Below are 122,001 nucleotides of genomic sequence, written 5' to 3' on the forward strand. Positions count from 1 at the left end.
AGACGCTAATTGTGTTCCTTTGTTCACAACCTAGGGTAGTGTGACCTATTGTCACCCTACATTAAATGTTCATTGTTCTGAACATTTTCGTCTGTAAGAAAAAGGTAATTTATTGTATTCTTTTGTTATATTGTGAAATATCTGGGTGAGTTTGTAAGCTTGCGGTTTAATTGGTGATTTGGGGCAGGGCAAAAACAGCATATGGCGTGTGTAACTAATCCAGGTGGTTAGGTCCACTAAGGGCCTTTTTCTTTTGTTTCATCGACAGCTATTGTCCGGGAATCGGCGCCATTGCATTCCTCGGCGATAAAATTGTAGGCTCGGCCATTGTGAATTCTGGTTACCACTATCTGTCCAGATTGGCCAACTGACCCGGCGAAAACTGCATGCCCCGTGAGAGAATCTGTGGGAACATTTCCGGAAGTTCCGTGATTCACGATAATCACCCACACACCAGCAACACTACCGATACCCAGCACCAGCATCCTCCCCGCTGCCACCGCACCAGCACCACCACCCTGCACCGCCATTAGCTAAGACCCACCACCAAAACCGCGAGTAATATGTGACGTCACAAATTTAGATTTAAGAAAGCAAACCCAAAATCTATGTACATATACACCAAAACTATTAAATATAGTGAAAAAATGTAATTTTTGGGAACTTTTCATATTCATTGATGATTTTACTACCTTTTGTGTTTGCTTCGTTCTTCCGGACTCGAAAGGAGTCTCCATGCCTCCCTCCCTTTGCGGTTATTGAATGAATGTTTTTACACTGCGGCTTTTGAGCATAAAAATCATGATACAGTTATCTGCCACTGTTAATCCCGTTGCCCTGTTTATGGACTACACCCTATCGTTGTGAGTTCCTTCTGACAGCATAGATTGATGAGTGAGAGTGGTGTACCGCATTCCTTCCTTCCGACCCTGTTGATCAATATTTCCACTGAGTAGCAGAGGGGTTTACAAATTGGCGCCCAACATAAAAATAATTTCATTGATTTTTCAGGAATTTCGGTTACAGTATCTCTCTCTTCACGACCGAGGGAGGAAAAAACAATAAAAACTGTTTAATTGTTTTGCGTTCTCCAAACGACAATTGCAAGTGATTATTATTAGTATTTAGCATGCAGTTAGTAATTATCGGTTATTAGAATTTTGCATGCAATTACGAGTTATTTTTGAAGCATTGAAGCCCCCCTAGGATTCTCAATTTTCGGTGATTTGTTTTGTTGTTTTTTCATCGCTGGTTTTGTTGATTTTTTGGTATCAGTTGTTACCGCCTAGCCAGAAGGGCTAGTCTAAAGGTTCCCCTAACCTCTGGTCTAGCCACGGAGGTCGTCTGGGGTGGGCTACATCTGCCTCTTTTTACTGGCTAGCTCGAGCTTGAGGCCTCTCACTCTCAGGGTCGGCTTTTGTCATGGGATCGCTATCCAAGAGTCCAATCTTTCATAGATGAAACGACACACAAATTCACTTTAATCCTTTTTATTTCTTAACTAACACTTACAGTGGGTTGGGTGTGTAATGGTTGGCCGGCCGGCTGCTGAGGGGACACGTGGTCGCGGGCGAGTGGTCGGGGGGGACCGTGATGATACTGGGCGCCGTCGTCTGGTTGGGTGCGCTCAGGGAACCAGTCTGTGTGATTGACCGTGGTTCGGGCTACGGCCAGGGTTACCGTCGGGCGTGGCTCACACAGGGAAACAGCACGCGATGTCGGGATGAGCGTCGTCGGTTTAACCTCAAAACTCGAGGGCCGGCTTGGATTGCCGAGATTTGGTCCACAAGGGGGTAACACTGGGAGCTAGCGTGGGTCTTCGCGTTCTGATTGGCGACAAAACACAAGCCGATAAACTTCAGGATACGCACGGTACAGACTAACCCCTTTGGTTCCGTGGGTGTCTGGGGAAAAACGGCCACAATCGCTCACGAGGTTTTAGCTTCGTCTTTTTAATGTTGCACGATGATCCGTTCACTTCCGTGGTACTTTGGAAAAAGCCTCGATTGTTGCTCCAGTCCCAGTAGCTAGCCCTTCATTTCTTCTTCTCCTTTTTCTGTTCCTTCCTTTTTATTCGTCCTATATCCACCCGCGACAATCCAATAACCGTCCCCTGCAGCAATTTTAACGTGTTGTTGTGTGTACTAAATGTGTATTTTAACAAACTTTGTTCTTGCTTTTATTATGCATGTATATATATAACATTTTAACTTGTAGAGTGTGCAGGTAACTTGTATATTCCTAACAAGAAGTTTATATTAACTATCATATTTATTTTTAGACATATACACATAAAAATTAGACATTTAACAATTAATAATTGAAATTTTAATACGAATAGTTTTTTATTCGGCAAGCAAGTTGGGATATTACGTCGCAACGGTAACACTACCATCTCCTCCCTCTCTAAAATTAATCAAAACAAAGTTTTCGATTAATTTTACAAATGTTAAATTCATTTAAACCAACCCAGGTTTGAGTCGCAACATTCATGCTCTCGATTTCATACAAAAATCTACATTATTTGCGTCAAAACAACAAATAAGAGTCTCAAACAGGCTTTGAGAACCATTTGTTAACGCAATCAACTCCGCGAAATGGTTACTAAATCTTCAACTCTACCAACATCCAAAACAAGGTATTGTTTTGAGGAAGAGTAAGATTGCTCTTCTTTATCAAAACGAATTTATTCTGATGACTTATTCTTCGAATGTTGTTTTTGTGGAATCAATTCTAGGTTTGTTTGTGTGAGATCTAGAGAAAATGCTTTAAATTTATGGATTTTTGTGGGTCATAAGAGGTATAACTTAATCAGAATCTGAAAATGTAGGGCTGAAACTTGGTACCGTAGCTTCTGCTCATTGCAACCTGGAAATGTTTGCATTCGTAGTTTGTTTACCTTTGATCGGTCAAATTTCCCTGTCGCTTCTACCTTCGCAGACAATGATGTTCGTGTGGTCCTTTAATATCTACTTTTTACAAAACGGGACAACTCTATACGGAAAACAATCAAAACGGCTGAACACTCTCAAATCATCAGATTCGTTATTCTACTCTCACATTATTTGCTCTACAAAACACAAAAGTGGATAATCATCCTATATACAAAAGACGCGTACTCAACAAAGGCTCTGCAAAATCGGACGAATTTCATCGTTTTCTGGAAAATTTCATCGTTAATATTGTAATTTATCAACTGATAAGCTGGACGGAGATCAGTTTTCATCGGGGACGCCGGGTTTAAGATCCGCTGATGAAAATATACCAAGATTTTTACCTTGCTCATCAACAAGCTCATAGGAGCTAGTTCCTCGACGTGAAACAATAGTGCACGGTGTATAGGCTGGACCTAATTTAGCGTTATAGGATTCCCCAGCCGAAGATAGCGTAAAATTTCGCTTATAAACGTTCTGTCCCACCTGGTACCTTGGCGCAGGTTTCCGAAACCGAAGATTATAAGCATTGGTGCTTCTTTCGTGTGCCTTAACTAAGTTCTTGCTGACAATTTGGTGTATTTTCTGGTCAATTTTTAATTTTCGATCCACTCTTTCAGATTCGGAGACATCAGAAGTGTCGGGATCACGACGATGCTCTTCACCGGTGGCAATAATTTCATGGCCAAACAAAATCACATATGGTGTTAGGCCAGTAGATGAATGCGACGTATTGTTCAGAGTATATTCTACCTCTGAGATCCTCGAATCCCATGAACGCTGGTCAGTTTTAACATACGTTCGGATACATGAGTTTATGCTCCGGTTTAAACGCTCGACCGGATTAGCCTGGCTATGGTGTCGGGAATTAGCCCAGTGTTTCACCTGATACCGGCTCAAGAAATCCTTGAAAACTTTGCTCATAAAGCTCGTCGCATTGTCGCTAATCAAAATCTCAGGAACGGAAAAGCGACGAAACCATTGTTCCTCGAGGATCTTGATAATAAGAACCGTCGAGATCTTCCTCACTGGAACTAAAACGGTCCATTTGGAATAGACGTCCAGGAGAACCAGCAGGTGTGCATGACCAGATTTTGATCGAGGCAACGATTGAATGAAATCGATCGCCAGAATTTGGAAAGGTTTCGTGGCTACTCGTGGGTTACCCATGGTTGGATGTTGTGAGATGGTTGTTGGCTTACACTCTTTGCAGATTCGGCACCGTTCGACATATCTCCGTATTGAGGTGGCCATCTTCGGCCAGAAGTACCTTGTTCGGATTTTATCTAGCAGCTTATCGTATCCAACGTGGAACGATTCATCGTGCTCTTTTCGGAGAACCTCATCCCGAGACTTCTCCGGAACACAAAGCTTCCACTCAAAGCGAAAGTCGAGTATTTCGGTTTTACTCGGTACGAATTTATACAATTTACCCTCTTCCACTTTATAATCTACACAGTCGTCTGGTGTCGAAAGGACTTTATTGTACTGAATGGAGTACCATGCATCTCCCTCATCTAGTGCTGCTGTCTCCATCGAACGCGATAGTGCATCCGGGATTATATTATCCCTCCCTCTTCGGTGTCGAATCTCAAAGTCATAACCTTGCAATTCTATACTCCATCGACTGAGTCTAGACGAAGTGCGCCACTTTCCCTTCATTATATGGGTGAGTGCAGAGGCATCGGTTATGACCATAAACTTTGTGCCTTCTATGTATGGACGGTATTTGTCTATGGCAGTCAGCACGGCTAATCCTTCCTTTTCGGATGCTGCATAAGCTTGTTGGGCTGGAGAGAGCTTTTGTGAGAAGTATGCCACAACTTTCTCTCCATTCTCGTGCTGCTGCGTGAGGATTGCGGCGATGGCACTATCGCTCGCATCGGTTTGAATTGTAAAAGGTAGTTGAAAGTTCGGATTTGCGAGGACTGGAGCTGCGATCAAACTCTCTTTCAGCTCTATAAAAGCTTTCTCGGCAGCCGGATTCCAGATGATCGTTTTAGGTTTCTTCTTCAAGAGATTTGTCAGAGGTACAGAAATCTCGCTGAAACGGGGAATGAAACGTCGATAATAATTCGACATTCCCAAAAACCGACGTAAGGAACGAAGTGATGTTGGCCGTTCATAATTGATTATGGCCTCAACTCGTTCGGGATTTGGTCGTAGACCATCGGATCCGATAATATACCCGAGGTATGGTAATTCGCTCAGGCAAAATTTTGATTTGTCAAGATTAATGGAGAGATTTGCGGACCTCAGTCGTCGGGCAACTTCTGACAGTGTTTGAAGGTGTGCTTCGAATGTGCTGCTTACAACGACGATATCGTCGAGGTAGACGAACACATTCGGTTCCAGTTCACCGTAGCCTAAGACTTTATCCATTAGCCGGGCCAACGTGGCGGGGCTGTTGACTAGTCCGAAGGGCAGTCGGGTAAACTGAAACAATCCTCTACCCAACACCGAGAACGCCGTATATTTTCGAGAACTGAAGTCAAGCGGAATTTGTAAAAAAGCTTTAGTCAAATCAATGGTTGTAAGAAACCGACTTGGCCCTAGTCTACTCAATATACGATCCTGGTGTGGGAGAGGATAAGCATCCCTTCTAGTCCGATCGTTTAGTCGTCTAGCATCTAGACAAAGGCGAACTTCACCGGTGGGCTTCATGACTGGGACTGTGCTAAGAGCCCAATCACTTTTACTGGGTTCAATCACCTGCTGACAAAGCATTTTATCCAACTCACGATTAATGCGTTTCTGCATTACGGGGGACGTTGGATAGGGGTTGATCCTGACGGGTGGTGTATTTTGAAACTCTTCTTTGAGTTCAATTTTGTGAGTGAGGAGAGGAGTGACGTCAAGAACTTCTCCTTCTATTGCTATTTTGAAGAGCTTTTTCACCTCTTCAAGCTTAGTTTTCTGTTCTCCTGTGATAATCTCTACGTCACCATCCCCCTCTCCTCCTCTAATTTCCTCATCCCCTGTTCCTTCGTTTTGCATCGCCTCTATCAATTCACTGTGCTCGAATTGCACCGTGGGTTGAATTTTAAATGTTCTCCAAAAATCGTAACCTAAAATTAATCTTCGTTTCAGATTCGGAGCAACCAGAGCCGGGATGATCTTATTTTCATTATTGAAGGTCACTGGTAGGTGAACGTAGCCTTCAACTTCCACAGGTGTTCGCGAAGCTGTTTTCAGGGAAACGTCTGTAGGGAAAATTTTCAATTTCTGTGATTTCAGCAATTGTTTGCATCCGATCCCAAGAACGGTCCTCTGAGCACCACTGTCCAATAAACCCATTAATGCTGTTCCCATTATATAAACTTTTGCGAACGGTCGGTTATCTCCTTCGATCTTCACAAAAAGCTCATCGACTTCCATATCGGAGACATAATCGTCATCCGAAAATGGCTCGAAACCATTCGTCAAAAGATCGGTGTGTAATCGATCGTCTGAGAGAGGATTTGTAGGTGACGATTCAGCTTGCCTCCTCAGGCTGAATTCTGTTCGTTTTTTTGGCAGATAGGGCATTCAGGAGTAATGACGTCTGAAAAGCCACACAGTCTACAGAACTTTCGCCTCCTATCTGAACAATCAGCGTAATGGTGCCCCCTTTTCCTGCAGTTATAGCAAGTGCCAATCGGTGGGCGCTCATACTGCTGAGCTAAAGTTTTCAAAGTGCCCTTTGCTGAACCTTCCATCGGTCCTCCATCCTTTTTTCCCTCCTTTCCCCATTTTTGATCCTCATGTCGCTTGTTTTGATCATTTTCATTTTTATTTTTAAGTTGGCTCTTGGAGAAAGTTCGCGAATTCTCGCAACTTGTTTTTGATTTCGAATCATTGACAGCCGAAATTTCATTAATCTGGTGGGTTCTCAAACGGTTCGTGCCTTCGTTAGGCTTTTGGAATAAATTCCAGTTATTTTCATCGATGATTCGACCATACTTCTTTAGCTTGGACAGAGATTTAATCCCCGCCCCAGTCAAAGCGTTTTTATAGTCAAACCTCATGTTTCGCCAGATGATTTCAAATTTTCGATGCTCCGAAATTGGTTTAGTCATCGACTGAAAAAGCTTCTGCATGTCATGCAGGTAATCGACGAACTTCTTTCCGCGAGCTTGTCGACGTCCGGTGGCTTGAATTTCAATCTGAAAATCTAGATCAGGTGGAAGAAATTCGCGCTTGAGTTCCCTTTTTAATTCCGACCAGCTACGGAAGTCTCGATTTTCAAAACCTTCCATGAACCAGTCTTTCGCACGCCCGTAAAATAAATGGATCGCACTACGAAAAAGTTCTCTGTCGGAAATATCTTCCGATTTACACCGCATCTTGACTTCTTTAAGAAATTCCGCCAACCGTCGTCCCTGATCTTTACCGTCCTATTTTAATCTCCACTCAGAAACTGGAATTCTTTTCAAACTGCTCCTAGTTTTCCTTCCCCTTCCATGTTTTCTCCTACTCCGTTTTTCATATTCACACGAACTCGAAGAGCTTTCCGACTTCGAAAAGCTTGAGCTTTCGGAACTACTACTTGTGAGTGAGCTACTCGTAGAAACTGACGAAAAGCTTACCTTTCGGTGACGCTTTTCCCCATATTTTTTTGACGATGAACGTCGGAATTTCTCCCTTTTCTCGTCCTTCTTTTTCTTATTTTCCATCTTTTTCAAAAAACTTCGCTTCTCTGACTCGTCCTCTATACTCTCAGTAGAGCTTTCCTCTGACAACTGCTTTTTCGGTTTACCCCTTTGTGAATCTTCGTTCTCTGAATTTGAATCTATTTTCCCGTCATCTTTCTTAACTGGGTTGGATAAACCTAATCCTGTCCCTTGTTCCAGTTTATATTTTTGCTTCCGCTCGGCTTCAATTCTTTCCTGATTTGCCTTCAATTGATCATTCAGGGTGGTCAAAAGTTTCGCTCAATGTTTTCCTCTGCTTCTCTTATCCTCTTCTCTTTCATAGCTATTTCTTTTTCTCTCATCAATTTTTATTGTGCTGAAGATTGCAGCACAAACGTCTTGAAATGTTTGATTACCTCCTTTACATTTTCTTGTTTCCCTTCCTCATATCCTGTTAAAACTTCCAATATCTCATCATTTCGTTTCATTGATGCTTCCAAGTCCTGCTTTTTGGATGTCAATGACTTCTTTTTTACACCTCCACTTGCTTCATCTGATAAGGTTGCCTCGTTAAGCTCATTCCCTGTAGCTGTTACATTTAGGATTTCGATCTCACTTCTAACTTCCTCCAAAATCTTATCAATTTCCGATCCTAGTTGTGTGGGTTCCTTTGGGAGCTCATTGTTTGTCTCCATTTCAGGAAAATGAATTTGCTGACTGGCATGTTTTCCTAGATCTGAAATTTCACCCAAATGTTTTTCTGAACCTTTAGCTTTCACGAGCATGAAAATTCGCACACGATAATGCACTAGTCGAGTACAAAGCTTTTCTATCTGACGAGCATCAGCTTTCGGATTGTTAAGCAATCCACTGATAATTTTGAGCTTAGCACCAATGATGTCAGTCTCTTTGGAAACAGCTCTCCAACTGGGTGAAGCAACAAAAGTGTTGGTTTCCCGCTCAATTTTCATCTGATCTTTCAACTTTCTCCGCTTAATGCTTTCGTGTTCATCCTGTCCAAACAGAATGTTTCTAATGAGAAGCTCGTGTTCAACCTCATCAATGGATAGATGAGACACGTTCATCCCTCTGTAGAGCGTTTGTAAATCCATTACGAATGCAATTGAAAAAAAAACTATGTTGAACTATCACGAAGAAGTTATTTGAAAATCCTAATAAAGAAAACACAATCCGAAATTTGACTCTTGACGAAAACCATTCATCAAATCAAACACAATAAATCTTTTGATCCGAAACAAAACCCTGCTCAGAGCTATTAGTCGAATCAAGACTCAATAACCATCAAATTCGCTCAATTTAACGCAAAATTACTCCCGCTATTTGGTGTAGAAACGACAAAAAATGCAGACTTTCGTAAGGGTACGCGCACTAGTAAGATGATTCAATGAATTTCAGAACACAATAGTGGAGGAATTCAACGATCGCGTTATCATCGAAACACTCTATCCTGTTTGCTTGCCAAAACCTAACCTCCCTAGCTTCCCTTGCACACTCTTGGATTGGCTGATCTAACGAAATCTTGAACACTTGAATAGCTTTGATTTTTTTAGTTGGGCGCCAATTGTTACCGCCTAGCCAGAAGGGCTAGTCTAAAGGTTCCCCTAACCTCTGGTCTAGCCACGGAGGTCGTCTGGGGTGGGCTACATCCGCCTCTTTTACTGGCTAGCTCGAGCTTGAGGCCTCTCACTCTCAGGGTCGGCTTTTGTCATGGGATCGCTATCCAAGAGTTCAATCTTTCATAGATGAAACGACACACAAATTCACTTTAATCCTTTTTATTTCTTAACTAACACTTACAGTGGGTTGGGTGTGTAATGGTTGGCCGGCCGGCTGCTGAGGGGACACGTGGTCGCGGGCGAGTGGTCGGGGGGGACCGTGATGATACTGGGCGCCGTCGTCTGGTTGGGTGCGCTCAGGGAACCAGTCTGTGTGATTGACCGTGGTTCGGGCTACGGCCAGGGTTACCGTCGGGCGTGGCTCACACAGGGAAACAGCACGCGATGTCGGGATGAGCGTCGTCGGTTTAACCTCAAAACTCGAGGGCCGGCTTGGATTGCCGAGATTTGGTCCACAAGGGGGTAACACTGGGAGCTAGCGTGGGTCTTCGCGTTCTGATTGGCGACAAAACACAAGCCGATAAACTTCAGGATACGCACGGTACAGACTAACCCCTTTGGTTCCGTGGGTGTCTGGGGAAAAACGGCCACAATCGCTCACGAGGTTTTAGCTTCGTCTTTTTAATGTTGCACGATGATCCGTTCACTTCCGTGGTACTTTGGAAAAAGCCTCGATTGTTGCTCCAGTCCCAGTAGCTAGCCCTTCATTTCTTCTTCTCCTTTTTCTGTTCCTTCCTTTTTATTCGTCCTATATCCACCCGCGACAATCCAATAACCGTCCCCTGCAGCAATTTTAACGTGTTGTTGTGTGTACTAAATGTGTATTTTAACAAACTTTGTTCTTGCTTTTATTATGCATGTATATATATAACATTTTAACTTGTAGAGTGTGCAGGTAACTTGTATATTCCTAACAAGAAGTTTATATTAACTATCATATTTATTTTTAGACATATACACATAAAAATTAGACATTTAACAATTAATAATTGAAATTTTAATACGAATAGTTTTTTATTCGGCAAGCAAGTTGGGATATTACGTCGCAACGGTAACACAGTTAGAATAAAATTAATTCAATTAATATGATTTGCAGATCTGAGAAGCTTTCGTGGATGTTGGAACCGTTCCGGATGTAACGAGTGGGCCCTAGAATCAAGAAGGCTGCTTTGAAAACCGTCCTGGAGTCTGGTTAAATCAAATCACGACTGAGAAGGGTGAGTACAGTTGGATATAAGAGTGAGTCTGGAAAGGGCCCAGACGTTGATCTAGCCGTGATTCGAACACTCGTTACTTCCTGAAGGTTCCAACCACCTGAAAGATTCCCAGCTTTGGATGCTGAAATCCAGATAAAATATCGAACCCTTTTGGTTCACCATCTAGAAAAGGAAGAGGTTGAATTTGAACTAGAGGTTAGAGCAGTTCAATTCGAGAAAGATGAAAGTTTATCGGTAATCCGAAGACGTTTGCGGGAAAAGTTGAAGAGGGAAAGAGGCGACCCGGAAGAAGTTGATTTTGCAGTCTGTGAAACTCGTACGGTAGATGGAGAAATCGGGTTGATAGATGAAAAGATTAAAGAAATTCGAGATTATTTGGAGAAGAATAAAGAGTTCGAAGGCGTTAGGGATGCGTTAGGGACACGATTAGTGCACTATTTTGCTCGATGTTCGGCCATTCAAAGTTCCGCCGAAGAGGACCATGATCTAGAAGATCTGGACAGGCTTCTAGGTACTATTCGTCGGTTGTATAGCACATTCTTTACGATGTTTTCTCCGATTGATTCGATTCGCAAGGAAGTAATGCTGCAGATAACGAATTCTCTGACCCAGCTGCAATTAGGTCAACCAGGTTCACGCAATGTTATGCGAGTGTCACAAGAGACTCAGACAGAGGATACGGAAGTAGAATCTCAGGTGATTGTGGGATATCGACAATCGAAACCTGGAGGTAGTCAACAACGACGTCAGCTTTGTTCTAGTGTACACACTTAGATTTTTCTACCGAGATCGGATGTGCAAATCTCGGCAAAAAAAAGTTTTACTGAGATATCAGCAAACATTTCATTTGTTTGCTGAGATTCAGCTAAGCATTATCCGAGACTCAGCAATCAAATGTCACTTTTGCTGAGATCTCAGTGAAACTTATTTTGCCGAGATTTGCACAGCCGATCTCGGTAGAAAAATCTAAGTGTGTAGAACAACCATCTTCTTCTAACTTGTTTGATGTTCTCCCAAGTTTGATGGAACCCTCTGGATCAGGTCCAGGCCGTCGGAATTCTAGGGAGCAAATCGTGAATAGGATTGATCTGTCGGGTAAGAATCCCTCGAAGAATTCAAAGGTGGTAGATTCCGATCCCGGGTCTGACTCTTCGTTATCCGCATCTCCGCCAAGGAGGTCGAAACCAAGGTCTCGTGGTTACAATACTCGGCGAACTAAACCAGTGTCGGACTGGAATTTGCGTCGATATGATGGTAGAGATGGAGGTCAAGGTTTGATGCGGTTTATTAAGGAGGTGGAATTTTATGCAAAATCGGAAAGCGTTTCTGATAAAGAATTGTTTCGCTCAGCGATTCATCTTTTTTCCGGGATGGCCAAAGTTTGGTTCATGCAAGGGGTTGAAAATGAAGATTTTACGTCTTGGCAGGAGTTAGTAGCAGAAATGAAAAAGGAATTTTTGAGCCCGGACCACGATCACGTGAGCGAGTTGTTGACAGGAAACAAAGATCTAAAGAAAAGTTTCAGGATTTCTTCTTTGATATTCAAAAAATTTTCAATTCACTAACGAAACCAATTTCAGAAAAAAGGAAATTTGAGATCGTGTTTAGAAATTTGAGAGCGGATTACAAAGGACATGTAGTAGCTGCTCAAATTGACAATCTTGCAGATCTGAAACCTTTTGGTCGCAAACTGGATGCCACTTTTTGGTATAAGTATGAGACCCGTAACCAAGACGAACAACCTTCTAGGAATCGTTCCCAAGTTAATGAATTGAGATCATATACGAAATCGAAACCAAACAGGGATGGAGATCAGTCGGCAAAATCACGATGGGATCAGAAAGGAGCGGATAAACCAAATAGGGAAAAAGGAGATAGAAAGCCGGCGTGCGATCAGCAGTCTGGAGATGATGAGAACGGTAAAAAGGCGGTGTCTGATGGGATGAAGGTTTTACTGGATAAGTACATTCCGCCCAAACCCGGAATGTGTTATAACTGTCGCCTTCCAGGTCATCACCAATCAGAGTGCGAGCGCCCCAAGCATAAATTCTGCTACAAATGTGGTTTCCACAACGTGGAGACTAAATCTTGCCCTTTCTGTGCAAAAAACGTTTAAGTTCCCGTCTGGAGGGGCAGACGGCAGCTGAGTACGATAAGAAAACCCCTAGTAATCCCGATCTTAGTCTTCTTTCATTAGGTTTGCGGCAAGTTGGTAACGACGAATATATACACTCCTCCAATATAGAAATTAACGAGCATTTTCTAAAAATCGAGGACGATGATAGACCCTTTGTAAAAGTAGAAATCCTGGATGTTCCACTGATTGGATTGCTAGATAGTGGTGCGAATCGCAGCATTTTAGGTTATGGTTCAAGTCTTCTACTTAAAACGTACCGTTTGCGTTTACAACCCGTCCACATCGATATCGCTATCGCCAGTGGGCAAAAGTTGGAAGTTTCAGGATGCGTAGATCTGCCAGTTACGTTCAATGGTATAACAAAGATTCTGTCAGCTCTAGTTATTCCATCTGTTAAACGCAAACTGATCTTAGGATCAGACTTTTGGCAGTCGTTTGGAATCGTTCCAACCATTGCGTCCACCGATTGTCCCAGTTCCGTAGAAGAGCTACGAGAACATACGGTGGAATCCTCTTTAACAGAAGAGCAGATGGAAAAACTAGAAGAAGTGAAGAAGTTGTTCAAACCCGCAGTAGAAGGTCGTCTAGAGTCAACGGCGATGATTAGCCATCGAATCGAGCTGTCGGACGAAGCGAAGAAGCTTCCTCCGGTGCGCATAAACCCTTTTCCAACCTCCCCCGCTAGGCAAGAGAAGATAAATCAAGAACTAGACAGTATGTTGAAGTGTGGGATTATTGAACGGTCATACAGTGACTGGTCACTCCGCCTTGTCCCAGTGGACAAGCCAAATGGTTCAGTCCGCTTATGTCTAGATGCCCGGAAGCTCAACGAGCGAACTGTTCGGGACTCTTACCCTCTCCCACACGCCGATAGAATCCTGAGTCGTTTAGGTCCGAGTAGTTACATCTCAACGATAGATTTGTCGAAGGCTTTTCTTCAGGTTCCACTACATCCACGCTCTAGGAAATACACCGCGTTCTCGGTGCTAGGAAGAGGGCTGTTCCAGTTCACTCGAATGCCCTTCGGCCTAGTGAACAGTCCGGCAACCTTGTCGAGATTGATGGACCGTGTCTTGGGTGGGAGTGAGCTGGAACCAAACGTGTTTGTTTACCTCGATGACATCATCGTGATAAGCAATACGTTTGAAGAGCACCTGGACAGGCTCAGGGAGTTGGCATCTAGACTCAAAGCCGCTAACCTGTCCATCAACTTACAGAAGTCGAAGTTTTGTGTGTCGGAAGTCCCGTACTTGGGGTATATTTTGAGTAAGAACGGACTTCGCCCAAATCCGGATCGTGTCGAAGCCATTTTCAATTTCGAACGTCCAAAGTCGCTGCGAGCATTGCGGAGATTTCTGGGTATGTGCAACTACTATCGGCGGTTTATAGCCACCTTTAGTGAGATTGTACGCCCATTAACTGATCTGCTCAAAGATCAACCGAAAGTCGTGAAGTGGAACGAGTCAGCTGAAGCGTCGTTTGTCAAAATTAAGGAGTTGTTGATCAGCGCTCCCATATTGACGAACCCCGACTTTTCCAAGCCGTTTTCTATGCACTGTGACGCTAGCGATTCCGCCATTGCCGGAGTTCTGACCCAGACGTACGATGACATCGACAAGCCGGTCGCCTACTTTTCGCAAAAATTAGGTGCCACACAGCAGCGATTTGCCGCCACCGAGAAGGAGGCCTTAGCAGTCCTGAGGTCATTGGAAAAATTTCGGTGTTACATCGAAGGTTCACGGTTCACGATAGTTACCGACGCGTCGGCTTTGACGTACATCCTTCGGAGCAGCTGGAAAACATCCTCTCGATTATGTCGATGGAGCCTCGAATTGCAAAAACACGATATGGAAATCCACCATCGCAAAGGAGTCGATAACATCGTGCCTGACGCTTTGTCCAGGGCCGTGGAAGAGGTCAGTGCAGCATCGGCCAAGTCCGATTGGTACAATTATATGACGCAGAAGGTTATTGAGGAACCGGAAAACTTCAAGGACTTTCGGGTGGAGAATGGTATTTTGAAGAAGTTCGTCTCCAGTCCCGAGAACATTGACTACCGTTTTGAGTGGAAGATTTGCGTTCCATTCGCGTTGAGAGAGAAGGTTTTGTTTGAGGAACATGATGAGGCCGTTCACATGGGCTACGAGAAGATGCTGGCGAAGGTCCGTAGGAAGTACTACTGGCCCCATATGGCGAAGGAAATCAAGGCTTACGTGCAAAAGTGCAGGATCTGCCAAGAAAGCAAACCGAGTAATCAGTCCCAACATCCTGTGATGGGGCAACAGAGGGTTACTACGAAGCCTTTTCAGATCATTGCCCTTGATTTCATTCAATCGCTTCCTAGAAGTAAGACTGGCCATTGTCATCTACTCGTAGTGATGGACCTTTTCTCGAAATACTGTTGGTTGTTTCCGCTTCTTAAGAATTCCACCACTCAGGTCAACAAGATCTTAGAGGATAACCTGTTTCGACGATACGCCGTGCCAGAATGCATGATATCGGACAATGCTTCCACGTTTCTATCGAAGGAATTCAAATCCCTCCTAGAAAAGTTCCGCATCCAACATTGGGCTAACTCGCAACACCATTGTCAGGCAAACCCAGTCGAAAGGTTAAATAGGACCATAAATGCGTGCATTCGTACCTACGTCCGATCAGACCAAACTCTCTGGGATACTCGGATATGGGAAGTCGAACACGTATTGAACACAACTCCTCATAGCTCAACTGGATTCTCCCCCTATAGGATCATATTTAGTCATGAAGTAGTTGGAAGGGGTGATGAACATAGAGTCGATAGGGATGAGACGGTAATTTCGGATGAAGCAAGACTAGAAAACAAATCTAAGGTTGATCAGTTTATTCGCGATCTGGTAGTTAAAAACTTACAAAAGCAACACTCGAAAAATTCACAATATTACAACTTACGTCGGAAAAAGCCCGCACCAGTGTATCAAGTCGGTCAGAGAGTCCTCAAAAGAAGCTTCAAACAGTCCTCCGCCGTAGACAAATTCAACGCGAAACTCGCACCGTGTTACACCCCATGTACCGTGAAAGCCAGGATCGGTACAAGCTCGTATGAGTTGGTTGACGATTCCGGAAAACACCTCGGAATCTTCTCCTCCGCCGATTTGAAGCCCGCCACTTGAAACGGAAAGAAAATAGAATGATTACTAGATAGTTCCGCTAGATTTTGTCAATGGGATATTGACGTAAAATAAAAACAGGATACTTAGCTCGCTAGTTTCGGCGAATCCAACTTCCCTTCCTGGAGCTGCAGACCAGGGAGAGAGTCTGAAAGTAAACAAAACAAAAGTTAAGAAAAGAGAATCGAATAGTAGATGTGCATACTAATGGAAAGCTCGTCAAAAATGATTTGTTAGGAGTACTTACCGGAAGAATAAATCCACTTGATCCTTGGAATATTTGTCCATGATGAATTCCCGCAAACCGACCGAATGGCAACAAAACCGATCAATGAAAATTTAACCGGAATTCTCATCGTTTAGAGCTCGAACGAGATAAATTTTCCGCGGACCGACTCGATTTAGAAAAGATAAACAATGACTGACAGCTAATAGTCACTCACGTACTGGAAAGATTCGAAAAGAGTAATCATCGGTTTATTTGCTCTTTCAGAGAGGAAGAGAAAGCATAGATGCGATGTAAACAACACCGTAAAGATAGTTTTTGGTTTTTACCAAAGGTAAAAAGATAGTTAAAGTAGGTTCTTAATGGTAATTCATTCAAGAAAAATGATGCAATGATCATTTTCAGCCGGTCGGAGAGGTATTGTAACCGATGGTTCCAGAATGTGGGCTTGTGACTCTATCACAAGCAGACTCATAATCGACTGTATAACAGTGTTTTAGAATGGTCGTCCTAAATCCAACTCTGCTTTTGGTCTCTCACTTTCCCATACCGTTCCATTCGCCTGCGGCACCACTCACTCTCATGAAACCGGTTGACAGCAGGCGCTCTGCCGAAAAGGTTGTCCATAGATGGGGCAAGGGGAGAGGTAATGCAGATAAATTGAAAAGATAAATACAGTGAAATTCAGGTTCGCTCGTAGTTCATGGTTTTTCGGTCATTGCTTGGCGTGTTAGCAGGAGTAAATTCATTTCCTTCTTGACCGCACTCGGGAATAGTCTCAGTGCGCGCCGTGCTAAGTTTTCCCGTAAGTCCGCCGAAAGGGCGATGTGTCGGTAGTGAAGTTTTTAATTAATGTGATTTGTTTCTTTAATTGTAGGGTCTAGTGCGTGTACCTGAAAAGTTAGTGTCAAGGTTAGTAAAGTTAGTGAACATAAAAATAAAAAGTGGTTAGTATCATAGAGGTAACTCTAAGACCACTGGGTCCCGAAGAAAATCATTATTATTTTTGGCTCACTCAGTACCAGAACAACGGTCCCAAGCAGTCCCAAGCTATTTCACTCACCCCTGCATGTTCTGCATGAATCCACACACCCCTGATGTTATCTGTCAAACTTTCATAGCGAATCAAAACAAACATAGTGTAGTAATAGAATTTCAACTAGAATAGGGTACGTTAATCGTTTGCTTGGGACCAATAGGCTACTAAAGTGGTGAGCCAATTTAAAATCGTTAGTTTCGTATTGATTGTTGATATTACCATAGAGGTAACTCTAAGACCACTGGGTCCCGAAGAAAATCATTATTATTTTTGGCTCACTCAGTACCAGAACAACGGTCCCAAGCAGTCCCAAGCTATTTCACTCACCCCTGCATGTTCTGCATGAATCCACACACCCCTGATGTTATCTGTCAAACTTTCATAGCGAATCAAAACAAACATATTGTAGTAATAGAATTTCAACTAGAATAGGGTACGTTAATCGTTTGCTTGGGACCAATAGGCTACTAAAGTGGTGAGCCAATTTAAAATCGTTAGTTTCGTATTGATTGTTGATATTACGGCGTTTATTACTAATCGTGGGGTTTTACCATAGAGGTAACTCTAAGACCGCTGGGTCCCGAAGAAAATCATTATTATTTTTGGCTCACTCAGTACCAGAACAACGGTCCCAAGCAGTCCCAAGCTATTTCACTCACCCCTGCATGTTCTGCAGGAATCCACACACCCCTGATGTTATCTGTCAAACTTTCATAGCGAATCAAAACAAACATAGTGTAGTAATAGAATTTCAACTAGAATAGGGTACGTTAATCGTTTGCTTGGGACCAATAGGCTACTAAAGTGGTGAGCCAATTTAAAATCGTTACAAAAACTGTATCAGTAAAAATATTAACAATTCAATTTAAAAGTATCAAAAAATTCGTTATTTTAACTACGAAAATATGTGATACAACAAGGTTGTTTTTAATTCAAAAGTGATTGTTTTGATTTTAGCATGTAGTTTTAAAAGCACAGATTTTCAAATTGAAAATTGTTTAAGCCTAGTATACAGATCGAAGCGAAACGAAAATTGAAGCACGCGAAAAATCATGAAATTTCGCTAGCGAAAAAGGTTGTGAAAAAATGTTTGTGGAACATTTTCCAGTTTCCTTTTTTCGCAGTTTACAGTTCATGTGAAACGAAATCGGTCAGTTTACACCTCCGGTGAAGTGAAAATCTGACAGATACGCTCTTTCTCGAAACGTCAACTTTTCGCTTACCTGCTGCTCTTTTCGCTAGCGCTGCATGCGCGAAAAAAAAATGAACGTAAAGGCCTGTATAGAGATCAAAACTAAGCGAAAATCTCATACAAAATACTACATTTTTCACCAGCGTGAAAAACGCTGTTGGCAAATTTTTCACTTCGCTTTGAACTGTAAACAGATACGATCCAGCGAAATCCAATGTTGTGGATCGCATCTTTTTCGCTTACGTTTATTTTTTTTCGCGCATGCAGCGCTCGCGAAAAGAGCAGCAGCTAAGCGAAAAGTTGACGTTTCGGGAGAGCGTATCTGTCAGATTTTCACTTCCCCCGAGGTGTAAACTGATCTATTTCGTTTCACATGAACTGTAAACTGCGAAAAAAGGAAACTGGAAAATGTTCCACAAACATTTTTTCACAACCTTTTTCGCTAGCGAAATTTCATGATTTTTCGCGTGCTCCAATTTTCGTTTCGCTTCGAACTGTATACTAGGCTGAACTGTAAACTTCGAAAAAAGGAAACTGGAAAATGTTCCACAAACATTTTTTCACAACCTTTTTCGCTAGCGAAATTTATGATTTTTCGCGTGCTTCAATTTTCGTTTCGTTTCGATCTGTATACTAGGCTTAAGCGAAAAAGATACGATCCACAAAATAAGATTTCGCTGGATCGCATCTGTTTACAGTTCAAAGCGAAGCGAAATATTTGCCAATTGCGTTTTTCGCGCAGGTGAAAAATTTAGTATTTTGTATGAATTTTTCGCTTCACTTCGATCTCTATACAGGCCTTTAACTGTCAAAATTTCTTTTTCATGTATTGTTTTCTACCCATTTCTGGATAGTTTTAAGTTAGCGTGAGCAAAAAACGCGCAAAATGGGAGGAAACTTCACACAGAAATTCAAAACAACCCAAAATTAAGTTCTTTTCACTCATCTCCCATGTTCCGTACGATAAGCCAAATTTGGGTAAACCGGCTCAAAGTAGTTTGCATTTAAGCACGGCAAAAAAAATTACCCATCGCTAAGTTATTTTCAATTTTTTCTACCCAAAATTAAGTTCAATTAACTCAAATTTGGGTATATCGCATATTACTCAATTTTGGCTTCTTGTACGGAACTAGACGGTTGAGTCGAATCTTTCGTTCTATTTTTGACAACAATAGCGAGAGGAAATGAAACGGACAGAGGTCAAATAACTCAAATTTGAGTTTAAAAAACCCAAGCGGTGGGTAGTTTTGTTTTTCTGTGCAGGCGCTCCACTACACTGTACACAAACATCATCCTCTGATCGAATGAAACCTCAGACCATTCAAAACAAAAGACCGAAATCGCTTTTTCGAATGATAGCTGCAACCGGATGACGGTTGTTTTGAAATCAGATGATTTTCCTCTCGAATACTGGATGAAACTTGTAATGAGAAGGGATAGGGCCTTCAGTTGAAATGCGTAATGCTCTCTGCAGAATGACTGTCATACTAAATGGAAATGCATATGGTATTGGATCAGCCCCATAACGCAAATCATTCAAAACGATGATGTAAATAATTCTATCGAACGTCATTTGTTGATCTGAGCTGACAAACAAGGTGGAAGCATATGCATCGCTATCAGAGCTGTTACGAACAAAGGTAAAGGATGAAAACCAATGTTTGGCTAATTCGTGGTAGAGGAGGTTTTCTCCACCACGAAATTATTTTGTATCCATGATGGAATGGCTAATTATGGCTATTCAGTATGGAATTATACATAATCAAATTATAAACCTAATTAAAAGCACTTGCATGTCACACTATTCTTAAATGTTTGTCCTCTGAGTGCCGTATGTTTTGTAGCTAATTTTCAAACGAAAATCATCCTGTATTTGGATGACAGTCATATGGATGTTCATCATCTGACGACGGATTCAACCATAAGAAAATCATCCGAAATTCGAATGCATATTGTTAAAGGGCTCGAGCAATGCAATAATCATTCGAAGTATTGCGGATGTTTTGGTACAGTGTAACGACAAGAATTGATCAGTTCACGAAGATTTGCCGCACTCTTCTCTCACCCGTAAGTTTTGACAGTTTTGGGTGGTTTGTTTTGGCTCCCATTCGTTGCTATCTCTTTTACTCAGAAGCAAAATGATAGGGAGCAAAAAGTGAGGTTAGGGACCGTGCATTGATCTATATGAGATGAACAGCCAAGTGCAAAAAATCTCAATAAAAAATTAATTAAAAAAAAAAACTAACGGCAAGAAGTGGATCAAGGGCATCAAGGCACATAAGTTCGGTTGCTTGAAATTGGATAGTAATAAATCGTAAGTAATTTTTTAAATAAAATAATTTGCATAATTGAACCACCGACCCATGATTGTTTATTTAACGAAGATATTGTTTATTTAGCCGATGATTGAGCTGTAACTGCTCACAAAGGGAATTCCGCAAATATTGATCCTTTTCCGGACAATTTAATCCGGTAATTTGAAATTCTATTCCATGTAACAAATAATAATTATTGATTGATTGCTTTTGAAATTTTAGGATGAAAAACACGCTTGCACCATGCAGCGGCGAATCAATCAGCCAGTCTATCTGATGTCGTTTTCGTTTTTGCGGTGTAGCTACACCGGTGCTACACTGCCGTACACCGAAATAATTTATGCTGGGTTTAGACTAGGCAAGTCAAATGATCAACTCAGTTGAATTCAATTGGCTTGCAAAGTTGAGCCTGGTTCAACTTTTTTCAATTCAAGTGAGTTGATCAAGTCAGTTGAATGGCATGGTTTACACGTTCAATTCGCGTTCAAGTCAGTTGAATTCAACTGACTTGATCAATTGACTTGCCCTGTTTAAACCCAGCTTTAAGGTGTAAATATAGGATACACCTTTGTTTACAAACAAATGATGTTGAGCTGTCAAAGACTCGTGTTTATTCCTGCTTACACTACACCGGTGCTACACCGCAAAAACGAAAACGACATGAGACATTTCGTTGCTCTACAGTGGTGCAAAATGTTAGAGAAGGTCCTGGCAGGTTTAGCTGACGGACGCTGAGAGAAGTGCGCTCAATTAGTACTACGAGGATCTCAAGTGGAAAATTTCTAAAAAACTGCCAACCCGCATAAGCGCGAACCATAAACTGACCTTACCGATAATGGTTATAAATTGTTTATAATCCCTGCTAAACTTCAACTGAAATGGTTATGGAACTTTACATGAACGTTTAATGATAAAGTTTTAACCTTAAGTAATATAGTTTTTTGGAAGTGGACCTTACAAATAATGGGTTGTTAAGAACCATTACCATTCCAAATTCTTGTTTTCTCCATACATTTTCGGAAAGAAAACTTTACTAAAACCTTTTAACTTATGGTTTAAGAACATTAATGGTAATGGTTATGGTAACCAGTAAGGTCCATGAATGGTTTTGTAACATCGATCAACTTTATGTGGAATATATCGCGAATTGGTTGCCTGTAAATTACTGATTACCAATTCACGATATATTTCACGTAAAGTTGAGTGATAATACAAAACCATTAATGGACCTTACTGACTACCATAACCATAACCATTAATGTTCTCAAACCATAAGTAAAAACGTTCTAATATAGTTCTCTTTCCGAAAATGTATGGAGAAAACAAGAATTTGGAATGGTAATGGTTCTTAACAACCCATTATTTGTAAGGTCCGCTTCCAAAAAACCATAACACATAAGGTTAAAACTTTATCACACAAACGTTCATGTAAGGTTCCATAACCATTTCAGTTGAAGTTTAGCAGGGATTATAAACAATTTATAACCATTATCGGTAAGGTCATGTGATGGTTCGCGTTTATGCGGGAATCCAATCCGATGAATGTTCGGAAATAAATGAAATTTTAATTTTCAATTCTTATATTGATAATACATATTTTGAAGTTGATATTAATAAAAATTTTAAAATGAAAAAGGATGTTATTATATTGAAAATACTTGCTTTTAAGTTAAAAATATTTTATTTTGAATTAAAAATAACAGTTGTCATTTTAAATATACTGTACTCTAATGTCAAAAGTTTTTTTTTGAATTAAAAATAATCCACTTTTAATTTCAACCATGCCGTGCTTTTCATTTGACAGTAGAACAATTTGTTTTGAAAGTTTCTACTTTTAAAAGCCTTGAGCGGGCAACTTTTGAACTCACAATTGGCTAACTTTCAATTTAAAAGCTAACCGCTTTCTACCAAAAAGAACCAACGCAAACTTTCAATTCCATCGATGCTTTTTTTAATTTTACGAACGGTTTTTCTTTGTGTGGCATAATCATTAATGTTCTCAAACCATAAGTAAAAACGTTCTAATATAGTTCTCTTTCCGAAAATGTATGGAGAACGGGTTCTGTAGACGGATCCCGATAACGGGTTCTGTAGACGGATCCCGATGACGGGTTCCATAGACAGATCCCGATGGGGAAACCGAATACGGATCCCGATGGGGAAACCGAATACGGATGCCGATGGGGAAACCGAATACGGATCCCGATGGGGAAACCGAATACGAGTCCCGATTGGGATTCCGTAAAAGGATCTTGATGGGAAAACCGAATACGGATCCCGATGGGGAAACCGAATACGGATCCCGATGGGGAAACCGAATACGAGTCCCGATTGGGATTCCGTAAAAGGATCTCGATGGGAAAACTGAATACGAATCCCGATGGGGAAACCGAATACGGGTCTTGATGGGGATTCCGTAGACGGACCCCGATGGGGAAAACGAATACGACTTCCGATGGGGAACCCGAATACGGATCCCGATGGGGAAACCAAATACGAATCCCGATGGGGAAACCGAATACGGATCCCGATGGGGGAACCGAATAAGGATCCCGATTGGGATTCCGTAGATGGATCCCGATGGGGAAACCGAATACGTATCCTGATGGGGAAACCGAATACGGATCCTGATGGGGAAACCGAATACGGGTCTTGATGAGGATTCCGTAGACGGATCCCGATGGGGAAACCGAATACGAATTCCAATGGAGAACCCGAATACGGATCCCGATGGGGAAACCAAATACGAATCCCGATGGGGAAACCGAATACGGATCCCGATGGGGGAACCGAATACGGATCCCGATTGGGATTCCGTAGATGGATCCCGATGGGTAAACCGAATACGTATCCTGATGGGGAAACCAAATACGGATCCCGATGGGGAAACCGAATAAGGATCCCGATGGGGAAACCGAATACGGGTCTTGATGGGGATTCCATAGACGGATCCCGATGGGGAAACCGAATACGAATTCCAATGGGGAACCCGAATACGGATCCCGATGGGGAAACCGAATACGGATCCCGATGGGAAAACCGAATACGTGTCCCAATGGGGAAACCGAATACGGATCCCGATTGGGATTCCGTAGAAGGATCCCGATGGGGAAACCGAATACGTATCCTGATGGGGAAACCGAATACGGATCCCGATGGGGAAACCGAATACGAGTCCCGATTGGGATTCCGTAAAAGGATCTCGATGGGAAAACCGAATACGGATTCCGATGGGGAAACCGAGTACGGATCCCGATGGGGAAACCGAATACGAATCCCGATGGGGAAACCGAATACGGACCCAGACAACCAGAAGTCTTATAAAAATGTACAGACAGTATCGTAAATTGCTACAGTTTAAGTCAAAATCGCATAAGAATGGCATGCTTCGCATTATGTTTAAATTAAATCGTATAGAACGCATATTTCCGACTTATATGCGATGACTCATTTTTTCGTCGTACTGTATCACAAATTAAATCAGATTACATCGTAAGACTTTTCAAAATGAATTTGTTATTACAGATTAAATCGTATATGATGTTAAATCAACTCGTTTAAAATTAAATTAAAATATGCACGTATATGGCCTCCACTTTTGTACGTATATGCCATTTATTTGCATTATATACGATTTTTTTGTTTGTATATATGTTTGTATATCACGAAAACAACTTTGAATATACGTGCATTCGGGTTGTCTGGGGATCCCGATGGGGGAACCGAATACGGATCCCGATTGGGATTCCGTAGATGGATCCCGATGGGGAAACCGAATACGTATCCTGATGGGAAAACCGAATACGGATCCCGATGGGGAAACCGAATACGAGTCCCTATTGGGATTCCGTAAAAGGATCTCGATGGGAAAACCGAATACGGATCCCGATGGGGAAACCGAATACGAGTCCCGATGGGGAAATCGAATACGGGTCCCAATGGGGAAACCGAATACGGCTCCCGATTGGGATTCCGTAGATGGATCCCGATGGGGAAACCGAATACGTATCCTGATGGGGAAACCGAATACGGATCCCGATGGGGAAACCGAATACGGATCCCGATGGGGAAACCGGATACGGATCCCGATGGGGAAACCGAATACGAGTCCCGATGGGGAAACCGAATACGGATCCCGATGGGGGAACCGAATACGGATCCCGATTGGGATTCCGTAAAAGGATCTCGATGGGAAAACCAAATACGGATCCCGATGGGGAAACCGAATACGAATCCCGCTAGGGAAACCGAATACGGATCCCGATGGGGAAACCGAATACGGGTCCCAATGGGGAAACCGAATACGGCTCCCGATTGGGATTCCGTAGAAGGATCCCGATGGGGAAACCGAATACGTATCCTGATGGGGAAACCGAATACGGATCCCGATGGGGAAACCGAATACGGATCCCGATGGGGAAACCGGATACGGATCCCGATGGGGAAACCGAATACGAGTCCCGATGGGGAAACCGAATACGGATCCCGATGGGGGAACCGAATACGGATCCCGATTGGGATTCCGTAAAAGGATCTCGATGGGAAAACCGAATACGGATCCCGATGGGGAAACCGAATACGAATCCCGATAGGGGAACCGAATACGGATCCCGATGGGGAAACCGAATACGGGTCCCAATGGGGAAACCGAATACGGCTCCCGATTGGGATTCCGTAGAAGGATCCCGATGGGGAAACCGAATACGTATCCTGATGGGGAAACCGAATACGGATCCCGATGGGGAAACTGGATACGGATCCCGATGGGGAAACCTAATACGGATTTCGATGGGGAACCCGAATACGGATCCCAATGGGAAAACCAAAGACGAGTCCCGATTGGGATTCCGTAAAAGGATCTCGATGGGAAAACCGAATACGGATCCCGATGGGGAAACCGAATACGGATCCCGATTGGGAAACCGAATACGGATCCCGATGGGGAACCCGAATACGGATCCCGATGGGGAAACCAAATACAAATCCCGATGGGGAAACCGAATACGGATCCCGATGGGGAAACCGAATACGGGTCCCAATGGGGAAACCGAATACGGCTCCCGATTGGGATTCCGTAGAAGGATCCCGATGGGGAAACCGAATACGTATCCTGATGGGGAAACCGAATACGGATCCCGATGGGGAAACCGAATACGGATCCCGATGGGGAAACCGAATACGGATCCCGATGGGGAAACCGACTACGGGTCTTGACGGGGATTTCATAGACGGATCCCGATGGGGATTCCGTAGACGGATCCCGATGGGGAAACCGAATACGGATCCCGATGGAGAAACCGAATACGGGTCTTGATGGGGATTCCGTAGACGGATCCCGATGGGGAAACCGAATACGAATTCCAATGGGGAACCCGAATACGGATCCCGATGGGGAAACCGAATACGGGTCTTGATGGGGATTCCATAGACGGATCCCGATGGGGAAACCGAATACGAATCCCGATGGGGAAACCGAATACGTATCATGATGAGGATTCCGTAGACGGATCCCGATGGAGAACCCGAATACGGATCCCGATGGGGAAACCGAATACGAAACCCGATGGCGAAACCGAATACGTATCATGATGGGGAAACCGAATACGGATCCTGATGGGGAAACCGAATACGGGTCTTGATGGGAATCTCGTAGACGGATCCCGATGGGGAAACCGAATACGGATCCCGATGGGGAAACCGAATACGGATCCCGATGGAGAAACTAGTAGGTCCCGAAGAAACGTGCTCAACTTTTTGGCTCCGCTCTGGTACTATCTTCGGTCCCAAGCTAATCGATTCACCCCTCAAAACATAGGAAAATCCACTAACCCCTCATTTTATCTGTCAATTTTTCATAGCGAATCAAAACAAACATTGTGTAGTACTAGAATTTTGACTAGAATAGGGTACGTTAATCGTTTGCTTGGGACCAATAGGCTAGTCAAGTATTTATTTATTTATTTGTCGTCAATCAGTGTAGACCGTTTTACAATAGTGCTGTTGCCTTACATGCTATTTTAAAACATACGTTTTATTTGAAATTGTCAGCAAATGTAGACTGCATATACAAATATCTAAAAAATAAAAATTGTTTTAAACTTAACGAGATGAAATCCTAGCAGTTAGTGTTCTCCTTACTGTATCTTTAGACATCGTTAGATCTATATGCTCACAATAATTATTATACACTCTCATCATTCTATTAATTGGTCCATTTTTACCATAATTCGTTCTGTGAGGTGACAGTTGAAATACATTTCGAGTTCTTAACATGCGTGATGGTACGTAAAAATTTAATCTTGCTAATATTTTTTCTGAATTTACGCGTTGTGAGATAATATCATTGACAAAGGAAATCATGGAAATTTCTCTTCGTTTCTTAAGTGTTTCAATGTTTATCAACATGCAACGGGACTCATAAGAAGGAAGGGGAAAAGAGGTCCAGCCTAGTTTCCTAAGAGCAAATAACAAAAACTGTTTTTGAACTGATTCCATACGATTTATATAAGTTTCATGGTATGGAGCCCAAACCACACTGCAGTATTCGAGAATTGATCTCACGTAAGCTATATAAAGTGTTTTGATGGTATATGGGTCTTTAAAATGATAACTAAATCTTTTTATGAATCCCAACATATTATTTGCTTTGTGAATTGTGGTATTCACATGATCTACAAATGTCAACTTCGAGTCAAGAATTACTCCTAAGTCCCTAATTTTATCGCACCTTACAACCAGCTGGTTTCCTAGAGTACATGTAAAATCTAGAGTAGTGTTTTTTCTGGAATATGATATAATATTGCATTTTTTAACATTAATATCCAGCAGACTTTTAACGCACCAGTTGTAGAAAACATCAATTTCATTTTTAAAATGTAGCAAATCAGAATTGTCAAAGATTTCCATGTACAGTTTCATATCGTCAGCATATATGAGCACATTTAAACGATTTAACACAAACTTCACGTCATCCACAAATAAAATAAATAATAAAGGACCTAAATGAGATCCCTGTGGAACTCCCGAGGTAACATTAACTGGCGAAGATATTTTTCCTTTAAAGCGGACCATCTGTGTTCTTTCTGTCAAGTATGATCCAATCCATTTTAAAAGTGTACTTGTCATACCTAAACGTTTTAATTTAAAAAGAAGTAAGGGAATGTCTACTCTGTCAAAGGCCTTACTAAAGTCAGTGTATAAGGTTTCAACGGTATTACCTCTATCCATTGCTTCAATAGAAAAGTTTACAAATTCCAACAGATTAGTAGACGTTGACCGACCTTTAAAAAAACCATGTTGATTATTTGAAATGCGATGCTTAACCTGGTTAAATATTTTCTGGTTAACAATTGCTTCAAACATTTTAGGAATGCATGACATAATTGCAATACCTCTATAGTTTTTAATATCTGACCGTTTGCCAGATTTAAATATTGGAACTAAAAATGATTTCTTCCAAATTTTTGGAAAATCACCTGTTTTGAGAGATAAATTGTAAAGCCAAAACAATGGTTTAACAAAACTTGTTGCTATTTTTTTCAATAAAAATGGAGGTATTTCATCAGGACCAGGTCCTTTGCCAGCATCGAGACTTTCAAAAGTCATAAAAATTTCTTTAACAGTGATATTTTTAACTGATACGTCATTTTCCCCTTCATGTAGGTAAGAAAAATAGTTCAAATCGAGAGCATTACTGGATTTCTTATATGTGTTTTGGAAAAAACGAGCAAATAGGTTACAAATATCCTCACTATCAGTGCTATCACACTCTTCAAACTGCATGCGTGATGGGAATGTACATGACTTCATTTTTTCGTTCGCGAAGTTAAAGAACGTTTTGGGATCTGATTTTATATTGTTCTCTACTCTTGAATTGTAATTCTCATATGCTGACGATATTTCTGCCTCAAGTGCTCCGCAAATTTCAACGTATTTTTCTAAATTTTGTGACGTTTTAAACTTTTTATACGCCTTGTGTGCTTTTTGCTTCCTGTTTTTAATATTTCTGATTTCTTGTGTATACCACACAGGATATTTGGTGCTGTTCACTATTCTCTTTTGTCAGCTGTTTTTTTATATCTTGTCTAAGTCCCTAATTTTATCGCACCTTACAACCAGCTGGTTTCCTAGAGTACATGTAAAATCTAGAGTAGTGTTTTTTCTGGAATATGATATAATATTGCATTTTTTAACATTAATATCCAGCAGACTTTTAACGCACCAGTTGTAGAAAACATCAATTTCATTTTTAAAATGTAGCAAATCAGAATTGTCAAAGATTTCCATGTACAGTTTCATATCGTCAGCATATATGAGCACATTTAAACGATTTAACACAAACTTCACGTCATCCACAAATAAAATAAATAATAAAGGACCTAAATGAGATCCCTGTGGAACTCCCGAGGTAACATTAACTGGCGAAGATATTTTTCCTTTAAAGCGGACCATCTGTGTTCTTTCTGTCAAGTATGATCCAATCCATTTTAAAAGTGTACTTGTCATACCTAAACGTTTTAATTTAAAAAGAAGTAAGGGAATGTCTACTCTGTCAAAGGCCTTACTAAAGTCAGTGTATAAGGTTTCAACGGTATTACCTCTATCCATTGCTTCAATAGAAAAGTTTACAAATTCCAACAGATTAGTAGACGTTGACCGACCTTTAAAAAAACCATGTTGATTATTTGAAATGCGATGCTTAACCTGGTTAAATATTTTCTGGTTAACAATTGCTTCAAACATTTTAGGAATGCATGACATAATTGCAATACCTCTATAGTTTTTAATATCTGACCGTTTGCCAGATTTAAATATTGGAACTAAAAATGATTTCTTCCAAATTTTTGGAAAATCACCTGTTTTGAGAGATAAATTGTAAAGCCAAAACAATGGTTTAACAAAACTTGTTGCTATTTTTTTCAATAAAAATGGAGGTATTTCATCAGGACCAGGTCCTTTGCCAGCATCGAGACTTTCAAAAGTCATAAAAATTTCTTTAACAGTGATATTTTTAACTGATACGTCATTTTCCCCTTCATGTAGGTAAGAAAAATAGTTCAAATCGAGAGCATTACTGGATTTCTTATATGTGTTTTGGAAAAAACGAGCAAATAGGTTACAAATATCCTCACTATCAGTGCTATCACACTCTTCAAACTGCATGCGTGATGGGAATGTACATGACTTCATTTTTTCGTTCGCGAAGTTAAAGAACGTTTTGGGATCTGATTTTATATTGTTCTCTACTCTTGAATTGTAATTCTCATATGCTGACGATATTTCTGCCTCAAGTGCTCCGCAAATTTCAACGTATTTTTCTAAATTTTGTGACGTTTTAAACTTTTTATACGCCTTGTGTGCTTTTTGCTTCCTGTTTTTAATATTTCTGATTTCTTGTGTATACCACACAGGATATTTGGTGCTGTTCACTATTCTCTTTTGTCTTTTAGGAACGAATTCTTCAATAATATTGTATAAGTTAGTATAAAATATGTCAACAGCCTTGTCCATGTTGTTTTCATCTTTTAAAAGGTTTTGCCAACTTATGTTATTCAGTCTGTTGTTAAATTCAGGAACATTTGCATTTTTAAAATCATAAACTAATTCAAAATCAACAACGCTTGGGCGTGACCGATGCGAGTCTGTGAACACTGAGTATTCAATAGCCGTATGAAATGTTTCATTCTTCCATAATGGAACTGCTGCTTCTACAATACAAAAATCTTCTGTACAATTAGTAAACATAAGATCCAAATAGGAATTGAGCTGGTTACGAACATGGTTAATTTGATGAAGTCCCAAGTGGCTGCTTTTATCAAAGATGAATTGCAAAGTATCGTTTTCTCCTACAATTGGTAACAACAGAGAATCATTATCACTATCCTGTATAAAATTAACAGTATTCTGGTTAAAATCTCCATAAATATGAATTTTGGTTCTTGGATCTTCTCTTTGAATTTTCAGTTCTGCAGCAGTGAAAAACTTTTCGTAAGCTGGTTTTTTGGAAAAGTGTGGAGGAAAGTAGACAGAAGCGAAAAGATGTTCTTCGCCGTTTATTAAAATTTTAACCCACACATCTTCAAATTCTTTTTGGCTTTCATTAACAATTTGTTCAGCTTGAAATGTAGCATTTACAGCAATAAGTACACCACCACCTGATTTTTTACCTGATAATGATAAATCGCGGTCACATCGAAAAACACAATATTTACTACCAAAGACCTCTTCGCTATTAATGCTATCAGACCAACTAGTTTCTGTTCCAATTATTATATCATATGTGCATCCGCTTATTTTATTTTGAATTTCATTAATTTTATACGCACTACGCATACGGTTAAAATTTTGGCAATAGACTGTAGTTTCACTTAAAAAGAGCTACTTGATAAACTAGCGACATGGTCACTTACCAGTGGCTGCATCCTGTCCGAAATCCCTCAAGTTATGTGAGATGCCATGATCCTCGGGCTCAGCTATGTTGTCATATTCTACCTCAGGTGAGTGCGTCAGTGGTGCCGAAAACACGCATGTCTACATGTGCACGGCTGACACGATGTAGAGGAAGAATTCCCCGGAGCCATACCATGTGAATTCTGAAGACCGCTTACTGGGTACGGGTTTATAGTTTCCCTTTTTTCAAACTGCATCGTAGGTTGATAATTAACCGGTGGTTTGTTGAAGACATTTTTTGCTGCTGAAAGCAGCTCTCGATCAGGTGGAAGAAAACGGGGGTTGCCATGATTTCTGATGTGGGACTGGTAGGAACTGTTGTTTTTGTTATTGCTATTAATGTTATCCTGTTCGTTATGTCGAATGATGCTCCGGTGACCGAAAATATTGCTGTGATTGGTACTGTAACCGTTGTCGGAATTCATGTTTCGATGATTACGATGCTTTAAACTGTTGCTGTGTATGTTGTTCCTTACGTTAGAATAAATTCGTGCTGTATTTTGTTTCCTTTTCCTTCTAGCTTTTTCAGCATGTTTTTGTTGATTTAGCCGTCGTGATTTGCGCGCGTCGTAATCTGACCAGTCTGCCTTCCAGACCCTCCTCATGCCCAAAAGACGCCACCCTGAGTCATCAACGTTTTGCTCATTGTTTAACTCTTCCAGCAAACTGGGGCGAGGGTCAGGTGATGGTGATATCACTTCGTATGGGGAGTCTGGCATATTGAGTGTGACACAGTTAATTTGGGTTTCGATGTTGCCAATACCAGCCGATAACGATTTCAGCTCATCTAATACAATACCTAACCCTAGTATAGGGTTTTGTTGCATTGCAACAGTAGAGCACAGGTCAGAAGTTATATTGCTGATTTTTTTCAGCTCGTCCTTGAGAAAGTTAAGGTCTTCGGAAATTCCTGCTGTCATTGTTGGCATTGAATTTGCAAAATTTTCTTGTGAAGCTTTTATCGCTATGTCAAAAAGCGAGGTAATGTGGTTTTTAATAGCACTAACGTTGTCAGTAGAACCACTGCTTCCAGTTGCCGTCAGCTGTTTTTTTATATCGACGAGTAAAGCATCGAGTCGGTCGATCGCTTCATGGACAATGTCAGCATTATTTGGGTGAACCGTGGAGCGATGAGTCACCTCCGTGTTTTTGTTGACTTGGTCGACCAGCCGCGCTTGTTGCGCTTGTTGAACTCAAAACTAGCCGTTATCATAGTTTGGCATGAGCTACAGCATGGTAATACATAAGACAAAATGTTGATTGTCTTGTCTCTCTTGCGAATTGAGCTCCTCTGAACAGGCACAGGTACAGATAATCCTAGGCAGGCTGCGTGGAATTGACGCGGGCATCCAGCACATTTCCACATGCCGGAGTCAGTGGAAGAATCCACAGCACAAATTTCACAGCTCATTTTAACGGCGTACAACAACAAAAGTTAAAAAAAAAAAAACACACACGCAAAACGGCACCCGCACGCAAAAAAAAATAAAATAAAATGAAAACGAAATTAAAGCGCACGCGGCTAGGAGCGACTGAAAAACGCGTCCACACTGATTGACGATTGACGAAAGAAGTAGTGAGTCAATTTAAAACCGTTAGTTTCGTATTGATTGTTGGTATCTGCTTTTTGCTATTACATCATTATTTCATACATCAGCTTGAATTACATTGATCGATATTACACTTTTTTTTGCTGTGTACAGCCATAAGTGATTTAATGAATTCGCTGATTGCGACTCTCTGAAAATTAAATGCCCAGGTCTTATACTTCAAACTCATCCTTTGCAACGTCCTCTTGTACCTTAAAAATACAAAATGTCATCATAACGTATAATGACTTCATAATTCCGAAAAAAAAAACATGTTTCCGGGCGGAATAAGTTTCATCAAGCATTATGATGGTACACAAGATGGGCCACAAGTTTATATAAAATTTAAAGTGTGGTTCGCAATCAGGGAAAGACTGAGATTTAAGAAAGTACAATTCTAATGTAAATTTTTCATAAATAATACCAATTTAGAATTCTGTACTATCTAATAACTATTTCTTCGAACTTTTAAGCAGTTCGGATAACAATTTGGCCAACGTATAAGATACTTTACTTTTGCTGGTCCGACGTCCCTCAAGATTTGACCTGTTTAACAAAGTTGTGCCAACTAACTCGGTCCCTGGCTGCTTGTCTCCAGTTTCTCGAGCGTCCCACACTTCCTACATCTCGCTCCACTTGGTCAAACCACCTAGCACGCTGTGCTTCTCTGCGTCTTGTACCGGCCGGATTTGAGGAAAACACCATTTTTGCGGGATTGTTGTCCGGCATTCTTACAACGTGTCCCGCCCATTGTACCCTTCCATCTTTAGCAACTTTCTGGATATTGGGTTCGCCATAAAGTTACGCCAGTTCGTAGTTCATTCTTCTCCTCCATACACCATTTTCATATACCCTGCCAAAGATGGTCCTAAGCACGCGTCGTTCGAAAACTCCCAGTGCTCCTCGAGCATTGTCCATTGTCATATTTTTCATGCACAATAATTTTGTTTATTATATATTTGCAGTTCGTCAATAAGGCAGCCCAAAACTTTCCGCATTTTTGGATCATCTGTGAACAGGCAGCAATTTTTGGAGCGATCCGTGAAGGGGACCAAACAAGCCAGCAACCCCGTCCAAAGTGTCATGCATTATTGGCAAATTGGCACAGTGGGTCGATTTAAAGGGAGATCTGGAGGCGCAGCTATCTTCTTCTTCTTCTTCTTCTTCTTCTTCTTTCCTTTATTTAACGTCGGTCTCTGTTCCGCAATCTAGTGCCAATCACCGACGGACATCGATTACCATCCATTGACGGCAATCGAATGTGCAGGAAGGCAGCTTCCACACCTGCGGCTACATGGGCTGGGACCAACGGCTTTACTTCCCTTCCGAAGGAAGACGTGACCAGAGATTTTTATGCCTCAGAAAAATCCCACCGACCTCGGCTGGGATTGAACCCAGACCCATCGGGGTGTTAGAAAGCAGTCACGCTTACCACTACAACACCGGCGCCGGCGCGCAGCTATCACATTGTCATGATTGTCTGGTAGTTCACTCAAAAATGCTATAACAATCGCCAAGCTCGCTGTAATGTCACCAAGTGCCTCGTCACCCACGAATAGTAGGCGCCTATATCAGTGGTCTAATAACTCTTAGCGCGCTAATGGCATAGTTCCTCTGCCGCATAGAGAGTTGCCACAATGATATTAGGTTGGGCAATTCACTGCTCTCGAGAATGAATCAAAAATGCGTAAATGAAAAAAATACACAAAAATTCATCATTACTCGTCATTACTCAAAAAAATGCAAAAAAATACAAAATTCGGAAAAAATACACAATTATTCGACGAATAATAAAAATACACGATAATTCGTCATTTGCACGAAAAATTCGAAAATATGTTCAATCAAAATGCTGAATTCGAACAAAATGCGTAAATCTATTATTTTGTATTTTAATCCGAGCTCGAATCACAAAACAATGCATTAATGAGTAGAATTTCTAAGAAAGGTGGCTTAAATCATTTATTAAATAAAAAACATTAATGAGTAGTTGTGACCCACAAATAAGTAACGATTATTCATTAATGCGTAACAGCCTTGGTAACAGATGCTTATTAATGCGTAATGAGCGAGAATGAGTTTATAAGATAAGTCTCTATTCTTTAAAATGGGTTAGATTCTAGTCATTAGTGGGTATTCTAAAGTAACCGTGTGTTCTGCATTTTTGTCAAACAAAACGTCAACATTGTGAGTTTCACGCTCGTTTATTTTTACTCTAAAGTGAGTAACTTCTACTCAGTTTGGTATTTTTATTCAAAATGTCAAAAACTGAGTAACATTAATTTAGCAAACTGAGTAACATTTACTCTGTTTATCTTAAATCAATGATTACTCACTTTAGAGTAACCATCCAAAAAATCACTCATCGTGCATTTGTCAAAGAGTTACAAAATGTTCGTAGTCCCCGTTTTTTCTTCAATCATGAAATTCCTATAGATATAATAATTTAAAATTGTAGAATCAACATCGACGAGCATTGCAGCATCTTCAGAAACCAACTATTTCGAAACCAAACAGGAACCATTGCAGAACAAAGAGGATGTGTGGATTTTGCAGCAGAAGGAAATTTTGGACCTGGCGAAAGAGGAACATTAGGCAAGATGCCAATCAACTATTGTGTAGGATCGGGAGACGTTCGAATGATCTCAATGTCTGGAGCAATTCAATCGCCAGCATTACTTTGCACTTCATACTCGACTTTATATCAACAAGCCAGAAGGTAGATTTCTTTAAACTGATTTTGTGACCGATGATATGTATAGAAAGTTCGAATCAACTTTCAGAGGACTGATGTACCAATGTTCTCCATATGAGAAGTCTTTAAAATTAATGGTATCTTTGCAATGTAACGAGATGTAACCTTAATGTTATTATTTTATCTCTTAATAAATGTGTTTACTTTTCTCACATTCTCTAAATGTCAATTCAAATTACTCATTTTAAATACCGATATATTTTACAAGAACTGAGTAACATTCACTCAGTTTTGCTAATTTCCCGAAAACCGGAACTGAGTAGAAGTTACTCTGAATTTGACAAATGCATCCATTACTCAAAAGTGAGTAACTTGGGTTTACTCTCTTTAGAGTAGTTCCACTTTTACCGAAAGTGAGTGGATTTCTACTCACTTTAGAGTAAAAATGAATGAGCGTGTTGATCCTCGGTTCGAGTGGCAAACATAAACACTGAAATGACAGAATACGCTTATAACTGATTTTCAATACATTAATGCATAAAAATACACTTTTATTTTTCTAATACACAGAAAATTACATATATTCAAAAAGTGCAAAATAATGCATTATTACACAAAATACACGTTTATTCGATAAAAAATACTTCAATACGTTCATCAATACGTTGGCCTGAATCGAAAATACACGAGTGAATCGCCCCTCGAGCTAAGGTCAGTTAACTGACTGGTGGGAAACGGGAGCTTAAGCAATGGCTATTCTGTATGCATTTAAGAGATAATCTACCAGAATGGATGATTTTTTTCAGGAAACATCTACAGTAGAAAACATCAGAAAACGTTTACATATAAAAACATCCAAACAACGTTTAGTTCTAACGTTTTGTACATCCGAAAACATCCTTAAAACGTTTGGTTCTAATGTCAATAGATTGAAATTTTTGACGTCAGACCGACATTAGAATGGCAAAATTTTGTTCCAAAATTTCTGATGTATACACCATGTTACGTTGCTTACATACAACTAAATCATAATGTTTTCTAATGTTTGACATCAGGCATACATTTGATTTCGATGCTGATGTAGACATCAAAATCAAACGTTGGGCTAATGTAAATTCCTATTCGGGAAGAAACTAAAACGTAACGTGGCGCATCTTAAGATGGTAGAGGTAGATCAGAGAGAAGTTTCAACAAGGGACTCGAAGGAAGATGAGAGGGAGCTGCAGTACACGGACAGAAAATTGTTTGCATTGAACCAAAAAAAAAACTTTATTTGTATTTACACAAACAATTCCGGTTGAAATTATATTGAATTTTATTGTTTCGATAATAATTATTCAAATAAATTCAAGATAAGATTCTTTTTGTTTTCATAAGCCACTCTTCAACTGCAACTATTGTAAAAATAACAATATTCTTTTATCAAGCCAACAATAGTTAATTTTAATTCAACATTTATTTGTTGTGTCAATTCCCCGGGCCATGAATGCAAAACTACCAACCATTCCCTCGTGAAAACCCGGACAAAAATGTAAACAATAACAAAAAAAAAATTCTCGTTTGATTCAGCTCTAAAGGTAGGTAAGTATGCTGCTGTTGCATAATATAAACAGTTTTTCTTTTTTTCCTTGATTTTTTCCGTCGATCTTATTTTCAGTACTGAGTACCAATGCTCCCAACGCCAGGAAGGCCGCTCCCACACCTGGACCCTACCTATCGACCCATCAATTCATGAACCGGAGAGATTTTATGCCTCAGAAAGTTTTTTTTTTAAATTTAATTGTTATTCTATTGGTAACAAATAGAAAACAGAACATAAAAATAATCGCAAATTATTAAAAATTGAATCAATAAACATATTTTTATTTCTACTGCGTATATTTTTAGGCTTAATAAAATAAATATGATTGAATCAAAAAGAAATCTCTTTTAAAAACAAACATATTTTTTTGTTGACCCAGCTGCCAAATTTGACAGCTTACGTCAAAACCATAAAAGCTCTTGTAAATTCGAAAAGATTTTCTTTTTGATTTAACAATCCATGTGTTTTTAAAAACAAAGATACTGGATTGTTGAAATAATAATGATTTTATTTTGCAGCCAAAACAAAATGAAATTCTTATTAAATTTACGTCAGATATTATTACGTTTAAAATATTTTTTCTGCGTGTATGAAGAAGAATTGCTTACAGAGGAATCTGCGGAGAGAGACGGAGTAAAGGCGAAGTTGAATGATTTGCCATCATCTACAAAAAGGTTGAGAGATGAGCCGAAGAAGTTTAGAGATTATATACCCCATTAAATACAACAGGTTTATTAAAAGAGGGGTGGGATGTAGGGTCTTGCCCCTGGATGTAGAGAAGGCTGAACTTGTGGAGAGAGGGCTGAACTTGGTGAGAAAGGATGGAGAGTGTAAAGAGGGCTGAAGTGGATGTGAGTTGATGAGAATAAAGATGGAAATGGAAAAACAGTGAATTGAGTGGTTTTATTCATAAGAAGACTCGGCAGTGCCCATACCAAGCGATTTGGATAGCGAGAATCGAATCCGTTCAGAAAAAAATCGTACGTTATGCATTACGCCACCTCCCATGGAACGATCCTGTCAATCTCCCACCATACGATCATCGCTGCCAACTTTTGGGCCTTGATACATTAGAACGTAGACGCACTATCGCTCAGGCAGTGTTCGTTGCTAAGGTATTTTTGGGCGGTATCGACTCTCCAAGTATGCTAGGAGAATTAGAAATTTATGCTCCTGAACGACCATTGCGGAATTTCTTACATCTTGGGGCGCGCGCAACAAATTATGGCCTGCATGATCCAATAAGATTCATGTCTGCTTGTTTTAACAGCTTATACGAATACTTAGATTTCAACATTTCTGCGGCTGCGTTTCGTAGCCGAATTCAACGAAGTCTGCACGAGGGATGAAATCTACTGAAAATTGGAATAACTCGACGTGCAATGATGGGAAAATTACATTTTGCAACAGGTGAGTAACATTCCAATGCTCTCACAGCTTAAGAAATGTGCTACCTGTATATTTTTTGTTTCATGTTCTCTGTATTTTACTTGACGACGAGGTTTGGTTCCAACGATGGACCATGCCAATTACACATTTTATGCTTCTGACTGCTGCTGACATCATGTTTGTTAAATGTTATGTTTCTAATTTTGTATTTTGTATTGTGTATTGTGAAAAGATGTGGGGTTTTTACGCCATTTCGGCTTTTCCCCATCAAATTATCAAATTTCATTAAGACAACACAAAGTCAGATGAGAAATATTAAATAAATAAATAAATAAATAACTAAATGAAGCTGTGTGTGCAAAAGTTAAGGAAACAGATTCGTGGACCATTGATAGCGGAGCATCCTGCCACATGACGAGTTCGGCGGATTTTTTGACAAGCTCGAGGAATCGTCGGTTGCTACTGTGATGATGGCTGATGGCAATCATGCCAAATCAGAAGGCGTTCGTACCGGAACGGTGAAAGGCGTTAACGGAGCAGGTGAGCCCATGAAGATCGAGTTGGATAATGTGCTTTTTGTACCGGATCTGGAGGGTGGTTTACTTTCGGTTGGTAAGATCGCGGAGAAAGGATTCAACGTCACGTTCCACCAGATAGAGTTGAAATCGCGGATTCGACCGGCAGGATCGTAGCACTTGGTGAAAGGAACGGTAGTCTTTACGTCTTGAAGGAACCCAGTCAAATGGCGCTTACTGCAGGTACATGCCAAACCGTCAACTGCCAACACACTTGGCACCGTCGGTTTGGGCATCGTGATCCGGCCGTTTTGGATAGGATCCGGAAGAAAGATCTAGCTGCTGGGATGAAGATTATCGATTGCAGAACGAAGATCGTATGTTAATGCTGTTTGAAGGGAAACATGGCAAGACTACCATTTCCTCAGCATGCGGAGAGAAGGACTACGCAGCCGTTGCAGCTGGTCGATACGGATTTGTTCGGGCCGATGCGGAATACCACTCCAGGTGGCAATACATTTTTTATGGCAATCATAGACGGCTATAGCAGGTACGTTGTTTTGTACCTCCGATTTGTTGAGAACCAATTCGGCAGAAAGCCAGCGATCATCCGTTCCGATCGCGGTGGGGAATTCGTGAATAAGGAGCTGGAGCAGTTTTACCACGCAGAGGGCATCCAATCGCAGCTGACCGCCGGGTACTCCCCACAGCAAAATGGAGTGGCGGAGCATCATAATCGGTATTTGAAAGAAATGACCGTTTGCATGTTGCTTGACGCTGGATTGGAAAAGCGTCCTGGGGTGAAGCAATAGTGGCAGCGGCGTACATTCAAAACTGACATCCTTCACGTTCGGTCCTGAAAACCCCGTATGAGTTATGGACATGTCACAAACCGGATCTTGGAAACTTAAGAGTCTTGCGGTGTGGAGCTTATGCCCATGTACCGGACGTCAAGCGGAGTAAGCTGGACTGTAAAGCAGAGAAGCATACTTTTGTCATTATCAGCCGTGATGCTAGGTTCCTGGAGGTATGTTCTGAGCTACAGGAGGCGAAAATTGTGGTAGTGCCAGATACCCATTTAGAGCTGAATGCGAACAGTGAAGGCCAACAGGAAGAATTTGAACTAGGATCGGCCGGAAACAGTGAAGAAGATGAAGATTGGGAAAGCATTACAGATGAAGCTGATTTCGAAGGGTTCCCGTTGTCAAGTGAGAACAGCGAAAGCGATGATGAGAATGCGGAATCGGGTGCTATACAACGACGTGCGTGGGTACATGCACTTCCAAGAAGATTCGACGATTTCGTGGTCGGTGTAGCCAGAGTGGTGGACAGTGAACGGAAGAGCTACAAGGAAGCAGTGGATTGTGCGGACAAGGATAAATGGCTTCAGGCGATGGATGAAGAATACAAATCTCTTCTGTCAAGCGGAACGTGGTCTCTCATGCCGCCACCACCGGGTCAGCGAATTGTTGGATCGAAGTGGGTATTAAAAAAAAAGAAGGATACGTCCGGCCAAGTCATGCAAGACTTGTGGCTCAAGGATGCCTCAACAGTATGGATTGGATTTCGGCTAGGTCTTCGCACCAGTGGCGATGCAGTCTTCGTTCAGAGTGCTGCTGACCATCGCCGGTCAACGAAAGCTTGAGGTACGGCACATTGATGTCAAGAATGCCTACCTAAACGGAATGTTGGAGGAGGATATTTATATGCGGCAGCCCCCTGGTTTTACAGTATCGGGAAAGGAGTAGAACGTTTGCAAGCTCAATCGAATCCTCTACGGATTGAAGCAGGGTGCAAGAGTTTGGAATACCACAGTGAAGGCTGTTCTGTCGAAGCTGGGTTTCCAACAATCTGAGTCGGATTCCTGTCTGTTCATCAAGCGGCTGGCGAATGAAAAGCAGATCTATTTGCTAATATACGTGGACGACACAATCATTGTTTGCGAAGATGCGGAGCAGATTGCATTCCTCGAAGACAAGTTGCGGCGGGAATTCGACATATCATCGCTCGGTGAAGTTACACAATTTCTTGGAATGAAGGTCAGCAAGGGCGAAGACGGATTTTACCGTTTAAGTCAAAAGGCTTTTATTCGTGAGATAGCTGCTCGCTTTGGTCTAGATGGAGCGAAGAAATCCAATATTCCGTTGGATGTTGGATACTTCAAGCAGCAGGAGAGTGACGAATTACCGGACAACAAGCAGTATCACAGTTTGGTCGGTGCACTGCTTTATGTAGCGACTAACACCCGACCGGATATCGCGGTGGCCGTTTCGATTCTGAGTCGAAAGAAAGGTGCCCCGACGCAGCACGACTGGATTGAGTTGAAACGAGTTGTTAGGTACTTAATCGGCACAGAGGACTACGAGCTGAAGCAAGGCGTTACGCAGGCCCATCGTATTACCCTTGTTGAGTTCAGTGATGCCGATTGGGCCGGCGATAGTACTGATAGGAAATCTACGAGTGGCTTAGTATTTCTTCTTGGCGGAGTTCCAGTGGTATGGGCAAGTAGGAAGCAAGGATGCGTCTCAACTTTGACCATGGAAGCAGAGTACGTGGCCTTGTCGGAAGCCGCGCAAGAGGCTGTTTGGCTGCGACGTTTACTTGGTGAGTTGGGCGAGAAGCAGCAACAACCAACTACGGTCAATGAAGATAACCGTAGTTGCATCGATTTTGTATCACTGGATCGTCAGAACAAACGAAATAAGCACATTGATACCAAGTATCATCATGCCAAGGACCTATGCACCAAAGGAGTAATACAGTTTGGGAAAGCTTTGGGCCTTATTGGATTGACATAATAACCGGAAGTGCAGTTCGTCAGAGAGGAGGAGTGTCGGCGAATCTACTGAAGGGCGCTAACGCACTGAACTGATCGCATCGCATTCCCTATTCGGATCCAGCATCTGATGTCCTAATGTTGTAATCCAGCAGATTGTCCTTGAAAAGAAAACAAAATAAAAATTATTGTACTGTGTATTACTTACGAAAATCACTGTGGTAGATGCTTCTATTAAAGATGAGTGAGTACGCTCTCGGAGAGTGATCGTGTGAGTTCGGTCGATGTTGTATATACAGTGGTGCTTCGTTATCTCTTGCTCAGTCTTTGAGTAGATGGCTTACACTTCGGTTCGCGTGTTCTGATCACCACAAATGGCAACGAGGATGTCGAATCCAGTGCGTGATTGAAACATAATTCGGAGTGCTTTAGTGTACAAAAGTGAAAAATCATTTGGCAATAAAATAAAAAAAAAATAGAAAAAATATCGAATTCAGCGAGTGAGAGGTAAATTATGCAAAATAGAAATAATGTGCAAAAGAAAAAAAATGTGAAATGTGGATCAAAGCGGCTGAGGAATGCGAAGGTTACAATGAAGATGTAGCAAACAAATTGGAGTTTAATGTGATCTAACAAAATGGATAAAAATGTATGCATGGGCTAGTCAAATTGTGAAAAATAAAAGGTATTTTAACAAAGTGATCGGAAGTACTGTGATTTTCAAGATGGCATCTAACATCACCTGATCTAACCTCACCAGTTGGGTGTGTGTGTGTAAATGTGTTTAAAAATTTCGAAAGAGTCGGTGGAAAGAGAACCGACCAGCAATTATCGGCTGTTTTTGCATGTGTGATGGAATACATACTGGTGTTGGGGTAAGTGGAAAAAAAGAAAAACATGAAATTTACTTCTGCTGTATTGTGCCTACCGATAATTCGTTCAACTTGGAAAAGCATGTGGAAAAAAATTGTGTTCCAAATATTGGGCAGTAATATTACATACACGCATAAAAAAAAAATCAACAAAATAATCAAATGTGTTTATGAATGTGTATGTTTGAAATTGGATCAGGTGTTCAATGTGCTACTTCCGGAATACACGGAAACATAAAAGTTTTCTTGAGACACGTGATTATTTCCAGGCATGACAAGAGCTGTTAATCAGGTATGTAAGTATATAAATTTGCATGTTCACATCAGAGTATTAGAATTTTCTTCCATGTCAAATGGAACGTTCTCGAAACGAAAAATTTGTGCAAACACGATTGGAAAAATAGAGAGCTATGTTTCGATGACGAGAGAAAGAGTAGCCGATTCAATTACGGCAGTTATCTCCATGTGATCTCAGACTTGGAAGTGTGAGGAATAACAAATGGGATGGAGAGAAGGAGATGCCGATTTGATTACGGCTATTCTCTCAAGGTCACCCCAATGAGAAAATGTAGAAAAAAAAGAAAAGGCCAAGAGAAAGAGATGCCGATTCAATTAAGGCTGGCTCTCTTGGCGTTGCGTTAAAAACAAAATAGCGCTTGTAAGAGGGCTAAGAGAATTTAGTTTGACAATTCGACAGTGAGCATGCATAAGGGCGAATACGCGATGATCGATTCTCTTCATCGATTTTCTCTTTGCATTGCTACAGCTAAGCGAAACAATTTTCTAGAATTTGTTCAATGCAGAGTAGTAACAGGTTGTATTAGCTATCAAAAGCAACACCAAACGCACCGAGAAACGTTAAATCTAGCGAGTTATAAACAAAAGAGAAAATCGACGAAGAGAATCGATCATCGCGTATAGGCCATTATGCATGCTCACTGTCGAATTGCTCTTTTTGGGGAGAGAAAGAGGTGCCGATTCAATTACGGCTGTTCTCTCAAGTTTGATGCGCAATAAAGTAGAAGTTGACTGTGTTGAGTAGCCCTCGACTAGTGTTACCATATCAAAAACTTGAAAAGGAGGACATTTCATTTGAGGTTTGGAGATAAAGGAGGACATTGTTTAATCTTCTTAACCTTAAAGGAGGACAATAAGTTTTTGTCTAACGTTTTTTATAATATGTGCGCAATCATAAAATTCATGATTTTCAATGGTTGAATTAGGATTGTTCATAACTTGTAGTCGTTATAAATTCAATTAATTTTCTCGTTATACTTCTAGAAATGGAAATGATCTAGTCTAGCTGTTTGGCATGAAACCTACAGCTTTACAGCCTCAACACCATACCACCTTTTATTATGCACAAAAATCAGGATACATGTCATCGCTGATTGAAATCAACACGAAAAAGAAACATCTAAGCTTCCTGTTAATTTTATTACTGATTCAGCATAGGACTAAAATCCCATAGAACCATGTTCAAGGGATGTGTTCCATTTGGTAAATTTTCACTTAAATTTGACAGATGGAACATTTTCAAATAAATCTGCTTTTCTAGCAGACTTATTTCTGACCGACAAGCAATCAATTTTGACAGACACTTCCTAGAAAATTGGTCGATTAACAACAAAGGGATTTTCGAACATCTTAATTTAGCTTCGAAGTGTCAAATTTAAGTGAAAATTTGGAACACAGCCTAAGATGATTTTTTACTTAAATTTGACACTTTGAAAATAAATTATGATCTGTTGTTGATCGTCTGATTTTCGAAAAATTGTTTGATTCCTGGTCTGTCAGAAATAAGTCTGATAGAATAGAGGGTTTATTTGAACATTTTCCATCTGTCAAATTTAAGTGAAAATCCACCAAAAGTACCAGAGCCTAAGTGTAGCGCGATTGATAGCTTGTATACTCCTGGTCTCACTATCGAATGGCATTTGCTAGATATTATGAGGTTGGGACATAATTAAACAAACAATCTCTGCAATCAACGCTTTTTGTACACAATTTTATGAATATGTTACTGGAAAAATGCAAGGATTAAAAAGGAGGACATTTTCCGGTAAAAGGAGGATGTAGAAAAATTATTGAAAAAGGAGGACATGTCCTCCTTTAGGATACCATATGGTAACCCTACCCTCGACAATCTTCAGATCAAAAGAGTCCATATTGAAGAAAATATATGTTTGAGTTCGCTCTTAAATGATGCGATAGTAGTAGTAACATGTTAGCGGAAATAACCGCCCAAGCAAACAAATGCATTAGAAGTAGGGAAACTGAGATACTGTCACTGTATGAAAATATAAGTGTTATGTGTTGTATATGGTTACTGTATGCATTTAATAGGGTGACGAGAAAAAAAAAATAGAAAACTGATGCGTAAAAAAAAATTGCTAACATGAAAGTTATAAATGATGAGATTTCTTGTGATACATGTTTTGTGTTTGGTTTGACTTACAGAAAAACAGCCGTTTTGGAACATTTTCACCCAAAATCTTTAAAATGTTGACACAAGCAATGTTGCTTTTGTTAATGCTTTATTTTTTAATATTGATTGGTTTCCCAGAATGGAGACCAATAATAGTGTTCGTGATGATGTTACTCCACAGAAGGTGCAACCAAATGCATCCTTCTTCAATCCGGCTTCTTACTACGGCTTCTATGGGCTACCAGGGACGAATGATGACTCTGTAGACCCGAACGCTGACCCGTATCACGTAGCGAAAGAGAAATTGACCCAGCATTTCTCCCCAAAGCAGCATGATAGCTTTGAGCGGTTTATGTTTTGGACCATGAAGCCTGAAGAAGATGAACCGATAGAAAAATTTGCGTTGAAAGTTCAACAGAGGGCTGACAAGTGCTCATTCGGTAAAACAGAGGTTGACAGTCGTCACATTGCAATTGTTGACAAAATTATTCAATATTCACCGAACGAATTGAGACAAAAACTGTTGGAGAAGGAAGTGTTGACACTGGACGATACGATAAAAATTGTCAATGCTTATCATTCCGTTCGGTATCAATCATCAAGAATGACGGTAAAACCCTCCAGTAGTAACTTAAACCGAGTTTACGATACCGCACGGGGTGAACAAAGATCAAATGGACGATGTAGGCGATGTGGTTATAAACTACACAACAATAAAGATCAATGCCCAGCTATAAATAAAACCTGTTTAAAATGTCAAAAGACAGGTCACTTTCAGTCAGTTTGTAGGTCGAGTTCAAAACCGATGACCAGCCAGGTATGAAAAAAAAAATGTGGTAACTGGTTGAGAAGTATAATAAATACAATGAATTTGTCTAGGTTGCTTTTGGAAAGCGAAAATCACCTTTCGTTAATTTCCAAGGTTCTTCGTACTCCAGTAAACGACATCGAAATGTTTTCAATGTCGAAGGACATGAACAGGAGCCAATAGAACATGAAAATCTGCCTGTTTACTATGTGGGTGAAGGAGACGATTAGCTGATTACATGCCGCGTTGGTGGTGTAGATGTGGTCATGTTAATTGATTCTGGCTCCAAACACAATTTGATAGACGACACCACTTGGGAACTGATGAAACTAAGAGACGTAAAAGTGACTAATCAAAGATCTGATAGTAATAAACAGTTTCTGGCCTATGGAAAAATTCCATTAAAGCTTGTGACAGCTTTTGATGCAGTCTTGGAAGTTGTTGATGGTTGGCAAATATTGAAAACTGAGACATCTTTTTACGTAATTGAGAAGGGACAACAGCCCCTTTTGGGAAAAATTACTGCACAACAACTAGGGGTATTGAGAATCGGCTTACCTAGTGCGCAACATGACTCGATTGGTCGTATAGACACATCAAAGAAACCGTTTCCTAAGATGAAAGGAATCAAACTGAGCCTTCCTGTGGATAGAAGTGTTCCACCAATCATACAACCGTTGCGGCGATGTCCTATTCCACTACTCCAAAAGGTTAAGTCAAAACTGGATGAACTCCTGGATCTTGATATAATAGAGAAAGTTATACGCCCTACGTCTTGGGTATCCCCTCTGGTACCGATTCTCAAGGAAAACGGGGAGCTTCGACTTTGTGTAGATATGCGCAGAGCTAACCTTGCTATTCAAAGATTGAATCACCCACTTCCAATCATCGATGACTTCCTTCCAAGATTCCGAAACGCGAAATTCTTCACAACTCTGGACATTAACAGGCATTCCATCAAGTGGAGTTGGAAGAAGACTGTCGTGATTTAACGACATTTATAACGAACTGGGGCTTATTTCGATACAAAAGACTTCTTTTCGGAGTCAATTGCGCGCCCGAACTGTTCCAAAATCTAATGGAGAGTATTTTGGCAGGCTGTAAAAATACAGTCATATTCATTGATGATATCGTCCTTTTTGGCTCTACAGAAGAAGAACACGATGATGCCGTCAAAAAAACACTGGGCGTTTTGAAGCAGTACGAAATCCTGCTTAACGATCACAAGTGTAATTTCAAACAACGTGAAATCCTTTTTCTGGGACACAAGCTCTCTTCGAAAGGAATTTCACCAGCAGACGAGAAAGTCAGATCGATTTTGCAATTCAGAGCGCCCCGGACGAAAGAAGAACTCCGCAGCTTTCTAGGACTGGTGACCTACGTGTCGCGGTTCATTCCTAATTTGTCCACATTGAATTTCCCTTTACGAAGTCTCATAAAACAAGATACACCATTCGAATGGAAACCAGAACATCAGAAGTCTTTGATAAATTGAAAAAGGTGATTGGCTCGGTGGAAAATTTAGGATACTATGATCCAAAGGATAGAACTTTGGTTGTCACGGACGCTTCGGGTGTCAGATTAGGGGCAGATCCAGTTCAAAGGAGAAAAACCCCGAATAATCAGTTATGCTTCAAAAAGCTTGTCAGAAACGGAAAAGTCGTACCCACCAATCGAAAAAGAGGCTCTCGGGATAGTATGGGCAGTTGAGCGGTTCAAGATATACTTGATGGGGATTACCTTTGAGCTTGAAACAGATCAACGACCGTTAGAGACCCTTTTTACGGTTACTTCCCGCCCATTAGCAAGAATAGAGCGGTGGTTGCTTCGTATTCAAGCATTCAAATTCAAGGTAAGAAGGAACTGACTAATTTTACTGATAAACATTACCAGTTTTTACAAACAAGCAAATTCTAACAGGTAGTATATCGGAAAGGCTCAGCAAATATTGCTGACGTGCTTTCAAGGCTCACGGCTCACGTTACAGACAATCAATGGATTGATGAGTCTGAAGTTTTCATTAGGCACGTCGTAGCAGTGTCGGTAGCTGAACTGAGTAACGAAAGTTGTCGGGATGCATTTGATTCGGAAACAGAGACAGTGATTAGAGCTATTCAAGAGTGTGCAGCAATTGATATTTCGGAAGTTGTACAGGCCACCAATTTACACCCTGAGTTGCAGAAGCTTAAAGATTGTATTCTGAATGAAAAATGGGATCGGGAAGATTTGGAACCTTACACCGTATTTCGGAATGAATATTCATATGTCAATGATCTTCTAATGCGAGGGACAAAATTTGTTATACTCTCTTCATTGCGGCAAAGAATGTGCAACCTTGCACATGAAGGACATCCTGGCCAGTCCATGATGAAACGACGGTTGACGGAACGATGTTGGTGGCCGGGTATCGATCAGGACGTGGTGAAGATCTGTGAATCATGTGAAGGCTGCAGACTGGTTCAAGTCCCTGATCCCCCGGAACCGATGACACGACGTGCTCTTCCTGATAAACCATGGATGGATGTGGCTAGAGTCGGTGTATAATGAGTCACGCCAAGAGAAAAACAGTTGAACTCGCATCACGGTTTTCGGAAGATTCCCATTCTTTTCACTTGGCAACAGAGGACTTCTACAACAACTTCAAATGACTTCTAGCGAGAGAAAAAATATTGCGGCTGTAGTAAATCATTATATCAGTGATTTTGTCAAATTATCTTAACAAAAAATAGTAGAAATTCTTATTACTAATCATTACCAAGCGTATCCCATGACAATTTAACGCTCACTGCGTGTTTATGCTCATTTCTTCGATTATATTATATATTTTATTGCAATACCTTTCGTGGACCTTTCATAGCATCGTAATGTTTATTTAGTTTGCACGATAGGTAGCCGGTTTGACAGTTCAATAGGTAGACTTGGCTTCACTCTTGGCGTGACTCATTATACACCGACTCTAGATGTGGCAATTGATTTTCTGGGTCCCATGCCAACAGGAGAGTATGTACTAGTTATCGTTGACTACTATAGTCGATACATGGAACTAGAGATTATGACTAAAATAACGGCTCAGGAAACTATCGGAAGGCTTAAACGAGTTTTTCGTATTTGAGGCCCTCCAAGAACCATTACTCTAGACAATGCGAAACAATTTGTGTCCACTGAGTTCGAGGAATTTTGTGGGAACAATGGAATCCACTTGAACCACTCATCACCCTATTGGCCACAGGCTAATGGAGAAGTAGAGCGACAGAATAGGTCGTTGCTGAAGAGGATGAAGATTGCAAATGCGCTGTACGAAAACTGGAAGGCTGAATTGGACAATTATTTGCAATTGTACAACAACACGCCGCATACTATTACAGGAAAATCTCCAAGCGAACTTTTGCAAAACAGGAAGTTGCGTACAAAATTGCCACAGCTAGATGACCTGGAAACGATACCGCCAAGCTCGGATTTTAGAGATAAAGATCATGAAATGAAAATGCTCGGGAAAGAGCGGGAGGATAAAAGACGTAAGGCAAAAGTAAGTGAAATATCTGTGGGTGACACTGTCCTGATGAATAACCTATTGCCAACAAACAAACTCGCTACGAATTTCTTAAATGAGATTTACAGTCATTGATCGGCGAGGCTCTAATGTAACAGTTCGATCAAATGAATCCGGACGGATTTATGATAGAAATACATCACACCTTAAGCTACTGCCTGCTTCATCGAATGAAGAGACTGATAGCTGCAACGGACATCGAGACGACCTTCAAAGCGAGCGGGACATAATGGAGCAGTCAGTGAAGGACACTACTTTGATCATACCTGTGGGCAATAATGTGGATCACAGCCAACCGGCTCCGTCATCAGGTTCGGGGGTGATTCGACGAACGGGCAGAGTTCATAAACCAGCAACGAGATACAGTCCAACAAGATAAGTATAAGTTAGAGATAAATAGTTGTTAAAGATACATGATAACATTTATTATACAGAAAGGGTTAATAAATCTTTCTCCAGGAAAAGGGGGATGTGGTAGATGCTTCTATTAACCGTTATGTGATCGACAAAAAAAACACCTTAAACAGCTCGACAAGGGTACCCGGGTACCCACAAATTGAAATACTTGCTACTGTGGCCTATTGTGACCGATTCTGAATCTTTTGGCACCAATGGATTCAGAAACTTATCTTCTTTCTGGAAATTGCCAACAATGTCCATCCGGAATAGTCTGGTTCCCGGAAATCCGGATTTCCTGTCTAATGTTCCAGAACTAAGCATTTTCTTGGCACTTTCGCTAGAATTTTGAAGGAATCGATATCAAAGTATCAGAAATTCCTTCAAAAACAATTTCAGCTTTCATGAGGACCAGTTAAAGGTTTCTCCCCGGAACAGCCATTCCGGCGCAGGTTCCCGTAGGGCCTCTAGTGGCCATAGAAGTGTTTTTGAAGAAACCCCTGCAATATGGATATCAAAATTCATGAATTTACAGCAGGAGACTATTTACCATAATTTTGTGGTCATCCGATGGATTGTCCTCGGAACGGCCATTCCGGCGTAGGTTCCCGTAGAGCCTCTTGTGACAATAGAAGTGTTTGGGAAAAACACCCTGCAATATGGGTATCAAAATTCATGAATTTACAGCAGGAGACTGTTTATCATAATTTTGTGATCATCCGATGGATTGTCCCCAGAACGGCCATTCCGGAGCAGGTTCCTGTAGGGTCTCTAGTGGCCATAGAAGTGTTTGGGAAGAAACCCTTGCAATATGGGTATCAAAATTCATGAATTTACAGCAGGAGACTGTTTATCATAATTTTGTGGTCATCCGATGGGATGTCCCCAGAACGGTCATTCCGGAGCAGGTTCCTGTAAGGCCTCCAGTGCCCATAGAAGTGTTTAGGAAGAAACCCCTGCAATATGGGTATCAAAATTCATGAATTTACAGCAGGAGACTGTTTATCATAATTTTGTGGTCATCCGATGGATTGTCCCCGGGACGGCCATTCTGGAGCAGGTTCCCGTAGGGCTTCTAGTGGCCATAGAAGTGTTTGGGAAGAAACCCCTGCAATATGGGTATCAAAATTCATGAATTTACAGCAGGAGACTGTTTATCATAATGTTGTGGTCATCCGATGGATTGTCCCCGGGACGGCCGTTCTGGCGCAGGTTCCCGTAGGACCTCTAGTGGCCATAGAAGTGTTTGGGAAGAAACCTCTGCAATATGGGTATCAAAATTCATGAATTTACAGCAGGAGACTGTTTACCATAATGTTGTGATCATCCGATGGATTGTCCCCAGAACGGCCATTCCGGAGCAGGTTCCCGTAGGGCCTCTAGTGGCCATAGAACTTGTTTGGAAGGATGTTCCTACAATATGGGTATCAAAATTCATAAATTTTCAGCAGTAGACTATTCATCATATTTTCGTGGCTATCTGACAGATTGTCCCCGGAATGGGCTTGGATAGAATGCTTTTTATTTTTTGAAATTTAAAAAAAGAAACTTTTCTCATTATTTGCTTCCACTGGATTTGGTGTATTTCCTGGGGTTCAATCTATCTAGGGGTATAAACGTTGTGGATTAATGTTGTATGGAGTGTTTGCAGTCTCTGCTGTGCTAGAAATAAACTGACATTTCTCTGGACTTTTAATCCTCATCAGCGAATCCAAACACATAAAGCAACCAACGATACAGACAAAACGGTTGCTACGACTACCATGACAAACTCGCTCTGTACGAGGTTGATCCGAGTGGTAGAAGGATAATGATATATTGCTTGCCTGCTTTGTTGCAATATACACGGATGAGGACATAGCTTGATATGAATCGGGAAAAGACATAACAAAAAAAATCCCATTAACACACGTGTATCATCTTCGGTTTTACTTCGTGAAGCAGCTTGCCAACAATTTGCTCGTTTCCTTCTACCGCCCCGAATAAGTTGTGTCGCACGGGCTGCTTGTCATGAAAAAGTACAAAGAAGATTATATCATTATTGCTTACAACTTCTGACATAGCGTTATTATTCGGTTCGTTGATCGCTTGTCATTTTTTTCATTTGGAGATATTTTTGATTCCTTGATCCTCATAAAAAATTGTTAAAAAATTACAAGCACATAAAAAGCAAACGAAAAAATTTTTAGCTGTTATCGCAAATTTCTTGGCAGTGCTGATTGTGCATAGGTCTTGAGCATGACTTCACATCTTCCTGGTCTTCCTACACTTGATGTCTTCACTTTTGCAGATATGACAGATGCCAACTTGAGGCTCCCGTCCGGACGGATCTCGTTCAACTGGAGTAGAACAACCTGCACACTTCGATAAAAATCATATAAATTTAGGTGCTCTGAGACTGACATATATGAGCGTCAATTTTGACATAGAATTCAGTCGACTTTTCGTCGAGTAACGAACTTTTCAGTCTGGAAGCACTCAATTTTACATGAAATATTTGTTTACGTCTTAAAGGATTATGTCAAAGCTGCACACCAAAAAATTCTGAATTTTACTGGCGATGTAAACATCCATGCATGCAAATATTCATACATGTAAACTTCCTTTTCACGTAAACTAGCAACTTGCAACAAATGTTGCAAACAAAAGTGGACAGTTGTATACAATATATGGGATATTGCATTACATGTCTCATAAATTTACACTATCTATAATCTAAAATTGTATGATATATGACGCTCCATTTATGTGCATCATAGTAACGGAAATTTACACTACTTTTTTTAGCTGTGTGGATTCCGTCACGCGGGCTAAAGGTGAAAAATAGAACAAATTTGAAGAGTAACACAAGAAAAGGGCCTACAAACCTTCACATGCCATTGAGATTTATGACGCTTATTGCACTAGTAGTGTGCGTACGCGTATACGTATACACCAATTTTAGAGCGCTTTGTGAGAAAGTATTATTGAAAATCCGTGGAAAATAATAGCAAACTGCTGTCAGACTCATTTTAGCAGGAGGAATCCATACATGTTGAGGTTAGTTATAGGAAAACATTGAGCAACTTCACACGGTGATTGTGTCTGTTAGTGTGCGTACTTTAAACGTCACTAATATCTATAGGAAGCTTCCCCTGATATTCAGATGACGAAATAATGCCATGGAGCAAAGTTTCCTTCTGTAAATTCATTATTTATGATACCCATATTATAGGGGCTTCTTCCCAAACACTTTGATCGCGCACGGGAGAGATCCCTACGATGTGTTTATTTGTTTATCTTTCAATTGTTGATTCCGATCGAGACGGATAGTAATGAAAAGCACCGATTACTTCGCTACTAATTTATTGTTGTTTTGTTTTGTATATTTTAATGGTACCGTGGGTAGGGTAGTTGTACATATAGATGACATTGCATAAACACACTTCTATGGTCACTAGAGGCCCAACGAGAACCTACTCAGGAATGGCCGTTCTGAGGCCAATTCATCGGATGATCACAAAATTATGATAAATAGTCTTCTAATATAAATTCATGAATTTTGATACCCATATTGCAGGGGTCTCTTCCCAAACACTTCTATGGCCACTAGAGGTCCTACAAGAACCTACTCCGGAATGGCCGTCCCGGGGACAATCCATCGGATGACCACAAAATTATGATAAACAGTCTCCTGCTGTAAATTCATGAATGTTGATACCCATATTGCAGGGGTTTCTTCCCAAACACTTCTATGGTCACTAGAGGCCCTACGGGAATCTACTCCAGAATGGCCGTCCCGGGGACAATCCATCGGATGACCACAAAATTATGATAAACAGTCTCCTGCTGTAAATTCATGAATTTTGATACCCATATTGCAAGGGTTTCTTCCCAAACACTTCTATGGCCACTAGAGGTCCTACAAGAACCTACTCCGGAATGGCCGTCCCGGGGACAATCCATCGGATGACCACAAAATTATGATAAACAGTCTCCTGCTGTAAATTCATGAATGTTGATACCCATATTGCAGGGGTTTCTTCCCAAACACTTCTATGGTCACTAGAGGCCCTACGGGAATCTACTCCAGAATGGCCGTCCCGGGGACAATCCATCGGATGACCACAAAATTATGATAAACAGTCTCCTGCTGTAAATTCATGAATTTTGATACCCATATTGCAAGGGTTTCTTCCCAAACACTTCTATGGCCACTAGAGGTCCTACAAGAACCTACTCCGGAATGGCCGTCCCGGGGACAATCCATCGGATGACCACAAAATTATGATAAACAGTCTCCTGCTGTAAATTCATGAATGTTGATACCCATATTGCAGGGGTTTCTTCCCAAACACTTCTATGGCCACTAGAGGCCCTACGGGAACCTACTCCGGAATGGCCGTCCCGGGGACAATCCATCAGAAGATCACAAAATTATGATAAACAGTCTCCTGTTTTAAATTCATGAATTTTGATACCCATATTGCAGGGGTTTCTTCCCAAACACTTCTATGGCCACTAGAGGCCCTACGGGAACCTGCTCCAGAATGGCCGTCCCGGGGACAATCCATCGGATGACCACAAAATTATGATAAACAGTCTCCTGCTGTAAATTCATGAATTTTGATACCCATATTGCAGGGGTTTCTTCTCAAACACTTCTATGGCCACTAGTGGCCCTACGGGAACCTGCGCCAGAACGGCCGTTCCGGGGAGAAACCTTAAACTGGTCCTCAAGTAAGCTGAAATTGTTTTTGAAGGAAATGATGATACTTTGATATCGATTCCTTCAAAATTCTAGCGAAAGTGCCAAGAAAATGCTTAGTTCTGGAACATTATACAGAAAATCCGGATTTCCGGGAACCAGACTATTCCGGATGGACATTGTTGGCAATGTTCAGAAAGAAGATAAGTTTCTGAATCCATTGGTGCCAAAAGATTCAGAATCGGTTAAAATTGGCCGCAGTAGCAAGCAGTTCAATTTTGTGGGTACCCGGGTACCCTTGTCGAGCTGTTTAAGGGTAAAAAATTTCACGACCTCCCCTTTCGAAGCCCCTTGCTGCAATTTGAAATCTTTCTTCACGAAAAGTTGTCACTCCATGAGTTATAAGATGTCACTGAATTCTGGTTTCCTGTCGTGAAAATAACTTCGTAATTTATTAACTTGAAATCTGAAAAGGTACCCGGGTACCCTGTCGATCACATAAGGGTTAAAGATGAGTGAGTACGCTCTCGGAGAGTGATCGTGTGAGTTCGGTCGATGTTTTATATACAGTGGTGCTTCGTTATCTCTTGCTCAGTCTTTGAGTAGATGGCTTACACTTCGGTTCGCGTGTTCTGATCACCACAATCACAAACAGTTCACTTATCACCAAATGAATGCTATTGGGATCTGCCTTCGGATGACGTATTGGGATCCCGCTTCGGATTCCCTATGTCCACGTATGTCCGGATGTCCTGAAAAACAATTTTTTTTGAAAAAATTATTTCACTGTGAATCACAAACACATTACAGTTCACATTTCCATCATTAAAAAAAATCACATTTTCAACGCGTATCAGGAATGCTGGAATCCAGATTTCTATGAAAATTTATCTTATCTCTTGACACGATCGACGTCTATCCAGCAAAATGTTCAGCTGCACCATCCGACAAACCGATTCTCACTCCCGGAACTGGCCATCGGAGGTAAAATAAAATGTTTCCCGACACGACCCGACCGAACTGACGTGCGAGATTTGTAAAATGGCTGTCAGCGTAATCAGCCGACGCGAAAAAAATCACAATAAAATTGCTAAGTTCCATCCGCCATTTGGTAGCCCGGCGCATGAAATTACTCTAGCGGTGCGGTCCGCCATTCATGCGGATCCCGGAGCGCCATTTGGTAGCCCGGCGGTTTAAATTACTCTAGCGGTGCGGTCCGCCCTTCGTCCGCATCCCGGACGAAGGGCGAACGATTAGTCTTCAAGGCGCCCAATGACGTCACTTTTTCGCCGGCAATTCGTGTGCAGTGGTGGTGGTGCACTCATAAAATAAATCACAAAACCAGTGGAAAACCCTAATAAAAAATACCATAAACGAACGATAACCCAAATCATTTGACTATTCGACAAATGGTTTGGATGATACCTGGAACACGTCGTTAAACAAATTAACCATAACATTTTATTTAGGGAATAGAAATACTCAGAGGGAGAGATGGGCGAAGAGAATGTTTTGAGCCAAATGAACTGTCATAATCTGAGCCAATCGAACATTCCAATTAGAATTTTGCTTATTCTTACTAGAATCAATTTGAGAGTATTGCAATCGAACAGAAATCCAATCACCTTTATGTTTTGTGTGCTTCTCAAATTCAACTAGTTTTTGGAATCAAAAACAATATTCTAACTCTATTGATTAATTGATCTTCGCCGGTTAACGAATGGCACCAAGAAATGTGCAAAATATTGCGATGCAATCAATTATTATTTTGCACCTAAATCGAATCAAAAATACAAGTCATTTGAAATGTTAGCTTCTAGCAAGGGGTGCAAGATAATTTAGGAACAAATCCCTGCTGCCGAATTATATTTTGCTTTCTCCACCTATCTCTCCCTCTGAGTATTTAGTGGAAAATATCCATGTGAATCTCACATAACTCTCATGTGATCGCATAATTGGAAATCGCACCACTAAATCACATGAACGTTATGTGTCCAATAAAATCTATATGATTTCTTATATAGAATTTCTCATGCTATGTGATATTCAGATAAAAATCATTATTTTTGTTTTTGGAAAAATACTATGTGCGTTCCTAATAGAAACTAAGTGAAACCTTTTTTCAGTGTGGTTTCAGTCTTTGCGCGTCTCCGAAATCTTCTCCAAGCAAGATCTCACGAACACTACACTAATAATATAATTTTACACACACTAACGCATACTGTCATGTGCACGGTAAGAATCAAACATCCATTTTTGAGTAAAAGTGAACCCATTGTCAATAAAAGTGGCACTACTAATTAATGAGTAATTTATTATACCAATTAAGTAGTAACTGTTAGCTACTGTTAGCAGAAACTCATTGTTGTTAAAATAATTCACTCATTAATGAGAAAAGCCAATTTAATTGAAAATGCGTTAACTTTTACTCATAAAAGAGTATTTCACTGTTACCGTGCCAGCGTAGGGTTTGTTTTCGTTTTGTTGTTTATTTTTACTTTAGAATGACAGTTCTTACAGCAAACAAAAAATTTCTCACAGCTAACAAAAAATTTCATCTCACTAACACACGCAACTCGCACCAATACGAACCCGGCTGGAGAGGACTATACTTCACTTTCTGACGTACAAACAAAATCGACACAAGTTCGGAAGTTTATTATAATATCATCAAGAGTTTCTGAAAATCAATAATTTATTTTATAATCAAAGTTCAATCAAAAGACATACGTGTGTTGAGTTGTTGAAGTCCTGGTGCATTGAAGCTGTAGTATTTTATTATTAAATGATTGAATTTTAATATTTTCGGCATTTCTTTCGGTTCATTAATATCTCCTGAGAACTTCTTGAAAATCCACCGCATTGGACCGAAAGTAGACAGTGATTGCTACACACCTTTGCAACAAACATTTCTTGAAGAAGAAAACGAATCGCTTTAGAACTTTCAGTGTCAAAAAAAAATGAGAAAAACGCGGCAAGCCGCAGAATTTTCGGAACTGAAGGTAAGTCGAAATTATTTAAAAAAATAAATAGGGTTTTGCACCGTTCGGGTTAACCTGTAGTCACTATATTTATAGTCTTGCGGATAGAATTTTGATCTATCGAAAAGCGGAACCAATTCCGAGACAAATTCATTATATTGTAGACCAACAAAATTGAGAAGGTACTATCAAGTTTTATAAAAAAAAAAGTTCTTCCCTCAATAACCGAACGCAAATTAATAGCATCATCTGATAGGGAAAACACTCTTCTCAATCCCAATGATGGTGTTGGTTTGCGTGGGCGAGTCTTGAGTCACGAGAAAAGGGTTTCTGAAGTTGTGTTTGCAAAAGCTGATGTCAAGAGCAAATTTTCATTATGTCGAAAGTAACATTTGCACCGATCCGAGAAAAATAAAGTTTTGTTTTGATGACCGAAAAGTTATTCCTATTTCCAATTGAACGCATATAATCTCATAGTGATAGCAATGCTGAACATATTAAGCAGGGTTTTAATCATACAAACAGTGATGGAAAAGTTCGCAAAAAATCACTATGACTCGCGAACTTTTCCCTTGGAGAACTTCGAGAAATATCGTGAACTTTTCCAACACTGCATACAAAGCAGATCACTGGCTTTCATGCTAAAAAATACTGGTTTGTGGGTTAAAAGTTATACGTCGTGTGGTGGCCCCTAATGTTGCTTAACTCAAAGTGTATTTACCATAATAATCAGGAGAATTATCAATCACGTCTCCTTACGTGCCCATTCAACATTTTAGGACCACCGAAATCATCTTAGCAACAAACAGTTTGATTTACAGGGCTGTTACAATATTTTCTAAATTTGATCCGCGAAATCCGCGATTTCTCAAAAGAAATCCGCGACTTCAAATACTAATCCGCGACAACAACAAAACTGTTTTCATTGCCTAAAAATACCATTTGTATACTACTACATGGCATTTCAAGCATATTGCATATAGCATATTAGATTTTGCCTGCTCTGAACTTAGTGTTCTTTGAAGTACCTTCACATTGATTTGAGAGCTTTCTATGCCCAAGGAAGTAGAGAAATTTGCCAACCTGAAAAATTAATAGACCGAACGGGAATCGAACTCAGTCGCCTCCAGCATGGCCTCGCTTTGTAGCTGCGCCTTTACCGACTGAGCTAAAGGAGTAGGGTCAGGTGGGGCAAGAGTGCCATATGCGGCAAAAGTGCCACCTGCTTGTATCGAAGCCTGAAATACATTTTTGATATTTCTTATTAATGGGATGCTATAAAAAGCCCTTCAGATATACTGCATCAAATTTGGTTATACATTATGATGTAAATATTATCAAAAAATCTAAAAAAACTTACACGTTGTCGAAAACTTCAAAATGTTATAAGAAATCGATGACATAAAATAAGCTTTTTCTCATCATTTTTCTAAGAAAATTTGATAATACGATGTAGATTTTATTGTACGGTAATACATTTTGCGACCCTCAATATATAAATACTTATTGTTGCATGTAGATCCTCAAAAAACGTATTTGAAATTCGTCTTCTCCACGGGGGCAAGAGCGCCATACTTGCCTGGGGCAAAAGAGCCATAGTAAACAAGACATATAACCTCAAAAAGTTGTCGCCTCAGAGTGAAGTTTCGAAGTGATGGTGCGTGTCTACAAGCGAAAATCGTTGCGTAAATCGTGGTCGGAACAGAATATGGTTGCGGCCATACGATCCGTGATTGATATGGGATTTCTGTGCGAAGAGCAGCAGTGGAACACGGTGTCCCTCGCAAAACGCTATCGAAATATGTGCTGCTGGCGTTGGAACCTGGATCGCAACATTTGGGGCGCTTCGAGCAAGTTTTTTCTGTGCAACAGGAACAGGAACTAGTTGAGCATGTTATCAAACTGGAAAGTCGGCTGTACGGAATAAGCTGCCACGATATGCGCAGTCTTGCTTTTCAGCTTACCGAAAGGAATGGAATAAGTCATCCATTCAACAGGGAAACTGGGTTTGCCGGAACCGATTGGCTACGTGCTTTCCGACGTCGTCACCCTGAACTAACGCTTAGAGTACCCGAAGCAACATCTGCTGCTCGTGCGCAAGGATTTAACCGGGTTGCTTAGGAATAATTTTTTGATCTCCTTGACCACGTTACAAGTTCCGGCAAGTTTGCACCCAGCAGAATCTACAACGTAGACGAAACCTCTGCTTTGACCGTAAGTTGTATAAATTAATGTATCATTTTTATCAGCAAATTAACAGGCATTCCGGTTTACAGGTTCAAACCAAGAATACAAAAGTTCTAGCGCCTCGGAGACGTCGACAAATGAACTGTAATTTTTATTACAACGAACAATAAAACGAGGGGCACGCAATAGCCTTCTTGACTGCGTTGGATTTAAAGTACAAGGTGTTTAACTATGTAATTAAGTAATTAAAAATGAAAATTAAGTATTTCACGTAATTAAATTTAATTTCGCGTAATCAAAGCAGTGCCAGCAAAGATGAATACTAAGATGAAACTGTCGGAAGAAAAACTTTCTATTTTAGTGTCTTCTTTCACGGTCCCTTTCATCCAATGAGAACCCCCCGTATTCAAGGTAATTTTGTGGTTTTGCTGCCCCCTCGGAAGAGATGAAATTTTGCGCTCATTTTTATCAAAACAATCAAACCAAAATCAGAGATGTCCCATTTTTTAATTACTCGATTAACAACTAATCGATTATTTTTTGTTCGCTGTGCTGCAATTTTTCCACCAATGAGAGTGCAGCACATGTTTGAAACGATCGGTGATGATCCTGTGGAGATGTTAATGCTTATATCGGCATGATCTAACCGATTATAAATAGTTTACTTTTCGGTTCGTTAATCGATTAAACGATTATTCGAATGAAAATCGGACATCACTAGATGAATGTGAAACGTCATTTCAAATAAAAGGCCGTTCATAAATAATGATACAATTTCAAAGGGACAGGGACTAATCACAAATTACGTCTCCATGGTAACTGAAATAAACACGAGTGTTCACCGGTTGGTGCCAGTGTAATTACTGTAATTAAAACACGTACTTCAATTTGATTACGTAAATAATGTAATTAAAAATTAATTTTCTGTAATTAATGTAATTAAAGTTACACAAATGTAATTAAAAACGTACCAAAATCCTTATTCTTGAAGTATTAAAAAAAATAAGAAAGCCCTTAACACATACTCGAATGAATTTATCTTCTTACACCCTGAAATACGCATATTAATGTTTTACTAGACTACAAACATGACCAATTCTGCGAATACTTATACTAAATTTCTTGGAGCACCATGCTAGAGTTGGAAACTGAAATAATCCACTCGCGACAATCGATTTCACTTTCGTTTTGTACGTTCAACATAATGTCGTATCTAGTGCACTGTATTCGTTGAATAATGCGCTTTAATGCAGAACTAGAATAAAATCGATTGTCACGAGTGGGTTATATCGGTTTACAACTCTAGCGACAATATATAGTGAAAAGGAAGTGATACTCATAATGAGGGCCGTGATTGCCATACAAATGAAATGGGAATCTCTTAGTTGTGACGACAAGTCTTCAAATTTTACATTTCCTTAAATTCAAGCAATTCCTCGAGCAAATTTCCTCCCGATCAAAAAATGTTCGAATTTTAAGCCATGCTCGCAGCACAGTTCGACAGATGATGATATTAGCTTGTGCCTGAATTAACAGATTCAATGGAAGATGTATATGCATTTGCATTAATTTTCTGATGTTACGCGTGAATTCTTCGATTATTTCAATATTTCTTTCAAACTTAATATTATTATACTAATAATAATTAACAGATTTAAGGCAGAGTTCATTAACAAAATTATAATCAGGTTTTGGTTGCATATAATTATTGTGTGCTTTTATTTGTATTATCGCCATCATATGATCACATCCGTATTCAGAATTGACGCGATAGCATTTATGAAATTCGCCTCCTCATTGTTCGTCTTTCCATGGGTCAACTAAACAATACTATGGGCAGAACTCCAAACCGATAGGAAACGATGAGTCCAATGTGCACAGGACACGAAATGATCGTTACCGATCAACTTGACACACTCAAGTTATCCGTGCTGGGAAGACAATTGCATACCAGCTGCGATTTTTTCCCGGAAGTAGCTCAGCGTGTGAATGTCCAAAGTATTCACCAGCTCCAGTGTCTTAATATGGTCATTACCGACGGAGTTTCGTAAAATAATGAAGTTTGATATGTCACACGAGGGGTTGCGGTTCTTATTGGGAGTTGGATATTTAACCGGGGGGGGGGGGGGGGGACAATTAAATGGGACTGTGGACTGTCTAAGACCATTATTAGCCGTGCAGAATGTTTGCATGAAGTTTGATATGTCGCACGAAGGATTTTGGTTCTTGTCGATGATTGGCCACTTCCCCGGGGGCACCGGAACATGTCTGGGAGGGCTAGTGTGACCATGAACTCTCAATAAGGCCATTACTGGCCAAGATTTGTAAAATCATGAAGTTTGATATGTCGCATGATGGGTTTTGGTCCTTGTTGAGAATTGGTCACTTCCCCGGGGCACCGGAACATTTTCGGGATGCCCAATGTGATTGTGAACCATCGAAATAGCTGCCACTGGTCCAATTACATCGTTTGAGAGAAAAAAAACATGATGTTCATCGTGTGTATACTTATTACAGAACAATAAAGCCGAATGCCGACCAAAAGCGACCCCAACGGGAACCGAAATAACTCCCCGCATAAACACAAACCATAATAGAAGGATATGCATTACCGTTTTAAACGATTTACTATGATTACACTACGTCAACCAGAATCATCCGAAAAACAATAACCGTCTCATGCCATAGATAGTTTTCATGATTCAGTATATAGTAACTGGCTAATGTACCATATGGGGAAAGGGCGGTTAAGTATAGTTACTATACGAAAACGACGATTTTCAGGAACAAGTTTTTGGCAAAATAGCATGGGGAATGGTTTAATTATCATCCATTAAACCTAAGGAAAAAGGCATGCCTTGTAATTTGCGAACAATTGGATGATAATAATAAAATTGACCGTCGTATTGTGTATCTATCATTGCTCAATTATAATATTATAAATTGATCTACTATACTCTTTCAAGTAAGTTAAAAGCCATTAAAAAAATTTAATTTCAATGTATTTTTATCCACTGAACTGTTGATTTCTACTTACTTTTGATTTTCATTTTGGATTTATAAGATCCGACTCCATTTTGTGTTCATTAAGCCGAAGTTTTGAGAGTTTTAGGAAGTCCTAAAAAGTTCAGGGAAGTTTAAGAATTTGATGAGAAGTATTGTGAGTATCGGGCTAGTTTCTCCTACTACAAAATAACTTCAAAGCAGTTTCATTAACTTCAGGAAAAATTTCGGATATTTCAAGTAGTTTCGAAGACCTCAGAATAGTTCATTCCATATTCAACGGAGATTTCCATTGAAATATTCCTCAAAATTTAGATGAAGCTATCCTCCGAATTCAATTTTTTTTTAGTTTTCCTCGGAATTACCCTGAAAGTCTCCACAATAAGAGATTCTTCCTTTGCAAAGATTCTTCGAATATTCAGTGAATTCATTTCAGATTTCCTTTTGAATCTCACTCCTTCCCTTGGAATCTACTAACATTGAAAGTCAGATTTCTTCTCATAATTTGTTTGGCAAACTCTCCTGAATTTATTTTCCGAATTCCTATGAAGATGTCCTGGAGTTATTCTCAGATATAATTGTAATCCTCCTTTTAGTATTTTCAAAAAATTCTAAGGACTTATGCTCCGGATTCGTTTTCTCTCACAAACTTTATGAAATTATCCTCAGAGTGCTCCTCAGAAATTCATAAGAGTTTTCATTTAAATTTACTTTAAATTTAATTCAGTTAAAATTCTACTCTAAACTATCAGGTTTCACATAAAATCTAAAATTCTTCAGAACTACCATGAAATCAGATTGCATTGTTTTTCTGAAAGATTTTTTTCCCCCAGAATATTATGTCTTAATTAAAAATTTAATTTTGAAGTCATTTAAAAATTTACAACATTTTTTTTTATTTTTCCTGCGAATTTCCCATAAAAATCTTGTTTTAATCAACATTTTTAATGGGATAAAAAGATTCAAAAAATCATTCCATAATTTATTCTTAAAGTCCATTCAAAACCGGAGAAAATGAGCCTTTAATGGATGAAATCGGTTGGAAATTGTCGAAGTTATGAGCATTTTTGTAAAACACTTAAAAATGTTGCTGAAATACAACAGCTTTAGAGTTCCTTTTCTAGGTGTCGTTGTAAGCATCCAAATCGCATGTAAAGTTTTTATGGGAGATTCTTTTCTCTACATATCAATTTGATTAATGCATATCAGGATTTAAAACCGAGTTGATACAAAAGAAATTTATTTAGGTTTTATTAAAAATGATTGAGAATCGAATGACTTTGTCTTCGATGTTTCGAATCAGAAACCAACAATAGTCACCCATCATTGCTTCATCCCAAAACCCTTGGTAACGACGTTCCATCATCTTCATTTGTTGGTGAAAACGTTCGCCGTGCTCATCACTCTCGTCACCAAGATTTTCCGGGAAAAAATCCATGTGAGAATGTAGGAAATGTATCTTCAAAGACATATTCACACCTGTGTTCAGTGAAATAAAAGGATTTGAAATTAATTATATGTAACAAACACAATATTTTTGATTTATACCTATTTTCTCATAATTTTTGAGCAATTCATCGACGGCTTCCTCATAATCTGGGCTTCTGAAAATTTCTAAAAAGGTTGTGACAACACGCTGGAACGATTTCCACGCTTCTTCCTCATCTGGTGTCAAAACTGTATTGAATGCGGAATCATTGAGCAGTTTTTTGATCTGTGGGCCAACAAATACACCTTCCTTTATCTTTGCGTCAGATAAATTTGGAAATACTGATTTCAAGTACTGGAATGCCGGCCCTTCTTTTTGCAACGCTTTGACGAAATTTTTGAATAGCCCAAGTTTTATATGTAGTGGTGGAAGTATTATGCGTTCTTTTACCACAAGAGGATCATTTTTAACGTTGTCTTTACCAATTGTGAAATTATCCCGTTTTGGCCAATCTTTTCGGACGTAGTGTTCCTTACGAGCTCGACTGTCCCATTTACACAAAAAAACACATATATTTTGTGTATCCCTGTTGCAATCCAGTCAACATGGCAACCACTTTAAGATCGGAACAAATTTTCCAATTTTGTTGATTGTAATTTATCAAATTGAGCAATAGAGCCATTGATTCATACGTTTCCTTCATATTAACGGCATGAGCTAATGGAATAGAAGGTTTCTCATTCCCTTGATGCAGTAAAACGGCTTTCAAGCTCAACTTGCTGCTATCGATGAATAAACGCCATTCAGCTGGATCATATGGCTCACCAAACTCTTCAAACAAGCCGTTCACGTCATGGCAAAAACATGCCTTGTCCTTTGTAGAATAATATTTGTCAAATTTCTTGTGACGATTCCTGTGACAAGAAATTTTGACCTCCTTGCTCAGCATGTTGTGTTCTTTCAAGCGTGATGCCAGCAATTCGGATTTCTCCTTCGATAAGTCGAGATCTCGCACCAAATCATTAAATTCGGATTGTGTAAACAGTTTTGGGTTTCTTTCCAATTCCACCTCGAAGTCTTCCTTGCATTCCTCCTTGAATTCCTCCTCACTTTTTGTAACGGTCGATACAACAGAGGGCACTCGTTTCCGCTTTGGATAAACAGGATACGGGACCGAACTTGAATGTGGAACAGGTTTTGTCATAGAAGCCACTTGTGGATACTCAACTGTTTTGTGACGTCCTTGTTGCTTAACTTTTGTCAAGCAGAAATAACAATCCGTTGCATGACAAAACGGTCGACGCCATATGGTGGGCATGTCAAAGGACAAATAGCGACTGACAAATAACAAATAAGTGAGTTAGTAAGTAAGACATTAACACTTATCAAAAATAGATGAAGTAAGATAATGTCGATCAGGAAAGAACAAAGCACTACCATGCTGTACATAAATTGTTTATATGAAAGTTATTCAAAAAATCAATTTACCTTGCGCCTGACATCCACCTAGCCAAGCACGTTTTGCACGAACTACATAATACTTTTGGAATCCACGGTTCGTCAAAGTCTCCAGGATCAATTTTCAAATAAAGCCTGTATGCAGTTTGCAACGAAGCAGTGAAATTGACCGATTTTGTGAATATATAGTTGCCACACGCGTAACAAAACTTTTGAGGATCATTTTTACAGTTGAATTCACGTTTTGTCGTATACATCGTTAAGCAATGTTAAAGAAAGAAAGCTGTCAAATTGAGTTGGTTGCGTTAGGTTCTCGCCGAGCGGTCTCACAAACACTAGCGTAAATTATATTGTTGAAAATATCCCATTTAATTTTGCGTGACAGCTGGTAGTGTTAGTGAAATGCACCGTATGCGTACACGTCCGCAGAAAGGCTTACTGGAAGTGGTGCATGAACCTAGGAGCGGGACAACGGCCAATCTTGGAACATTCAATTTCCATGATTTTACAAAAAATTTCATAACTTCGACAATTTCCAACCGATTTCATGCATTAAAGGCTCATTTTCTCCAGTTTTTAATGGACTTTAAGAATAAATTATGGAATGATTTTTTGAATCTTTTTATCCCATTAAAAATGTTGATTAAAACAAGATTTTTATGGATAATTCGCAGGAAAAATAAAAAAAAAAATGCTGTAAATTTTTAAATGACTTCAAAATTAAATTTTTAATTAAGACATAATATTCTAGTGAACAATAGCAAATTTATTTAGCTTCACTTTCATAAAAAAAGATTTAAAATTGGTGCACTAGTTCCAAAGATATTGACATTTTAGTAATTGTACTTTTGTCCAAAATTCAAAAAATCAAAAGCTTTTGCATATCTCAAAAATGGCTCTACTTTAATTTTTTCTGACCACGGCATTGAATTCAGCGTAGGATTTTGCATTAGAAACGTTTGTCAACCACTAAAGTTCACACTTTTTATGTTGTTTTTTAAACTAGTGTAATCACTGAGATTATTTCTAATATAGTTTGCGGTAGTACACAATGCCTCTCAAAAATAATTACAGTGAATATTTACTTCCAAAGAGATATACGTACTGTTTCAACTTGCACCGGTATACCTTAACTATGATGTTTACTATCAAAACATTAAACAGGTGGAGAACCCTAGGGGAAGGACAGCTCCAAGTATCGGCATCAATACCGATGGTGGAAATATTAAATATTTTAATATGTGTGATATATGTGAATCTTATACTTAGACTGACAGTTGTTTGATTGTGTTTGACTATGTTTGGTTTTAAGTGTACATTTGACATTCGTTTATTCAAAAATGGATTTCACACGAAAGGGAAGTCATTCCTTGATGATCTTGCTGGCCACCGCCACCGAGATCCACTCCTTGTTCTAATAAATTCGGTCACACTTCCGTTCCCAGGAAATAGCCATTAATTTCCACGTCTGCGAATCAATGTACTGTCCTCCGATGGAACGGGAATCGACTGACTACGCCGTCCCCGTAAACGGAGTCCCAGAGTGATGGTTCCGTGGTCGTATTACTCTCGATTCGCCATGAGCCTGTAACCTGGAGAAATTTGCTGCTGGGGGAACGTCCAGTGTCGTTTTTATCATTAAAATCCGAAGCCGAAAACGATCAGAGCTATCAAAAACGAAAATCTAAAACAACAACGGTGAAACGTAATTGAATGTATGCGTTAAAGTTACACTGTTAATTTTTTTTTTTTGCTTTGTAGCTTTCCGCTTGACAGTTAATATCATTAATATTTATACTAAAATCTATAATAATTACCATTTTGTGCAATTTTTACACCAAATATTACTTCAGATCAAGTTGTACTTCCCCTAGGGAGAACCTGTATACAAGCTTTTGCTCTGACTTTGAAATGAATCCCCTAATTTTCAATTAATGTTGTACCTACTTATTGGAAACCAAACGTTTAATTTGAGAAAAGTCACAGTATTCTATTTTGCTATCATTCTACGAACATGCTGTAAAGTACATAATGATGATGCATGGTAATTTTATGTTAGGGTTGTCCTCCAAATTGGAGAACAAAGAGGTGCTTAAACCCCTCGTTATACCCCTTCCTCCCCTACTTCGTTGACATATGAACCAACATTTTGTTCAATATTTAAAGTACTGTCTTCTAACAGGTAATACAACTGCCTGTTGCGTTATCATAAAATGCAATCTTCACTTTCTTCTCTGCTTCAGAAACCTAACTAAAAACTAAAGATGGTGCTACTGAAAAAAATTAATGTATTTTTTGGCAATTGTTTTATCCCACAACATGCATGGCGTTTTTGTGTACTATACTGAGGTGCAAATCAACAATAAATGTGTGACGAAATAGTGTCAGTTCCTATTGTATTCGATGTCGATGTCAAATTTAGTGCACATTGATCACAGCAAAATAACTCAACATTTATCAACCCAAGGTAGTTATGTAGGGGAAATTCTGTCAATTCTTAACCATTACATACAATTTAAATACATTATCTCATGCGTAAGATGAACCGTGGTCTGAATATGCTAACATGAATTGTCGCGAGTTTTGAACCATAACCGAAACATTGAAATAATTATAGAAATACATAAATAAAAGGGAAGGGACGGCCAACAGGGCACCCAATTGAAGCGATTTGGACGGGGAGAGTGGGAATGCCAACTCCCTGTTGATAACATTTCGTGGATAAAGGGCGGGCTCTTCTCCCCACTCTTTAGAGCATCTTCCTGTTTGGGGGCTTGTCTTTTTGACCAATTGGCTGATCAAGTTGCTGGAAGGAGATTCTCTTGTTCCGTAGATGCGTATAGGCGACTTTGCCTATCGATCTACCCAATCTGTGTTTGGCCCTTCATACAGCGACATGTTGAGGACAATCAGAGGTTATTAAGCTTGATCAAGACAAATAGAGAAGAGAGCCTACTGCTATCGGACTTAGTTTCCGTGCTACAATGGGTGGTAAACCACTATCATGCATCATATCATGAAGGACTCGGCGCTACATTGAAAACAGAGAAGCATTGGCTGAATTCCAACGGGAATGGAACTTGCCACCGACAGAAAAAAAAAAACAAGCAACAACATCGGCCATCTGTAACAATGGGTATTTATTTAGATAACTAAAATTCATTACTTATGGAAAAAAAAACTACGATTCGCTCATCGGTGTTGCTGTTTGTCCATAACAGCCTCCATCATTTAAATTTTTATTTTTCACTATCACAGTTTCCACCGAGGTTCCACTTACGTTTTCAAAGCCGACCAAAAATCATAATATGGCAGATTTGGGGGTTTCCCGCTGTGACCGTTGCCAAACTCGGTAATGGAACGCTTTGTTTACCGAAACTTCTGTAAACTATTTCACCGAAGTCAGTGATGAAGTTGATTTACAGATCTGCCGGTAAATTATTTTACCGTTTTTGTTAAATTGAAATAAAATCACCGAAAATCGGTCATTTCATTTAAAGTTTTCGAAAAAAAAATACCGAAACATCGGTAATTGCTAGGATCACCGATCTAAGACGGTTATTTTTTTAACGAACTCAGTGTCTCTGTTCAAGTGTGTATGTTGAGTTTTTCAGTGGCGTCTCGTCCATATGTGCACCTCGTGCACTGCACAGTCTCGAATTTTCAAAAAGTAAAATTTATATTTCATAAAAATTAAGAGGCAAAAATTTAATACTTAATTAAAACCATTTTTGTCCGCCCTATTTATTGGTTTCATATGGATAGTAACTGAATTATCAACCACATCACTGGATAGTAGCTGAATTGTTTACCACATCGCTGCTCAACCTCCGTTTTACCCACCACTGAAAGAAATGTACGTAAAACAGAAGCGAGGCATAACGATCTTGTTTTCACGTACGGACATGCTGGGATTTTACCACGTGCAGACGACACTCTTTTTGGGCTTCTATGGCGAATGAGCGACACAAAACAAGCAAGGAAAATATACCTTCGTTCTACCAAAGCCACCGCATGCTTATGTCGTTTTCGTTTTTACTACACTACACCGGTGTAGTGTAAGCAGCAATAAGCACGAGTCATTGACAGTTCATCATCATTTGTTTGTAAACAAAGGTGCAACCGATAGCTACACCCTAAATTTTTTCGGTGTTCGGCGGTGTAGCACCGGTGTAGCTACACCGCAAAAACGAAAACGACATTAGTTCTCCCAGTCTGAGCACTTATGCTTGTGCACCAGAAACGCTCGTATTTACAACCAGATCAGTTGTATATGTATTGAAGTCCCGTAAGCATTATTGCCGATGTGTTAGTTTTTATTTTGTGCACTTCTATCTTTGCACAGTTTAAAGAGAAGAGAATAAATGGGCACGTATAGGCAACGTCGCATTTGAGTTTCTCTCTGAATCTTGGAGAGCCGTCATTCGTTGTATCCTACCTACACGCACACATCGAATTTTTAAATTTTTTAATTTTCTCACTACCATGTCTGCATTTCATTCAGTAACCTCAGCGCATTGATGGAATATTGTTCATAGCATAGTGCAAAATTAAATAGGAATCATGGAACAGGATATTGTTGATGACCTCCTCAAAAGACCGTTTGCTAGAAGATCCATGGAGGAATAAATGCTTATTGCGAGAATGGTCGTCCCACGACCAAAGTTGGACAACTTGAAAACGACATGTAAAAGAAATGGTAAAATCATAACTTTGCCGAAAATGGATAAGTGGAAATTGTTGGTAGTGTCATGCTCGAGGAAATTGCGCGGGAAGTGGAGCATTTCGCATTACTGCTTAGGAAACGGTGAGTAACGATGACAAATATCATAAACATGAGACTTAAAAAGAAAATCAATGTTTCTATGCAAGAGTAAGCAAAACTGGTAGCAGAACTGTTTCCCATAATCATTTCGTTTATTTTTTATACAAGTACCCCCGTCGAAAGATTTGTATCCCATTTTTTTTTATTATGCATCAAAATTGGCTTCTACTGTTACAGACAAAATATAAATAAAATAGGTGCACAACTAGTGAATTTTCTCACGTGACGCCACTGGTTTTCACCGTTTGCTCTACAGTTTTCAAAATGACGTCCAAGCAAGAGGAGCAGCGTGTCAAAATTTTGCTCGTGCAGCAAGATAATCCGACGTTCTCACACGAAACTTATGTGAAGGCGGATTTCAAGTATCTTCCGGGACAGGAGTTTTATACCGCATCAGGAAAATGGAAGGTGGCTTAAATTTTCAAAACCATCAAACTATCGAAGTTCCCGAAAAATATCTCGTCTGGTAGGCCATATGCACGTGTGGTCTAAAAAGGCTGAAATTTTCAAAACCATCAAACAATCGAAGTTCCCGAAAAAATATCTCGTCTGGCAGGCCATATTCACGTGTGGTCTAAAAAGCGGCATTTTCATTACTTCGGGAACCATCAATCTATAGATCTACGTCCAGGAGTGCCTGAAAAAGCGGCTGCTACCATTCCTAAAGCAACATAATAGACCTTTGTTGTTCTGGCCGGACTTGGCGAGCTACCACTATGGGAAAAAGGCAATCGAGTGGTACGATGCGAACAACGTGTTTGTGGTACCCAAAGACCACAACCCTCCCAACAGCCCATAACTCCGCCCTATCGAACGGTATTGGGCCTTGGTCAAACGGAATCTTAAAAAAAAACAAATAAATACATGAAAAACGAGCAGCAGTTTAAATCTAACTGGCGTTCGGCGGCGAATAAGGTCGATGAGACCACTGTGCAAAATTTAATGGAAGGGGTTAAGTGGAAGGCACGGCAGTTTGGATTTGGCAAACCAAAGGAATGAACGGTCATTTTTTTTTTCTTTAAATAAATAAATTGAACTACCAAAAGAAAAAAAAAGACGATTTTTGTGATATTAATTGTGACTGAAAGAAACGATTTTTTTGTCGACCAATTTTTGCGCGTTTCAGTTTATAGAAACCCCTCGACGTTTCCTCTTGAACTCGCTTGGCGAACTCTACCATACACTAATAAATTAAACTATCTTATTTTGCTTAAAATATAATCAATTTGATATTAAACTCAGTTTAATCATATAAAATGATTAAAAATTAATTATCTCATGCTAAAAAATAATCATTTTCATCAACCCAGTTTAACCATGGTTGATAGAAGCGGCGCCGGTGGTGTAGTGGTAAGCGTGATTACCTCTCACCCCAGCAGGCCTGGGTTTAAGTGCCGTTCGACTCAGAAGTACACATGAAATTTATGAGTCAAATGAATAGTATGTGTGGTTACACATAAATGTTATGTGTACCGTAAAACGGGATATCTTTGATAATGCGGGTAACTTTGATAGTATAATATAAAGAATAAATTTACTCGCTATGCTTTTTCCAAATAAGAAACATTGGTTCCATATTGTAGCTTAGGGTATTTCCGTTGATATGGTATATAGTTTTTAAATAATATGTGTTACATATTTTACAAAAATATAAATAAACTATTTTCGTGTTTTTCGCCTTTTTGAAATAACACTCATAGCACGTATGAAATGTATTTCAGATACAGCCATCACAAATTCAATGTTGTATTCTTATTGCTTATGAAGTTTCTTGATTATATACTCATTCAAAGTTTCATATTTAAAGAACTAAATTGTTTGAGTTCAACTCTTTTTTTTTTCTACGTTCATCGAGCATTATCAAAGTAACCTCAAATCAAAATACTAAAGTTCGGTCACAAAACTAAAAAAAATGTGCAAATGCTTCAATTTTTGTTCAACATATTACTAACAAATTAACTCTTGGTTCTTCAGTACTTGTTTTAAAAATATAAAATTTAAAAACAGTCATTGCTGTAAAAAATATTTAGAATAAACTTTAAAAAACTATCAATGTTACCCCGTTTTACGGTACACATAAGAACTATGTGTCCGACACATATAAATCACATTGCAAAAATTCATGACACATAAAAATTAGCATTGCATTTTTATAAGTGTAGATATCGATAAAAATTACCGATAATCGAAGAAAGTGCACCCCAAATAAAAAATAACCAAAACGAAAGATAACCCAAATAATAGTACTATTCCGCAAATGGTTTGGATGATACCCGGAATACGTCGTTAAGCAAAATAACCATAACCATTTTATTAGGGACATACCTAAATTATCTGTAATCATGGATTACCAAAAATTAACGTTAAAAATGTTGTAGTTTATAGTAAAACCTAGCCTATTTAAAGTAAAAAGTAATGATTTTTGTCGGTAAAATCGGTAATCGTACCTTAGAGTGTATGGGTAGTCCCACTTTCCCTCGAAACTGCAAATTTTATAACCATTTTTGAGTATTTTCGGTTACTCACTCTCTGGAAAAATTCGTTTTGAGTGTACTACGCGCGGGTTTTCCAGTTTCTAGATGGATTCTATATATTGGCGTTCTAACGATAGCGCTCGTGGCAAATAGGAGAAATGGAAAAATGATGATGGTTTCAAAATTTTGCATGGTGAGGTATAGGACAGAAATCTTAAGAAGCATTTATTTAGCCGGATCAAATCTCAAGTTTTTTTTTGTCACCTCCCGCTTTAAAAGTTTGAAATATCACAAAGGGGGAAATAAAAAAAAAAAACTTTCAGTATATATTTATTTTTCATGCACTGGGTGTTGCGTCGCTCGAGCCCACTCCCTCGCTCGTTCCTTTAAGGCTCATGACACCGTCACTTAATTCGGATTCTTTTTCTTATTGAAATATTCTTCAATCATCATCATTAGTATACACATACATTCACACACAAGTAAGTATTTCATGATTTTACATCGTATATTTTCTGGGAAAAACTACTGTTTACTTAGGGTAACTGATGATGGTTGGACCTACTTAGGCCGGTTTCACACGACGTCAACATTAATGTCGTAATTTTTTTATGAATTCAACATATAATTATAAAAAATGCATGATTAGGGGAAAGATCTACCTTTCTTGTTTCTAATAATAACATAAAAAGTTAAATATCATTTGTTCATATGATTTTATAAAACTTTTTTATTCAGCAAAGAATTATGATGTTGGTTGGACCTATACTGATCTTGGTTGGACCTAAAAAATGATGATGGTTGGACCTATTTTTGCAAATGCTAGTTTAGCCCATATTTGTTCAAAAACTTTGTTTAGAGCTTATTGGTATCATGAAGAAAAAACCCTTTTTATACAGCTTTTATGAATTTGCTATTTAAAAAAATCAAGAAATTTGAGTTTAACTTCGTTTTTAAAAAAGTTCACTTTCCACGCATTAGCTATTCATCATGGCTCATTATCTCGGAAATCATTGACCCGATTAGGAAAATTTTTAACTCAAACTATGGGTATTGTGGTCCCATTGAGAGCTATCGAATATTTTTGGAATCGGTCAACTGGTTCCGGAGATATGGCCGGAACAAGTTCCAGGGTGTATGGAACATGGACCTAATTTTGACATGGAAGGAATAAAACCTATCATTCGGTAACAAGATCAATAACAAAATTAAGTGCCTTGGACCCCATTGACCACTTCCGGGCATGTTCTGGGTGCCCCCGGGGAATTTAGGGGCTTAAAATGACAGAATATTAGAACTTAATTCTGGTTTTATAGTTCTTTTTTCTCCTAGGAGTTTTTTTTTTTCGGAAATAAGTTTCAGTTAGCAAATTTTAGTATGTTAACTTCACCACCACTTCACTGTCACCTCACCTCACACGCCGCGCAGAATAGGCCCAAATATTTCCTTGATCGTAGATAAAGTCGTCCCCCTCGAAAAATACCCATATTGTCGAGGGGGCGACACATCTAAATCTCAATTCTAGATGCTCAACATATCTCACACTAGCGAATCAATCTACGAAAAAATTCTTTCATAGCTCGCATTACTTGCATCGCGCATCATCTTTTTGCAAGAAATCTTCAGAATCGTCGTCAATCTTTTTCTATCTACTCAGGGTGCGCGCAGCTAACCACAGCAAAATACAATTTTTCCTGTATCGTAGCTAGAGTCGCCCCCCTCAAATATTGTGGAGTATTTGACAGAATTTTCAAGTTTTTCTCCAACCGGAAGCCACCATCTTAAATTTCAAAATGACCTCAGGCATCGATTTCCGAACCCTACACGTCACCAAGATTCCAAAAATACTCATACTGTGGGTAATTTGTCAGTAATTCCACGTTTTTCTCGCACCGGAAGCCGCCATATCAAATTCAAAATGGTCTCAGACATCTATTTCCGGACCCTACACCCCATTTCAAAAAATACCCATATTGAGGGGTATTTGACAGAATTTTCAAGTTTTTCTCCAACCGGAAGCCGCCACATGCTATTAAAAATGGCGTCAGACATGGGTTTCCTGTCCCTACACGTCACCCCGACTCCAAAAATACCCATATTGAGGAAGCCGAAGAAATTATTGGCTGGAAACAATAAAAAAGTTGATTGAAACAAATTTAGAAGTAATAAATTACCGAAAACCGCAACCATCGGTGCGATGGTTGCGGTTTTCGGTAATTTATTACTTCTAAATTTGTTTCAATCAACTTTTTTATTGTACTCCAAGGTCTTCCATCCAGTCGACAGCAGCGGAAGTTACGACTCTTGTCACTTAAAATTGTCACTTCAGTACGACTTTTGTCACCGAAATACGACTGTGAGAATAAGGTGAGAGTTCATCGGGTTCATCCCAAGTGACTTTTCTCACCTCACTCGCCAGCTGGAATCGAGTGACACGAGTGATTCGAGTCACCTCACCTCATTTGCCACGCAGAATAACCCTGACTAACTCTCTCCGCCACATCACATCAAATTCCATGGGCGCCCGGGCTAAGATTCTTACAGGAACACGGCGAATGAGAACGACCCAAATTTGAGTTTAGTTCACTCATAATCGCCAAAAGTGCAGGAACTCAGCGATGAGTAAATTTGCCTCATGTTTTCCCAGGTTTTTCCAGGATTTTTCAGGGAAAAATTCACGAATTTGAGAAAAGTAAAGATTGGATTCACTAAGTCTATTGGTACTACTCCGAGACTGAAAAAAATTTTCGTCAATTTCCTCATTTTCCGGCAGATTTTTTAGGTTTTCCACAGGAAACCATGACACAAATTTTACTCATCGCTGAGTTCCTGCACTTTTGGCGATTATGAGTGAACTAAACTCAAATTTGGGTCGTTCTCATTCGCCGTGAACTTACAGCAAAAGGCCAGTGTAGAAATCGAAATGAAGAGAAAATCTCATAGGTATTGAGAAATCCAACTTATAGTACGTTCAGACTACAGAGTTATAACATGTTATAGCGCTATCTTGATGGTGGTTTCTGTGTTGCAATTAGTTGACAACCGTTATAACATGTTATAACTCTCCAGTCTGGACAGCGTTTTATAGTACGTTCAGACTACAGAGTTATAACATGTTATAGCGCTATCTTGAGGGTGGTTTCTGTGTTGCAATTATTTGACAACCGTTATAACATGTTATAACTCTCCAGTCTGTACAGCGTTTTAAACTCCTGCGCGCCTGGTGGCAGGCATAAGCACTAACCGACGGTGATAAGTCTGTGACAGCCCTTGACAATTTCATTGATTGTTTGCAAAATTGTTTAATTTCAATGTAATTTCATGCAAATTTCTTGTCAGCATGGATGAACCTTGTACAAAATGCATAACATTATTTTGTAATGCATTGTTCCTAAATAAAAAGCTACTTCAAGACAGTTAAATTACAGAAAACATGTTAAGGTTTGAAGTCATCTGCCGATTAAACAGCAGACAAAGTTGGCCGACTAAATCCATCGACGAAAAACTATTAAATAGGCCGATTGCTCGGTGTAGCACCAGACGAAAAACGATTTAATCTGCTGATTAATACACCGACTGAAATTAATTTTTAAGTGGCAATAGATTTAGTCGGTGGACGAATCGGGTGATCTGGATGATGTTTGTTTATTTGGAAGATATTTTCGAAACAAGCACGATTAAATTCAGAATTATATACCATTATTACGAGTACTACTTTTTTGCTCGGATCATGTTTTGACTCCCACAGAAACTCGCTAGAATAAATACAAAATAATAGTTTTTTGGTTGAAATTTCAAAAATGTATTCAGTTTGACACATTATTTCGGACTTATCACCGCTGCGATTGTAGCGCCACGGTGGCCGATTGAAACTTGGGTTTGTCAATAAAATACTCGACTTTTCACTAGCGTGAAAAATGCAATTGACCAAAAATGTACTTGGCTTGGAACTGTAAACAGATTCCATCCAGTGAAATCGAATATTATGTATCGCATCTTTTTCGCTTACGTTTACTTTTGGCACGTATGCAACTGCTTGTGAAAAGCACAGCAGCTTAAAGGGACGAATGACCACTTGGTGAAAGTCCCTTACAAAAACAAATAAAAAAAAAAACAGCAGCTAATCGAAAATTTGAAAATTTGAGAAAGAGCGTATCTGTCAGATTTTCACTTCACCGGAGGTGTAAAGTGATCGATTTCGTTTTACGTGAGCTGTGCACTGCGAAAATAGGAAATGGTAAAATGTTGCACATCAATTTTTTCACAAGCTTTTTCCCTACCCTCATAAAATTATTATGGTTATATTGCTTAACGAAGTGTTCCGGTTATCATCCAAACCATTTGTGGAATAATTCTATCATTTTGGGTTATCATTCGATTATGGTTTTTTATTAGGGTAGCGAAATTTCATGACTTTTCATTTGCTTCAAATTTCACTTTGTTTCGATCTAGAAAGCTAACTTTGCGTACGCAGGAACAGACCTACAGTCACCATATAAAGTGACTATAGTCGCTATATAATATAGCGATTAGAATGCGAGCCGGTTGGCTTTTGGCATCACTTCTTTTAGTGGTGTATCAAGAAGTCATAGAAAGGTTCAGCAAATCGTTAAATGCAGTTGGATTGAAAATAAAAATAAAATGAAAATATTGTCCGTATTTGCACGGGTGGTATACGGAGCCCTGCATATGTGTATCGCACAGTGGTTTCACTCACACAGTTCAACCGGTTGCTGTACCTCGATAATCCACTCATTGGCAGTGTATGACTTATGAGCGATAGGTCTGTCATTTGTTTGGTCGGGCATACAACTAGTGTATTTCTATATTTTTTTCCTTTTTATCCAAATTTCCGCATAAATTAGTTGAATTCAGTATAATTTATTAGTGACAGTGGCGTAAAGCAGTGAAATAATTTACAAGTGATGGAGACTTGAGTTGAAGGTAGATACAGCAAAAAATGGCTAGTACCTTTTGGGTGATTGGTGGTTGTTTAGCGTATCTAGGCTAGTTTGTGTGTGGAAAGATGTGTACGTTTGTGAGTATGTATTAGCCGATCAAAAATCTGGAGTGAAAACACTACACGGTAACCAGCGTAAACACATTAATGTGTAAAATTTCACACATTTCGTGAAAAGGGCCTACTCATAAAATCAGTGCCAACATTTCAAAGGGGCGTAATTGCTTTTATAAACAATGACTTTAGCCGTCAATTTCTCGCGAATGAAATCTTACCTCTCCCAAATGACTGATGCTAACTGGTAGAGGAAACATTCCTCTACCTGCTGGTGTCATTATTTTTCATGAGTGAGCTTTTATTCACGAGAAATCGACGGCTAAAGCCATTGTTTACAAATGCAATTACGCCCCTTTGAAATGTGTAAACTGCGTTTACACATTTATGTGTAAATCCAGCAAACGTCAATAGAAGTGTATTTTTTTACACATTTTCTAAGAACGGTTTTTACATCAAAATGTGTAAAAAGTAATCATTTCTAGAAATATAATGGGTGCGCATGGTTTTTTATTAACTTCGGAATTTTCTTATTTGCGTCAATGATAAAATAAAGATTGCTCGAATACAATAATATTTTATTAAAAAAAAGGAATGCCAAAAAAATCAGTAGCGGCGCCGGTGGTGTAGTGATAAGCGTGATTACCTCTTACCCCAGCAGACCTGATTTCAATCCCAGTCGGCACCGCTGGGATGTTCTGAGGCATAACATCTCTGATCACGCCGAGAATCACGCCTTCCTTCGGAAGGGAAGTAAAGCCATTGGTTCCCGGTTCATGAGTTGATGGATCGATAGGAAGGATCCAGGTGTGGGAGCTGCCTTCCTGGCGTCAGTAGCATTGGTGCTCAGCACGGAAAACAAATCAAGGAAAAAACAAAAATCAGTATGAAGCAAGCAAGCGAGACACCGGACATTGATTATGATTTTTTTTTTTCTAAAACTTAACTGTGAAAATATAAAAAAAAATATATAATACCTCTAGTATGTCCATCGTTGCACTGCCCAGCTTGGACCGTAGTTCCTTCATTTTCCTGTTGTACTGTCACTGAAATATATACAAATTACGTGCGTAAACAAGACAGGATACAGCAAAGCTTGAAGTTTTTTTACCCATTAATGAGTATAAAAATACACATTTTTTGACTGGTACTACATTCTTAAAATGTGTATTTTTTTACACATTTTAAGATCTCCAAATTTACACATTTTTTGACAGCTGAATATAAATATAAAAAATGTGTGTTTTTTCTTACTCATTTATGTGTTTACGCTGGTTACCGTGTATTGTATTCGTTGCTTCGGATTGTTGGTAATGCCGAGGGGGGCGACACATCTAAATCTCAATTCTAGATGCTCAAAAAATCTCACACTACCCAATAAATCTTTGAAAAATCTTCTTTCATTTCTCGCATCTACTTGCATCGCGCATCATCTTTTTGCAGGAAATCTGTAAAATCGTGATAAATCTTCTTTCTATCTACTCAGCGTACGCGCAGTTAGCCACAGCAAAATACAATATTTCCTGCATCGTAGATAGAGTCGTCCCCCTCGGGTAATGCTATGTTCAGACTTGAAGATAATTCTCGCACCACTTTTAAAATAGACCAATCTACATTGATCGATTCCCTATCGACTCTATTTCGTTAATAACTCGACTCCAAAAACACATTCAGCTGTTCTTTTCATCCAATACTCTTAATAAAGCTTTCTTTTAACAGACTATGTAGAAAAAAATAGCCCAAAATATGAATACAACCCAGTTATTAACGAAAGAGGGAGTAGATGAAGATAATTGATCAATGTAGATTGGTCTATTTGAAAAGTGACGCTACAATTATTATGAATCAATCATAATCATAATAGGGTGAATCCTAAGAGGAAGAGGGGAAAATTGACTTCTTCCTCTTTTATTTCTATCTTTATCTATCTCTATCTCTATCTTACGCACATGAAATCGACCAATCAGGAGCTGGTTCACGTTTAACAGAAAAGTGGTTAATTTTCGCTCCCGTATTGTCACCTCTTCTCTTAGGGTGAATCATAATTAGGTTTTGCACCGTCGGGGTTAACCTCAATCTGATGGCAGTTCAGTGGTACTGTTTACGTGGACTTAGTCGATTTTTTCTTGGGTAGATTTTCTGGATCATTTTTCAGATTGCAGTGAGCTGTAAACCACACTTTTGCAATGTCCACGAGCAACATCCTTTCACCACGCATTTCCTCAACAATTTTCAAGTTAAAATTCGGAAATTTTAAAATATATTTTTTCGAAAAAACGACTAAGGCTGTGAACCATTTGCCGAGTTAAATTTAACTCGTGGTTAAAAGTGACATTTCGAAAGTTATTTTCTATGTTCGAAAATCCCCGTGCTGTCGATCGACCGGTTTTCGAGCCACAATTGTCAAAATTTAACTTCTTGTCTGTCAGAAGTAACCTCGCTCGGATAGCAGGGTTAATCGATAACTTTCCATCTGTCAAATTTTAACCAAAAGTTAAAATAATTCGCCAAATGGTTCAGAGCCTAAGTGCTTGTAAACAGTACCACTGAACTGTCAAAAAGGTTCAGCCGTTTAACACTGAGTTCATTTGTGACGTCACGCTGCAGAACCTAATTAGGTTTTGCACCGTCGGGGTTAACCTCAATCTGATGACAGTTCAGTGGTTCTGTTTACGTGGACTTAGTCGTTTTTTTCTTGGGTAGATTTTCTCGATAAATTTTCAGACTGCAGTGAGATATAAACCACACTTCTGCATTGTCCACGAGCAACATCCTTTCACCGCGCTGTTCCTCGACAATTTTCAAGTTAAAATTCGGAAATTTTAGAATTTGTTTTTTCGAAAAAACGATTAAGTGCTTGTAAACAGTACCACTGAACTGTCAAAAAGGTTCAGCCGATTAACACTGAATTCATTCGTGACGTCACGCTGCAGAACCTAATAAGGTTTTGCACCGTCGGGGTTAACCTCAATCTGATGACAGTTTAGTGGTACTGTTTACGTGGACTTAGCCGATTTTTTCTTGGGTGGATTTTCTCGATAATTTTTCAGACTGCAGTGAGATGTAAACCACATTTCTGCAATGTTCACGAGCAACATCCTTGCAATGCGCTGTTCCTCGACAATTTTCAAGTTAAAATTCGGAAATTTTAGAATTTTTTTTTCGAAAAAACGACTAAGTGCTTGTAAACAGTACCACTGAACTGTCAAAAAGGTTCAACCGATTAACACTGAGTTCATTCGTGACGTCACGCTGCAGAACCTAATTAGGTTTTGCACCGTCGGGGTTAACCTCAATCTGATGACAGTTTAGTGGTACTGTTTACGTGGACTTAGCCGATTTTTTCTTGGGTGGATTTTCTCGATAATTTTTCAGACTGCAGTGAGATGTAAACCACATTTCTGCAATGTTCACGAGCAACATCCTTGCAATGCGCTGTTCCTCGACAATTTTCAAGTTAAAATTCGGAAATTTTAGAATTTTTTTTTTCGAAAAAACGACTAAGTGCTTGTAAACAGTACCACTGAACTGTCAAAAAGGTTCAGCCGATTAACACTGAGTTCATTCGTGACGTCACGCTGCAGAACCTAATTAGGTTCTGCAGCGTGACGTCACGAATGAACTCAGTGTTAATCTGCTGAACTTTTTTGACAGTTCACTGGTACTGTGTACAAGCTCTTAGTCGTTTTTTTCGAAAAAAAAAATATTCTAAAGTTTCCGAATTTTAATTTGCAAATTGTCGAGGAATCGAAATTTAGGTTAAAGGATGTTGCTCGTGGACAATGCAGATATATGGTTTACATCTCACTGCAGTCTAAAAAATTATCAAGATAATCTACCCAAGAAAAAATCAACTAAGACCACGTAAACAGTACCACTGAACTGTTATACGTCAAATTTGTTCGTGCATTTCATTCCGTGCATTGGTCAATAGCGAACCGGGAATACCGGGAAATATCCGGGAATTTGAAAAGAAACCGGAAAAAACCCGGTAATTCGACGAGAGGACCGAGAAAAATAAATTTACCATACCCCAGGCACGGCAAATCATTTTCATTGATTTCGTGCATTCATTTACATTCATTTGCCTCTAACTTTTTCCATCAACAGAATTCCACAAAATGATGTATGAAGCTTTTGTAGATTTTGATATAAACTAAAACTTTTGTGAAAACTCAAATCTGTAGAATCTGTTATTATTTTTCAATGAATGTAATTTAGAATCACTGAAAAACAATGGTGGGTTCTGTTCGCTCTGGTTCATCATGCATAAAAGGTACAGATTTGAGTTTTTCTCAAAAGTTTTAGCTTATATCGAAATCTACAAATGCTTCATACATTATTTTACGGAATTCTGTTGATGGAAAAAGTTAGAGGCAAATGAATTTAAATGAATGCACGTAATGAATGTAAATGGCTTCCCATGCCTGACCGTACCATAGGAACAAATTTTTGCATCAAAATTGCAGAATAAACCAGTAAAACAGAGCGATTGTCTACCAAATGAATGTCTTGCTCTATTTACTGTTCTGAGGCCTGCCTGAGGCTGGTTCTCCTCCGAGGGGGTATAATTGCACGTAAAGTTGAGCGATAATACAAAACGATTAATGGACCTTACTGACTACCATAACCATAATCATTAATGTTCTCAAACCATAAGTAAAAACGTTCTAATATAGTTCTCTTTCCGAAAATGTATGGAGAAAACAAGAATTTGAAATGGTAATGGTTCTTAAAAACCCATTATTTGTAAGGTCCGCTTCCTAAAAACCATAATACATAAGGTTAAAACTTTATCACACAAACGTTCATGTAAGGTTCCAAAACCATTTCAGTTAAAGTTTAGGAGGGATTATAAACAATTTATAACCATTATCGGTAAGGTCAAGTGATGGTTTGCGTTTATGCGGGTTTCATTCTAATTTTTTTTTTGCAATCGATTTTTTTGGAGCTCTGTGATGAATCTTTCGCACTAGAGTTGATACTTATTATCCCCAGAACACTATTAGAACTCTGGTTCTTGTTGAATTCTCATCATAATTCTCTTGGAATTCTTAAAATTCATCTGCTATTTATCTCACGATCCTCATGCAAATCTCGTCAGAATCACGTAGGAATTTTCTTTAATTTTTTTTCACTACTTTTGAAATCTTCTAAAATTATCAAATAATTTAATTTAGAACTGGCGTTCTTCTCCACAGACATCCCTTCAAATTCATCTAGCAATTTCTAAGGACTTCATGTAAGAATAATTCTCGAATTCTGCTCAGAACTCAGAACAGAACTTCAAGAAAATTATATGGGATTCCTCCTCAATATTTGTTTGAAATCAACACTTTGGATACTTTTAAATTTTACTAAAAAGAACGCCCACGTAAACCAACAATATCATCGGGTGGGGGAAATTTTCCCCTTTCCGATAATTGTATTGGTTTGCGTTGGCGTACTTCGGTCCGCGTGTAAAGGGCCTTACAACTTTTGTTTACAAAAGCTTTTGTGCCGCTATCAAATGTTACGCCTTATATGAAAAATCCATGATTGTAAACAGATAAGGCCCAGTGAATTTGTCGTCTCTTTTATTCTCCGTCTGTTGAAATGGGTGGCAGAGTTTGACGTCACTCTCTTTCAACCATTTAACCAGCGGGAGAACGAAAGAGACGACAAATTCAGTGGGCCTTACCTATTTACATCTCATTGATGGATGATCAGTAGGCCGATTTGACAAGACATCTCGCCTCTGCAATAGAGATTTTCACGTCCGGTTGTATTGGTGCGATATGTGAGAACGTGTTAGTGAAAATCCGAGGAAAATACATAACAAATCGATGTCAAACTCATTTTGGCAGATTTAATTTCATACATTTTTTAGGTTAGCCAGAGGAAAATAATAAACAACTTTACACGGCGGTGCACCCGCTAGTGTGCGTGCGTTAAACGTCACTAATCTCTCACATATCGCACCAATACAACCGGACGTGAAAATCTCTATTGAGGTAATAGTAGAAGCCAAGTGAAATTTATGCGTCACTAGTGGCGGGAAATAGTACTAGTCGATGGTGATAAATTTATGGCAGCCGGTTTAAATTCCAGAGTTTCAGTGATAAATTATTAAAAAAGGGTTCAAAATAGTGAGGTACGAGCATTACTATGGATGATACATGTAGGAAATTTGTCGAATAATGTAATGTTACGTTAATTTTCATTGCAATGTCATTGAAAGATAATGAAAATGCGTTTTTTGATGCATCGATATTATTTACATAGGTTATATTTTGTATGATTGAAATCGACGTCCAAGTCAGTCTGCTGGATATACTGGATGATATTGTGTGCCTGGGCTACACCAGTGGATCAGCAGCAAAGCAAGAATTGAGGGGAATGGATTTGTTCTGCAAAGTTCCCATCCCGGGGAGCGGCCACATGAAATTAATCTCAAATTACCCCCCCGACAACAAACTTTGGAACTTATATTCTTCTGATCCGTAAACAGGTGCAACCTTTCTCCACTGCACGAATGTGTTGCTCCCCGAATTCGGAACTCGAAAAAGTTGAAATTTGTTCTCGTTGCATCCCGGGATAATGCAACGATCCTGCAACAACAATGAGAATGTTAAGCGGTGGAGCTTGTGTTTACGTTGTCTAAAAACTCAACTATTTTCCAGATTGCAAGCAGTGATAATCATTGAAATCATTTGTCACTTTGAAGAAGGACACTTTTCCTACAATTCTACAAGCTTTTTGACCACCAAAAACGTACCAAGACAAGACAAATTTTAAATTTAAAAAGTGAAAATTCTGATGTGAGTCACGTTTGACAGATGTTTACATTTTTATCACCGCTACGACAACAGCGCCACGGGTGGCCGGTAATTGGTTGGATTTTACCCATGTTGGAACCGGGAATTCGGATTTACCGGGAAAAATCTGGGAAAACCCAAATTGCACCGGGAAAGATCATATATACTCATCCCAAGTAACAATTTTGATTTTATATTAGTCTTGTAGGCCATAATTTGGTCTTGAGGAATCTTTTAAATCTTTAAACTTGTAATATTACTTGGAATCAATCAATTTTATAGCACATACATCATTACATTCTCTTGCTTATAACTTTCATATTATTCGTTTCTCTCACTCGCAATCTGTTCGCGCCCGAATCAAGCGGTGATTTTGTCGTTGTTTCTACTAAGATAGCTAAATTTATAGAATTTCATATGGTGTCATTGGAATGCATATGGTGTCATTGGAATGCATATGGTGTCATTGCTTGAATTCTGTGAGACATATCATGTTACGAAGCTACTTCAAGTTAGAGAAGCAGATTCATGCCGTCTCAAAATCCTTGCAAACTCCGATCATGCTTGGTATGCAAATGTTCGATACCGGACATAGAGATAAATTAAACATTAATTTCTGCACTTTGTGTTAACCAGATACCTAGATTAGGACATCTTTGAATACCGAGGTTAGTCTGTAAAACATAAAGATCTGAATCCATACCTCTCACTCTAAAATCATGAGTTAAAATCTCACCCGGATAAAGCACGAATAATCCGAGAGTGTGAAAATTACTATAAATAAAGAAAATACTTTCCTTGAAATAAGCATTCTTAAATCATCTTCGTGGAATCCTGTAAATATTCTTTCAAGATTATTTCAAAAATCATAATGGGGGGAGGTTGTTCATTGAAACTTCCTGTCCGCTTCGTAGCATAGTGCTTGCTAAGAGGTGCCAGGTGGTAACCCACTGATTACCTGACGATCAGCCAAATTTGGAAGACGTCTGCATTGAATTGTCTCACATTGTAATCAGGGGTTGAAACAGTTGACGTTTTTTACTACACTCGCTTCGTTGTCGTGCGCGACAGTCTGTTTGTATTCGAACACTCATGCTCTACCGTCGTCTCTCTCACACAACACGAGTGGTAGAATAACATTCGAGCTAAAAGAAAATTATCAAAATAGCTATCATATGACATGTGTGATTTCGTTGTAATTCCTCAATTTGGTGTAAATCAAACCATTTTTGATCAGAAATATTATTACTAGGACATCATTGCTTGCTATTTTCAGAATTCACACAAGCACACCATCAGCAGCTCTTATTATGAGAAAAAACAAAATACATACATTCGTGACGGTCTTCGGCGACAGTGTCGTATAAAAGAGCCTGTCATACGACATTTTAGTTTGGTACTGTACTATGATAGCTTGTTTTGCAAGTGTCGGAGGCAAAGGCAGTCAATTATCACAGAAAATGTGTCAACTACCGTGACCGCTTACAAGACTGATTGTAATATTCCGCCCACTATATCACAATCAATTGCGAGTAGCTGAGCGGAATGGAGACAAGGAAAGCATTTGGTACAGGACCAAGTCTCTTCCGGCTGGCGCCAAAACAATGAACCTTTAAGCAACTTGATCAAGTTGTCATGGGGCACGAAATGATCCTGTTGCATGGCTTGGAGCTGTTGCAATCGAGGAAGGGGGGGGGGGGGGGGGTTGGTGCTAATGTTTGATTTGTTTTTGTATAATTTCAGGTGTTAAGGTGGCTCGCTGCCTCTGGATAGTGGGTTTGACGGTGGTTCAGCAAGAATAATATTGAGACATAAGGGAATGCAACAAACGTGTCAAATTAACTGCATTGGTAACGAAAACACAGAGGAGCGTACACCTAATGTCACACACTAAGGTGATGGTAATAAGGTCGGTGACAATATGAAATTTACACAAAAGCGGAGATCAAATCATTTTGGTCAACGTACCAAAATTCGAAACTTTGATTAAAACGTGGAATCTGTGCAGCATCATTGGAGAACACTCAAAAGTTGCAGGTCTCATCAACCGCTGCCTGCGGTATATAACTTGTGGCTGGTGGCCTCACAAATAGATCTCAGATGTAAATGTCATCAGAAGCCGATAGCAATAGAAACGAAGTCTGCAGGCAAGCATTTGATTATGAATTAAATCCGCCAGAACATCGCAGCAAAGGCAAATACTAAGGCGACGGAGCGTCAACAAGTAAATTAAGCAAGCCGATAGGAATTTGACTTGGGCCCAGGTCAAGCAGCTGCCCAGAATGGAAGTCTTTCACGTTGGCCCTGTGCACCTCTGGATGTTCCCAGGTATTTGAGTACGACGACGATGGACGTTGCCCCTTGGAACGGAATGAAAGCGAACAAATTTGATGTTGCACAACAAGCCAACGTGTTTTTTTTTCAGCAAAACAACAACATCCTCTATCTCTCTTCTTTATTCGTTTAATCTCTTACTATCCCCTAATCGGACGCTAGTGGGACCAAAAAGCCTGCTAGTGAAAGGAAATTCGTTATGCTATACGGTCTAGCATAGGCCACGACTAAATTTCCGTAGGTTCATGCCTGGCTTTAGTGCAGATCGGTAGGCAGTAGCCTGCCAGGGTGTGAACTGAGCAATAACAATAAGACTATTTCAAAAATAATAATTTGAATTTCCTTGCATTTCTCTTCTCAATTCCAATCCACAATTGAGAATAACATATTTTGACCTTACTACATATTACATACTGTATTATTTATGGTCAACAGTTAAGCGAAATAATAAAATATGCTTCAAGTAAGGATTTCGGTTTTATCATGCGATAAAACTTGTGATGGTACTTGGGGTATTTTACCATATTTAACTGTTTCAATTAAACTGGGAAACTAGGTTTAGACAACTGAAAAAATCCTAAAAAAAACAGGTTTTGAAATTTTTTCCATTGTCTATAATCTCGAGATATCACAAATTTTCTGAGGTTTTGAAAATAATAAACACTAGTTCCGTTATCTCTTCGTCGTCTTGAAAGTTTTCCAAGCTTAATATGTTGAAAAATGGTCTAGGAAACTTTCCAAGCGCTAGAGATTTTTTCAAAGACCTGAATTTCGATAAATCTTTGAAGGCCGGAAGCTTTAATATCGGCAACCATCGAAAAATCATGAAGTAGAATCTTCTTTTTTTCAGAAGTTCTTTTCCAAGCCCATCAAATAGTATTTTCTACAAGTCCGGTATCAACAAATTTCCAATTCCAGATTAGATAAATTCTATGTTTAAAATCATGAAATCTTTTCTATTATTTAGAAACATTAATTTTTTTTCGGACTGTGAACTTACATTCTAACATATCGTAAATTATTTTACGTTTTCTTAATTTGTTTAAATTAAAGAACGCGAACTTCTAAGTACCAGCATTAAACAAAAAATGTCCAATATCTCTTACAACTTTTTTGAAAATCGAGATATTTCGAGAAAATTTTCGTCGTTCCAGAATAATGATAATTATTGATACAATTTAGAACAATTTTCTAGATTCCAGAGATATGGAAGTTTGTCTATTTTTGAAGTTTTATAGAAGTTTCTATATTCGAGATCTTTGAAATTGCTTGTCTTAAAATTGACAAATTTGTCCAAGACGTTGAAATTTTTTCTCTGATCCTCATTTTTTTTCTCAATTTCAAGATTTCCTAATAAAGTTCTATGTTCAATCTTTCACATCCCCAAATTCAACCAATTCGCGATCTGGCTTTAAATTTTCAACGGTTGGTTTCCAAAAAATCGTGGCAGAAAAATGAGTACTGTGTGAGGAAATTGAGGTTTCAAATTAACCTATTAATTATTCAATTAATACTGATTTTACGAAAAAAAAAAAAAAGGGTGCTTCAACAATTTATTTTATTTTAAAAAAAGCTTGTAAAATGCTCATGGTTGTTTGGGAATTAATAATATTTGTCAAAGCGAATCGCATTCAACGACAGATAAGATCCATATCTTTAATATCTTTCCGATCAATAAATGTCACTATTGGTCACTTTTTTATTGTTTTAAAGTCACTATTTGGTCACCTTTTTTCGTTATTGTAGTCAATACTATTGTATAAAATATTAACTACTAGCCCTGCATATTGTAGAGGAATTCTGCTGACAAAATTTTATCATTATCTCTGTAGGGTTATTTTTGAACGCCTTTTTTGTTTAAGGTAGAGTTTTTTTAAACCGGGAAAAAACCGGGAATTGTAAAATGGAATTTGAATGGACACACTGCAATTTGCTCTAAAACCGCACTACCCCCTCCCCTCCCCCACGATCTCCTCGCCCTTATAGTGACAAAGCTGTATCACCAAGTCAGCCCCCCCCCCCTTGTTACTGAAACACTTATGGCGGTAAGCTATAACTCGGATTAACTTTTAATACCGTCCCTGTTTGAAAGATCTGCGAATTGTTTGCATAGCATCGTGTTGAATAACTCTGATGCCGACATCAAAGCAGCCGGACATTCTTGATCGGGATTTAATCCGAGGATAATACCGATTGGAGCTTACAGCCATTATGGTGGTAAGCTGGTATTATCCTCGGATTAAATCCCGATCAAGACTGTCCAGCTCCTTTGATGTCGACATCAGAGTTGATCAACACGTTGCTAAGCAAACACTTTGCAGATCATCCAAACAGGGATGGGATTAAAAGTTAATCCGAGTTGGAGTTTACCGCCCTTAAATGTTTTACACGTAATTGTGTACTGGTGTTTGTGACTGCACATCAATCATTAGGTATTGCCCCGTCGGGGGGTTAACCTCAATCTGATAACAGTTCAGTGGTACTGTTTACGTGCACTTGTCGATTTTTTTCTTGGGTAGATTTGGCGATAATTTTTCAGACTGCAGTGAGATGTAAACCGCACTTCTGCATTGTCCATGAGCAACATCCTTTCACCATAGAGGTAACTCTAAGACCACTGGGTCCCGAAGAAAATCATTATTATTTTTGGCTCACTCAGTACCAGAACAACGGTCCCAAGCAGTCCCAAGCTATTTCACTCACCCCTGCATGTTCTGCATGAATCCACACACCCCTGATGTTATCTGTCAAACTTTCATAGCGAATCAAAACAAACATAGTGTAGTAATAGAATTTCAACTAGAATAGGGTACGTTAATCGTTTGCTTGGGACCAATAAGCTACTAAAGTGGTGAGCCAATTTAAAATCGTTAGTTTCGTATTGATTGTTGCTTTCACCGCGCTGTTCCTCGACAATTTTCAAGTTAAAATTCGGAAATTTTAATTTTTTTTTTTCGAAGAAACGACTAAGACTCTGAACCATTTGGCGATTTTTTTTTACATTTGGTTAAAATTTGACAGATGGAAAGTTATCCGAGCATGGTTCTTTCTGACAGACAAGAAGTTAAACGTTGACAACCGTGGCTCTGAAACCGGTCGATCGACAGCACGGGGATGTTCGAACATAGAAAATAACTTTCGAAATGTCACTTTTAACCACGAGATAAATTTAACTCGGCTAATGGTTCACAGCCTAAGTGCTTGTAAACAGTACCACTGAAATGTCAAAAAGGATCAGCCAATTAACACTGAGTTCATTCGTGACGTCACGCTGCAGAACCTAATAGAATGCTGCACGCTGACGCCACGAGTTAACGCGATGAACCCGCATTCATCAGTTTGACATCCAGTGGTGGTTTGTTTACCTTTGCTTGTTAGTCGATTCAAGTGGATTTGAGATTTTAAATAAAAAGAATTAAAAGATATGATATCCGACTATTTTCGTTTGAAAGATATTCCTCTCCAAAAAATCTATATATTATTAAATGTTTTTTTTTACTTTTTTTTCTAAGTACATGTGAACAAACCACTGCCAGATGTAAAAAAAGTGAGGTTAACCCGACGGTGCAGCTCCCTATAACCGGTATTCTCCATGTACCGTAGGATGATACTTGAGTGAGATAGTAGTTGTTAATTGGCAAGCTAGCAATGCTGAGTTAAACTTTTGTGTGAGTATCAACCTGAAAAAAAACCTCGATATTATCATCAATTCTGCAAAAGACAATAAGATAATCGACCTGAGTGAAAACAGCAACATAACACGTTCCACAACGGCATGTTGGTGTAAACGGAAATAATCATTTCGCATTTGATACTCAAAACCATCCCCACCAAGATGAATAAGAATATTGATATGACAACAGAACAGGCGATAGTTAATACGCATCTTTGAATGAACAAAAACAATTGCTGACTGCGAAACTCAGCGGTTGCCTTGATCAAGAGCATGTTATCATTTCAAAATTCAAATTTATGCAGGTAGTTGGTTTATCTCTCAAGGTTGCCTTCATTTTCAGCTTTTTTAGTGTTGAAGAAATGATTTTTATCAGCACTGATCCGTGCTGACTCTCCGTGCATTTCGTTAGCCTGTTTAGGATGATACTCTCCAAGAGCTTCCGAGTGTATCCAGCAAGCATATAGGCCTATATGATACTGGATCCCACGGCGGTTTTCCTGGTTTCGGCAGCAACACCACTATCTTCTTTATTTTCCACCTGTCAGTGAAGTGACCCTCGTCCAGGCATTTCTGCAGTACCATCCTGAACTTATACTGGGACGCCTGGATCGCCGCTTTCAACGCCACATTGGGGATTCCGTCCGCCACTGCTACTGGTGACTTCGACGTTATCTCCCTCTCCCTCTCCGTACGGTGTAGGTGGCCAGGTCGTTGGGTCGTACTTCGGGAAAAGTCCTTCCACGATGATTTTCAGAGAGAATCGTTGGACCTCTGATATTCGCAATCACGACACGGTATACATCGCCCAGGGGTTGGCATCAGCTCCTTTAAGCAGTTTGACTTGCTCTGCTTTATCGCTCGTTTAAGTGTGGCCCTGGCCGCTTGAAACACTCCTCTTCGTACCTCTCTGTCTGCTTCTGTTCTTGCTCTCTGAACACGTCTTCTGGCTCTTGGACAACTAACGCGAAGGGTGCTAAGTGAGTGGCGCCGGTGGTGTAGTGGTAAGCGTGATTACCTCTCACTCCAGCAGGCCTGGGTTGCATCCCAGTCGGCACCGCCGGGATGTTCTGAGACATAACGATAGCACGGAAAACAAGATCGACGGAAAACAAAGCAAGGAAAAAAGGGTGCTAAGTGCCTTGTTCCTAGTGACGTCGATAATAGATTCCCGGCCATCTCTGCGAAAAGTGCTGCTAGTACCTTCGTTGGGCAGCATAACTTCAAGCTTTGCCAGAGCATCCAGCAGCCTGTGTCCTCTTGCATTGGAACATCTGCTTCCCCACTCCACAGCCCAAACATTGAAGTCTCATCCGATGACTAAACAAATTTCAAAACCATATAGGGTAGAGCACTACTTCGTCCTAATCGCCCATTTCCGTTCTATCGATCAGAAAAGATCAATAATATCAATGGTTTCACCATGCACACATCAATAATAGTTTTTTTTCTGATGCGTAAGTTCATTAGCTACTACATAAATCCTGTTAGAGCGCATTGTATGAATATTTACGCTCATTGTTGTCAAAACAAAAGAAGCCCTCCTATCGAATCCCCTTTTTCTACGTTTATCCGTAGGACGAAGAAACTCTAATGGCGTTTCAATGCGTTAGGATGGAATTGAAACTCGTAGAACGAATTTAGAATCAAGAAGCAGTGATTTTAAACAATATCTCAACGGTACGTATGGAAAGATGAATAAATTTAGAAGTCAGCTTTGACAGAAATATTCCATTTTTTGTTTAAACTCATTCAAAAAAGAGAGGTAAATCGCGGGTTGTGCTTAGTAGGACGGAAATTAGATCAAAAACCCTACGTGCCAGATTTGGAAATAATATTTTTTTTTTTAATCTGAAAGTGTGTTTATGATACCATTATCCATTTGATAAAGGTAGAGCGAACATGTGAGCAGTGTTGGAAAAGTTCACCCTTGGTGAACTTCGTGAAATATCGCGATATTTTCCAACGCTGCATGCGAGGCTTATTGTACGTAAAAGTGACCTCGAAGTGGTCGTGAATTACCAGGCATTCTGAAATGGGTATTTTAGTTACAGCGTGTACGCATATACGTATTTTTTTTGTGTATTTTCCGAAGTGTATATTTACAATTCAGCTGATTTATGAAATTGATCGCCCCTCGACATCAAAAAACGGCTTCTACACATCTACCGAAAGCATACGGATCCTCCATTGTTTTGGCCGGATCTGGCATCTGCTCACTATGCTTCTGCTACGTTGGAGATGCTCAAGAAGGAAAAAGTCGACTTTGTCGTAAAATTCCAAAATCCCCCAAACTGCCCTTAACTGCGTCCTATCGAAAGATACTGGGCAGAATCTAATGGGCGGTATCAAGAAAAAAGTCCTAGCGTTCTTCAGAAATAAGAAGTAAACATTCAAACTCACGTGAAATCGGTTATATGTGTGTTGATTTTCATTTATATAAAGTAAACTTATGAATTTGTTCGAAAATAAATATTTTCGTTTGAGAAACAGGAGTCTACTTTTATTAATGAACACAGTCCTTATATATAGCGGAACAATGATTTTTTATTTAAAAAATTGTATCTCCGAAACGTCTCCTCCGAAATCGCTTTTTAATTAAAAATATTAAAATAAGAAGTTGTTGAAACCCTCGCAGTGAAGAATAAGCATTTGTGACGTATTTATTTCATACAAAATCTAATACTTCTGAGTGTTGTAATTTTCCTTAAAACATTAAAAAAATCTTTTATTTGAGGGGTCAACCACAATAATCGATCCAGCTGCATTTTTGAAAAAAAAAATTGAATTTTTGGACCACCCTAACACGGAAATAGTAATGGCGGAATAAAAAAAAATACGAGTCAAGTATTTTTTGATAAGGACGAACTATACGAATTTTCACGAAATACTCCCTATGTAATTGCTGATATAGGGGAAATGGCTCTAATGTTGGCCTATGAATCTAAGATTGGGCCCATCGCTAAAAATCTGCTATTTATCAATTGTATCGAGATGAACGCGTCATTGGGACGGTACTAATGGATATTTTTGGTCGCTATTGAAAATTCAATCGATTGCTGAATTTATGTATGGGCACAAATTAGGGACACTTAGGCCGACATTACATACATTTCCCCTATATTGTTAAGTTAAGCTCTCTGCAAAATCAATGAAATAACACAATAATAATAATAATAATAATAATAATAATAACTGTTGTTGGTTTTAAATATACTTTTTTTTTATAGGACATAGTACATCAGCTTCGTGTATCTGATCTGCAACAACTACTCGGCGACAATAATATTAGCCGAAGTGGCCGCAAAAGTGAACTCATTGAACGTGTATTGACACTAGTTCGTCAAAATATATCAGCTTTAAAGTACAAAGTTCGTGATCTACACAAAAAAGCGTATGACTTCATATTAAAGCTTCTAGAATATCTCCATAATTATTCGATAATTTTCAGCCAAGCAGAGGCAGAAGCCTTAAAAACTGCTGCAGAAGCCCCATCGGCAATAACCACTCAACCAATACAACTTCCTATTCTTCCTCCTGAACCACCAGTCATCGCACGCGTGACACCCAGCATGTATCAGCAGCAGTATGCAAACACCGTACAGAACGACAACCGTAGTGGGCAGGTTCATGCCAACGGAATTGTTCCCATTCCATATCCTGAAACGACCCCCAATCCAGGGTATCCAATACATCCTGATGTCAAATTAAAAAAGCTGGCATTCTTCGATGTGCTTGCTACATTATTGAAACCAGCAACATTGGTTCCCAGTAATACCACACAGCGCATACAAGAAGGTTCATTCTTCTTCCATTTAACTCCTCAACAAGCAACTGATATTGCGACTAACAGAGATATTCGAAATGCAAATAAAATCGAACATACTATACAAGTCCAGTTGCGGTTTTGTCTGTTGGAGACATCTTGCGAACAGGAAGATTATTTTCCTCCTAACATTGTGGTAAAAGTAAACAACAAGCTATGTCCACTTCCTGTAAGTATGAGTATGTTATTGTAGACATTTGCAATGTCGACAAGTTTGTTTTGTTTTAGAACCCAATTCCAACAAACAAGCCCGGTGTGGAACCGAAACGTCCTCCTCGGCCCGTAAATATTACACCAAATGTTAAGCTCTCTCCGCTGGTGGCGAATCACATTGCCGTTTCTTGGTGCACGGAGTACAATCGAGGTTATGCTGCAGCTTGCTACCTTGTACGTAAGCTGACATCATCTCAGCTCCTTCAGCGTATGAAGACAAAGGGTGTAAAATCGGCAGACTACACACGCGCTTTAAGTAAGTAAACATAAAATTGCATCTACGTATAGCGGTATCAGGTATTAATTTGTTTCATCAATAAATTAAATTACTATGCAATAACAGTCAAAGAAAAATTGAATGAAGATGCCGACTGTGAGATTGCCACAACCATGTTAAAAGTTTCTTTGGTTTGCCCGCTTGGAAAGATGCGAATGGCAACACCTTGCCGGTAAGTCGATTCTTACGCATTTATGTGCCATGCATGAATAAAGTGTGGAACCTACTCTTTTCCATAGATCTTCGACTTGTTCGCACTTGCAGTGCTTCGATGCGTCACTCTACCTACAGATGAACGAGCGCAAACCAACCTGGAATTGCCCGGTATGCGATAAGCCGGCTATCTATGATAATCTTGTAATCGACGGGTATGCTGACACCTTGATCGTCTTAAACAACACACTTTGCTCATGTGTGCCTTATTTTCATAGCTATTTCCAAGAAGTTCTTGCATCCAACAAACTCTCCGGTGAGGATAATGAGATTCAACTACACAAGGATGGATCATGGAGTACCCATGTGAAAAGTAACGATACTTGTAGTTTAGATACACCTAGCAAACCGGTCCAAAAAGTTGAAGTCATTTCGGATGACATTGGTTAGTATGTTATTATAGAGCTTTTTCGTAGACTACAATCAAATCAAACACATATTTCACATCTCATAACCTTCATTTTTATGTAAAACAAGCACTGAGATAGCTTAATAATTATCAAAATTATTAAGAAAATTACATAAAAACTTAGCAAAATATGAAAATTGTACAACCGTTTTTTGTGTGATACATCCAGCCATCTATCCAGTTTTCCACGCTTGGCAGCCTGTATGCTGTATGAATAAATGTATCCTTTACAGTGGTTTTTTACTAACGGGTTGTTTACATGCTGTCGTTTGTAAACCCATGGTTATAAGCATGATGTAAACAGTTGTTCGGTGCTGATTAACATTGACACATTTCTGACTTGACCACTTTAATCGGATTACACCAATTTTGGTTAATCAGCATTATGAACCAGAACATATGTAAACAGGCTATAAGGGCCGTTTTCTTCACCAACTCCGCTTGTTTGCTCCGTCACAAATGCAAATGTCATACCTAAAATCGCAATATTTTCCGAGATCTACTCCCTAGAAAACTCGAAGTGACATTGCAAGCCGATGATTTGTGGATCGTATCACCTTAAAACAATCTGGAACAACTTAAATACCTCGAAATTTGATAGTGGCCCTTATTACCGATGTCACTTCACGGTGAAGTGACAACTTATCACTCACGGTGAAGTGATTCCCATTTGATTTACACGGCAATCACTTCACCGTGAGTGACAACTGGTCACTTCACTTCGTTTTCACCGTGAAGTGACACCCGTAATAAGGCCCAGTGTTGATCTATCAATAACTCGGTAAACCTGATTTACGCTAAGCCTCACTTAAATTTAAACGACACTTTTAAGACTCGCTTAAAAATGTAATTTCTTCACGTTAGCTTAGCCATTTCAGGCTTTCGCTACCGTAAGCCCGGCTTAGCGAATTTTCTAATACATTATTAACATCATTTTAAGCCGACGTGGGTTTCACTGTTGATTGCACTGCACATTAGAATTGTAAACTACCCGTTTGAAATTTATTTGAGTGGGGGAAATGGATGTAATGTCGGCCTAAAGTCCCTTATTTGGGCCCATACATAAATTCAGCAATCGACTAAATTTTCAATAGCAACCAAAAATATCCATTAGTACGGTCCCATTGACGCGTTCATCTAGATAAAATAGCTAAATAGCAGATTTTTAACGATGGGCCCAATCTTAGATCCATAGGCCAACATTAGAGCCATTTCACCTGTAAAGAAAATTCCGTCAAAAATCGGATTTGGATTTTATGATTGGTCACGAACACATTTCATTGTTAAGGGAACACGATTTGGAAGCCCTTGATGCTGATACCACTTCGCATTTTATGGAGGATAATTACCAGAAAACATACCAAAGTGCTTTCCCTAATAATATTTGTATTATTATTTTGCTTAACGACGGGTTCGGGGTATCATTCAAACCATTTGTGGAATATTTCAATCATTTGGGTTATTATTCGTTTATTGTATTTTTTAAAGGGTCCCCATGTTTGCTCCGTCGCAAATGCAAATTTCATACCTGAAATCGCAATATTTTCCGATATCTACTCCCTAGAAAAATGGCATTGTAAGCCGATGATTTGTGGATCGTATCACCTTAAAACAATCTGGAACAACTTAAATACCTCGAAATATGATAGTGTTTACCCTGTTTACAACATCTTTGGGTCTTGGCATAGATTGCAACCTGGATTGCAATTATATTTAATGCTGTACAAGTAATAATACCTAGCTGGACTGTTGATAATTAAACGCATTTTAACTGCACAAAAATTGTAAAATAACCATACAAGAAGAGAATAGCGAAAATACATTTTGCAATCCAAACCTAGATTCAAACAACGCAACAATCTTATTTATTATGTGTTATCACGCTTATAAACGGGTACCATACACAAATGATATCACTCACAGATCGTGCGACTATGTATAACGTATCTATATCCAGTCTATAATAGACTTGACACTTATGGTTATTTTATATGCGGGTAGTAATCAATAAGAACAAAATGTAGCTTGAAGCATGTTCACCAAACATAGATACAGCCATTTGAAAAAGCAATTTTAGACATATTGGGCAAGCCTGCTCTACGATTTCATTCATCCCGCAGACTGTAATTGGTAAAGGTATTGCCGAAGCCGACATTTCCCCAATGTTCCATGGCAAAGTTCAAGTGGTTGGAACAGTGTTTTAAGCGATCACCGTAGTCGACGCATTTTCTGTGATAATCGGCTGCTTTTGCTTCCGACACTTGCAAAACAAGCCATCAAAGTACAGTGCCAACAAAAAACCAGGCATAACATTTGATAACGGCACAAAAGCATTTGTAAACGAACTTTCTATGGCCCTTTACACGCGAATCAAAGTGAAACAAAGGAAACACATTAACACTTGTGCCATACACTGTCGCACTTTTCACTATTAAATTTTAAACAAAGGCATCTCAGGATTTGATAGTCAGAAATTACAAGAGTTCGGTAAACTGATTTGAAATTTACGGTACACGTTCGGTAGTTTTTCACCGAATTCGGTGTTTGTCTCATTTTACAGTTTGTACTGTAATTTTTTCACTGAGTTCGCTAATTTTATAATCGGATTACCGGAAATTCGTTCAAATTTTACGGAAAATTGGTAAAATTAATTCTGCTTACCGAAAAATCTGTAATGTTCTTCGTTCACCGAATATTTTGAGTAATAAATTACCGAACAAGCAAAACTTAGCTGAGTGTGTAGGGTTGCAAATGGGAAACCACATTATTCAAATGTGAAAAAGACAAAATTCTTCTTCATCTCCTAAACTCAAAAAATAAATCATATTTTCAATGGAAAATATTCATTCCAATTTCACATAACTTTCATGTGACCTCATAATTGAGAACTTCACTACACAATCACATGAACTTTATGTGTCCAATGAAATGTATGTGATTTATCACATAGATTTCATGTGATCACATGAATGTTATGTGCATTTCTGATAAAAATCATTAATTTTGTAATTGTAATTGTAATTGTTCAGTGCATAGGCTGTGCCTTCCGCTAAGAAGGCTTATCTAGGGACCAACCCCCTAGTCTATACACCTACTGTCCTTCCCGTTGCACTCGTCAGCTCGTGCGATACTCTAGACACACATGGGTGGTCGTATCCGGGTCCTCCCCTGGATAGGCTCGTGTCCGTCCAGGTTCTGGTACATTAACTTATCTATATGCATGGTAATTATACTTTTAAAACTCACCTTTTGATTATAATGTCGAAAATGCTGAAACTAAATAAAGGTTAGCGATCCATATAAGGTGTGTGCTGCGACGGAGTAGTAATTGAAGGAAATGAGGTTCTGATGTGAAGTATAGGTAATTCTAAAATAGGTAAATCAATTAATCATTAGCTGCTAACAGTTACTAATAAATGGGTACGATAAATCACTCATCAATGAGTATTGCCACTCCCACTGAAAAATGGGCAAAACCTTAATCATAAATGGATATTCGATTCCTACCGTGTATTTAAAGTTAAGTTAGGATCTTATCAAGCACACACCTTTTACGATTCTTATCCTACTTACGGTTTCCTGCACATACGACTTTTCCTAGATACAAGCTTCGTCCAGTATACATTGGCTGTCTCCAACCGGCATGATCCTTTCTGTCTGGTTCCTCTTGCCGGTGCAAGTTTAATTCTTCTTTTCTTGTTCGAATTTTCTCCTATTGAACTTCTGGTCGTGTTCCCATTTGTCCTCAGGCAGTTAATATTAGTACATTATAGGAAGAAAGAAAAAAATAGAACAAGTTAAGTGTGAGTCGCATGCATTGGTTACTTATTTGGGTCATGGTGTTGTCTTCCCTATTTATTTGCCTCTATTCGCTCTCATATCGCAACGTTTAACTAACCCCCTTCCCTCACACTATTATGGTCGGAAAAGAGAACCCATATTTAGTAATCTATCGCGAACTGCGATGCAGAAGATATTAATAGCAAACTAATCTGGAACTGGTCTAAGACATATGACCCAGTGAGTATTGACACCTCACACTGTTGTGAACGAGCACGGACGCGAGATTTACTAGAGTATTAAATACAAAACGCAAATTCAAAATAAAACTTGACAAGACATCGTCAATCCCCTTATTCTTGGGCAGGGTCTGACGATGTGAATCTGATTTTGATCAGTGAACGGGACCCATATGGTACATTTTCTCACTATGAACCTGTCATTTCCAGCCTATCTGAACTATTTAATAAATGGAAACCATAACATGGGTTACGCTCCTCCTAAGCGGGCCCTCCGCATCCTATCTCTGTCTTATCTCAAATGCCAATGGTTTGAATGTATCAATATATACATTGGAAATGACGTTCAATCAAATAAACCCATACCCATATAAAAGTAATTATGTTTATAATATTCATCATCGGGGCATTAAATAGTCTGTTGATGTAATAAGGTGGTATTAAACCAATAAAATGTCTAACAGATCAAGTATCCGCCCCATCCCCTACACAATCAAAAGTTTAATATCGCCGCTTAACGCTCGCTTAGCGTTCCTATACCACCTCAGACTACTGATTAATTTAAGCGACACTTATCTTAAGCCCGGTGAATTTTAAACTTAATAATGGTGCATTGTAAAATTGTGTAAATTTGCAGTATTTTTGACGTATTACATCAACAGACTTTTTTAATGTCATGATTATTTGTTTCATCGAACTATAAAAAAGAACAATGGATCACATCATTCGAGCAGTTTAAAATGACGTTTCCTACCACTCGAACTTTAACGTGGAACAATATTTTAGTATTTTTTCTTCTACAACCTCGAGAAAATAGGGTCTTATTTGTAAAATGCTTGAAAAATCTGAAATTGATTGTTTCATTTCCGTAAAATCGCTGGTAGAAGGTCGTCCCAAAACTGCTCGACAATATGATTAATTGATAACATAATTCGAGCAGTTTGAAATGACGTTTCCTACCTTTGTACATTGCCGTGGAACATTATTTAACGATTTTTCTTCTAGAACCTCGAGAAAATAGGGTCTTATTAACGCTCTTCATATAAAAAAATCAGCATGCCTGTGGTAGAACAAGCTGAAACAACGGACAATAAGGCTTTAACACTCCGAATACGGTGGGTAAAAAACTTTACGCCGACTACGAAGCCTCCGAAAAACGTGTAACGGCAAGTTTGCAATGGCACAACTTAGCCATTTCTTAATGAATTTCAAAAATTGTGGTACCTTTAGAATTCCTAGGGTTTATAGATGATTTTGATTGCAAAGAACTTGAAAATAGAGTCGTCTACTTTTTTAAAAAGCGAAAAGAGTTGTTACACGTTTTTTAAAGGTGTGTTTGTAGGGTTTTGCAAGTGGCGCAAGATCTGTAATTTAGATTAATGGACACAAATGTTCACAATTAGCCAGAATACAGTCATGGTTCCTATATATGGATCCTGGAGACAACGGAACGATCCTCGAAAAATTCGGAACATCCGTAAAAATGGTCAATCATGATCCTGATCCTAGACCTCTGCGGTTTTTTTTTTTTGAAAACATTAGGAACTGATACAAAAAAATATTTGGGGTCGTGACATAAACATGTACTTGAATGGCCATGGGACCGTCCTCCAGAAGATCCGCAACATCCGTAAAAGTGATCAATCCATGAAACTGATCCTACACGAAACGAAAATCAATTATTTATCCATGTGTTTCACTTATACATTTTTGCCAAAAAATCAGCCTTATACATTCCATAAGACAAACCACATAGGTTCTATAAGAATGCATAAAAGGTATGTGTGACCGCTTATACATTTCATTTGACACATGATCTCCATTAACTTTTTGCAAGACGTCTGCTTATTAGTTGACTTATACATTTTATGAATAATCAGCAATAGAAATTTGCCAAAAGGTATAAGGAGATTTCTATCCGTGTAGAGCTCCGTGTTTTTTTTTAACATCAGGATTTGTGATATAAGAATGAATTTGGATCATGGACCCAGATGGCCATGGGACCGTCCTCCGGAAGATCCGGAAAATCCGTAAAAGTAGTAAATCCACGATCCTGATCCTAGAGCTCCGCGTTTTTTATAAACATTAGGAACTGTGATGATAGAAAGAATTTGGGTTTGTGACACAAACATGAACCTGGATGTCCATAGGACCGTCCTCCGGAAGATCCGGAACATCCGTAAAAGTGATCAATCCATGAAACTGATCCTAGAGTTACGCGTTACTAAAACACTAAGAACTGTGATGATAGAATGAATTTGGGGTTGTGACATAAACATGGACCTTGATGGGTATGGGACCGTCCTCCGAAAGATCCGGAACATCCGTGAAAGTGGAAAATTCACGAAACTGATCCTAGAGCTCCGTGGTTTTCTTGAAAACGTTAGGAACTGCGATATTAGAATGAATTTGGGATCGTGACATAAACATGGACCCAGATGGCCATCGGACCGTCCTCCGCAAGATCCGAAAATTCCGTAAAAGTGGTCATTGAATGAAACTGACCCTAGAGCTCCACGATTTTTTCGAAATCACTTGGAATTGTCATATATAAATTAATTTACGATCGTGACATAAACATGTACCTAGAAGGCCATGGGACCATCCTCCGCAAGATCTAGAACATCTTTAAAAATGGTCAATCCTTGAAATTGATCCTAGAGTTCTACGTTTTTTTCGAAAGCATGTGGAACTGCGATATAAGAAAGAATTCGGGGTCATGACATAAACACGTACCGGAGACGAACCAGCCCAGGGCTGAAAGTCTGCTTAATAAAGATAAAAAAAAACACGGACTTGGATGGCCATAGGACCGTCCTCCGGAAGATACGGAACATCCGTAAAAGTGATCCAGAGGTTTCTTATATCACAGTGGAGGACAGCCTCATGGCCATCCGGATCCATGCTTAAATCGCAGTTCCAAGAGTTTTCGAAAAAAAACACGGTTTTTTCACAGTTTCATCGATGATCCAGTTTTACGGATGATCAGGATCTTCTGGAGGACGTTCCAACGGCCATCCAGGTTCATGTTGATGTCTCGACCCTAAATTCTTTCATATATCACAGTTAGAAGTGCTTTCGACAAAACTACGGAGCTCTAGAAACAGTATCATGGATGGGCCATTTTTACGGATCTTCCAGACGACTGTCCCATGGTCATTCGGTTCCATGTTTATGTTAAGACTCCAAATTCATTCTAATATCACAGTTCCACGGTTTTTCGTTCTTGGATCAATTTTATGGCTTGCAATCGGGCTAAGGCCTTGTTGTCCTCTGCTGTCCGAAGAAGTCGTATCAACTCTACTCGATCCATGGCCAGACTTTGCCAGCCTCGTAGTCTGCGAAGGATCCGCAGGTCGCCTTCTACTTGGTCGATCCACCTTGCCCACTGCGCGCCTCTTCTTCTTGTTCCTGTTGGGGTGCTTTCGAGAACCATTTTCACTGCGTCGTCGTGCGACATTCTTACGACATACCCAGCCTACCGTAGTCGCCCAATTTTTGCAATGTGAACGATGGATGGTTCTCCCAACAGCTGGTGCAATTCTTGGTTCATTCGCTTCCTCCACGTTCCGTCATCCAAGGGCGCGTTTGTCCTCCACGAGCATAGTCACGGTCTCGTGGCTGTAGACGCCCACCGGTCTAATCAGCGTCTTTTAGATAGTCAACTTCGTGGCGAATTTTATTCGACCGGAGCGTCCTCCAGAGTCCAAAGTAGGCACGATTCCCTGCCATAATAGGTCTTTGAAATTCTCTGCTGGTATCATTTTCGACGGTCACCAGTGAGCCCAAATACACGAACTCATCGACCACCTCGATTTCGTCACCGTCAATCTGAACTCGGGGTGGGAGGCTAACATTGTTTTCCCTAGAACCTCTTCCTTTCATGTATTTTGTGTTGGTTGGAAATGCTAACATGAATTTTTTGCCTGTAGACTTGGAGACATACTTCAAGTCTCCGCGTACATCGTACGGGTTAGGCAAAAGATGTGCGTCTAACTTAAAAAAAAACTGTCGCATTAATGGCCCTTCGCTCATTTTCAACTTCAATTCAATTTTCATGCTGCCGTACTTTAACGGAACTATCCATCTACTCTCTTCTAAAGATCATTCTCTAGCTAATAAATTATCACACTAAAGCTTCATGTTAGCATTTCCAACCAACTCTGAAAACGCTAACTTCGCGTATGAAGTAACATAAAAACACTTTGAATGTATTTTGTGTTTAATGTGTTGATGGCAAGTCCAATCCACCTAGCTTCAGCTTTCAGTCTGATGTACGTTTCCGCCTTCGCCTCAAAGTTCCGTGTCATGATGTCGATGTCATCGGCGAAGCCAAGAAGCTGGATGGACTTCCTGAAAATGCATAATCTGCCATAGCTGATCACGATCGATTGTGTCGTATGCGGATTTGAAATCGATGAACAAATGATGTGTAAGCAAGTTGCATTTGTGGCATTTCTGCAGAACCTGCCGAATCGCGAATATGAACCCATGAATCCCTGCTGGTATTGCCCAAGAAATCTCTTGCAAATGGTGACAATAGATTTTTTGGATCTTCCGGAGGACGTTCCGATGACCATCTGGGTCCATGTTTATGTCACGATCCCAAAATCATTCTATCATCACAGTTCCTAACGTTTTCAAGAAAACCACGGAGCTCTAGGATCAGTTTCGTTAATTTTCCTCTTTCACGAATGTTCCGGATCTTTCGGAGGACGGTCCCATGGACATCCAGGTTCATGTTTATGTCACAAGCCCAAATTCTTTCTATCATCACAGTTCCTAATGTTTATAAAAAAAACGCGGAGCTCTAGGATCAGGATCGTGGATTTATCACTTTCACGGATGTTCCGGATCTTCCGCTGGACGGTCCGATGGACATCTTGGTCCATGACCCAAATTCATTCTTATATCACAGATCCTAATGTTAAAAAACGCGTAGCTCTAGGACCAGTTTCATGGTTTGATCACTTTTACGGATGTTCCGGTTCTTCCGCAGGACGGTCCTATGGACATCCAGGTTCATGTTTATGTCACAAGCCCAAATTCTTTCTATCATCACAGTTCCTAATGTTTTCAAGAAAACCACGGAGCTCTGGGATCAGGATCATAAATTTACCACTTTTACGGATGTTCCGGATCTTCCGCTGGACGGTCCGATGGCCATCTTGGTCCATGACCCAAATTCATTCTTATATCACAGATCCTAATGTTAAAAAAACGCGTAGCTCTAGGATCAGTTTCATGGATTGATCACTTTTACGGATGTTCCGGATCTTCCGCAGGACGGTCCTATGGACATCCAAGTTCATGTTTATGTCACAAGCCCAAATTCTTTCTATCATCACAGTTCCTAATGTTTATAAAAAAACGCGGAGCTCTAGGATCAGGATCGTGGATTTACTACTTTTACGGATGTTCCGGATCTTCCGGAGGACGGTCCCATGACCATACAGGTACATGTTTATGTCACGACCCCAAATATTTGTTTATATCACAGTTCCTAATGTTTTCAAAAAAAAACCGCAGAGCTCTAGGATCAGGATCATGGATTGACCATTTTTACGGATGTTCCGGATTTTTCGAGGACCGTTCCGTTGTCTCCAGGATCCATATATAGGAACCATGACTGTATTCTGGCTAATTGTGAACATTTGTGCCCATTAATCTAAATTACAGATCTTGCACCACTTGCAAAACCCTACAAACACCTTTCAAAAAAACGTGTAACAACTCTTTTCGCTTTTAAAAAAAGTAGACGACTCTATTTTCAAGTTTTTTGCAATCAAAATCATCTAGAAACCCTAGGAATTTTAAAGGCACCACAATTTTTGAAATTCATTAAAAAATGGCTAAGTTGTGCCATTGCAAACTTGCCTTTACACGTTTTTCGGAGGCATCGTATTCGGAGTGTTAAAAAGAGATTGCAAACTATGCTTTCTCTTTCTAAGAATGCATATCGAATGGAATCATTTTTGTGTCGAGTTCACTCTCAACTTGATTTTCGAATAGTCTCGCAATATCAAAGGAGCTTGTAAAATCAATATCAAACATGATATTTTGTTCCAATATCACGCGTGATATTGCGAGCGCATGAGAGCAGAAAAATATCAATTGATTTCTGATTTTGCCAACACTGTGTGTTACAGATACAAAACAGTGTGACTTTACTGTGTACATCGATCAAATTTCTAATTATGCGGTAACAGCCATCGTCGCCGCAGCTGTAAGTATTAAACATTTCCCATTTTTCTCCAAATACAGTAGCTTCCGTAGGATCCAACGCGCTATGGGCTACCTCGTCCTGCGATTCATTGGCGACAATAAAAACGGTAGATATGTTTACCGAAATGGCACGCCTTTATCCGAAATGAACTAGCCTAATGGCCTGCGCATGTACATATTGCACGTACCTACCTCTTAGTTATTTCTTGACATCGATTTCTGCACTTGCCAATAAACTAAACAAACCCATTTTAGATACGAAGAATATGTTAATACATACGAAAAAAAATTGAATTGGTGTACAACCGTTCACCTCACCCGATATGCAAATAAGCTGCGATTTAAAGCTGCTACCAATTGACATGTTGATAAGCGCAGCGATGATAACAACCAGGAAGATTATTTGCAAGTTACATCTAAACAGTAGCGCAAATAGAGCAAGTGTCGTTCCTTTCAGCACAAACAGTTAAATGTACACATTGACGATGGTCGGCATCAGGAGTGTCTATTTACAAACCCGTGGACGTGTCAAATTACCAAAAAAAAACAGAAAATATACAAATATAAGCGGGGGGATTTCCTGCCTGTTAGTTCGTTATTTTCACTGCTGGCCTGCACGCTAAACGATGTGTATAGGCCTGTGTTATTCGCATCAATTCTCCACACATCTGTTTCATTCGTTTAGCTGCGACATGCAATTCAATCTGGCAGGGTTATTATGCGCCATTATAGCAATTCGAAACGAGTTACATAAGATATTATGATGTCTAAACCCTTCTGCCACCGTTCTGCATTCTGACCTTGATTGTGGATAGGTAATTACTTTTCGAGCCAAAGCAGGTGCTATGTAAATCACAACCGTTTCGTAGCAATGAACAGGTTTTTTCCTCTTACCGTGTTAACGAATTCGGCAATATCCGGTGATATGAGGTAATTGCCTTCGCACCAATCTACAGGCGAACTGCCACGCTCCAAATGTTCCCAGGTCATCGGGGCTATCGCTGGATGTGGTTTCCTACCTTTCTGGGTCTACAATATCTAAAATGGAAATTATAACAAACAATTCCCACGGTCATCTACTCATACATACGAATAAGAACAAAGATACATTACGTTTTGTGTGACCTTCTTCCTTTCCTTAACTAGATGAACAATTCTTATTTATATTATAATTATTATTGTGGTTGAAAATCTTCAAAATAGAAAACAATCAAATCAAAAAACCATGCTTAGACTTTTATTCTCCATTCATTAGTATTGTTCATTACCTGTCTGGGAAACCTGGCACTGTAGATGATTTCGAAATCATGCAGAATATGCTCTCACTGATGGCTTTTCACGGGCGATTATTTTTTTTTTTTTAGTTCAAAGCTGATTTAAATTCTGACTACATGTGTCAACTAAATCTCAAGAAAACAGTAGTTCCTTGCAACTAGTGCAGTGAAAAATTCCAATTAACCGAAAAGAAGCATTCTTTCCACGACTAAGAACGAAATGAAAATTTTACGGACTCCACGGGGCACGGGCTCCACTGCTCCACACACAGTGTTCAACAGCAGACGAACTTTACTTTGTTTTGAAGTTTGCTGTTCGCTCTCGTCGCTCTCGTCGCTCTCGCCCTCGAAGCCGATGTCCGGTGCGACTCTCACCTCTCGCCGCCACACGACGAGCAGATACGCTATTTTAAAACTAACCAAATTTAAGTAGTATCTACCCATATCGATTAACAGTGAAGCTACTAAAAAATGAGTAAACTAAGTAAGAATTAACCACTTCATTCGAGCACTTAAAATAACGTTTACTACCACTCAAACCTTGAAATAAAACAATATTTTGAGATTTTTTCTTCTAGAACCTCGAGAAAAGTAGCCAAAATTTGTGCGTTTCATAAAAAAATAGAAATTAGTTGGTCCAGTTTTGTGAAATCGCTGGTAGAAAGTCACGCCAAAACTGCTTGACAAAGTGGTCAATTAACCACTTAATTCAAGCAGATAAAATGACGTTTACTACACAGAAAAAAAATTGTTGAATATTACATCCAAACTGCTGCAACCAGGTCAATCCATAGGTTGTGTAAGATAACGTTACGATATACATCGATTTTGCGAACAAAATTACATCTATTGATGTAATATCATGTAATATCGAGTGTAATATTGTATCTGCTTTTTGCTATTACATCATTATTTCATACATCAGCTTGAATTACGTTGATCGATATTACATTTTTTTTTTTGCTGTGTACCACTCGAACTTTGATATGAAACATTATTTTGAGATTTTTTCTTCTAGAACCTCGAGAAAAGTAGCCAACATTTGTGCGTTTCATAAAAAAATATAAATTAGTTGGTCCAGTTTTGTGAAATCACTGGTAGAAAGTTACGCCAAAACTGCTTGACAAAGTGGTTAATTGACGAATTATAAAATTAACAACATCGATTGAATTCAGGTCGATGTTGTTCATATCAACGTAGTTTACTCATTTTGAGTAGCCTTTTGATCGATATCAGTAGATCCTACTCAAATTATAGTACGTTCAGACTACAGAGTTATAACATGTTATAGCGCTATCTTGATGGTGGTTTCTGTGTTGCAATTATTTGACAACCGTTATAACATGTTATAACTACTCAGTCTGGCCAGCGTTTAATAGTACGTTCAGACTACAGAGTTATAACATGTTATAGCGCTATCTTGATGGTGGTTTCTGTGTTGCAATTATTTGACAACCGTTATAACATGTTATAACTACTCAGTCTGGCCAGCGTTTAATAGTACAGAAACCACCATCAAGATAGCGCTATAACATGTTATAACTCTGTAGTCTGAACGTACTATCAGACTACAGAGTTATAACATGTTATAGCGCTATCTTGATGGTGGTTTCTGTGTTGCAATTATTTGACAACCGTTATAACATGTTATAACTGCTCAGTCTGGCCAGCGTTTAAGGCTCTGAACCATTTAGGCTGCGAACCAGGTGAACCATTTGCCGAGTTAAATTGCTAAATGGTTCAGAGCCTTAGTCACGGAACCAAATTTTGTCCATTTAAATCAAATATATATATGTTTATTATATAAAAATATGAACAGTTCAAAGTAAATTAAAAACATGTTTTCAACAAAAATATGTACGTTTGAATTAAATTCAAAAGCATGTTTATTTCAACAATACATAATCTGGGTAAACAGTTTTTAGCGTGTGATTTTTTCCTTCTTGTTTACATTCGGCAAACTCAACCGAAAACGGCCTGCAAGCGGCGAAACCAAAGACCGTTGGTCCGAAAACCCACGCAAGCATGTGTTCCAAGCTCGACAAAACCGGTGAAACCCAAGGGGGGGAGGTGGCTGTCAAATACGAATAATCGTCGCCTACCTCGCATAACTGGTTCCAAACGTAAACAAGCCATAAGAAACCTACAGCGTTTGTTTACGTTTGGAACCAGTTTCATACAAGATGATCAGTAGGCTGATTTGACAGCACGTCCCCCCAGGTGAAACCCCACAATATCAACGTCACTCCGTCGTTTCTGATACCGATCCCCATATCATCCTCACCCCCACCCGACGTCGAAAAAAAAACAACACCAAATGAGGACCAGCGTCAGAAACGACAAAACGACGCTAATATCACAAAGTTTTACCGGTTTTACTGAACTAGAATTAAAATTTTGCTTACAAAATGGAGTTAAGGCCATTTCAATTGTTGGTCTTGAGTTGTATCTTGAAGTTTAACGTTTGTTCATCTACTGAAAAATATAGTTGAACCAACCGAGGAGCCAACTATGGACTATAGTTGTTGCCCTCTATATATAGTCAAATCAACTATAGTTTCGGGTTATCTCTAAAACAATTGAACAATATAGTTATTTTGACCGGAAAAATAATTGCGTCTGCTACTCGGTCTGCTATAATTTGTTCTCCGTGCAGGAATCAATTTTTTCAAACACCTTCTCGAAAATAGGAAGATAAGGTGTTTGATCTTCCTATTTTCGAGAAGGTGTTTGTCAAAATTGATTCCTGTCTGTCAGAAATAAGTCTGGTACAATAGAGATTAGTGACGTTTAACGCACGCACACTAGCGGGTGGATCGCTGTGTAAAGTTGTTTATTATTTTCCTCTGGCTAACCTAAAAAATGTATGAAATTAGATCTGTCAAAATGAGTTTGACGGCGATTTGTTATGTATTTTCCTCGGATATTCACTAACACGCTCTCATATATCGTACCAATACAACTGGACGTGAAAATCTCTATAGCAGGTTTATTTGAAAATTTTCCATCTGTCAAATTTAAGTGAAAATTCACCATATGGAACACAGCCTAAACAATATCGAAGACAACAAATCAAGAAGACTGGCAACTTTGCCAGAATCCAAGCGACAGATACATTGGGCTCTGCGCTTGAGTGAAGATGGAAGCAACGCATAGAAAAAATGAGCAAATACACAAACCCTTCTTCTGAGTATGTAATCTTTGCTATCACATTCGTTCGAAGCCTTTACCTTAGCGGCAGATGACGCGATTGTACCTGTCCTCGCCTGTCTCAAACTGCTCGAATGAAGTGGTTAATTATAAGTCTATACACTAATCCAGCATTTATTTGTTCAGTATTTTTTTGTACTGGGTTTACACCGTAAAACGAAAGATTTACTGAAAATTCAGTTTAAATCAGGTGAATAACTGACGTTCTGTAAAACACAAACTGAACTTCGGTATCGTTTGATGCAAAATACTGTACACAGATTATTTATTTACTGAGAAAGTCGTTAATTTCCAAATTTTCGTGATATCACGAAAAGTCAGTAAAAATCAGGGGGAACGACACTTCAGGATTATCCCATTTTTACCCAAACCTCTCATATAATTTTCAACGTTCACAAAATTTCAATCCATCCTATCTATTCTTTCTATTCCCAATTTATCCCTTCTGCATGCACACAAATTGTCAAGCAAGCCGTGCAGTTTTTCGAAGTTTTCAGGTCGACCGCGAAGCACTCTGCCAGACTCACTGTCAGTTTACAACACTCTCCACAACAAACACCACGTATGTCAGCTGGCCATACCGGTAAAAAATCGGTGCGAAAACTAAAAAAAGATGACGGACCACTCGTCTATAATCGGTCTCGGGGGCAAAAAACATCAAGTGCATCACGGAAGATTCGGCAACGCACATCCCGGACTCAAACCGATCGAATTCGACGGATAAGAGCCCGGGTCTCTGTGTGTTGTAGCATGGAAGTTGCCGAACAGGCGCGAAGCAACTGTTGATTTCGTTCAGCTGATTCTAGCCCCGGGAAAAGCCTTACCAATGAAACCCCCTACGACAAGCAGGTGGAAAAGGAATTCAGGTCATTTTTTCCACTCGGCCCAAGTTTTACTCGTCTCTGATGCTGGTCAAGGGTTAATGGTGAAGTAAGACACCCACCGGCTGATGTATTTCTGTGCGAGAATATTGCGAATCAAATTCCCGTCCAAATGCAGCTGGGAATATTAACCGGAACCTTGTAATCCATCGCCATCACCCGTTCCTCCTAGTTTGCAGTTTCGACCTATTCGGTGCGGAACTAGGGGCCAGACAGCTTTAAATCATGAGTAATTTTTAAGCAAATTTTGAGTAGCTCTGAGTTACTCGCGCTGCTCAATGATGAATATCGTTGTCAACATGTCAATACATATCGCAGCAACTCAGTCAACGAGAGAAAATTTTTGATCGAGCTATGTGTCACATATGTTACACCGGTGTAAAACAATTTTGTAAACTTCTTTTCTTATATTCTAGCGTATCAGTTGCATTCCCTGCATTTTGCATGACTTTAATTACTTTGGTCAGCCATTACTAAGGAACAAGTCGCTTCTACCATATAATTATTCCAGATATCGCAGTGGAAGTGAAAAATCATTGCCAATAACTCTTTGTAAATTGAAAGCATACTACGAATATTCTACCAAACACGTAATGAAAACATACCAGGAATAGCTCTTGATGATCTGGGAATAATTAAACGGGTTTTAATCAGGGTAAAACCATAGAGGTAACTCTAAGACCACTGGGTCCCGAAGAAAATCATTATTATTTTTGGCTCACTCAGTACCAGAACAACGGTCCCAAGCAGTCCCAAGCTATTTCACTCACCCCTGCATGTTCTGCATGAATCCACACACCCCTGATGTTATCTGTCAAACTTTCATAGCGAATCAAAACAAACATAGTGTAGTAATAGAATTTTAACTAGAATAGGGTACGTTAATCGTTTGCTTGGGACCAATAGGCTACTAAAGTGGTGAGCCAATTTAAAATCGTTAGTTTCGTATTGATTGTTGGTGGTACGACCGAGTACCACAGAAGAACGGTACCGCAAAAGCAAGGCCACATTTATAGAGCTAGGTAGAAGATGTTAAGGAAGGTTCAATAAATTACCCACTAGAGGTAAGGCCGCGCGTACTCTGGGAAGTGCACTGTTTAAGAATTTTAGAACGGGGTGATCTCACGCGTCGCCCTACTCCCGAAATTAGAAGGAAAGTAATTAAATTCGGAACCCAAATAAAACCGTATCGTCACTTAGGCGATACAGCAAAGGCCATAGGACTTGTGCGTAGGGACTTGAGCGTTAGGTGAATAAGACCTTTGCATAGATGCAAAGCGCACATGCGCACGATGTACTGACGCCCAAATTCTAGGGCCCCGACTCCTTATATAAGGGAAATTTCAGAGAAATAAAATCAGTGTGTTTTTTGACTATTCGTTCATGCGGCTCACTCATCCGAAACCCAATCGGTAAGTTATATCAGATCTTGAGCCTGAATTGGTTAGCAATCCAGCCGAAAGATTGTATCCGGAAGCCCCTTACTCGCCACCAACTAAATTTGGCAAGTGATACCGGACTCTCTTTAGGTGGAACCCAACCAATTGGAATCAATTACAGATTGTGGCAACTGGCCAGCAGTCTGGATTGAAGAGATCTGGTTAACTTGGAACTTCACGTATCCTTCAAGAAGGAAAACTCTGCTCACAAAACCTCCCCATCCTAGCACACGTGAGCCGATTACCTTCGCATCGGTTTGGCAACCGATTGAATCGTAACCCTAAACGATTCTCGCAACGGGAACCAAAAGACCCTCACGGGTGCGAACACCAATCTAGTATCCCCAACTCCTGACCAAAACAAAAACTCAATCCCAATACGATCCCGTGAGCAACACTAAGTGTGTATTCTAAGTCTCTATTCCAAGCTATGCGTCGGCAGGAGAGTTGTGATTTAGTGTAAAACGCTGTCCAGACTGGAGAGTTATAACATGTTATAAGGTTGCCAAATAATTGCAACACAGAAACCACCATCAAGATAGCGCTATAACCATAGATGTAACTCTAAGACCACTGGGTCCCGAAGAAAATCATTATAATTTTTGGCTCACTCAGTACCAGAACAACGGTCCCAAGCAGTCCCAAGCTATTTCACTCACCCCTGCATGTTCTGCATGAATCCACACACCCCTGATGTTATCTGTCAAACTTTCATAGCGAATCAAAACAAACATAGTGTAGTAATAGAATTTCAACTAGAATAGGGTACGTTAATCGTTTGCTTGGGATCAATTGGCTACTAAAGTGGTGAGCCAATTTAAAATCGTTAGTTTCGTATTGATTGTTGCTATAACATTGTTGTTATAACTCTGTAGTCTGAACGTACTGTAACTTTTAATCTATTTAGATTTGAAAATCTTTTGAGTGTGCTATTACCATATTTTGAGTAGCCTCAAACGAGCGTGACGTTTAATGTGTCTTACTAGATTTTATAGCAGCCGTTTCATGTTCTATAAAGTTTCACACCCCTGCATAATCCTTTATCGCGATATTATTGTTGTTGTTGATGAATAAGGTTCGGCAAAACGAGAGCCGAATAGATTCTACTCAAACACTTCGACAAAGCAAACCGAGGCTATCTATTAGAGCAAGTGAAACAAAAACTAGCAAAGCCTGTCCTCAACATCAATGGTGATGCTGATGCTGATGGTCTTTGACCACCGTCAGCTCGCGCAGCACCCAACTTTTCGTCGATAGTAGTTTTCCAATTTTTAGTTATTTTCCTCATTTCCCCAGCGTTTTTCCTTCGATTTTCCAGCTCAGGTAAGTGTTATTTGTGTTTTCAGCTAATATTACCGGGGAAAACAGACAGTACGGCGGATAATTTTCCAATGGAAATTGCACAACATTGCGGTCGAAACTTTCTCCTTTTCCAGCCCCATTAAAGTTTAATGGTGGTGCTGTTGCTCTTTAGTGTCGGGTGGCGGAGGCTCACAAGTATTGAAGGAGGGTAGAAGGGTAGCAACAGCGCAGCTACCTAAAATTAAACTGCTTCAGATGATGGTTATTTAGGTGGTTGTTTTGACTATCTTATCTTGAGGTGTTTCATAGATTTCCTTTATTTCACAATAATTGATCATCAATCTAATAGTGTTTGTACATCCCGTAGGGCAACTAAACATCGCCACTGGGAGCTGCGTTCAAACTCAACCCCCTTGCGGGGCCGAAGATCTCGGTTGTGTGCTACGACAGATAGCAAACAATAAGGATACATCCATCGTCGGAGATGGCGAGCGGCGGAGGCGATGGTCCATCATCTTCCGGTGGACATCAAAGCTTCGAGCAGTTCATATCGCAATTCTCGGCTGGAACGTCCCTTCAAGCACCGTCTGATTCAGCCGGGAACAGCGGTTTTGACGCAAGCTCGAATTTGAAACCAACCGCTGCAGAGTTTGTTCCACGCTGGCAGCAGAGACAGGGACTAGCCCCGCGGGAGCATAATTGTGTCAACGAGAACAATGGTGAAAGAGCGACCGGTGCTGTGAGGAAGCAGTACGATGGATCTAAGTGGAATAACGGCCGCAGGAATAATCGCAATGGGTTTGGGAGTGGACGAGGACGCGGTTTTAATGACCATCAAAGGGAACCGAGGGAGAATGGTGGGGATAATGGAAGATCGTCCCATGAAGGATTGAATGGTGACTATTCAAGGGAATATGACAGGCCCCGTAGAGCACCGCAGCAACAGCCGCAGCAGAATGGAAGATGGAAGGGAAACGCTGGAGGTGGACGTTTTCGCAATGGGCGTAATCAGAGGCCCGATCAGGATCGAAACGAACCCCAGATTGATGGCAGCAATTACAATCACAACAATGGACCTAAGGATGCGGAAGTGAAAGACCGTAGACCAAATGGATATCAAAGGAATCGAGCCCGCCAGGAGAAGCTTGAAGCGACGATTACCTCCAAGTGCTCGCAGCGCGAGAAACTCATTCGGGAGCTGGATTCATCCAAGTTGGAGTGTCTCGTTTGTTGCGATCTGGTGCGACCAACACAATCTATTTGGTCCTGTCCAAATTGCTACCACATTTTGCATCTGACCTGCACGACTAAGTGGGCTAGTAGTTCGAAATCTGATGACGGGTGGCGTTGTCCTGCGTGCCAGAACGTGTCGAAGAAGATTCCACGGGAATACTACTGCTTCTGTGGAAAGCAAAAGAACCCTCAGTATAATCGAAGCGACGTGGCCCATTCTTGTGGGGAACTTTGTAGTCGGGAAGAGCTTTGCGAGCATGCATGCACATTGCTTTGTCATCCCGGACCATGTCCACCGTGTCAGGCGATGGTGCAGAGAAGTTGCGGCTGCGGAAGATCAACTAAACCGATGCAGTGTAGCCAAAAGGATGAGATCCTTTGCGATGCCACATGTGAAAAACCTTTGAATTGCGGAATCCACACTTGTCAGCAGAGATGCCACTGTGGCACATGTGGCGAATGTGAGGAAACCCTGGAGCACAAATGTCATTGCGAAAAGGAAACGAAGCAGGTTTCTTGCACGGTTGACAATTTGGACAATACTCGCTTCGGTTGTGGAGAGATTTGCAACGCACAACTCGGTTGTAAGAATCACAACTGTACCAAAGCTTGTCACTCGGAAACTTGTGGTGAATGCTCGCTTTCCCCGGAGGTCATTACATCGTGTCCCTGTGGAAAACAAGCCATCGTAAAAGGAGAACGCGAATCGTGCCTGGATCCTATCCCGGTTTGTAAGGCTGTCTGTGGCAAGCAGCTTCCTTGTGGTACCCCAGGTGCCCATCATGTTTGCAACGCCCGATGCCACTTGGGGGAGTGTCTTCCGTGCAACAAAACCACTCTCGTCAAGTGTCGTTGCGGTCATATGGATCAGCAGATCAAGTGCAAGCAACTTAAAACACGTGCTGACGATGCCCGCTGCAAGAAACGTTGCACTCGGATGCGTAGCTGTGCCAAGCACAAGTGCAACCAGGAGTGTTGCATCGATTATGATCACATCTGCTTGAAGACTTGCTCGCAGATGCTATCCTGCGGTCGTCATCGCTGCGACAAGCCCTGTCACAAAGGTTCCTGTCAGACTTGTCACCGCGTTTCGTTTGACGAACTGACCTGCGAATGTGGGGCAAGTGTCATCTATCCTCCAGTGCCTTGCGGAACGAAGAAACCGCCCTGCGATAAACCCTGCTCACGACGGCACCACTGTTCCCATCCGGTCCTACACAACTGTCACTCAGACACCAAATGTGCGCCGTGTGTCGTGCTGACCACCCAGTACTGCTACGGCAAGCACGAACAGCGAAAAACTATCCCGTGCTTCCAGGTCTCATTCAGCTGCGGACTGGCATGCGCTAAACCACTACCATGCGGACGTCACAAGTGCATTAAACCATGTCACGAAAACGAATGCTTCGGCGAAGGCGAAATCTGCAAGCAAAACTGCACCACCGCACGGACGAACTGTTCCCATCAGTGCAAGGCACCTTGCCACGATGGTGAATGTCCACCGGATTTACCGTGCAAGGAAATGGTAGAGGTTACCTGCGAATGTGGCCACCGGAAGCAGATGAGAACTTGTCACGACTTCAGCAAGGACTACCGCAGGTTTGCTTCCGCACAGTTGGCGTCTTCCATGCAGGAGATGCAACGTGGCGGATCGGTCGAACTGAGTGACATCCTGGGCTCCGGCAAGCCGAAAAGTAATAAGACGTAAGTACCGATACCAAAAATGTTGTTTTGTAATATCAACTGTTGAAAGCGATGCACATCAAACATGACGAAAAAGTTGACCCATGGAACTTTAAAAAAAATCTCATTATGTCTAGCATGCAGGATGCAGAAAAGATCTAGACCAACAATTAAAATAGGCGGAACAACCAATCGTAAACAATGGCTTGAAAAGCAAATTTCTCGATAATCAAAACACACCCACGCAAAATAACAATGCCATTCGATAAATGAAGTCAGATGCTGGTAGGGTTAAATACCCCATTTCCGGCCTATTAAGCACAACCCGCACTTAGTCTTTCTTAATCTAGATCAGTTTAGCATCAAACGGAATGTTATTATCAGTGATGGCTTCCAAATTTATTTACCTTTCCGTACGTACCATAAGATTTGAAAACGAGAAACCAATCGTTGAGATATTGTCAAAAGTCCAACACTGCTTCTTGACGCCAAACTCGGCCTACGGATTTTAAACTCGGCCTAAAACGCTGTCCAGACTGGAGAGTTATAACACGTTATAACTGTTGTCAAATAATTGCAACACAGAAACCACCATCAAGATAGCGCTATAACATGTTATAACTCTGTAGTCTGAACGTACTATAACGCATTAAAACGCAATTGAAACGCCAATGAATTCACTTCGGCCTATCGGATGAAGATAAAAATGGATTCGGTCGGAGCGCTTCTTTTGTTTTTGGGAATAATGGGTGCAAACTTTCATACCAGCGGCGCCGGTGGTGTAGTGGTAAGCGTGATTACCTCTCACCCCAGCAGGCCTGGGTTCAATCCCAGTCGGCGCCGCCGGGATGTTCTGAGGCATAACATCTCTGATCACGCCTTCCTTCGGAAGGGAAGTAAAGCCGTTGGTCCCCGGTTCATGAGTTGATGGGTCGATAAGTAGGGTCCAGGTGTGGGAGCTGCCTTCCTGGCGTCGGTAGCATTGGTGCTCAGCACGGAAAACAAGATCGACGGAAAACAAATCAAGGAAAAAAAAAAAAAAAACTTTCATACCACGCGTTCTCATTGACTTCGTTCGGTAGCTTATTAACTAAAGTATCGTATCAAACGCATAATTGACTTGTTAACTCTGAAATCATGGAGTTATTTGAAGTTTTCTGCTCGATAGGCCCAAAATGGGCGATTAGATCTACCCTATTAGATATTGCGTGGAATATGTTTTTATTCTTGTGAAATTTGCGTTTAAAGCTATTGTTTACGGTTGGTTGTTCGACTTATTTCAATTGTTGCCCTAGAGATTATGTTTTGCAGCCGTAAAATACTCATGCTGTTTCAAAGTATACCATAAATTAACTAATTAATTAATTAATTTAGCTTTATTTAGGAGGCTTTCAGCCTTAGGCTGGTTCGCCTCCACTAAATTAACTAGAAATTCTTCATCAAATGCTTAAAAACTTTTTCTCGAAAAATAATTTCTTAACTGGATTCTGATTTGATGCCCTGTGCATCACTGTCGATGCGCTAAAAGCCAATAATCGCAATAATCCCTCATATCGGTCGCTTACCAACATTTTCAGTTTGGAATGCAGCGACGAATGTCGCACGCTTGAGCGCAACCGCCGCCTCGCAATAGGCCTTCAGATTCGTAACCCGGACCTGTCGTCCAAGCTGCAGCCCAACTATTCCGATTTTTTGAAAACCTACGCCAAAAAGGATCCCGCCCTGATCAAGATGATCCACGAGAAACTCACCGAGCTGGTGAAGCTAGCCAAAGAAAGCAAACACTCGCGCAGTCACTCCTTTCCGGTGATGAACCGCGAAAAGCGTCACGTCGTCCACGACATGTGCGGGATGTTCGGTGTCGAATCAGTTGCATACGATGCCGAACCGAACCGGAACGTGGTGGCTACGGCCGATCGATTCAAGGTATAACAACTAAAAGATCTTCTTCCGGTCTTGCTGTTGATTGCTAATTTTCCAAACCGTTGATTTTCTCTTCCACAGGCCTGGCTACCGAGCATGAGTCTTCTGGAGGTCCTACAACGCGAAAGCGGTCAGCGGCGTGTGGTGTTGCCCAATTTGAATGCGTGGGGTCGAACAGCGACCAACAGCAGCGCGAACAAGTGACACCACAATATGGACATCAGTACCGAATTTTACCCCCAACTTCGTTTTTCTCTATCTCAAGAGTTTTTTTTTTCATTCGATTTACTTTTACCTATCATCTGCAAACAATTTACAAACTATTAATATTTTCGATTTTTTTTTTGCTTCTCCAACATAATTTGGGCCTAATTTTTGCTCTCTTCTGATTGGAAGAAGCAACCTCAAATGACAGAAGTCAGTTTGCCATTGTAACATTTGCTTTCGCTTGTGAAGAAATTCTAAAATTTTAAGTCAATATACAGTCCATTCCGGGTAAACATGCCACCTTGGGACGACATTTATTTCTGAGAAAGTCCACCAGTTTGATACCTCGTCGACACCCGGCGTCTACTTCCCAGGTCACAGAAGCGGAACAAGCAATGCTCTTAAGAAACAAATGCTAAATCTGCAGTTCAATTGTTGAATCAGTCGGTGGCTTGTAATACGTATAGACACTGAATACTGGCCAATGAGTGTAACAATTAATCATTTTGTCAAGCTTCTGCATTCATGTTCCATCAGATGTCACTGCTGTTGTTTGCGGTGACATCTATCGGAAACTAGACACAATCTGTGCAAAACATGTCTGGTACCTCTATATATGCATTTAGATTATTATTCGAAGTCCCTCCTTTTTTACACATTCTGCACACAAAATAGCTCACCCCTCACAGAATTTCCCGCCGAATTTTATGTATGGGGCGGGGCATAAAGTATCTTTTGCGCAGAATATGTAAAAAAGGAGGGACTTCAAATGTTAAAGCAAATGCATATATAGAGGTACCAGACATGTTTTGTAGTGTCAGGTACTCTATTTTGTAATCTGTGAAAGGGAAATCACAAATCGAGTATCAACAAAATACATGGCATGTTGAGAGATTGAGCTTGTGAGAGAGAATTTCTCTCTCAAATTTGAAATTTTTTGGCTCTCTGGGGACTGGTAGTAAAGCAGGTAAAATTGTATGGGGAAAAATCATTTTTATTTAATTGTAGCTTGTTTAGCATTAATTCCCGGGGAAAAACTGAACGACAAAGCCCCTGACTAATTTCTTTAGGTTGTCGTTCACTTTTTTTGACCTGAATATGCACCGAAAGCGAATTATTCCCACTTCTCTCAATTTTTATATGGGGATTTTTATCACTTCCTACCAGCGGAACAGCGCCATCTCTGTGGAAAATGGTCGAACAAAATGATTAATTAAACAAAACATGCTCAAGTTCTATTGAAAAATCCAAGTTTGAACCGGCCACCGTGGCGCTGCTATCGCTGCGGTTGTCGTCATCAAATCATCTATCATCAAATGGAGTATGTTTTTCAGCGCGTTAGAAGGTGTGATCAGAAGAGCTGGGATCGAAACAAGTGGCACGATCTTCAGGAAGTCCATCCAGCTTCTTGGTTTCGCCGATGACATTGACATCATGGCAAGGAACTTTGGAGCAAGGAGCATCGAAGACGAAATACATGAAAGGAAGAGGTTCTTGGGAAGACAATGATAGCCTCCCACCCCGAGTTCAGATTGACTGTGACGAAATCGAGGTGGTCGTGTATTTGGGCTCACTGGTGACCACCGAAAATGATTCCAGCAGAGAAATTTAAAGACGCATTATGGCAGAGAATCGTGCCTACATTGAATTCCGGAGGACGCTCCGGTCGAAAAAAAAAATTCGCCGCCGCACGAAGTTGACTGTCTACAAGACGCTGATTAGACCGGTGATCCTCTACGGCCACGAGACCTGGACTATACTCGTGGTGTTTTCGAACGGAAGGTGTTGCGTACCATCTACAGAGCAGTGCAGATGGATGACGGAACGTGGAGGAGGCGAATGAACCACGAGTTGCACCTCGATTGCACCAGCTGCTGGAAGAACCATCCATCACAAAAATTGGGCGACTACGGTGGGCTGGGCACGACCCAGTGTAAATGGTTCTCGAAAGCGACCCAAGAGGAACAAGGTAAATCGACCAAGTAGAAGGTGACCTACGGAACCTTCGCAGACTACGAGGCTGGCAAAGTGTGACCATGGATCGAGTAGAATGGAGATGACTCCCGCCTAAACGCGAACCATAACTTGACCTTACCGAAAATGATTAAAAATTGTATATAATCCCTACTAAACTTTAACTGAAATGGTTATGGAACTTTACATGAACGTTTGTGTGATAAAGTTTTAACTTTTTGTATTATGATTTTTTGGAAGTGGATAGTTGATCTTTCCATACAATTTCGGAATAGGAATGGTATTAGTAATCTGTAATCTCGATATTTGTGTTGCATTGGCCAGAAATAAAATGGAAGGGCAAAAGTCTAGATGAGGAGAGATGATTGATTTGTATAGCTGTATTTTATTGGCAATAGTTAAATCGTTTTTCAGTCGACATAGAATTCCATACTTCTTGGCAATTTTCTTGATGACATTGTCAATGTGAGAGTTGAACTTAAGTGTGTCATCAATAATCATGCCAAGATATTTAATCTCCCGAACGCGATCAATAGTCTCATCATCAATTAAAACAGCGACGTTCTCATTTACTCTATTCCGCGAAATTACCATAAATTTAGTTTTACTTGTATTCAATTTCAACTGCTTATACCATCTACTTAGCGAACGCAAATCTTCATTCAAGTGTAAAACGGCATCATCTAAATCCTTAGCTGCAATGATTAACACACTATCATCTGCAAAAAGATTAATTGTAATTGTAATTGTTCAGTGCATAGGCTGTGCCTTCCGCTAAGAACGCTTATCTAGGGACCAACCCCCTAGTCTATACACCTACTGTCCTTCCCGTTGCACTCGTCAGCTCGTGCGATACTCTAGACACACATGGGTGGTCGTATCCGGGTCCTCCCCTGGGTAGGCTCGTGTCCGTCCAGGTTCTGGTACATTAACTTATCTATATATGCATGGTAATTATACTTTTAAAACTCACCTTTTGATTATAATCTCGAAAATGCTGAAACTAAATAAAGATTAGCGATCCATATAAGGTGTGTGCTGCGACGGAGTAGTAATTGAAGGAAATGAGGTTCTGATGTGAAGTATAGGTAATTCTAAAATAGGTAAATCAATTAATCATAAGCTGCTAACAGTTACTAATAAATGGGTACGATAAATCACTCATCGATGAGTATTGCCATTCCCACTGAAAAATGGGCAAAACCTTAATCATAAATGGATATTCGATTCCTACCGTGTATTTGAAGTAAAGTTAGGATCTTATCAAGCAAGCACACACCTTTTACGATTCTTATCCTACTTACGGTTTTCTGCACATACGACTTTT

The 122,001-nt window shown here is 39.8% G+C and overlaps 2 protein-coding genes and 1 long non-coding RNA gene across 3 annotated transcripts; all 3 read left to right on the forward strand.

Annotated features, from left to right (window-relative positions):
* The first annotated feature begins 20,170 nt into the window (after window positions 1-20,170).
* On the forward strand, window positions 20,171-21,249 carry LOC135704667 (uncharacterized). The gene is made up of 3 exons (XR_010517799.1): window positions 20,171-20,454; window positions 20,540-20,612; window positions 20,678-21,249. It is a non-coding gene; the product is annotated as an uncharacterized LOC135704667 (long non-coding RNA).
* A 35,584-nt stretch (window positions 21,250-56,833) lies between these two features.
* On the forward strand, window positions 56,834-96,372 carry Su(var)2-10 (E3 SUMO-protein ligase Su(var)2-10). The gene is made up of 7 exons (XM_065226147.1): window positions 56,834-57,193; window positions 93,597-93,760; window positions 93,818-94,361; window positions 94,421-94,661; window positions 94,749-94,854; window positions 94,922-95,050; window positions 95,114-96,372. Exons 1-7 carry the CDS (start codon window positions 57,152-57,154, stop codon window positions 95,283-95,285), a joined length of 1,398 nt encoding a protein of 465 aa, XP_065082219.1. The 5' UTR covers window positions 56,834-57,151; the 3' UTR covers window positions 95,286-96,372.
* Window positions 96,373-113,555: 17,183 nt separating this feature from the next.
* Window positions 113,556-118,993, forward strand: LOC135704671 (protein shuttle craft-like). The gene is made up of 4 exons (XM_065226148.1): window positions 113,556-113,675; window positions 114,022-116,591; window positions 118,148-118,496; window positions 118,575-118,993. Exons 2-4 carry the CDS (start codon window positions 114,139-114,141, stop codon window positions 118,695-118,697), a joined length of 2,925 nt encoding a protein of 974 aa, XP_065082220.1. The 5' UTR covers window positions 113,556-113,675; window positions 114,022-114,138; the 3' UTR covers window positions 118,698-118,993.
* The last annotated feature ends 3,008 nt before the right edge of the window (window positions 118,994-122,001 follow it).

Source organism: Ochlerotatus camptorhynchus, unplaced genomic scaffold, assembly GCF_037179485.1.
Source record: "Ochlerotatus camptorhynchus isolate MF236.1 unplaced genomic scaffold, CSIRO-AGI_Acam_v1.1 ptg000245l, whole genome shotgun sequence".
Classification (NCBI taxonomy): Eukaryota; Metazoa; Arthropoda; class Insecta; order Diptera; family Culicidae; genus Ochlerotatus; species Ochlerotatus camptorhynchus.

Bases quoted from the DNA above. Each gene is read 5' to 3' on its own strand.
- LOC135704671 (XM_065226148.1), top strand. From the start codon at position 114,139: ATGGCGAGCGGCGGAGGCGATGGTCCATCATCTTCCGGTGGACATCAA. The intron at 116,592-118,147 runs GTAAGTACCGAT...CAACATTTTCAG, and splicing joins AAGCCGAAAAGTAATAAGAC to TTTGGAATGCAGCGACGAAT. The intron at 118,497-118,574 runs GTATAACAACTA...TCTCTTCCACAG, and splicing joins CTACGGCCGATCGATTCAAG to GCCTGGCTACCGAGCATGAG.